This window comes from Eumetopias jubatus, unplaced genomic scaffold (genome assembly GCF_037043125.1).
Source record: "Eumetopias jubatus isolate StellerSeaLion01/CBP00866 unplaced genomic scaffold, mEumJub1_p1.0 scaffold_8, whole genome shotgun sequence".
Lineage (NCBI taxonomy): Eukaryota > Metazoa > Chordata > Mammalia > Carnivora > Otariidae > Eumetopias > Eumetopias jubatus.
Genome location: NW_028274814.1, coordinates 10,436,058 through 10,549,684, shown reverse-complemented (window position 1 = coordinate 10,549,684; position 113,627 = coordinate 10,436,058). Strand labels below are relative to the sequence as shown.

The following is a 113,627-nucleotide window of genomic DNA, read 5'->3' as shown; positions in this document are numbered from 1 at the left end:
GTGAGACATTACATTCATTTCCAAAGCTGCTGTAACAAATTACAACAAATTTAGTGACTTAAAGCAACACTAATTTATTATCTTCACAGCTCTGGAGGTCAGAACAGTCAGCTAAAATTAAGGTGTCGATAGGGCTTTGTTCCTTCTGGAGACTCCAGAGAATATGTTTCCTTGCTTTTCCAGGTTCTGGAAGCTACCTGCATTCTTTGGCTCATGGCCCCTTCTTCCATCTTCAAATCAGCAGCAGAGTGTCTTCAAATCTCTGACTTTCCTTCTATAAACACATTCTTCCTCTCTGACTCTGACCATCATTCTTCCTTATAAGGACCCTGTGACTACATACATCCCCGATGGATAATCCAGGATAATATCCCCAGCTCAAGATCCTTAACTTGATTACGAGCCAAAGTCCTTTTTACCATATAAGTTAATATACTCATAGTTTCCAGGGATTTCCAGGGATACTATTAAGGGGCGCCTGGGTGACTCAGTCCATTAAGCGTCTGCCTTCAGCTCAGGTCATGATCCCAGGGTCCTGAGATCAAGTTCTCTATCAGCACCCTGCTCTGCAGGGAGTCAGCTTCTCCCTCTCCCGCTGTCCTTCCCCCCTGCTTGTACTCTCTCTCAATCTCAAATAAATAAATAAAATCTTTAAAAAAATACTATTAAGAAAGTGAAAGGATAAACCACAACATATACATTTGACAGAGAAATCATACCCAGGATATAATTTCTTTCATTATTATGTTATGTTAATCACCATACATCACATCATTAGTTTTTGATGTAGTGTTCCATGATTCACTGTTTGCGTATAACACCCAGTGCTCCATGCAGAACGTGCCCTCCTTAATACCATCACCAGGCTAACCCATCCCCCCACCCTCCCAGGGTATAATTTTTAAAAATTCCTCCAAGTCAATTTAAAAAAAGACAATTCACTAAAAATTGGACAAAAGAAGACAACTACATTTCACAAAAGGCCCATAAATATAGGAAAAGGTACTCAACTCATTATTCATCAAGGAAAGGCAAATTACAGCCATACTTGGGGCACCTGGGTGGCTCAGTCCATTCGTGTCAGCCTTCCGCTCAGGTTATGGTCTCAGGATCCTGGGATCCAGCCGGTGTGGGGCTCCCTGCTCAGTCGGAAGTCTACTTCTCCCTCTCCCTCTCCCTCTGCAGCCCCCTTCCAACTCAGGTGCACACTCTCTCTCTCAAACAAGTAAATAAAATCTTTAAAATAAATAAATAAAGCCATTCTCAGATAACACTGCACTCCACCAAGATGTAGTGTAAATTTTTTTTAATTTTATTTATTTACTTACTTAGAATGCCCTTGGGAGCATGTGCACACGTGTGCCCAAGCTGGAGCTGGGGGAGGGGCAGAGGGAAAGGGAGAAAGAATCCTAAGCAGCTCTGCCCTGAGCCAGGACCCTCACACGGAGCCTTATCTCATGACCCTAAGATCATGACCTGAGCGTAAATCAAAAGCCCCATACTTGGGGCGCCTGGGTGGCTCAGTCGTTAAGGTTCTGCCTTTGGCTCAGGTCTTGATCCCAGCGTCCTGGGATAGAGCCCCGCATGGGGCCCCGCATGGAACCCCGCATCGGGCCCCGCATCGGGCTCCGCATCGGGCTCCCTGCTCGGCGGGAAGCCTGCCTCTCTCTCTCCCACTCCCCATGCTTCTGTTCCCTCTCTCGCTGTGTAAATAAAGTCTTAAAAAAAAAAAACAGGGGCGCCTGGGTGGCTCAGTTGGTTAAGCGACTGCCTTCGGCTCAGGTCATGATCCTGGAGTCCCAGGATCGGTCCCACATCGGGCTTCCTGCTCAGCAGGGAGTCTGCTTCTCCCTCTGACCCTCTTCCCTCCCGTGCTTTCTATCTCTCATTCTCTCTCCTCTCAAATAAATAAATAAAATCTTTAAAAAAAAAAAAAAAACCCATACTTAATGGGACTGAGCGGCCCAGGCACCCTGTAGTGTAAATTTTGTTTTTGTTTTTCTTAAGATTTTATTTATTTGAAAGAGAGAGAGAGAGAAATAGCGACAGAAATACCAAGAGAGAGCACGAGCAGGGAGGAGAGGGAGAAGCAGACTACCGCTGAGCAGGGAGCCCCATGCAGGGCTCAATGCGAGGCTTCATCCCAGGACCCTGGGATCATGACCTGGGCCGAAGGCAGACGCTTAACCCACTAAGCCACCCAGGCGCCCTGTAGTGTAAATTTCAAAAGACTGCACTACACACCCATTAGAATAGCTAAAATAAAATATTCTAATAGCAGACAATAGTGAGAATGAAGAATGATTGGACTCTCATACCTTACTAGCGGCAAACTGCTACAGCCCCTTTGGAAAGCAGTCTTCACAGTTTCTTATAAAGCCAAATATATACCTAATATATAACCTAGCAATCCTGCTTGTAGGTATTTATCCCAGAGAAATGAAAATGTATGTTCACACAAAAACCACTATTTGAATGTTTACAGCAGCTATATACACAATCACTAAAAGCTGGGAACAACACAAATGTCCTTCAACCAGCTATGGATAAACAAACAATAGAATACTATTCCGCAATAAAATGTAATAAACTATATATGCATACAAAGTCATGGGTGAATCTCAAATGCAATTTGCTAAGTGAAAGAAGACACACACACACACCTACGTATTGTATTATTTCATTTATATGAAATTTTAGAAAAGGCAAAACTTCCGTGATAAAAATTAGATCAGACTTTGCCAGAGGCCAAATTCAGACACAAATAAACTTTTACAGGTGATGGAAATGTTCTAGATCATGATTGTAGTGAGGGTTACATGACTAAATACACTTCTCAACCTTTATTGAATTGCACACTTACAATCAGTGAGTTTTATTGTAACTAAAGTATACCTAACTGAAGCTGACCCCAAAGAAAATACAAGCAGAAGAAAAATCCCTTGCTTCAAATATTAAAGAACAGGGAAAACATTACATATTTTTGTTAGCTTTGATACAGGATAAAAAATCATCCAACCCAGAAAGATAGGAGACAACTTGTTTTTCCAAGTTATAAAGGTGACTAAATGGTGGAAAGTTAACATTAAAAATTGCAAGCAGACATGATGACACTAAGTTATGAACATCATGAAAACTTTTGGGTCCAGTTTCCCTCCCACAATGTACACTTACACTATTTACTGATTTAGCATATTTCTTATTTTTTAAGAGTTTTGGGGTTCTTTTTGTTTTGTTTTAAAGATTCTATTCATTGGTATGCCTGGGTGGCTCAGGTGGTTGAGCGACTGCCTTCGGCTCAGGTCATGATCCTGGAGTCCCGGGATGGAGCCCCACATCGGGCTCCCTGCTCAGCAGGGAGTCTGCTTCTGCTTCTCCCTCTGACCTTCCTCCCTCTCAGGCTCTCTCTCTCTCTCTCAAATAAATAAATAAAATCTTTAATTATTTTTTAAGATTTTATTTATTTATTTGACAGAGAGAGAGATAGTGAGAGCAGGAACACAAGCAGGGGGAGTGAGAGAGGGAGAAGCAGGCTTCCCGCCAAACAGGGAGCCCGATGTGGGACTCGATCCCAGGACCCTGGGATCATGACCCGAGCCGAAGGCAGACACTTAACGACTGAGCCACCCAGGCGCCCAATAAATAAAATCTTTAAAAAAAAAGATTCTATTCATTTAATTGTCAGAGAGAGAGTGAGCACAATCGGGGGAGCGGCAGGCAGAGGGAGAAGTAGGCTCCCCGCTGAGCAAGAAGCCCAACTCAGGACTCCATCCCAGGGCCCTGGGATCATGACCTAAGCCAAAGGCAGATGCTTAAACAACTGAGCCACCCAGGTCTCCCTGATTTAGTATTTTTCTGTGGGTTTTGTTTTAATATATTAAAATGAAATGTCTTTCAAAGAAATCCCAACAGAATAAAGAATAAGAGTGTATTAAACTACATGATGTATACTGAAGGCTCAAGCTGAAAATCAGACCTTATATATTTCATTTCGTGGATGTCTAGTCAAGATAATCAATTTGGTCATGAAAAACAATTTGTAATTGCAAATTCTGCACATACACATGGGGATAAATGGAAATTTCACACATTCAACTTTGAAATAGCAGATTGCTGATAATCATAAAGACCTTACTTCAGAGGGATTAAGAGATGTGCCAGGAAAGAATAATTTGGACTCTCTTGGTACAAGATTGCTTCTCGTGTTATCTGGGATACAAGTGATACTGCCTACTTAGTGAACGTCAGACATCTGCACAGTTAATTCACAATATTGCATCCCAGGATCCTAAATTAGAATTGTGTGGTCAACAAACCAGAACATAGCCTAGAAATGTGGTATAATGGAAGGAAACCAGGAGTCAGGCAACCAGGCTTCTTCCCCCACCATCCCTCCTGTCTCCATCCACGACCACTATGTGACATGATCACATTCTCTACCAAAAAAAGTGTGTGTGTGTGTATGTGTGTGTGTGTGCGCGCGCACATGTGTGTGCTAGTCTGCTCAGGCTGCCAAAACAAAATACCACACATTGAGTGGCTTAAACAAAAAATTTTATTTTCTTACACTTCTGCAGGCTAGAAGTCCAAGATCAAAGTGTCAGCAGATTTTGTTTCTCCTAAAGCCCCACTCTTTGGCTTGTAGATGGTCATCTTCTCATTATGTCCTCATGTGGGACCTTTTCCCTGGTGTCTATGTACTAATCTTGTCCTTTTTTAAAAAAATATTTATTTGAGAGAGAGAGGGAAAGGGAGCAGTGGGAGAGGAGAGAGAGAATCCCAAGCAGACTCCAGGTTGAGTGTGGAGCCCAGAGCGGGGCTCTATCCCATGACCCATAAGATCACAACCTGGGCCAAGACCAAGAGTCAGGACACTTAACCAACTGAACCACCCTGGAACCCCCTAATCTTGTCTTTTGATAAGGAGACCAGTCATACTAGATTAGGGTCATAGCCTATGATCTCATTTCATCTTAATTACCTAGTTAAAGGCCCTATCTAGGGGTGCCTGGGTGGCTAAGTCGGGGTTAAGCATCTGCTTTTGGCTCAGGTCATGATCCCAGGGTCCTGGGATTGAGCCCCAAGTCAGGCTCCCTGCTCAGTAAGCCTGCTTCTCCCTCTCCCTCTGCCTGCAGGTCCCCCTGCTTGGGCTCGCTCTCTCTCTCTCTCTCTCTCTCTCTGTCAAATAAATAAATAAAATCTTAAGAAAAAAAAAGGCCCTATCTCCAAATACATTCACATTTAAGGTACTTGAGGTTAGGATTTCAATATATGGCTTTTGCAGGGGACATAATTCAGTTCATTACAGGTCATTCTAGGATTAACTGACATCCCAGGATTCTACAACCCTCCATTATTACCCCTCTTTGCTTCTTTTCAAACTAACAATACCATCCCGGAATCCTCAGAGAAGGAGGGTGAATAGAATGCTCTGTTTAAACAGTTCAGCAAGGCCCACACAAGATAGGAGGATTTTAGGAGATAGAATGAATTGTAAACCCTCCTTCAAATTTTATTATAATTGGTTGTAGAAATTCTTTTATACAGAGTCATCGTATTTGTAGCACGCCAGACCCACAGGCTAGTTTTCGGGCAGGTCTGATTATTCCTTTAACGTGGGGGAAAGTCCTCCCTTAGACACGTTAAGTCAAGCCACTTCACAGTGGCAGTGTCATTTTATTTTATTTTTTTAAAGATTTTATTTATTTATTTGAGAGACAGAGACAGAGAAAGAGAGAAAAGCAGACTCCCTACTGAGCAGAGAGCCCGACATGGGGCTCGATCCCAGGACGCTGAGATTATGACCTGAGCCAAAGGCAGACGCTTAACCAACTGAGCCACCCAGGCGCCCCGCCAGTCTTATTATAGAGTGGAACAAGCTGTTATCATGAAATAATTAAAAATTAGCAGTGGCTAAAAACGCAAAGTTCCTGGAGTCCTGTGGGGAAAAATATAGCCTTTAAGTACAATCTCGTGTTGTTTTTTCTTCTTTCCCAGAAGTTGTAATATTTCCAGCATGGCTTGAGTGTATTAATCACTTGTTAATTTTGGAAGCTGCTGAATCAACACAACCTCCTCCACCTCTCATTTTCAACTTCAATAAGATGCTGCGGGCCTTGGTGACAACAGAACTGTCCCCAGAACCGTTGACCCTGCCAACAATAACAAGTACCTCACTCTTTCTTTTTTTTTTTTTTAAAGATTTATTTATTCATTTGACAGAGAGAGACACAGCGAGAGAGGGAACACAAGCAGGGGGAGTGGGAGAGGGAGAAGCAGGCTTTCCGCTGAGCAGGGAGCCCGATGCGGGGCTCGATCCCAGGACGCTGGGACCATGACCTGAGCCGAAGGCAGATGCCTAACGACCGAGCCACCCAGGCGCCCCACGTATCTCAATCTTTGAACCTAGCTGAGAACTGGATAATCGTGGCCCTTCCCTGAACTTTGTCCTCCAACCCTTCCAGTGGTTTTATAAATCCCTTAGTGCTGGAAATATCTAGAATGATTTCTCTTTTCCCTACAAATGAACAAAATAATATTTAAAAAGTTCTAAAGACAAATGGCAGCCCATGTAAAGTTAGTATATCTTTAGTTGGAAGTTACAGAAAACAAAACCCAAGGTAGCATAAGAAAGAAAAAGACAAAAGGGGAAAAGAGAAAAAGAAAAAATAAGTTCTCGTTACGAGAATTCAGGCTCACTCACAGTACTCAAAACTTCCAATGCAGTCAGTCCTAAGAAAATACTTGTGCAAGTCATTGGGAAGGGCATCAGGAACCCAGGCAAGTATTCTCATTTAGTGCCCTGTATCTTTGCAAAGGTTTTTTGTTTTGTTTTTGCTACCCTTTGTAAATGGCGGAGATCAAGGCAAATTTGTGTCCCCAGTTTTTCATCTCCACCATTCAAGAAGCCAATCCTCCTCTCAAATCCCTCCGTTCCACATCCACATTCCTCAAAAAGAAAATCTGGTAAGAGCATTTGCACTGACAGCAATGCCCTGAGATTGGTGTGGGAAGTTTCCAGAGAGAGTAGATAATCAAAGGAAATAGAGTTTCAGGTGTTCACTGCAAGTGGGGAAACTTTTACAATACATATCTATGTGGCCTGGGTGCTACCTGTGTCATTGTGCAAGTTACTCATACACAAGAACATCTGGTTTCTCCCCAGGAGTTTATGCTGTTCCTGTTTGTTGTTGTCGTTTGTTTGTTTAATGACTTCTCCAAGCTAGTTCTGTAATGTCTGTATTCTTTGTCATTTGTAGCCACTGAACTCAGTGTCTCCTGGGCACAGGCACAACTCTGCATGGATTCGTGGTATTCTGGATTTCCAAAAATATATGTTGCGGTTTTTCAAAACCCTTTGTGGACATCTCATTCTCCAGATTTTCCTTAAAAAATTTTTTTTCAAGCTCTTGTTTTCCCTATTATGGCTGCCACAGCCACTGCAATGGTAAACAGTTAAAAGTGGTTTTCAACAAATACATAGGATTGTTGGTGCTAAGTGAGTTCTGAGTCAAGTGAAAGGTAAGTCCTGAGAATGGGGCTTTTCCAGGGAGCTGCCAGCAAGGTCAAATAGCAATAATTCTCTGGGCATTGAACTTTTGGGGGCTTTCCCAACCTGTTCTTCCCCATCCAGAGGCTGCTAGGATGATGCTTTTCAAAGCAGTATGATTGTAAGACAGTTTGTTTTCAAGGCGACTGCAGAGCTAGGGAGAGAGGGATGGAAATAAGGCAAGTTCAAACAACACAAAGCTTACTGTTTTTACTGAGATTTAGCTGTTTTTCTTTTTCTTTTAAGATTTATTATTTGCGGCACCGGGGTAGCTCAGATGGTTGAGCATCTGCCTTCAGATTAGTTCATGATCTCAGGGTCCTGGGATCGAGCCCCAAGTCAGGCTCCCTGCTCAGTGGGGAGTCTGCTTCTCCCTCTCTGTCTGCCACTCCCCCTGCTTATGCTCTCTCTCTCTCAAATAATAGATTTTATTTGTTTATTTGAGAGAGAGCACACACAAGAGGGGGGAGGGGCAGGGAGAGAGAGAGAGAGAATCTCAAGCAGACTCCCACTGAGCCCAAGCCAGAAACCTGACTTGGGATTCAAGATTATGACCGGAGCCGAAATCAAGAACCTGAGGCTTAACCAATCGAGCCATCCAGGCACCCCTCAGCTTTTTCCTTGAATCAATGCTCCTTTATTTCCACAGTTAATTTTTTTTTAAGATTTTATTTATTTTGGGGCACCTGGGTGGCTCGGTTGGTTAAGCATCTGTCTTCGACTCAGGTCATGATGCCAGGGTCCTGGGATCGAACCCCCGCATCTAGCTCCCTGCTCAGTGGGGAGACTGCTTTTCCCTCTCCCTCTGCTGCTTCCCCTGCTTGGGCTTTCTCTTGAGCTCTCTCCCACTATCTGTTGAATGGAGAAATAAAATCTTAAAAAAAAAAAAAAGCAACTGCAAACACAAGAAGAACTAGAAGTGACCACACATGCCCAGGGAAAGGCTCTGAAAGGACTTGAGAAGACTTTTAGTTTTACCTCAGGCTGATCCTCCCACAGACAGCCTACAACAATCAACAAACAATAACAATAAACAAAAACAAAACAAAAAACAGGAAACCCTGGGGCCAGAGGAGAATCTGACATCCAGAGTTACCACATTATTAGATTCAAATGCCCAGTATTCAACAACAACAACAACAAAATCACATGGCATACAAAAAACAGTAAATATGGTCCATTCAATGAAAAAAACAAAACAATAGCAAATGTCACTCATATAGATCTAATTAATGGCACATATACTAGAAAAAGACTTTAAAACAACTGTTTTTAAAGATGCTCAAAGAACTAAAGAAGGATGTGGAGAAAGTTAAGAAAGCATTATGTGAACAAAATAAAAATAGAAAATCTAAAAAGAAACCAAAAACAACTCATTTGCATTTGCCTACTACTTAGTGATGTTTAGGATCATTTAATGTGCTTATTGTCCATTTGCCTATCTTTTTTAGAGAACTGTCTATTCCAGCTCTTTACCCATATTAAAATCTGATTATTTTTTTGTTGTTGGGTTGTGGGAACTAGTATTTCAAATCAGGGGGAAAAGATGGATTATTCAATAATGGAGGGCAACTGGGTAAAATTCTATAAAAAATTTAAAAATTGTCACAACTTTCCATGTTTGTTTCTTAAAGGGAAATAAAATATTTGGATAAAAATGCAGACCTTTTATGCACCATAACCAGTCCCTCGACCCATCAAGGCAATCACTACATAGATTTATTGTTTCTCTTTTTATTGAAAAATAACTTTATATACTAAGTTGGCATAAACAATTTGTAATTCTGTTTTCTGTATTTTATATATTCTAAAAATTTATTTTTTCACTTAACATTGTCTTCTCAAGATTCATAGAGTCTAGCGTAGTTTACTCCTTTTCGTTGCTATATGGTATTTCATCGTTCCTGCGTTCCATATTTCATTATGTACTCGCCATTTGAAGGTATTTTGGTTGTTTCAAACCGCTTAATACTACAAACGGCTCTCTGATGAGTATCCTTATATCTGTCCCCATGCACACACGGGTGAAAGTTTCCTAGAATTTATGCTAACAACAGAAATTGCTTCATTAATAGGTATGTGTATTTTCATTTTTGGTAGAAAATACCAAATTGGTCTCCATTAGGTTGTATCAGTTTACACTCTCATCAGGAGTGTATGAGATCTGGGTGTGTGGGTGGCTCAGTCGGTCAAGCGGCTGCGTTCAGCTCAGGTCCTGATCCCTGGGTCCTGGGATCCAACCTGGCGTCGGGCTCCTTGCTCAGCAGGGAGCCTGCTTCTCCCTCTGCCTGCCGCTCCCCCTGCTTGTGCTCTCTCTCTCTGTCAAATGAATAAATAAAATCTTACAAAAGAAGTTAAAAAAAGGGAATGTATGGGGATGCCTGGGTGGCTCAGTCGGTTAAGCATCTGCCTTCGGCTCAGGTCATGATCCCAGGGTCCTGGGATCGAGTCCCACATCAGGCTCCTTGCTGAGGAAGGAGCCTGCTTCTCCCTCTGCCTGCCTCTGTCTCTCTCTCTGATAAATAAATAAAATCTTAAAAAAAAAAAAGGGAATGTATGAGAGTTCCATATGTTCATATTCACATCAGCATTTTATGTTGTCAGACATAAGATCATTAGCAGGACTGAGGAATAAAAAGTGGTATATCATTGTTGTTTTAATCTGCATTTCCCTGATTATTATAGAGCTTATCTTCCCATTTGTGTTTTTGGCCATTTGTTATTCCTCTTCTGCTGTGTGCTAGTCTTTTCCCTGACCCATTTTTCTATGGAGTTTTTTGTCCTTTGGTTTTAATTAACTGTAAGAATTCTTCATTCTGTACAAAAGGTTTTTTTGTCTGTTACAGATTGTTTCAGTTAGAAATTCCATTTTGCTTCAAGCAATAAAACCCTATGGAAAGACAAATGTCTGTATTTTTCTTGGATCAGATTTTGCACAGACCGTACCAGGCCGGTGCAGTTGTTCATGAAGCTACCAAGGACCGTGGCTCCCCTTCCCTTTCAGTTTTCACCAACTTGGTACATGGCTTTCACCACTGTGGGACAAGACAGCTGCTATACTTCCATCTATTTCAGCATTTCGAGAATAAGAAGGATGCAAGTAAAAGGCAAAGGATGAAAAGAGCAAAGGGGTGCTCCAGCTAAATCTTTACCCATTAAACACCTTCACGGAATCTTGCCATTTGCAATGATGTGGATGGAACTAAAGGGTATTATACTGAGCGAAATAAGTCAATCAGAGAAAGACGTGTATCATATGATCTCACTGATAGGAGGAATTCTTAATCTCAGGAAACAAACAGGGTTGCTGGAGTGGTGGGGGGTGGGAGGGATGGGGTGGCTGGGCGATGGACACTGGGGAGGGTATGTGCTGTGGTGAGCGCTGTGAATTGTGTAAGACTGATGAATCACAGACCTGTACCCCTGAAACAAATAATACATTATATGTTAAAAGAAAGGAAGATAATAAAAAAATTTAAAAGAAAAGAAGATAGTAGGAAGGGAAAAGTGAAGGGGTGGAAATCGTAAGGGGAGACGAACCATAAGAGACTATGGACTCTGAGAAACAAACCAAGGGTTCCAGAGAGGAGGGGGTGGGGGGATGGGTTTGCCTGGTGATGGGTATTAAAGAGGACATGTATTGAATGGAGTCCTGGGTGTTATATGCAAACAATGAATCATGGAACACTACATCAAAACGAACAAACAAACAAACAAACCTTCACGGAAACACTATCGAACAAGGTCTATTATATACATAAACAAGAACAGTGACACACGGCTACCTTTAGCTGTAGGAGAGCCTAGGACACTGAATTTTGGGCTTTTTATAATTTCCACAGAGACAAGGGAGAAGGGAGATGGATTTGGAGATTCTATCACTCAACACGTGTTGTCTCTCTCCAAATCGATAACATACTTTAATTTTAAATATGTATCTTCTTTCACACCAAAGTTTTCGATCTGGATGTAGTCCAATGTATTGTTATGTATTGAATGTTTATGTCTACCTTACGTTCATATCCCAAAACTCTTTTCCCCAGTATTATACTATTTGGAGGTGGGCACTTCGGGGAGGTAGTTAGGCTTGGATTAGATCATGAAGCTGGGACTCTTAGTAAGATTAGTGCACCAAACAGAAGACGAAGAGAAAGAGAGCTCTCTTTCTCTCAAGGAGCATGGATCACATCTAGCAAAACACATGTGAGAATACAGCAAAAAGAGAGCCACCCACAAGCCGGGTAGGGGGCCCTCACCAAGAACCACACTCTGCTGGTCTGTTGATCTTGGACTTCCCAGACTTCAGAATTATGAGAAGTAAGTAATTGTCCACCCAGTTTATAGCATTTAGTTATTGCAGCTTAATAAGCTAAGAGATGTATCCATATTTTCTTTTTGCAATTCTGTTTTTGGGGTTTAAGTAATCCTTTGCCTAACACTTAATCATAAATGAGATCATTGTGCTACACACCTTCAGGGGGCACTAATTAATATAGATTACAACGTGAGTGGCGCCCCCTGGAGTTGGGTAATGCAGCAGCTCTATTTTTCTTCTAATGACTTTAAAGATGTACTTTACACATTAGATCCTTCATTTGTGTGGAATTTATTATATGTCTATCAGAGGTAAGGATCTTATTATCTTTGCTTTCTACAGAGTTTGTTCCATTGCTATTTATGAAATAGTTCATACTTTCTCCAGTAATCTTTAATTCCTGAGTTCTCTCTTCTGTCCCACTAAACTAAATGGCTTTTCTTCAGTCAGTATCACACACTTATTACTAACGATTCTTAAGTATGCTACTTGGCGGGACCAGTCTTTTGTGGTAGAGACTGCTATTTGTTCACCAAGTTTTCTTCTTCTCTAGAAATTTAGCTAGACTAGAATTTTTCACTCTTGCTTGAGATTAAGGGGGACCAATGAAATGCTGGTGGAAAACAGTCTTTGCCACTTCCAGACATGGTTCCTAAAAATCTCCCTTGAGATTCTCCCTGCCTTCCCTCAAACCTCTTCTTCTGGCTGGATGCAGCAGACCTAGTGGACTCTGAGGTCCTATGGGATAATGGTGCCACAAGGCAGAGGATCCTGTGCTCCTGGACGACTCAATGGAGCAGAATCGGTCCTCCCCCTTGCTTTTCTGCCACTATTACTGGACTGTGATATGAGTGAGAGAGAAACTTTATTGTGTTAAGCTTCTGAAATACTGCAGTTGTTGATTGTAGCAGTTAGCCCACCCTAACATTCCATCACATTCTTTTGGGAATCATCTTGCCTGTTCTGGGCTTTTCTTTAGGGTTTTTTTTAGAGTCAATTTATAAAGTTTATAAAGTTCTTCAGAGTCCTACAGGGATTATAATTGGAATTGTATTTACGGATAATTTGGGAAGAATTTTCATCTTTATAATTTGGGATACGACTATCAGATGTCTGCCGGGAACGGCCAGCAATCCTTGTACCGAAGGATGAAAGATGACTCGAAACTTTGCCGTGAAAGAGAGGAGAAGGCAAGGGGGTCAACGCTCAGAGACCAAGACCCTTTGCTCATCTTGGCTCCCGCTTGTATTGGTCCTTCAGGATATCCTTATTACTGTTTCCCAAGCACGTGATATGTGACAAGGGGTCTTACTGAAACTGAAAGGATTTATGGGAAAGATATGCTAATCTGAAAGACAGCCTAAGGGACAATGCATACATCTCTTAGTTCACATGTTTGCTGTTTGGGAAGGTAAATCCTCACGGCATTCAGGCCCACGCCCTTCTCGGAAACCCTGCCTCGCCCCAGCAGCCTCTGTGTTAAATTTTAGCAAGCCAGGTATTATGGCTGATTTCATGCTCTACATTAACCCCAACATATGTCTATTTATTCAGTTTTCATGTCCAGATAAATTTTAGTTTTTCTCCATAAAGATATTACACATCTTCTGTTTCTAGTACTTTGGAATTTATTGCTATTGTGAATACTTTTTCTATTATATTTCATAATCCGTTGCTCCTGTTTTAAAGGATCATTATTGATTGATCTTATGTTCAACGACCTTGCTGAACACTTTCTTAGTTGTAATAATAGTAGCTTCCCTTAAATGTTCTATATGGACAACTTATCATCCACAAATAATGAAATATTTACTTTCTCTTTCCTGATTTTTTTTTTAAGATTTTATTTATTTATTTGACAGAGAGAGAGTGAGACAGCGAGAGAGGGAACCCAAGCAGGGGTAGTGGGAGAGGGAGAAGTAGGTTTCCCGCGGAGCAGGGAGCCTGACGCGGGGCTCGATCCCAGGACCCTGGAATCATGACCTGAGCCAAAGGCAGACGCTTAACAACTGAGCCACCCAGGCGCCCCTTTCCTGATTCTTATAGCTCATTCATTTTCTTTAATCTTGCTGCATTAGTTAAGACTGTCAAACCTTCTGGGTGCCTGGGTGGCTCAGTTGGTTAAGCAACTGCCTTCGGCTCTGGTCATGATCCTGGAGTCCCGAGATCGAGTCCCACATCGGGCTCCCCGCTCAGCGGGGAGTCTGCTTCTCCCTCTGATCCTCCCCCCTCTCATGCTCTTTCTCTCTCTCTCATTCTCTCTCTCAAATAAATAAATAAATAAAATCTTAAAAAAAAAACTGTCATACCTTCTAAAAGTTTGTAGTTTGGGGGTGCTTGGGTGACACAGTTGGTTAAGCATCTGATTCTCGGTCATAGGCGCCCTATGTTAGATTTTTTAATGTTCACCTTTCTGTATATTTCTGGAATAAACGCTGGTCACTCTAAAAGTAAAAACTAGAATGGGGTACCTGCATGGCTCAGTAGGTTAAGCGTCTGTCTTCTGCTCAGGTCATGATCTCAGGGTCCTGGGATTGAGCCCCACATCGGGCTCCCTGCTCTGGGGGAAGCCTACTTCTCCCTCTCCCTCTGCCCCCGACTCATGCTCCCTTACTCTCTCTCTCAAATAAATAAATAAAAGTAAAAATTATAATAATTGTGGTGAATTTGTATTGGGTCATTAGAGAAGCTACAACTCTATCTCCCAGCATTCCCTTCCTTGTATTGTTCTAAATTAGGGTTGACCGTAAGAATTTATGTGAGATTTGGCAGGTAGGAGCGAAGCACCTCTGAAGGGTACCAGACATGGAGTAGCACCTTGACCTACTTTCCTGAGTCTTAGGTCAGGCATGAGTTCAGCTCCCGTTTTGGTCTGAAGGCCATCCAATGTCATAGACTTTAGAGGCAGTGAGAGAGAACATAGAATTCAATTTGTCCTCATTGGTTCCAAGTGGCCTTAGGCGTTTCAGTTTGTCTTTGTTCTTCCCTACTTCATGTAAGTTTTTGACTATAACACACACTGATCTATAGCAATTTTAAGTTTCCCTCCAGATGCAGAGGCAATAGCTTTCCAAAGACTCTTCAGTAGCTCCCACAATTAGATAGTTTAATCCCTGTAATTAATGTCTGAGACCATATCCATCATAATGGTTGTGCTTTCCTGATCAAATTGTAGTTCATACAAAAATATATTGTCTTTATGGATTTATAAACGGAACACAAACTCCTTTTCATGGCATGTATGACCTTTAAGTGAGCCTCAGCCAACTTTGCATCCAATACATTGTCCCACCTTCCCTCGTATGTACGGTCCCGATACATGAGCAAACTTGCTGCTTATCACATACGGTGTGTTTTAGCTTTTTCACCTTTCCTTAGAATGGTTCTCTCTCACCTTCTCTGCTTGTAAATACCATCTCATCCCAGAAAAACCAGCTCAAATGTTGCTTTCTCTATGATCTTCCTCATCTGTGTCATATAGATTTAATTACTCTCTTGTTTCTGTGACATGTACAAAGATTTTATTTTTTTTAAAAGTTTAAGTAGGTTCCATGCCCAACGTGGGGCTTGAACTCATGACCCTGAGATCAAGAGTCACATGCTCTTCTGAGCCAGCCAGGCACCCCTTAAAGATTTTATTTTTTTATTTATTTACTTATTTATTTTTTAATATTTAGGATTTCTTTAATGTGGTGATAGATATGAGGGTTAAGAGCACGCACTCTTTTTTTAAAAAAGATTTTTTTTTTTTAAAGATTTTATTTATTTGAGAGAGAGAGAATGAGAGATAGAGAGCACGAGAAGGAAGAGGGTCAGAGGGAGAAGCAGACTCCCCGCTGAGCAGGGAGCCGATGCGGGACTCGATCCCCGGACTCCAGGATCATGACCCGAGCCGAAGGCAGTTGCTTAACCAACTGAGCCACCCAGGCGCCCTAAAAAAGATTTTTATTTTGAGAGAGAGAGAGCACGTGCACGAAGCGGGGGGGGGGGGGCAGGGCAGAGGGAAAGAGAGAGAAAGAGAGACAAGCTGGTGGCGCCTGGGTAGCTTAGTCGTTAAGTGTCTGCCTTCGGCTCAGGTCATGATCCCAGGGTCCTGGGACCGAGCCCCGCATCGGGCTCCCTGCTCAGCGGGAAGTCTGCTTCTCCCTCTCCCACTCCCCCTGCTTGTGTTCCCTCTCTCGCGCTCTCTCTCTGTCAAATAAATAAACAAAATCTTTAAAAAAAAAAAAAAAAAGAGAGACAAGCTGACTCCCTGCTGAGCAGGGAGCCTGACATTGGGCTTGATCCCAGAACCCTGAGATCATGACGTAAACCAAAGGCTTACGCTTAACTGGCTGAGCCACCCAGAGGCCCCAAGGGCTTTTTTTCTTTAAGATTTATTTGAGGGGAAGAGGGGCAGAGAGAGAGAGAGAGAGAGAGAGAGAGACAATCTCCAGCAGACTCCCTGTTTATCAAGGAGCCTGACCCAGGGTTCAATCCCACCACCCTGAGATATATGACTGGAGCTGAAATCAAGAGTCGGACTGGATACTAAGAAAATGACTGGAGCTGAAATCAAGAGTTGGACACTCAACCGACTGAGCTACCCAGGTGCTCATTAAAAGATTTTATTTTTAAGTAATCTCTACATCCAGCATGGGGCTTGAATTTACAATCCCGAGATCAAGAGTCACATGTTCTACTAACTGAGTCACTCGGGTGCCCCTACATGTACAATTCTTTAAATGTCAATTTTAAATGAAGTATAACATACACAAAGAAAAATAAATCTTTTTTGAAGAGTGTTAAAGAAGAGATTTTCTCTTTTTCTTCTTAAAAATTTTTTTAAAGGTTTTATTTATTTATTTGAGAGAGAGAAAGAGTATGAGAGGGGGGAGGGTCAGAAGGAGAAGCAGACCCCCTGCCGAGCAGGGAGCCCGATATGGGGCTCCATCCTGGGACTCCAGGATCATGACCTGAGCCGAAGGCAGAAGCTTAACCGAATGAGCTGCACAGGTGCCCTTTTTCTTAAAATTTTTTTAAAGATTTATTCATTTGACAGACAGAGAGCACACACACAAGCAGCGGGTAGGGGAAGAGTGAGAGGGAGAAGCAAACTCCCCACTGAACAGGGAGCCTGACACAGGCTCATAACCTGAGCCAAAGGCAGACACCTAAACGACTGAGCCCCCTTTTTTTTCTTTCTTTTGAGTATTGCTGACACACAACGTTTCATTAGTTTCAGGTGTACAACTCAGTGATTTGACAAATTTATACATTATGCTATGTTCACCACGAGTGTAGCTACCATCTGTCCAATTATATCATTATTACAGCATCACTGACTACATTCCTTATGCTGTGCCTTTTATTCCCATGCCTTATTCATCCCAGAGCTGGAAGCCTGTCTTTCTGTCTCTCCTTCACCCATTGTGCCCAACCCACCACTCCTTCTCTTCTGGCAACCATCAGTTTGTTCTTTGTATTAATAGGTCTGATTCTGCTTTTTATTTATTCATTTGTTTTTTTAGGCTTCAAATAAATCTTAATTACACATTCAATAGTTTCACAAGTTGAACATACTCATGTAATAAGCATCTAATTCAAGAAATAGTATGTTACTAGAACCCCAAGTTTCCCTCATCCCCTTTCCAGACACTGTATCTCCAGCCTGAATTTAAACATGTTGCTTTTGCCGGTTTTGGAAATTTATATAAATGGCATCACCCATTATGTTCTCTTTTGAATTTAGATTCTTTTCCCTCAACATTAAGTCTATGAGATACATAGATGATGAATAGGTGTAGTTCGTTTGTTCTCACTGCTCTTCAGTAATATCTATTCTACTGTTCATGGTCACTGAGTTGTTTCCAAATTTGGGCTATTACCAAATAGTACTGTTATAAACATTTCTGTACTTGTTTTTGTGTACATAATATAGCTCTTTTTATATCCTTCAATTTTAACACTTTTGCATTGTGTTGTGATTATTATATTACATGGCTACTTACCACCCTAGACTGAGTTCCCTGAGGGACTTTGTACCTCAGTGTTAATTACGTCCCATGGGACATAGTAGGAGTTTTAAAATGGTTGTAAAGGAAAGAGCATCTAAAACAATAGTTTTTTGGTTATTTTAACATTTACTCCTTTATGTTTATTAAAACACATAAAGATACTATTTGACCTTTTTTATGGTCATGTGTAGAAGTGGGCCCATTCTTAATTAAAAAATCTCTAGAGAACTACAAGCAAGAATGCTTCACTTAGAGCGCCTGGGTGGCTCGGTTGGTTAAACATCTTTCTGCCTTTCTGTGGCCGGGCTCCCTGCTCAGTGGGTAGTCTGCTTCTCCCTCTCCCTCTGCCTTTCGCTCCCTCCTGCTTGGGCTCTCTTTCTGTCAAATAAATAAGTAAAATATTTAAAAGAAAAAAGAATGCTTCACTTATTATGGCGATCATTTAGTAATATGTACAAATATACAATCATTATTTTGTACACCTGAAACTAATATAATGTATGTCAATTAAATCTCAATTAAAAAAACAATGCTTCATATCAGGCACTGTTCTGAAGGTACTGAAAGATATTAACTAACCAGTGTTCCATGAGATATATTTTAGGTAGAATGGAAGGCAGCTTAGGAACTGAGTCAATCCATCATATTCATCATTGTGTTTCAGTAGGACTTACCACATATAAATCAGCACAGCTACATGAAAGAGCTACTTTTAAAATACCTTTATCTGAATAATTTCAATTTCCTTTCTCCTTATGCTATTCTCCTTGATTGGAAATCCACACTACCTGCAAATGGAAATTCCACAAAACCACTGACAGAAAATTCCCATTCATCCTTACCTAAATACCAACATACTATACATTTGCTTATTACATAAACTTATTGAAGAGTTGTCAAAATGAAGACTTAGAAATAAACACCCAAGCCCTTTTATAAGTATGCATGACTGAACAGATTGAAACTGAAATGAAGATAATTAAAAAACAAAGAGAGGAAGCAGCAGATATTAAAACACATAAATTCTTCCTAGTCTGAGTAAATTACAAAAACTGTTAGTTTGTTAAAACTTGGGCGTCCTGGAAAAACTCCAAGATCTAAAGCAAGAGGATTTTTCTGGACTGCTTCTGGCTCTGCTACTTACTAACCTGTGGGACCTTGGGCGAATTAGTTATCGTGAACCTCCATTTCCTCATTCGTAAACACCGTATAGTGGTTTTGGAACGTGTGTCATTCTCTTGGCAAATACCTGGCATCCAGGAAAACGGTAGTCTTTAATTACCTAAACGGCGCCTGCCTTCAGATACTTGCCCCCAAAGTTAGTAAGCAAGCAGCAGCAAAAAATTAGACCCCAGCTCTCCGATTCACACCAGGTCTCATCAGGATACCTCTGAAGGTATCACAAAAGGTCTCTCTTGCTGGAAGCGGATGTGGCATTGTGAATTGGCCCCGCAGTGCTAGGCCGCGGGAAGGACGGAGAAACCGAACCGGAACAGGTGGGAAGAACGCGGGCCGCAGAGGGAGGTATCCGGAAGCGCCGCGGAGGGGGTGGGGGACTACATTTCCCACAAGTCCACGGGGCAGGGCCAGGGGCGGGCGTCGGGGACAATACCGGACGGGCCTTGCCCCGCAAGGCCAAGGTAAATGCCGGCAGTGCGGCTCAGAGGGAGGAGTAACTTACAGTCTGCGCTTAGATTTCTGCTAGTAACCCTCCTAACCCACCCGGAACTGACAAAGAGGCCCTGGCAATTCGGGGATTTCCGGGCCGCAGGACTCCATCCTTAAAACCCCTCTCAGTACCCCCAATATGGGCCTGGGGCCTCTTCCGGGTGCCTGAGGTTGCGGGGTGTTATACTACAAAGGTTAAGGCCCAGGGTACGCCCTTCAAGGGTTGGCAGTCCGTACTGCGTCCTCAATGCTCCCTCCCCCGAGCGCTGCGGCCTATTAAATCGGGCTGAAGCTGGGCTGTGCCCGGCTCCCCAGGGCAAGATGTTAGTGGTGGTGTTGGGGAAGGTCCCCTCGCTTCTCCCGGCCCAGTCTGGGAGCGGGCAACCTTCCCACACACCTTTGGTTACTCTCGGACTTTCTTGGCTCAAGGCGGCTAAAGCTGCCGAAGAATCGCGGCCCAAGCACTGCTCAACACTGATCCAGCATCTCAGATTCTTTCATCTACTCTTTAGGGTGCTGTAAAGATTGCCAGAACTCGAATGGCAGAACATAAGGTTGGCACCGAGCCTATCGGGATCCAAAGCCCTTTCTTACGTCCCATCACGTTCCTCAAACCTTAACCTAAGAGGGCAGGCGCCGTGGATCGCAGGGTCTTTTTTTTTTTTTTTTTTCGCCCAGCGGTACCTTTGGGCCCTGGTGCAGATCCAACCCCGCGTCCCCTGCGCGCTTCCCACTGTCCGGCTGCACGGGCACGGACGCGGCCGTCCGGCCTGTTCAAAAACCGAGAACCCGATCCATCTCACTTCCCTGCCTGGCCTTCTCCTGTGGCCCTACCCGGGCGACCGACAGCAGCGCGCGTCGTCGCCTCGGACGCGGGGCGGGTGGGTGGAGTCGGCTGAGCGGCCGCAGCGGCGGCGGCAGCTAGTGGGTCCTTTAGTGGCTCTGGGGCGGGGCTGTGGGGAGGGCACCGACTGACCGACGGACCCCGCCGGGATGGGGAGTGTGGCTGCTCCGCCAGGGTCCTGCGGGTGGGAGAGACGCTCCGCGACCACGGGTGTCCGGAGCCCCTCCGTGTTGTGCTAGAGATGCTCTTCCTCTCGGTGAGTTGTTTTTCTGTCTCGGCGGGCCGGCTCCTCGGCCTAGGTCACGCCCCGGGGAGGAGGAAGGAGCTGGGCCACCTCGATCTGTGTGGCCTGGATAGGGCCGAGCGACGGGGCAGTGACCAGCTGCGTGGGCCTCCTCCCTTTGGGCATGTTGATCCGCGGCTGCGCTCCCTGTTCCAGTTTCATGCAGGCGCCTGGGAAAGCTGGTGCTGCTGCTGCTGCCTGATTCCAGCCGACAGACCTTGGGCCCGGGAGTGGGGCCGGCGCTGGCGGCTGGAGATGGCCGACCCGAGATCCGTGCACGAAACCAGTTTTGAGGCGGCGGTGAAGGTGATCCAGAGTTTGCCGAAGAATGGTAAGTGCGCTGGGTCCCGGCTGCAGAAGCCTCCCCCCGAGGCCGGAGGCCCCGGTTTCTGAACCTCGCCTCCTTTAGTCTTTCTGCTTGTCGTCTTGCTGATTTAACCTCCTTCGTTTCTGCGTTTAAAAAGGAATGTAATTGGAGGGAAGGTAAAGAGTGTTAATTAATTACCTGCTGATCTTTCAAGATTTTGAGTAGTTTTTATTGCTGAAAACAGAAGTCTTACTTAATGACTGCGGATTAGGATATGTTTAAAAAAAAAACTGGGCTGGGGATGCTTGGTGCCGCATGCTCATGAAGTGTACTATTTAAGCCTTTCAGAAACTTTCGATGTGAAGGGAGGGAAAGGAAAGAATAGCTATATTCACTTGTAAAATGATTTATTTTAATAAATACATATGATTGTGACTTTTTTGTGTGTGCTGTTCTCTTGTTCTAGTATTCTGTTTCTTATTCTTATATCGGGCCTTCCTTGCAGCTTAGGAGAAAAGTCAGTCCAGTTGTTCCTTTGTATTTAATGTGTCATTTCTCAGGCGACTTTCCAAAATTTTTCTCTTTATCCTTGGCTTTTAGCAATTTGACCGTGATGTGTCCAGGTGTGGTTTTCTTCAAATTTATCCTGTTTAGAGTTTACAGAGCTTTCTGAATTTGTAATTTTATGTGTTTGACCAAAGTTGGGAAGTTTAAAGCCGATATTCAAATATTTTTTTCTGTGGAGAGGCTCGGCAAGGGGAACTTTTATCTTTTACTTCCTATCCTTCTTCATTATATGAATTATTTTTCACAATAAACTTGTATTTTTAAAAAAGATTTTATTTATTTATTTGATAGAGAGGGAACACAAGCAGGAGGAGTGGGAGGGGGAGAAGCAGGGAGCCCCACGTGGGGCTTGATCCCAGGACCCTGGGCTCGTGACCTGAGTCGAAGGCAGATGCTTAACGACTGAGCCACCCAGGCGCCCCTAAAATTGTATTTTTTTAAATGATGCTTTTAAGCACTATTACTGTGCCAGAGCATAAAACTCACTGAATACTCACTGAATACACCGTTATCGCAGTATTTAATATGTTTTCTATTTAATCATGAATTGTCTTGGTAACGAATATTCAACACTGTTTAATAAAAATCCATTAATTGGAGATTCAAAAGGTTTTGAAAACAAATATACACAAAATAGTATTCTTTTCGTAATCTCAAACGTCGAACTAGGGGAGGAAATAGGAGGGGGTTGTTATTAAGAGAACAGGGGCCCCTGGGTGGCTTAGTTGCTTAAGGGTCTGCCTTTGGCTCTGGTCATGACCCCAGTCTCCTGGGATAGAGCCCTGCATCGGGGCTCTCATATAATATGTGTGTGACAGATTATACTTTATCTGGTGTTTTACACACAGAATATATACAATACCTTATCAGTTTTTGCTGTAATCTATTCTAATGTATATGTCACTCATAAAAAATAATAAATAAACTTAAAAAATAAACTTTTATATCTCATTTTGATTTACTGAAGATACTATGAAGTGAGGCTCTTGGTGTTTTAAATTTAGTTTTATTTAAGTAGGTAACCATTAAAAAAATAAATAGGTAACCATTAAAAAATATTTTTTCAAATAAAACTTTATTTCAAAGCTTAAAAATACATAACCATTTTAACTGTAATTTAGCCTTTTTTTTACCTTTTATATGATGAAGGACCATATTATTGAAATAATATATCTAATAGATATTCCTAAAGGAGCATCTATTATATATATAGATAATTGTTACTGTGATTTTGGAATTAATTATTCATTCTTGGCCAAACTTGAAACGCCAGCTCTCAGTTTATCTATGTTGTAATTTTCACAATGTTTATAAACTACTCGTTTTTTATTACTACATGTTATCTGTTTATTATGCAATCTATAAAGTTTTTAAAATATCTTTTTACAGTTTTAATTTTTATTTTTATAATAATTTTGGTGTAGAATTAATATACAGACACACTGAATGTAAAAAATTTTAAAACACAAGGAAGCAAGAAGGAAAATAAAAATAATCTCTATGCTTACTATCTCCAGAGATATCTTCTTTAACATTTTTATGTGTTTCCTTCTATTCTGCTTTTTATGTATATAAATACTTATTTTGCAAAAATGGATTATACTGGATATGCTATTTTTTAAAAAAGATTTTATTTATTTATTTGACAGAGAAAGACACAGCTGAGAGAGGGAACACAAGCAGGGGGAGTGGGAGAGGGAGAAGCAGGCCTCCTGCGGAGCAGGGAGCCTGATGTGGGGCTCCATCCCAGGACTCCGGGATCATGACCTGAGCCGAAGGCAAAGGCTTAACGACTGAGCCACCCAGGTGCCCCGGATATGCTATTTTTAAACTACTGTTTTTTTCTCACTTTATAGTAGATTGTGAAATTTTTCTTAAGCCATTGTTTATAATTTAATGCCATATAATTTTTAAGGGCTGTAGTTATAAACTATTCTGTTGTATATATGTATCATAATTATTTAGGCAATTATTTATTATAAAACATTTGCATTCCAATTTTCCCTGTTATTAAGTATTGCAACTTATACCACTCATGCATACAATTTGAAATTTTTTTTTAAAGATTTTATTTATTTGAGAGAGAGAGAGAGAGCATGAGCAGGGGCAAGGGGCAGAGGGAGAGGGAGAAGCAGACTGCCTGCTGAGCAAGGAGCCCGACATGGGACTTGATCCCAGGATCCTGGGACCATGACCCAAGCCGAAGGTTGATGCTTAGCTGGATGAGCCACCCAAGCACCCCACAATTTGAAATTTTTAACATAAAAAAGCTTATAGATACACTAGGGACATATATGAAGACTGATTTTCAATGAAATTGATGTGTCCAAAATTACAGAGGTAGGAAATGAGAAATGTCTTTTTTTTTTTTTAAGATTTTATTTATTTATTTGTCGGAGAGCACAATCGGGGAGTGGCAGGCAGAGGGAGAAGCAGACTCCCTGCTGAGGAGGGAGCCCCGTACGGGAGTCGATCCCAGGACCCCAGGATCATGACCTGAGCTGAAGGCAGATGCCTAACCTACTGAGCCACCCAGGTGTCCTGAGAAATCACTTTTATCTTGGTTTAATTCTTTTTCTACCACAGCACACACTGGTTGATTTTAGCCAAACTTCCTTATTCATCAAGAAATTGAAATTTGGCCAAGAAAATTGAGTTTCTTTCTTCTTTTTAAAAATATTTTATTTATTTATTTATTTGAGAGAGACAGAGATAGTGAGAGAGAGCAGGAATGGGAAGAAGGGAGAAGCCGACTCCCTGCTGAGCAGGGAGCCCGACTGGAGGCTTGATCCCAGGACTCTGGGATCACGACCTAAGCCGAAGGCAGATGCTCAACCAACTGAACGACCCAGGCACCCTGAGGAGTTGAATTTCTTAATATGGAGGTTCCATTAAGCAGAGTGTACATTTAACTTTTTCATTTACGCTAGTCAGTTTGGTTTGTCAACCTTTGAATAAAAAATACCTTATTATAGTTGCATAATGCAGTTATTCTCTATTTTCATGTATTGCTTTTTTTAAATGACATTTGCCAGTTATTTTAATAACACCTATGGCATGTTTGTTCATTTATTCTTTTATTTACTGGATTATGTTAGGCATTGTTATTTAAGTGTAAAAATCTGAGTTTTTTTAAATCAAAAGAGTATAGCAACTACCAGAGCCATAACGTTTGTTTCTGTAAGACAAAAATAAAAGGTTATCTGAACTATTGATGAAATATTTAAAAATCACTATTGGTATAGCTCAGCTGATTTCTAGCCTTAGATTATCAATTGTATTCTCGAGTGATCTGTATTTAATATGTTTCCAATAGGTTCATTTCAGCCAACAAATGAAATGATGCTCAAATTCTATAGCTTGTATAAGCAGGCAACTGAAGGACCCTGTAAACTTTCAAGGCCTGGATTCTGGGATCCTATTGGAAGATACAAATGGTAATTTCACATAGAGAGCTATGAAAGGGATTTTATTTTAGTGACATAATTATCATATGACTTACTTATGTGGTTATGTATTATTCTGAGCAGAAGTGTTCTAACGTACTAGATCCAATTTTTATCTTCCATGTGCTTTTAACACAATTTCATACAAATAGAAAAGTCTTGGGGAAGAGAAGAAGATAGAACCAAAAGGTATATCAAAGATAAAAAAAATATCATTTTCAGTTAGTCTTTCCTTTGATAGAGTTTTTTTCATTTATCGTAAGAAGAGCAACTCCCAAAATCAGTTAAACAAACAAACTCTTCTGCCTCTTGTACCTACCAAGAAAAATAATGACTTTACTTGCCAAGGGACACTGTTTGCCTTGAGCCTTTAGACGATAACTAGGCGTATGACTAAGGGACTGCTGTGCTAACTTTTTATCTAGGCTGTGTTCCTCCTGTCCCACTGTACTTGAATAGAAATTTGATTTTTAATATCCTTAAGAAAATCATAAAATAGCCGGAGATACCTCTGTAACATAGACTGTACGTTATGAACAGAGTATGCTAATTGGTGAAGCATGTCTTAAGAGCCACACATTTTGATGGCTTAATTTTTTTTTTTTAATTCCACTTATTTATTTGAGAGAGAGAGAGAGCACATGCAGGGTGAGGGGCAGAGAGAGAAGCAAGACTCCCTGCTGAGCAGGGAGCCCGATGCAGGGCTTGATCCTAGGTCTCCGGGATCATGACCTGAGCTGAAGGCAGATGCCCAACTGACTGAGCCACACAGGAGCCCAATGGCTAAATTTCTTTACACTGCATTGGAAGTCCTTAAACTCTTTTGAGGATTTCTTAGTACTGTACTTTCCTCTAAGTTATTTATGAATAGTCATAGATAATAGGTTAAATGTAATAGCAGTATGTTACCTAATCTGTTTTAGGAAAATTGATTTACTTTATGATTTTTCCTCAGAAATGACCATTGGTTGATTTAAACTGCTTCTGGAAAAAATATGTAAAAAGAAAGGTTTTCATTTTAGGCAAAAATTTCAAAGGACTCTTCTCATCATCTAAGGGTTTAAAAATGTCCTCTGCCTCACATTTTTGTTTTTTTAGACGTAGGAAACCACTTGTATTTTTTGAGTGTATAAGTTAGACTCTTGTTTAAATTAATGGACAGTTTTAAGCAAAACTTCTGTTCATTTAAAACATGGCTGTGATAGTTCATTTCATGTAGAGTTCTAAAATGTTCATTTATGTCACTGTTCTTTATAATATAAAATTTTTGAAGAGTTCCTAGCAAATATTTTTCAACAGTCTATAGAGTCTGCTCTATAGTATATATAATATAGTCTCTGTAATCTGTAGTCTGTAATCTATAGATGGGCTGTGTATTTACTAGTTTTAAATACTATTCAATTTGACAGTTTATTTACTCTGATACTTATTCTTTAAGATGGTACATTTAAAGTGATCCTTTGAGAGCATAATATCTTTGTGTAGGCTTTAAGTAAAGAGCCCGTTTTAAATTAATGACCCTATAGCATTGACTATAAATTGTATTCTGAGCCATTGGAAAATGTGTCTTTTTGTTATTTGGGTATTCTCATTTCTAGGGATGCTTGGAGTTCATTGGGTGATATGACCAAAGAGGAAGCCATGATTGCATATGTTGAAGAAATAAAAAAGGTAGGGGAAATAATTCACAGCAGAAAATGAAAATATTCATGGGGCACCTGGGTGGCTCAGTTGGTTAAGCGTCTGATTCTTGATCTCAGCTCAGATCTTGATCTCAGGATCATGAGTTAAAGAAAAAAGGAAGAAAATGAAAATATTCAGAGCAGCTCTAATTTAATTTGTTATCAAGCAAATTAGCTGCTTTGTTTTAAGGAACAAAGAGATTATAATATATTAGGATATAACATCTGAGTTATTGAATTTATTAGTGCTTTATCTGTCTCCTCAGTGTTCATCTTAAGGTCAGTGTTTTTTCCTTAAGATCACATTGTAATGATGTGATTTTTTTTTTTTTTCATCTTCCCGGTCTTTCTCCGCTGTCAACTTCTTCAGAAAGTTTGGAAATAGGAATCTTTTGAAGTACTGAAGTCCCTTTCTCAGGAATCTGGGAAGTACCTGGGCTGTCTTGAAACCATTTCTGCTTTGGAACTTTTTACTTAGGAGAAATAGTTAACAACCCTGCCCCTCAGTGTTCTCATCAAGTTTGACCCACAAATTGAGATATTCCTATCACAGGACTTCTTAGTAACAAGCCTTTTTCTGTGAATGCAGAGGGGCGCCTGGGTGGCTCAGTTGGGTAAGCGACTGCCTTCGGCTCAGGTCATGATCCTGGAGTCCCGGAATCGAGTCCCACATCGGGCTCCCTGCTCAGCAGGGAGTCTGCTTCTCCCTCTGACCCTCTTCCCTCTTGTGCTCTCTATCTCTCATTCTCTCTCTGTCAAATAAATAAAAAAAATCTTTAAAAAAAAGATTAAAAAAAAGTTTTCTGTGAATGCAGAGATCCTTCAGAAGCAGAATAAGATAAGGATTCTTTTAATGTCTCATAATTAATAAGGAGAGCATTCCTTACTAACTAGCTCTTTGAAGTCTGTTCAAGGGATTGTTTTGAGGAGCAAATTTATGAAGAAATCTTGGATTTTAAAGATACTCTTAGTGTCTTTTTATAAAGCACCATTTCTATTTTGGAGCTGGATGAGAAATTGTGAAATTTAGGTCTGTTTGATAATCTTAAATAAATTATCTGTGAACATAAAGAAAATCTGTAGAAAGGAATACTTCTTTGGCAGATTGTTTGGCAGTGTTAATTTCTAGAAGTCATTTTTGTTTGGTTGATTGAGATTCATTTGTTTTGTTTTATTTTGTTTTCTTCTATACTGCTCAAAGTTGTGCCCTTTGTTAAATTTTCGCAGTTTTTATTTAGTGGACCTGGTTTCTCTATAACAAGGCAGAGTTTAGTCCTTTTGGCTGTTAACTATATCAGTAGCAAAATAACAAAGGCGCCTTTCAAAAGCAGAGAGAAAAGAATCTACAGTCTTTTCGGTTTGGTAACTATTCCTTTTCTTTCTTTAAATATCATTCTTGGGGCACCTGGATGGCTCAGTCCATTAAATATCATTCTAATTTTTAGGACACACTTCTATCATGTAAAGTTGAATTGACACATTAGGTAAAATTTACCCATTTTCCCTATATGGTTTGATTAATTCATGATGTACCACAGTTTAAAGTGGGAGGGAGATGGAGTTAAACTGTAACTGCTGCCTTTTAGTTGTCTTAAGATACTTCAACTGTGCCTATAGATTTCTGTAACTGCTTCTCTAATTGAAAGGATACACCAGCTATTTCCATTCAGACTTTTAAAATTTCATTTTTCATATGGAGAATATAATAAAATTTATAGTAAACTTTTGGAGATAAATCTAAGAATGTTAGGATACCCATCGATTGAAAATTTGATTAGTTTTTGAAAGTATTTTCAGAGATTTGCTTTTGTGGACATCAGCAGATAAAATTGTATGCTTTTAAATAATGATGTTTCAGGGGGTCAGAGGCACCTGGCTGGCTCAGTTGGTAGGGTCTGCAACTCCTGATCTCAGGGTTGTGAGTTTGAGCCCCATGCTGGGTATTAAGATTACTTAAAAAAATATATATGTATTAAATAATGGTGTGGGGGGGCGCCTGGGTGGCTCAGTTGGTTAAGCAACTGCCTTCGGCTCAGGCCATGATCCTGGAGTCCCGGGATCGAGTCCCACATTGGGCTCCCTGCTCAGCAGGGAGTCTGCTTCTCCCTCTGACCCTCTTCCCTCTTGTGCTCTCTATCTCTCATTCTCTCTCTCTCAAATAAATAAATAAAATCTTTAAAAAAAAAAATTAATAAATAAATAATGGTGTGGGGTAGTACATTGTCCCAAAGATTTGATCACTGAATTTGGGGCTTTTTTTATTTTTTTAAAGATTTTATTTATTTATTTATTTATTTATTTATTTGCGAGAGATTGGGAGAGGCAGAGGGAGAGGGAGAAGCAGGCTGAGCAGGGAGCCTGATGCTGCGCTAGATCCCAGGAGCCAAAGGCAGACACTTAACCGGTTGAGCCACCTGGGTGCCCCGGGACTTTTTCTAATTGCAATAATTTACTAATTGAACCAGTTTTTTTTATTATTATTTTTTTTTATATTTATTTGACAGAGATAGAGAGAGGGAGAGCACAAGCAGGTGGAGTGGCAGGCAGAGGGAGAGGGAGAAGCAGGCTCCCCGCTGAGGAAGGAGCCTGACGTGGGGCTCGATCCCAGGACCCTGGGATTGTGACCTGAGCCGAAGGCAGCCGCTCAACCGACTGAGCCACCCAGGCGCCCCTTGAACCAGTTTTTAAATTATATTTGTAAATATAGTCCACTGTGCTATTGCTCTTTAGAATTACTCTTTTAGTATACATTTCATTCTATGTTTTTGCCTTCAAATGTTTAAGGAACTTATCAATTTCATTTATATCTTTTAATAGGTAATGTTTTGTGGAAAATTGCGTTTTGTAATTTATAAACTGTCCAGTGAAGTATCACTGAAAAAGTTGCTGGAATCAAAAATTCTTTTAAAATAATTTAATGGGATTTTAGCTTTGAGAGAACAGAATAATGTGGTTTGTGGGAAATAATCCATAGTTCTTTACATAAAGTTAATTTTGATTCATAATCAAAAGGAAATATAAAATTTTATTTTCTGTACAAATTTTACAAGCTTTCTTTTTTTGTTTTTGTTTTAAAGATTTTTATTTTTAAGAACCTCTACACCCAGGGGCACCTGGGTGGCTCAGTCGTTAAGCGTCTGCCTTTGGCTCAGGTCATGATCCCAGGGTTCTGGGATCGAGCCCCGCATCGGGTCCCCTGCTCCACAGGAAGCCTGCTTATCCCTCTCTCACTCCCCCTGCTTGTGTTCCCTCTCTTGCTGTGTCTCTCTCTGTCAAATAAAGAAATAAAATCATTAAAAAAAAAAAGAACCTCTACACCCAGTGTGGGGCTCGAAATTATAACCCCACAATCAAGAGTCGCATGTTCTACTGACTGAGCCAGCCAGCCGCCCCCAAATTTTATAGGCTTTCTTAATGAGGATTTCTGGAGAATTCAGCCAGAACTTGAATAATATGCAGTATGTCTGTTGGATTTAAAGAGAGATCGGTATACTCAACTCTGGCTGCACATTGAAATCACTAGGGTGATCTTGTTTAAAAAAAAAAAAATGCCCCAGCATAACCCCAGACTAATTATTTCAGGATTTTAAGAGGATGGGATAATCACTATACTAAAGGGAAGATTAGAACAGATTCTCATAAAGGATGGAACCTGAAAGTTACCATGGCTGAAGGTCTGGTCTGTAGCTCCACAAGTGCAGAACATTGGCTTTCTCTTTTTAAGGCTTGAGTGATAATAACCATCTTTTGGAGATTTAGAGAAAAACCAGAATGCTAATTTCTTTTTTTTTTCTTCCCCAGAACGCTAATTCCTTAAGTTACAGTGGGTGTTATACTCTTCTACTGCACAACAGGCTCAGGATTGAGATATAAGACACTCCTCAAAATGTCAGAGGCACTTGAGATACTGTAACATTGTCTACTGAACAGAGCGTAGAACACTTGAGATTTGGATGACATTAAAAGATGTGTTCATCTGACCAAAAAAAACAAAAAACAAAACAACTGCAGAATTTCATCTTTGCTTGCTTTACAATACAGTGTATCTATACCTTTGATAGGATATTTTCATCATACAGAATTGATGTGCTAGAGAAGGAAAGGAAATGTGCTAGAGAAACCTAGAAAAATTATTGTGCTTTGGATGCTGTTTTTAGAGTCTGTGCAGCTCACCAAATAGTCTTCATTTGGATAGGTTACAATCCAATTGACTTGATTTAGTTCACCTATACTGTAAATGAAATCTTCTCTGGGGTTAAGGAGTAGTTACCTAGACTGAGATTTGGCTGGCATAGTTCATTCTGTATAATCTGTCAACACACCCCCGTCTTGTTTATTAAATTCCTTGTATGTGCTAGATGCTGGGAATACAGGAGTGATGAAAAACAGATGAAGGCCTTGTTCCACTGAGGTTACATTGTATTGCGAAAGATAGGCAGTAAGCAAACAATAAAGCAGGGAGAGTGACGGAGGAGTCTAAGGTGGTTCTTAATTTTAAATATACTAGTGGCCGCTTTAAAACTGTGTGTAAGCTGAAAAATATGCAAAAATGATAGAGGATTTTGGTTGCTTTAAGTAATAAATGTGTTCATCTTAGTAATAAAAGTAATATATGTAAATGAAAAAAATCCAAACATCAAAAAAGTATAAAATGAAAAGTGAGTCTTCCCTATTCCTCCATTTTAATTGTTTAAGTGATAATTACTTTTAATTCTATTTTGTAGATTGATTCAGAAAACACATATATGTATCTATATCTTCTTCTTTAAAAAGAGAAAAAAACTAATGATGGTATCATCCTACTACTGTTCACTAACTACCTTTTACCTGTAAAAAAAATTCAGATGTTTTCCCATCAGCATGCACGAAGCTAACCTTATTCTTTTTTTTAATTATTTCTTTTAAAGGTTTTATTTATTTATTCGTGAGAGACAGAATGAGAGAGAGGCAGAGGGAGAAGCAGGCTCCCCACGGAGCAGGGAGCCCGATGTGGAATTTGATCCCAGCACCCTGGGATCACGACCTGAGCTGAAGGCAAATGTTTAACTGACTGAGCCACCCAGGCGCCCTAACCTTATTCTTTTTAAATATCTACAAAATATGTCCTATATGGAAATATTTTCTTTTATCAGTTACCAGTTGATGACTATTTATTTGAATGCCTTTTCAGTTAGTTTACCTTGCTCTTTAAATTTGGTGATTCTAAATTGGCCCATAGGTGTGAAGGTGACTGAAAGTGTTGACCACTTCCTACTTTCCTTTTGTGCCCTTTTAGAAACACTACCTTAAAGAACAGACAAAATAATTTTACTCTAACCCCAGAATTTTCTGTTGTATTTAACATTAGTGCCCTTAGTTTTTAATGCACAATTTATATTGTTGTAAATTTTATATATTTTGTATATTATTGTGTAAAATTTTAAAAGAAGCCTATGTAAAACAGTCTTCAAAATGAAGACACTTTTAAATCCTTAATATGCTTGAAACTTTTCTAGGAGAGTATACACTTTAAGTATGTAATTAATATAGATACTTTGGGGAATCGATAAATGAACACCAGATCTCAGAAATATTACTAAATAAATTGTAAATATTATATTATTTGGTACTAGTGTATATGAGATTAGTAGTTTGTGATTTCACAAGATTTGTTTCTTTTAATTACAGATTCTTGAAACTATGCCTATGACTAAGAAAGTTGAAGAGTTGCTACATGTCATAGGTCCATTTTATGAAATTGTAGAAGACAAAAAGAGTGGTAGAACTGATTTAACCTCAGGTTGGACTGTCTTACCTTGTTTTTAATCCAGCAACTGATATATTATGCATGCATTAATATTTATATGTCTAATTTTTTTTTACTTTCACATGCTAGTCCGACTGGAGAAAATCTCTAAATACTTAGAAGGTAGGAATAATGACATCCATGTAAACATTTTGTTTAAAATTTACATGCCAAAAGATTTTTCACAAATTTATATAACTTAAAAGCTTGTCACTCAAGAGTTTTCATTCCAAGCAAATATATTGCATAAAGTTAAAAAATATTATAAATGCTTAAGTTTTAACCCTTCAATTATTAAAACATGATGGGTGGCTCACTAAGTATATACAGAATTGTAACAGAATTCATGATTTTATTTTGATAGATCATACTTTCTGATTCGCTTTCTGGATTACATTAACAGTGCCATGGCTAAAATGGTTTTCTAGCTAATTTTAACATGGATATGTTATAGTATGGTTTAACTACATAGTGTGGTAACCTAAAACAAGACATCAGTGAATTCACTTAGCTTGGACTTTGTTTTTAGATTCTAATTTCGTGTTCTCAGGAAAGAATTGAAAGACTTATCTTTTACATACTAGCAGGAGTTGAATAATAGGCAAATTTGCTGGCATTTTTGCTGTTTAAATTTTTTTTTTTTTTAGAAAGCAGAGTGAAATGAGCCTGTTAGAATTATTTCAAATGAAAATTATATATGTTTTATTTTCCTGGCTTCCCTATTTACAAGGTATCTTTTACGAATTGACAGAAATTAGGGGTTTGCGAACAGTTACCTTCCTATCTGTCATAAGATCTACAGTTTGTGTCTGCAATAGTAACTGATATGCTCACTGAGCATAACGCTCATATAACCACATCCTCCATAGCTGATTTGCCTAAAGGAATCAAATTTTGAATAATCTTCCATGTAATTCATGCTAGTCAATGCAGAAAAAATATTAAGTATTTCCTCTGTGTGAAGCATGTTTCTAGGATTCAGAGGAGAATAAATGTGGACCTGTTTTTAGTTGTATTTAAGCTGGCCCGGAGGCAAATGTTGAACAACTAATTATAAAGACAAGGAAAAATGAATAATGATAATAAAGGCTCAGGTCCATAATCCCTAAGCTATAATTTAAAAAATTCAAAAAGCTTAATAAACCAGATTTTTTTTTTTTGTAACTCATTTGAGAGCAAAACATTTACTTTAGGCAACCAAAATCCTATATCAGTTTTGCATATTTTTCAGCTTATACACAGTTTTAATGTGGCCACTTGTATCTTTAAAATTAGGAGCTGAACATGGACTAATTGAGCAGCAGACCCTGAGCTGAAATGAGATGAGGCTATTTTAAATCTTTATTCTGTGTGACTATTCATATGTGTTGCTGTCAAAACTTTATTTATTATTGTTTTTTAGTGGGAGCTGCCTTAGACTCTGTTGAAGGTGTTACATAATATATAGGACCTATAGTATATGACCTTTGCAAAATTAGAAAACTGGATTTTAAATCATATCTGGATCCAAGTGTTATAAGGGATGTGGACCTATACCATAATTTATTTAATCTGTAATATTCTAAGGGAATGTTAAGTTTTTTATTTTAATTTCAGTCTAGTTAACATAGAGTGTTATATTTGTTTCCTCTTCTAATCTTCAGAAAATGCTGCCGAAAGTAACCCTGTACAAATGTCATTTAATATATGGGTTAGGTATATCTGTAAGAAATAATATTAGAAATCTAATAGCCAAGGTCAAAGTATATGGGTGTTTCATAGTTTGCAATCTTGACCTTTTTTTTTTTTTTAACAAAGAGTGGTATTAAAAGTAGCCACTTAGGCTCGTAGAACAGATGTATCTATTTCATACGGGCTTTTTCATGGGCTTTTTCATAATATACGTACATAGTTTTGAAATCAGGAAGTATGAACTGTCCAACTTTGTCCTTTTTCAGGATTGTTTTGACCATCCTGGATTCTTTGCATTTCCATTTGAATTATAGAATCAGCTTGTCAATTTTTTGCAGAAAGAGTCACCTGGGATTCTCATAGGGATTGCAACGGATTGTAGGTCATTTTGAGGAGTATTGTCATCACAACAGTATTGTCTTCCAAACCATTTATTTAGTTTTTTAATTTCTTTTGGCAGTGTTTTGTCCATTTGCAGTATAAAATTCTTACACCTTCTTTTATCAAGTGTACTGCTGAGCATTTTATTTTTTCTGCTGCTATTATAGATTATTTTCTAATTTCATTTTTGGACTGTTCACTGTTAGATTGTAGAAATACAATCTGGTTTTTTTGTTTGTTTGTTTCTTTTTTGTTTTGTTTATTGATCTTGTATCCTGCAGTCTCACTGAACCCTTTGTTAGTTCTAGTAGGTTTTTTTTGTAGATTCCTTAGGATTTCATGTATACAAGAGCATGACATTTGCAAACATAGGCCATTTTACTTTTTCCTTTTCAATCTGGGTGCCTTTTATTTATTTTTCTTATCTAATTGCCATGGCAAGAACTTCCAGTACCATATTAAATAGAGATGGCAAAAGCAGACCTCTGTTTTCTTCCTTATTTTAGGAGCAAAAAACATTCAGTCATTTAACATTAATTATGAGGCTCGTTGTGAATTTTTGTAGATGCCCTTTATCAGATTGAGGAAATTCTCTTGTATTTTTAATTTCTTCAGCATTATTATCATGAAAGTATTTGATTTTTGTCAAATGCTTTATCTGCATCTATTGTGATAATCATGTGGCTTTTGTCCTTTATTCTGTTAGTATGGTGTACTACATTAACTGATTTTTGGACGTTGAGTAGGGCTTGCTAGTAATTCTCTGTGCTTTCTACAGCTCTCATCACAGAACTGCTGTAATGCTGCTTTTGCTGCTCTCAAGTAGTTTTGCTACAACCATCCGTTTGATGGGGGCTTAAAGGGTTCCCTGTTGCTTAGTCTTGTTGGAGATGTCCATGCCTGGTGGGCGTTTTTGTTTCTTTGGTTTTTTTGGTTAGTTTTTTTTCTTGTTTTCAAGGTTTTTTTTTTTGTTTCTTTCGTTTTTTTTTTTTTCTTAGTCTTGCTTTTTCTGGTTGTCAGGGAGAGAACAAGGAGATTCATAAACTATGATGCTGCATGGTTCTCTAAAAGAGAGTAGAACACAATGGCAATGGTAGAGTTGAGTTCTTACTCTTTTGTTCCTGTTTAAGATGTATGGAGATTTTGAAATTTAATATGTTGTTTGGGATGCAGGGAAGCATCCAAAATGCATTTGAGCAAGTGAAAATGAGCCCAAAAGTTTATGGAGGGAGACCACTGTTTTTGGCCAGTAACCATGTAAGAGGCCTTTATTATCTTAAAGAGCGATGGAAATGTAATTCCCTATAGGGGCACCTGGGTGGCTCAGTCGTTAAGCGTCTGCCTTCGGCTTGGGTCATGATTCCAGGGTCCTGGGATCGAGCCCCGCATCGGGCTCCCTGCTCTATGTGGAGCCTGCTTCTCCCTCTCCCACTCCCCTTGCTTGTGTTCCTTCCCGCGCTGTCTCTCTCTGTCAAATAAATAAATAAAATCTTTAAAAAAAAAAAAAAAAGAAATGTAATTCCCTATATCTCAAAATGAGGTCCAGTCACCAACAGCATTGGCATCACAGGGGAGCTTTACGGAAATGCAGAATCTTATATCACTCCAGACTTACAGATTCAGAATCTGCATTTTAACTGGATCTCAGGTGATTCCTGTGCATGTTAATGTTTGAGAAGTTCTGATGTATTTACCCTCAAAATTTGACTGGCCAGTATGACAATGTATGTGCCTTTTTAAGTGATTGATCACATTAACTGATGCTTTAAAAAAACGATAAATATAAAATCTTAAAGGCAATAAAAGGATGAAAGAATTTTAAAATGTAGTTCCATTATAATATTGATGAGATTGTTATATTTGTTTTCAGTATGCTAGCATATAGGAACTCTCTCTTCATTTACTGTGTATAAAGAAGATCATTCATCTCTAACTTTACTATTTTGATTGATAATTAACTTAAAAATAACATTCTCTGTCTTGTTTAGAAAGGATTTAAGATAGCTTTGTCATTTTTGTTGTAAACTGATACTTGAAGTTTATTTATGTAATATATGTATACTTATAGTCAAAGAAAAGAATAAGAAAAATTTTAAGTTTTATCCAAATTATTTTATTATTTGTAAATGACAGTATAATTTGTAAATTACAGCCTTATTGTATGTTATAGCACTAGTGATTAAGTGATCATTTCATATTTTAGATCTTGGTAATGTTCTAACTTCTACTCCAAATGCCAAAACTGTTAATGGTAAAGCTGAAAGCAGTGATAGTGGAGCTGAGTCTGAGGAAGAAGAGGCCCAAGAAGAAGTGAAAGGAGCAGAACAAAGTGATAATGGTAATCTTTGGATGATGAGCTAATAATTTAACATTAAAGTAAATAAAGTATGGGGGCACCTGGGTGGCTCAGTCGGTGGAGCGTCTGCCTTCAGCTCAGGTCATGATCCTGAGGTCCTGGGATCGAGCCCTGCATAGGGCTCCCTGCTCTGCGGGAAGCCTGCTTCTCCCTCTCCCTCTGCCATCCCCCCCCCCACCCCCACCCCCCGCCGCTTGTGCTCTCTGGCTCTCTCTCTCTCTTTGTCAAATAAATAAATAAAATCCTTAAAAGGAATAAAATAAAGTAAAATATGGAGCGTTTTGGGCTGATTTGGTGTTGTATGAGAATGGTGTGTATGGTGGGATGTGGGCTAATGACCTTATAACCAAGTTTTTTGTGGGCCAAAAGTACGGGAACAGTCAACTTTGTGCATAGATAGAATAGATGGAATTGAACACTAACAAGAATAGACCACTTTTCTAAATGTAACGCCTGAAACGCTGCATTACAAATGTATTCATTTTATGGAGCGCCTGGCTGACTCAGTCAGTAGAGCATGCGACTGTTGACCTCAGAGTCATGAGTTCAAGCCCCATGTTGAGCATAGAATTTACTTAAACAAAAGAAGAGATGTATTCATTTTAAGTATTGTTCCACATATGACTGTGCATATGTTACCAAGGAGAGGAGACAGGTTAAACTCTCAGACTTTATCAAGAATAGAATGGAATCTAGAGAATTGGATTGATGAAGAGGGGACATTGGAGTCATGGGGTACTGCACAGGGGGGCAGCTTGTTAGTAAGAATACCAGTGATTCTTGGGAAGACTATTTGAGAAAGGGGAGGCAGGAAGACACTAAAACAAATGGCACAACTTAGTTTTGCTTTTACTCTCTAGAAAGATATGACAAATAATACCTTCTTTGAAGGATATTTTTATTGACTATGTGGACCCCTTTGTACTGCTGGGTCTTGTAAGGCAATTTGCCTATGCTTGAGAGAATGTAAAGACCTTAAGAGGTTATCTTTTATTTATTTTTTATTTTTATTTTTTTAATGATTTTATTTGTTTATTTGACAGAGAGAGAGACCGTGAGAGAGGGAACCACAAGCAGGGGGAGTGGGAGAGGGAGAAGCAGGCTTCCCGCCGAGCAGGGAGCCCGATGCAAGGCTCGATCCCAGGACCCTGGGATCATGACCGGAGCTGAAGGCAGCCGCTTAAACAACTGAGCCACCCAGGTGCCCCGTGAGGTTATCTTTTAAAAGGGGTTCTAGGGAAGCCTGGCTGGCTCAGTTGGTAGAGCATGTGACTCTTGATCTTGGGGTTGTGAGTTCGAGCCCCATGTTGGGTGTGGAGCATACTTAATAAAATAAAATAAAATAAAGTAAAATAGCTTCTAGAAGATTTTCAGGGAAATGAAGCAGTTTTGAGTGTGCTCTCAGCATATAATAAACCCCTTTTCAAGGAGTACTCCATCTCTCTGTTCCAAGTAGGAAACTGATCAAAGGGATTATGGTAGGTTGGAGAAATGATTACTTGATATTAGAACATATATACAGAAATTGACCTGCTGTGAACTTTTGTGAATCTCCCTACTTTCTTATAAAAGATAAGAAAATGATGAAGAAATCTGCAGACCATAAGAATTTGGAAATCATTGTTACTAATGGCTGTGATAAAGACAACTCTGCTCAGGATACACAGAATGACATTCATGCCGGTTCTTCCTTGAATGGCAGAAGTGCTGAAGAAATAAAGGCTGTAGATGAAAACTTGGAGCAAACTGGAAAAGATGCTATGTGCATTCTTCAAGGTATTGTCCCATCATAATTATCTGTCCAGCTTCTTTCCTATGAATGGAATACTGTTTTCATTATTTTAGGATGTTTAGGAGCAGTTTAGAATTTAAAAACCTCTTATTCAGGAGGCACCTGGGTGGTTCAGGAAGTTGGGTGTTTGACTCGATCTAGGCGTGGGTCTTGATCTTGGCGTCGTGAGCACACATTGGGCTTTGTACTGGGCAGGAAGCCTACTGAAAAAAAGAAAGAAGGAAGTAAGGGAGGGAGGGAGGGGAGAGAGAGAGAAAGGAAGGAAGGAAAGAAGGAAGGAAGGAAGGAGTTCCCATAAAAATCTCTTATTCAGGAATATCTTAGGGTTTATTAATATTATAAGGGTGTATAGCTTTGAAAGATAGTGGAATTAGGGGCAACTTTTATATTTTTATTGAGACTTTTTTATTGTGTTGCTTGGCATTTTAAAATAAAATTTTGAAAAAAAATTTTTTTAAAGATTTTATTTATTTATTTGACACAGAGAAACACAGTGAAAGAGGGAGCACAAGCAGAGGGAGTGGGAGAGGGAGAAGCAGGCTTCCCGCGGAGCAGGGAGCCCGATGTGGGGCTCGATCCCAGGACCCTGGGATCATGACCTGAGCCGAAGGCAGATGCTTAACGACTAAGCCACTCAGGCGCCCCTAAAATTTTGAAATTTTTAACTTTTATTCCTGATGTTTCTTTTAACCTAAACTTGTGATTATATGATGGCTTTGCTTTCCGTTCAGCAAGATAAGTTATAATCTTTTCATATCTTAGGACTCTAGGGGTGAGCCTATAGTATGTAGTTGATGACTTATGAACACTGCTGCAATTCAGTCAAGAAACCAGGAAATAGGGGCGCCTGGATGACTCAGTTGTTAAGCGTCTGTCTTCGGCTCAGGTCATGATAAAAATAAAAATAAAATCTTAAAAAAAAAAAAGAAACCAGGAAATAAACTTACTTAATATAACAACTGAACTTGTATAGTTGCATACCAATTTAGGCCTCCTAGCTGGTAGTCAATTTTCTCTTACAAGGTTATTAAGTTTTGTACAGTTTGATATGGACAGTGTCATTGTGTAATTACATGATAAACTATAATCTTTTCAAATAAAAATTATCAACTAAATTTAGTTTTGTTAAGTTAAAAGAAAAAATATGGCTTAATAAATCAAATTTGTCTTCAGTATGAAAATATATGAGCTGATAAATTTTGAGAATGAAATAAATGCATTTTTCTTCAATTAGAGAATAATTCTTCCATCATTTGTTCATTTTTAGATGTAAATGATGATCATGTTGAAGATGTTTCAGGAATTCATCATTTGACAAGTGATTCAGACAGTGAAGTTTACTGTGATTCCATGGAGCAACTTGGACAAGAAGAGGTAAAAATGACATTTTTTAATTGGTAAATTTTCAAAGTGATATATCGGAATTCAGTGTATAACTTCTTTTATTTATTTTTTACTTTTTTATTTTATTTTTATTATTATTATTTTTTTAGAGAGCATGCATGTGGGAGGTGGGGGGGAGGGGCAGAGTGAGAGGGAGGGAGAGAACCTCAAGCAGACTCCACACCCAGTTCAAGCCTGATGTGGGGCTCAATCTCACAACCCTCAGATTATGACCTCAACGAACTGAACCACCCAGGCACCCTGCATAACTTCTTTTTTTTAAGATTTTTTAAATTTATTTATTTGACAGAGAGAGAGACAGCGAGAGAGGGCACACAAGCAGGGGGAGTGGGAGAGGGAGAAGCAGGCTTCCCGCTGAGCAGGGAGCCCAACGTGGGGCTCGATCCCAGGACCCCGGGATCCTGACCTGAGCTGAAGGCAGTGGCTTAATGACCAAGCCACCCAGGCGCCCCCTTGCGTCTTTTAATAGCAGATGTACACGTTCATCACTTTGAAAATATACCTATAAAATGTTTAAACATTTGTATTTAAAATTATTTTTGTGATTTTAAAACTATATAATATTCCTGAATATCAAAAAATATTTAAACATTGTCATTTATCATATATTTATATTTGTAAATACTCTGAGGGAGGTGGGATGGGGAGACAGAGGGTAAACTCTTAAAGCTAGTCCCTATGTTTGAAACATTGATTGACAGTCAAGAAAAGTGAATAATTTTCAAATAAATCTGTTCTTCACACTGACTTATTTTTTAAAGTATAATTAACATACAATATTATATTAGTTTTAGGTGTACAACATGTTGATTCAATGATTCTGTACATTACTTACTCGGTGCTCACCACGATAAGTGTAGTTACCATACAACTCTATTACAATATTGTTGACTGTATTTCTTATGCTATACTTTCCACCTCTGAGACTTCTTTATTTTCCAGCTGGAAGTTTGTAGCTGTTAATCCCCTTTATCTATTTCACCCATCCCTGCCACATCCACCTCCCCTCTAGCAACCACCAGTTAGTTTTCTGTATTTAAGAGTTGTTGGCTTTTGTTTGCTTTTCAGACTCCACACATAAGTGAAATCATACAGTATTTGTCTTTCTCCGTCTGACTTATTTCACTTAGCCTAATACCCTCTAGGTCCATCCGTGTTGTTGAGAATGGCCAAATTTCATTCCTTTTTTATGGCCAAGTTACTTAGTTCATATCATTTCGTCTAGGAAGCCTCCACTCAGCCCCAGTACGGCGCCCCTCGCGTGAGTTCCTGTAGCGAGCGCCCATTGTCTGTCTTTTTCATAACACTTATCAAACTATGTTGTAGTGATCTTAACTTCTTTCACTCCCTTACCAAGACTAAGAAGCCTCTTGCAGACAGAGATTTTTAACTCTTATCCTTAGAGTTTAGCATAGTAACTAGAATAAGAGTAGACATTTTTAACCGTCTGAGCCACTCAGGTGTTCCCAAGATTAGACATTTTTTAAAAAATCTCTTGGATGAATGACTGACCCATGAGAACAATTCATTGTCAAAACTACTCAAGTCTTTGCTCACGGCTAAATCATTTCCATCCCGTTTCTTCCCGACACATAGGAAGCAGTAGATGAATACCGTTTTAGAAAAATATTTCCTATCATAACATGAAAAAAGTTTTATAAGAACAGTAATTCTATTATCGTAAAAATTTATGTTTATAGTTTTTAACTAAGTATTGTTTTAAATTTGTAGTCTTTAGACAGCTTTACATCAAACAACGGACCATTTCAATATTACCTGGATGGTGATCCCAATCAGCCCGTGGAAAATTCTGCTTTTCCTGAAGAAGGATCTCCTGGAAATGGCAACATTGGGGAACTGCAGGTGGTAGCCATTGAAGGAAAAGGTGAAGTAAAGCATGGAGGAGAAGATGGCCGGAGTAACAGCGGAGCACCACACCGTGAGAGACAGGGTGGAGAAAATGCGGACTGCCCTAATGTCAGAAGAGGGAGAGGTGTGTATTCTTTTTTGTTCTCACTGACTCTTTATAAACGAATTAGTAAAACGGGAAAGTTTCAGATGGGAGAGACGTTAGAACTAATCCACCTACAAAGGAGATGTTAAAAATTATCCTTACATAACATTTGACCATTTTTCTTTATGCATGGTTCTCTCCTTAGATTCTACAAGGCATAGTAGTTTGGTCTCTGAAGGTACCGGTTGGGGGGTGGGGAACATCCCTATTTCTCCATCTTTCATGCAGTTTTCTGAGGTAGCCAAATTTATGTTCTGTCACCCCCCTTCCCCCGAGCAATTGCTTACAGGTTCCTCTAGCTGCCTTTCTGCTTTTATTTGCTACTGTAGGTAAAAATTTGAATTCTGTCTTTTCCACATTTCCTTACTGAAATGAAAAGATAGCTGACAAATCAAGAAGTAGAGATAAAGAACATTTAACAATACAAAGGTAAACATTAAGAATAGTACTGTGATCAGGTAACAGAATAGAGTTGAATGGGGAAGAAAAGTAAGTATGTATTAATTTATAGTTGTTCATAGTTAGGAATGAATGGATACTGTCCAAAAAGAGAATTAACGGAAAGATAAATACCATATGATCTCATACGTAGTCTAAGAAAAAAGACTAAGCTTATAGATAGAGAATAGATAGATTGATCATTGCCAGAGGCAGAGGTGCAGGGGATGTGAAATGGGACAAGGGTCAAAGATAAAAACTTCCACTTCTAAAATAAGGAAGTCATGGGGATATGATGTACAGCATGGTGACGATCATGAATCATACTGTATTGGGTATTTGAAAGTTGCTAAGATAGTAAATCTTAAAAGATACCACAAGGAAAAACAATCTGTAACTGTTTGGTGACAGATATTAACTGGACTTATTGTGGTGATTATTTTGCAATATATACAAATATTAAATCATGATGTTATATGCTGAAAAAAAGGAAAATCCCTATATAATTTCATGAGATCATAAAAAGTGAAAGGATTATCTGTGTGTCCAGTTGAAAAAAAATCTGCATAAAACAATTGAAGACATAGGAGGAAAAAAGAGAGAATTGATGGTATTAAGAAAATTATTGTTTAGGGCTCCTGGGTGGCTCAGTTGGTTAAGTGTCTGCTTTCAGCTCAGGTCATGATCCCAGGGTCCTGGAATCGAGTCCCGCATCGGGCTCCCTGCTCAGCGGGGAGTCTGCTCCCTCTCTCTCTGCCCCTCCCCTCTGCTCGTGCGCTCTCTCTCTCTCTCTCAAATATATAAATAAAATATTTAAGAAAAAGAAAGAAAATTATTGTTCAAACACTAGCCATTTGAACACGTACCGAATGGTAAATATTTAACGAAGAAGAGAAAGATCACAACCTATTACTAGAGCCTTGGATTCAGGTCCCTTTCTTTAAGCAGTTTACCAAAATTGTATGTATGAAAGGCTTCCAATTTATTTTTTTTTTAAGATTTTATTTATTTATTTGAGAGAGAGAAAATGAGAGATAGAGAGCATGAGAGGGAAGAGGGTCAAAGGGAGAAGCAGACTCCCCGCTGAGCAGGGAGCCCGATGTGGGACTCGATCCCAGGACTCCAGGATCATGACCTGAGCCGAAGGCAGTCACGTAACCAACTGAGCCACCCAGGCGCCCGAAAGGCTTCTGATTTATAACCTGACTTCACCCCACCTATAAAACACCACAACTCCCGGCAATCACAGGGGTTCATAAAAGTGCCAGACCCTGAAGTTAAGCTTCACGAGCTTCACAGTAAATCTGCCTCAGCATTGAACAAGTATTATTGAGCTGTTCTTTGTCAGGCTCTGTTCTGGGTTCCTGGGGATGCTGTAGAGAACGAGATAGTCCCTCCTTCCACAGAGCTCATGTTCTAGTAAAGGGGAGCTGACAGTGAATAAGTCCATAATTCAGATTGGTTGCAAATGTGATAAGTGCTCCAAAAGGAAAAAAATGAATTGTTGTATTGCGTGACTGGCGGTGGGGATTACCATCACATGGGAATGGTCTGATTAATCCTGTCTTTGTGAAGGCTGGTTTGAAAGCTGACTGTGACATAGGATATTGTAAAGTGAGCAGAGATGGGACTAATTCTCTAGAGCCTTCCTTACCCTCCAACAGGCCCTCAGTCTCTTAGGGATATCTCAGTCTCTTAGGGATGCAGGAAAAAACCAAGCCTCCAACCAGATTTCCCACTTTTTTCCCCCTTGCAAATTCCATACCAATAGCTGAAGTGGTCCTTTCCTGAAAGCTGAAGAACCACTTCAAAACTTACTTCCTTTCAATACAAGAGTAAAGTCTTGAAATGGCATAAGCACCTCGGTGTTCTCTTTGGGGTTTCACCTGGTAAACAGCCCCAGTTCCGTTTCTCTAGCAAGATCACTTTTACAAAAACACTGCTTGATGCAAGGTCACCTTTGGGAATCCTGCTGCCGCTCTAGGGCTCCAGGGTGCCACAGGGCAACGAGGTAAACAGTTTCCTATTTATTATTTAAAACAAACAAACAAAACTTACCTGCTGTATTAGCAAACAGATAAGAACTTGTAATATTCCATTTCTGCACAGTAGTACTTTTTATATGCTGCAATGTAAAACTGTTACAGCCTTTCTGAAAAATAACTTGGCAACACTCATTGAGAACCTCTACAAAGGGGCGCCTGCATGGCTCAGTGGGTTGGGCATCTGCCTTCAGCTCAGGTAATGATCCCAGTGTTCTGGGATCGAGCCCTGCATCAGGCACCCTCAGTGAGGAGTCTGCTTCTCCCTCTCCCTCTGCTCTTCCCCCTGCTCATGCTCTCTCTGGCTCTCAAAAAAAAAAAAAAAAAAGAAGAACCTCTACAGAGTTGTCATCCTTTGACCCAGTAATTCTTCTTTTTTGATTCTGTTTTTCCTAAAGAAATCAGAAATTTGGGCAAGAATTTATTTTTTTAATTTTTAATTTTTTTTAAAAGATTTTATTTATTTATGTGACAGAGAGAGACACAGCAAGAGCAGGAACACAAGCAGGGGGAGTGGGAGAGGGAGAAGCAGGCTTCCTGCCGAGCAGGGAGCCCGATGTGGGGCTCGATCCCAGAACCCTGAGACCATGACCTGAGCTGAAGCCAGACACCTAACGACTGAGCCACCCAGGTGCCCCATTAGTAAGGAATTTTTGAGAATGCACCCCAAGTATGTAAATTATGTGTGAATTACATGCATTTCGTCATGTGCTAGTGTAATAAGTACATTATAAAACCTTAGCAAGAAAAACATTGAGTATATTAATACAAATAGAAGCTTATATATCTACTTCTTTTCTCTCTGTCTTTTGTGTACTTCCTGATTGCTTCCACTCCACTTTGGAGATTTAGAACTCAAAGAAATAATAGAGGAAAATGAGTAAAACGCACTATTGCTACTTCTATAAGAATTATTTAAAACTCCCTTATTTTGCTGTCTTAAAATAGGGCATAGACTGCCACACATGAGCGAAGGACCCAAGGGTCGGCAAGTAGGAAGCGGAGGTGATGGGGAACGCTGGGGCTCCGACAGAGGGTCAAGAGGCAGCCTCAATGAACAGATTGCTCTCGTCCTCCTGCGCCTGCAGGAGGACATGCAGAACATCCTTCAGAGACTTCATAAACTGGAAACACTAACGGCTTCGCAGGTGAGCTTTCGAATTTGTGTTCCTCCACTGCCGATCCTGTAAAACAGCAGATAAGTGTAATCTGTGTTGATCAGATTTACACAAATCAATGTAATGTAATGATTTTTAAAACAATAAAAAAGACTTAGGAGTGCTTGGCTGGCACAGTCGATAGAACATGTAACGCTTGATCTCTGTGTTGTGAGTTCAAGCCCCATGTAGGGCAGAGAGATTACTTTTAAAAAATAAAGTAATTTTAAAAAATTAAATAAATACTTTTAAAAAATAAAGTAATTTTAAAAAATTAAATAAAAAGGATCTACGTTTGAAAATATTGTTTACTTAAGAAAAGACTTACCCAGGGGTGCCTGGCTGGCTCAGTCGGTAGAGCATGCGTCTCTTGATCTCAGGGTTGTAAGTTCGGTCCCCATGTTGGGTATAGAGATTACTTTAAAACAAAACAAAACAAAATCTTGAAAAAAAAAAAGGCTGACCCAAAAGCGAACTGCCACTTAATAAAAAAAGTTTTCTAGTGTAAAATTACCAGTACCATGTTGGAGGTAGAAGTAGGGTAGCTTAGTATTAGAAGGATAAGTGCTGTTAAGGGGCGCCTGGCTGGCTCAGTCAGAGAGTGTTGGTCTCTTGATGTTGGGGTTGAGGGTTCAGGCCCCATGTTGGGTATAGAGATTACTTGAAAGCAAAATATTTTTTTTAAGAGTTTTTATTTGAGAGCGAGAGAGAGAAGGGGGGAGCCACCCAGGAGCCCCAGGATTGTTCAGAGAATTAAGTAAAATGCATAGTACAGTGCCTGGAACACTCATGTGACATTTACATATTGTCACATGACATGATGATGGTGATGATAATAGCAATGATAGTAAGCCAGCTTGGTTTCCTCCCTCAGGAAGTTCACAGCCTTAGAGAGGACCTCACTTAAATAATTCTCTGTCTTCATATTTTCTTTGCAATGGTTGCAACTGTATGGGATTTTTCCTTTCAAAAATCTTTTCCAAAAAATTCAGTAGGGGCGCCTGGGTGGCTCAGTCATTAAGTGTCTGCCTTCGACTCAGTTCATGATCCCAGGGTCCCGGGATTGAGCCCCACGCCGGGCGCCCTGCTTGGCGGGAAGCCTGCTTCTCCCTCTCACACTCTACCTGCTCCTGTTCCCTCTCTCGCTGTGTCTCTCTCTGTCAAATAAATAAATAAATACAATCTTTAAAAAAAAAGTCAGTAATCCTTATTTTAATCTAGCCATAGAATGGTAAATAGAACTTCTAAATATGTAAAAGCCACTGATACCAACAAAAATTCATTGCTCGACTAAACTTTTGTCAGACTCCTGCACTTTCTCTCAGGCCATCTCTCCACTTCTGCCTTGTAAAATCCAGTTTTATCAAGAGCCCTGCTCTGTCAGTTGAACCGGGCGGGCTCCTCATCCTCCACCAAGCCCAGGTGTTGTCTGAGATCACCCTGGCTCGTCTTCAGCACGAATCCTGTTAGGTCGGTTTAGCCAGAATCTTCCTTACCCTGATGTTTCCTGTTAGGAATTTTCCATCCACCGATCCCAGCCCTACTCCTTGATACGAGTATCAACGCCCATGCTGCGTTGGGAGTTGAGCCCCCTCCGTCTCCCCCTACTGTAGAAGTCCCTATGCTCATAGTGATAGCCCCTCTTCCATTGAAGAAAATCTTCCTTCCTGTGCTTTCACACGTGTCACTGATTTTTTTTTTTAACAACGTGTATGGATAAATACCATTAAACCAAAAAGTCATAATGTTACTTATACAGCTAGTGCCATGCTTAGATGGAAGCAAGGGTCCTTGGGAATCTTCATTTACCTTTCCAGACCCTTTATTACTTAGAAAAAAAAATCTGCTAAAAGTTAACATTTAATTGTTCTGACTCTACCTTAGTATTTGTTAGTAGTTGCTGCTTTAATGAGAATAGTGTCATCACATTGGGATTTGGTCACCTTGAATTCCATTGAAAATCACGCGGACTAATGTGACCTTAGTTAAGTCAGCATATACCAGGGATCCCAATTTTGTAAATCTATCCTTTATTCTGAAGAAAGTGCCATAAGGTAAATCTCCCGGTTAAAAATTATTATGCCTTGGGGCGTCTAAGTGGTTCAATCGGTTGAGCATCTGACTCTTGGTTTTGGCTCGGGTCATGATCTCAGGGTCGTGAGATCGAACCCCATATTGGGCTCCGCATCGGGCTCTGTGCTCAGCAGCAGTCTGCTCAAGATTCTCTCTCTCTCTCTCTGCCTCTGCCCCTCCCTGCTGCATGCTTGCTCGTGCGCACTCTCTCTTTCAAATAAATAAGTAAATCTTTAAAATATATCGTTATGCCTGCAAGGTACAATTACAAATAATACCATAAAGATCATTCCCTTGTCTAGATTCTTTCAGCACTTGCAATTTGATTATACTCTTCTTTAACACCTTAATGGTCTGTGAGGTCTAATGCAACATCTGGAGGCAACTAATTTAGTTTTACCTGTAAGGTATAGTCATCCTGGGTCCTGGGGTCCTTGAGATCATATGACTTCTAACAAGGAAATTTAAAGCCTGTCTCCTCCTTACCACTTCCTGCTGTTGGTTCAGTTTACAAGCCTCTGTGCTGTACCTCAAACTTGCCCGCAGGCGCCCTCCCACCGTTGGTCTTTGCACTTGCTATTCCTCTGTACTGAAAATTGTTCTCCTTAACGCCCCCACCCCGCCCCCCCTTAGCCACAGAGCATAGTTCTCTTTGTTTAGGTCTTTGCTCCAGTGTCAGCAAAGCCTTCTCTGACCACCCTATTTTTTTTCTTTAAATTTTTTATTCTTATGTTAATCACCATACATTACATCATTGGTTTGTGATGTAGTGTTCCATGATTCATTGTTTGTGCATAACACCCAGTGCTCCACGCAGAACGTGCCCTCTTGAATACCCATCACCAGGCTAACCCATCCCCCTACCCCCTCCCCTCTAGAACCCTCAGTTTATTTTTCAGAGTCCATCGTCTCTCATGGTTCGTCTCTCCCTCCAGTTTAGCCCCCTTCATTCTTCCCCTCCTGCTATCTTCTTCTTTTTTTTTCTTAACATATATTGCATTGTTTCAGAGGTACAGATCTGTGATTCATCAGTCTTGCACAATTCACAGCACTCACCATAGCACATACCCTCCCCAGTGTCTATCACCCAGCCACCCCATCCCTCCCACCCCCCCACCACTGCAGCAACCCTCAGTTTGTTTCCTGAGATTAAGAATTCCTCATATCAGTGAGGTCATATGATACATGTCTTTCTCTGATTGACTTATTTCACTCAGCATAACACCCTCCAGTTCCATCCACGTCGTTGCAAATGGCAAGATCTCATACCTTTTGATGGCTGCATAATATTCCATTGTGTGTGTGTGTGTGTGTGTGTGTGTGTGTGTGTGTGTGTGTGTGTGTGTATACACCACATCTTCTTTATCCATTCATCTGTCGATGGACATCTTGGCTCTTTCCACAGTTTGGCTATTGTGGACATTGCTGCTATAAACATCGGGGTGCATGTACCCCTTTGGATCCCTACATTTGTATCTTCGGGGTAAATACCCAGTAGTGCAATTGCTGGATCCTATGGTAGCTCTATTTTCAACTGTTTGAGGAACCTCCATACTGTTTTCCAGAGTGGTTGCACCAGCTTGCATTCCCACGAACAGTGTAGGAGGGTTCCCCTTTCTCCGCATCCCCGCCAACATCTGTTTCCTGCATCCCCGCCAACATCTGTCATTTCCTGACTTGTTAATTTTAGCCATTCTGCCTGGTGTGAGGTGGTATCTCACTGAGGTTTTGATTTGGATTTCCCTGATGCCGAGCGATGTTGAGCACTTTTTCATGTGTCTGTTGGCCATTTGGATGTCTTCTTTGGAAAAATGTCAGTTCATGTCTTCTGCCCATTTCTTGATTGGATTATTTGTTCTTTGGGTGTTGAATTTGAGAAGTTCTTTATAGATTTTGGATACTAGCCCTTTATCTGATATGTCATTTGCAAATATCTTCTCCCATTCTGTTGGTTGTCTTTTGGTCTTGTTGACTGTTTTCTTTTGCTGTGCAAAAGCTTTTTATCTTGATGAAATCCCAATAGTTCATTTTTGCCCTTGCTTCCCTTGCCTTTGGTGATGTTTCTAGGAAGAAGTTGCTGCGGCTGAGGTCGAAGAGCTTGCTGCCTGTGTTCTCCTCTAGGATTTTGATGGACTCCTGTCTCACATTGAGGTCTTTCAACCATTTTGAGTCTATTTTTGTGTGTGGTGTAAGGAAATGGTCCAGTTTCATTCTTCTGCATGTGGCTGTCCAATTTTCCCCACACCATTTGTTGAAGAGACTGTCTTTTTTCCATTGGACATTCTTTCCTGCTTTGTCAAAGATGAGTTGACCATAGAGTTGAGGGTCCATTTCTGGGCTCTCTATTCTGTTCCATTGATCTATGTGTTTGTTTTTGTGCCAGTACCATACTGTCTTGATGATGACAGCTTTGTAATAGAGCTGGAAGTCCGGAATTGTGATGCCGCCAGCTTTGCTTTTCTTTTTCAACATTCCTCTGGCTATTCGGGGTCTCTTCTGGTTCCATACAAATTTTGGGATTATTTCTTCCATTTCTTTGAAAAAAGTGGATGGTATTTTGATGGGGATTGCATTGAATGTGTAGATTGCTCTAGGTAGCATTGATATCTTCACAATATTTGTTCTTCCAATCCATGAGCATGGAACGTTTTTCCATTTCTTTGTGTCTTCTTCAATTTCTTTCATGAGTATTTTATAGTTTTCTGAGTACAGATCCTTTGCCTCTCTGGCTAGATTTATTCCTAAGTATCTTATGGTTTTGGGTGCAATTATAAATGGGATCGACTCCTTAATTTCTCTCTCTTCTGTCTTGTTGTTGGTGTATAGGAATGCCACGATTTCTGTGCATTGATTTTATATCTTGCCACTTTACTGAATTCCTGTATGAGTTCTAGCAGTTTTGGGGTGGAGTCTTTTGGGTTTTCCACATAAAGTATCATATCATTTGCAAACAGTGAGAGTTTGACTTCTTCTTTGCCAATTTGGATGCCTTTGATTTCTTTTTGTTTTCTGATTGCAGTGGCTACGACTTCTAATACTACGTTGAATAGCAGTTCTGACCACCCTATTTAAAATTGCAAGACTTGGGCGCCTGGGTGGCTCAGATGGTTAAGCGTCTGCCTTCGGGTCAGGGCATGATCCCGGGGTCCTGGGATCAAGTCCCGCATCAGGCTCCCTGCTCCTTGGGACCTGCTTCTCCCTCTGCCTCCCTCTCTCTCTCTGTCTCTCATGAATCACTAAATAAAATCTTTAAAAAAAATTAAAAAATATATAAATTAAAAATAAATAAATAAAATTGCAAGACTCTCCTCTCCAACATGTCTCATTTCCTCTCCCTGTTTTTCTTTTTCTTTCTTTCCTCCTTCCTGTTTTATTTTTCTTTATGGTGTTTATCATTACCTGATATAGTGTATATTTTACTAATTTATTCATTATTATTTGTATCTCTCCATTACAGTATAAGCTCCATTAGGGTAGCACTTTTTGTCATTTTGTTCCCTGTTGCATTTCTAATACCCAGAGTAGTAACTGGTACATAACAGATGCTGAGTAAACATTTACTGAATGAATGAATGAATGAATGAATGATCTTAATTTTCATACCATTTCTATGAAGTTATAATAAATGGAGTAACTAGAGTAATAAGTTTCCAACAATTAGTATAAGGAAACTTGTTTTCTGGATGAGCCAAGTTGGAATATAAATTTCCTAAATTTGAAATTTTTCTGCTTAGTTTATACATCTCATTGAAAAACTGACAGTATTCTTTCCCTCAGGAAAGGTAACTATGTGAGGTGAGGAATGTGTTAATTAACTTGATTATGGTAATCATTTCACAATATGTATATGTATCAAATTGTCACACATATATATTAATTATATCTCAAATTATATCTTTTTTTTAAGATTTTATTTATTTGACAGAGAGAAACACAGCGAGAGAGGGAACACAAGCAGTGGGGGTGGGAGGGGGAGAAGCAGGCTTCCGCGGAGCCGGGAGCCCGATGCGGGGCTTGATCCCAGGGCCCTGGGAACATGACCTGAGCCGAAGGCAGCCGCTTAACCGACTGAGCCACCCAGGCACCCCTCAACTTATATCTTTTTTTTTTTATATCTTAATGAAGCTGGAAAAAACTTTAAAAATAAACCTACAACACTAACAGTTCATTTCTCATATTTATCATATCTCTTGTGCTATAACTTTTTGTAAATTTTCAAAACAGATCTTTGGATATGATTTATTATTTTTTTTAAGATTTTATTTATTTATTTGACAGAGAGAGAGATAGCGAGAGCAGGAACACAAGCAGGAGGAATGGGAGAGGGAGAAGCAGGCTTCCTGCCGAGCAGGGAGCCCAATGCGGGGCTTGATCCCAGGACCCTGGGATCATGACCTGAGGTGAAGGCAGACACTTAAGGACTGAGCCACCCAGGCGCCCCATATGATTTATAATTTTAATAATAATCAAGGCTGCAGTTCTCAGATGTGTTTGTAAATTGGTAATTTTTTTGGAAATTAAAGAATAAGAAAAGTTGATTAGGTAATGGAATAACAGTATAAAAGAAGTAATGGTTTAGATTAGTTTGAGGTTTTATTTTGAAATTTTATATAATTTGAACTATAAAATATAAAATGTCAAAAGTATTTATTTGGCTAGCAATTTTAGGGACCTTGTTATTTGGCCAGTATGGGTTTTAGGACAATTGAAGCATGGTTAGCAGAATAAACTAATATTTTAGCTTTAAAAAAAAAAAAGGAAATAGGAAAATTACTATTTTTTTCTCATTTTGTCCAAGGTAAATCACTTTCATTTGTATTTATAGGCAAAATCGTCAACATTACAGACCAGTTATCAGCCTCCCTCACAGGTAAGAAATTCTTAAGTCTAAGTCCCAGGGTTTCAAATGACTTAAAATAAATTTAGGTATACAGGTTCTTAAAGTATTCCAAATGAAATCTACCCTGTAGAGCTTTGAAGTTAAAATATACTTGTTATGTGTTTAAATCTAAAAGTACTCCTGGGAATCTACTTACTGAATTACGCTCTGAGGTACAGAATACCTCCCTTCTGTATAGCAAGACTGACATTTGTTATTAAGTTTTATATTTTCAAAATTATGAAATAGTATGTTTTTATGTTTATACATGCAATGTGTAATAGACTGGTGACCAGCTTATTTTATTTTCTCAGAGACCATCTTGGTGGCCCTTCGAGATGTCTCCTGGTGCATTAACTTTTGCTATCATATGGCCTTTTATTGCCCAGTGGTTGGTGCATTTATATTATCAAAGAAGGAGAAGGTAATGTAGTTTTATGATTGACAATAGTTTGCAGAGTCTTATAATCTATAGTAGACAGAGCTTTCAATAGCAGTGAAGAGGATAGGTCTGTTTTATAGATGTATTGTCAGACTGGCCATTCTGTACCGATCCCGAGACTGAACTATCTTGGAAATGATACCTAGTGGATTTCTAGTACCTGTTAGACTTAAAAAAATTAAAGTCTGATGGTTATTTTGGGCTCTTTGCTAACATTAAAGGACCACAGACAATAGGTAGGGAAACAAATAATGCCTGCATGCTCTTTGAACTGGACATTGACATTTCAGAAGACTTTTAGCCTGGTGTTGACTATCTCTAGAAATAGAGATTTTTCTAATTTGAGGGCCAATATTCCAGTTTGGGATGCCAGGAGATACCGCAGATAGGCCTGAGAATAATAGATTGGGATCCTTGAAAGGGCTCTGAGATTGTCTAGGTTAGGAATAACCTGAGGCTCAATCTCTTGGGTTCATTAAAGCATTTTTTTTTTTTAGACACTACGTAAACTAAATTACTTCGCATGGCTGGGCATATAGACCATCGTTTACCGCACTCATGGCCTCACTTACTATGTTTTTGGTGTTTTCATCACCATGTCCCATTAAATAACAACAGATGGGGAGAAGAAATAGGATATTTGATAATTTTAAGTGCCGTCTTAAATATGTGCAATAGAGACACATTTTTAAAAATCTACAAGTTTAAATAATTAATGGGTATGCTGTTCTTCTACCAAAGAACCCAAGTCCCTAATTAACTGTATTTGCTATCAAAAGCGGAAATGAGGCATTCGCCCTTCTCTTCTCTGGAAGGGATAAACAGCACACTAGTTAACGTAAGTGCTCCAGTCATAATACCTGATGGCAGAGAAACCGAAATGCATCAGGATTTGGGTGAATCCTTTTAGTCTTCCCGTTTTCTGCTTATGTTAAGACAGTTTGACTTATGTTCGTAAGAGAACTAAATAAGTTCCGTGGTACATTCATGTTCTTGGAATACACCCGCCCACTTGAAAAAACTTGAGTAGGAGTTCAGAAACAAAAACTGCTCTCACACTGTTATTTACCTCTTTTCTAAGTCATTTGTATAGATGTCATTTCAGCTGTGTGGAAGGTGGGTGGCAGGGTTCGATAAACCTTAGTTTAAGTCCTTTCTTTTCTTCTTTTTACACATTTTACATTTCTCCCATGACGGTCGGGTTTAGTGCTACACGGTGGGCTTTTTTTTTTTTTTTTTTTTCAGATTTTATTTATTTGAGAGAAAGAGAGTGAGCGAGGGAGAGCATGGAGGGGAGCGGGCAGAGGGAGAGGGCGAAGCAGGCTCTCCACTGAGCAGGGAGCCTGACGGGGCTCGATCCCAGGGCCCTGGGATCATGACCCGAGCCGAAGGCAGATGCCTAATGACTGAGTCACCCAGGTGCCCCTCACACAGTGTTTTAAATTTTAATTTCCCTAATAAATGGAGAGAAAAAGGACCCAACGTTTTCTCACTATTTCGTAGGAATGCTAGATTCAAGCAACAGGACACAATGGCCCTGAAGTTAGGTGTTGACATAATTGGCAATGTATTTCAAAGTTCCTTTTCATATTTCCTTTGTTGAAAGTTGAGGATTGGAGAGTAGAGAAATTTGGCACAAGACAAAAACCCTAACGCTTACTTGGGTTAATAATTTATGTTATGCTTAAGTTTGCAGCAGCTTATCACTTTATTAAAGATGGAAAAAACAATGACTTTGCTTCAGCAGTCACCAAAAATTGCAGTTTTTCCAAAAAAAATTTTTTTAAAGATTTATTTATTTATTTATTTGACAGAGAGAGAAAGACACAGTGAGACAGGGAACGGAAGCAGGGGGAGTTGGAGAGGGAGAAGCAGGCTTCCCGCAGAGCAGGGAGCCCTACGCGGGGCTCGATCCCAGGACCCCGGGACCATGACCTGAGCTGAAGGCAGACGCTTAATGACTGAGCCACCCAGGCGCCTCCTAAAAGTATTTTTTTAAGATATTCCTTCCTGTTAGACATCTACATCATTTCTCCTAAGTATCCCTTTTGATTGCTTACAGATGCCTCTGAATGGAGAAACTCTTACCTATTTTTTTTTAAGATTTTATTTATTTATTTGATAGAGATAGGGAGAGGAAGAGCACAAGCAGGTGGAGTGGCAGGCAGAGGGAGAGGGAGAAGCAGGCTCCCCGCTGAGGAAGGAGCCTGACGTGGGGCTCGATCCCAGGACCCTGGGATCATGACCTGAGCCGAAGGCAGCCGTTTAACCAACTGAGCCACCCAAGCGCCCCACTCTTAACCTATTTTTTTTTTGATGTAATGTTCCATAATTCATTATTTGCGTATAACACCCAGTGCTCCATGCAGAACGTGCTCTCTTTAATACCCATCACCAGGCTAAACCATCCCCCACCCGCCTCCCCTCTAGAACCCTCAGCTTCTTTTTCAGAGTCCATCGTCTCTCATGGTTCATCTCCCCCTCCGATTCCCCCCCTTCATTCTTTCCGTCCTGCTATCTTAACCAATTTTCAATACTCTACTTTGTTATTGTTGAATCTTCATCAAGTTTTCAGTATGTTAAGTGTTTAGTCCTTCCAAGTTACCAACTATTTAGACTGTGCAACTGCATTTTGTTTTAAAGATTATTTATTTATTAATTTATTTGACAGAGAGAGAGACAGAGAGAGGGAACACAAGCAGGGGGAGTGGGAGAGGGAGAAGCAGGCTTTCTGCGGAGCAGGGAGCCCCACGTGGGGCTCGATCCCAGGACCCCGGGATCGTGACCTGAGCCGAAGGCAGATGCTTAACGACCGAGCCACCCAGGCGCCCAGTGTGGAGCAATTTTTAATCTGACGGTTATATAGGAATGGAAACTAGAGAGCAGTGTGTATGGTTTGGAAGAGATGGGTTCTGTGTTAGAGATGAGGAGAAAGATCCAGAAATCCAGTTGGAGTGGGAAAGGTGTGGAAAGGAGTGGGTATGCCCTATCCTTAATAGGAACCATCCTATGCCTCGACCCCTCATACAGTGTCTGTGGGCTTTCAATAAATGTGTGCTGAGGGCATGACTGAAGGCCCACTATTTGTAGGAGGTCACACTGAAGTACCATATGATATAGAAAGCTTTCGTTTTATTTATTTATTTATTTTAAATGGGTTTTTTCCCCATTTTAGTTAATAAATATGCACCTGGGTACAAACACACTGAGAGAGTTCCATATATATGTAAAATAAGTAGCTATTTGCGGTAAGCTTTTTGAAAAGATGTTTTGTTTCCTTGAACATTAAAAGTAATGTGTGAGGTCCACTGCTTGATTTTTGTTTCCCCCGCAGTGCAGAAGAATCTAAATTCAAAAGTAAATTACTCGTGGGGCGCCTGGGTGGCTCAGTCGGTGAAGCATCTGCCTTCGGCTCAGGTCATGATCTTAGGGTCCTGGGATTGAGCCCCACATCAGTCTCCCTGCTCAGTGGGGAGTCTGTTTCTCCCTCCCCCTTTGCCTGCCACTCCCCCTGCTTGTGCTCTCTCTCTCTGTCCAGTAAATAAATAACATCTAAAAACAAAATTGTATTATCACTCTGCAGCAGATCAGAAAAAAACCAAAAAACAAAAACATTTTTTCTGAATGTGGTATGAAGAGCAACACCTACAGACTTCTTGTCCAAAAATTGGCCCTGCGCGGCCTCTGTGGTTCTGCCTCTACCCAGTTACCCAACCTGACCATTCTAATAAAATTATCCAGGAGTACAATACTAAAAGCAGCCCTATTAAGTCCAAAAGACTACCCTTAAGCTATTACTTTGAAGGGAAGGATGTTTGTAACCGCTTTTCTTTATCATCCTGCCCAGGTTAATAAATATGCGTGTAGTTTCTTGGGGCACTGAGCTTTCAGTAGCAGGTTCTAGGAACTAGGTAGGTGTGGGGAGGATTTCTGCAGGAACACTTCAGGTGGAGCCTGGGGCAGATGGTCCTGCCTCAAAAAGTCCAGGCTTCTGAGGAGGGGAAAGAATCCATCAGTCCAGCCGAGCAGATCCTTGAGCAGGCAAGGCGAAAGGCATAATGTTTCCCTCTACCCTTAATCTGTTGTTTTCTGTAACTTTTCTTCTCTTATCACACCATACCCTACATTTGCAAGTTAATTTAAAAAGAAAAAAGGACAAAAAGATCTCAGGAAAAGCCTTGAAAAACATTCTAAAGTTCTGAAAATACTGATGGGGATTTATGTCTATTTACCTATTACAGGAGAAGATTGCGGATTAGAGAGTTGTGTGCTTTTTTGTAAATCTGCAAAGGATTTTGTGTAGGAATCTACATCACGTGGGTTGTTAGTGTCGCTAACTGTTCATGCACCTTCCAACTAACATTTCTGCTAAAACCTCACTCGGGCTGTTAGTCTTCAGAACCAACCCGCAATTGTGGGACGCCTTGGTGGCTCAGTCAGTTACGCATCTGCCTTCAGCTCGGGTCATGATCTTGGGGTCCTGGGATCCAGCCCCAGCCCCACTTTGGGCTCCCTGCTCAGTGGGGAGTCTGCTTCTCCCTCTCCCTCTGCTCCTCCCCCCAGCTGGTGCTCTCTCTCTCTCTCTCTCTCTCTCTCTCAGATAAATAAATAAAACCTTTAAAAAAAAGAAGTACCACCCACAATTCTGTTCTGGCTCCAGGGGCTTTTTTTTTTCTTCATGCCTTGAGGGCTGTCCTTATGTTACATAATATGAAAAATGATCTGCTCATTTAAAATGTCACTCCTGCCAAGGAAGTGTACGTAAGAGGTTTTCTACAGAAGATAAAGTCTGATGGTATTATCTAAAATATCACTCCTGCCAAGGAGGTTGCATAAGAGCATTTCTGCTGAGGTGAGGAATGAATCTGTGATGAGAACGTTCCAGGCATTTTGGCATCTTGAGTTGTGGGGCGGAATAGAGATTTCACCGCTGTGGGACCTTTCCCAGACCTCAGATCATACGCGAATTGTTTTGTGCTAACAAGCCCACCCTTCTCTGATCACTCGTTCATTCTGCTATCACTAAAACTGTCACATTATGCCTTTCCAAACTTAGTTTATATATCTCCCTCTCACACCCAAGCTAACCTGAGAGCTCTTCTGAGAGTTGAGAGCCTGCCTCATTTATGTTTGAATCCCCAGTGCTTGGCACAGTGCCCAGAAAGTAACAGACACAAAATATATGTTGATTTTTTTTTTTAAGATTTTATTTATTTAGTTGACAAAGAGAAAAGAGCGTATAAGCAGGAGGAGCGGCAGGCAGAGGGAGAGGGAGAAGCAGTCTCCCATCTGAGCAGAGAGCCCAGACCCCAGGACCCTGGGATCATAACCTGAGCCGGAATCAGACACTTAACCAACTGAGGCACCCAGGTGCCCCAATATATGTTGATTAAATGAGTAGTCTAGGTTGTATATCTATCAACCTTTTGTAATCTTACTCAGCTTTTTTTGTTTCAGAACTTTTCCAAGTTATAAATTAATTCCCAAAACTCTGAATTGCATTAAGCCAACTAGAAAAGGATGAGAAGTAATTTCTTAAGAACTGTTGGTAATTTTATGGTTTGATTCTGAATATGAATATTATTGTTATCATTCAAAGAATTCTCTGGTATGGATGTGTTTTGTATTCAGGTTGCATTTATATTCATAGGAAATTGGTTTTTACTTTGTTTTTAAAGAAAACTGAACTGAAGAAAATGATATTTTCCCCAAGAAGACTACTGGGCCTGAATGACCTCAGAATGAGATGGAACTTCCGTGGAACTCACAAGAAATCTTAGTTTGTGATGATTACACTTCTTCTTGTCGTCAGTAGTTTGGTTTGTGTACATATATACATATATAGATATTTTGCACTACACAAATGATAACATTTTAAGGACTAATATTGCTGATACTTGAATCATTAATCTCAACTAGGTTATAAGTAGCATACATAGATTTGCCCTACCCTTGAACTTGAAGGACATTAAATTATTAATTATTGTTTGGTAACATGTTTACCTGATTATCTCCCATAGAGAACTATAAGCTGCTTTTCCAAGGTACAGTTGTGATAATGAGATGAGATTTATAACTGGATATTTTTAATTTTCTAAATTAACTATGAGAAAGAATGCAAACCAGGAGTGAATTTCAAATGAGATTAAATCAACTTTCTGTCTTAGTCACTGAATTGCCATGCCAAGGACTAGAAAACTCCTGGAGAATCTTCTCCACATCCACTCCTCGGGCTGCCCCGAATCCCTCCTGGGCATTCACAGCGCTGACTTTAGTGTTTAGGCGCCCTTATTACAAAGTAGAGCCCTACATCCGAGGCGTACTTTTTCCAAACGAACGCAGACTAGACATAACCTGCTGACAGGAATGATGAAGAACCGGCTGCAAGTAGGCCTGAAAGTATACTCTGAGCCTGTAGCTCATTGGTAAGATTTTCTCCAGCCGTATACATTTATTCCTTTGTAATCGCTTTTCTGTAACTGAGGATATCTTGTTTCTGCTTCATAGGGTGCTTTGAAATATAAAATGAAAACTTATTTATACTGTTTTTACAAAGGTCAAAAAGGAAACACATGAAAATCACTTTTCTGCAACTGGTAAACTACGCAGACTGGACTCCTAACCTCTTAGTGCCTCCGTTTCTCTCTCATTCAAAGGCATATAATTCAGTTACTTCATTTTTTTCCCCAAATAACTAGAGATCCGTTTTCCCTTCGGGGTATAATATTTGAGATATACCTATTTCACAGGGGTAATGGAAGGATTCGCAGGCTAGCAGGCCATATGCTTCCATATGAGTAAGGCACACCCAACTAACGTAAACTTAAATGTCCCCCGTTTAGACTAAAAAGAAGACTGTAATTTAGATCCTTGAAGGCTTTGTTTGGAATTATTCTTCCTATATACCTTCCAAAACTCCATTTATTTAGATGTACCTTGTACTGTAAAGATTTCTCTCATTCAAAGGCATAGTAGCAAATAATTTTTAAGCATTCTTGGTATGTATGATGTTGGGTTCAGCATCATGTGTTCAGAGTGTTTTCAGTAAGAAAGTAATCCATCCCTAGGATAGAGGGTGATTCTTTGTTTGCTTGAAGAAAAAAGTATAAGAATATAATTTGCTTTCCCCAGACTCTTTTTTCCTTTTTTTTTTCATGTAACTTGGTGTTTTTTATTTTTTAATCACATCTTGACTAAAATGTGTCTATCTAAAGGGATTACCAATATTTGCTTTTTAAAAACTGTTCTGTAGGTATTTGGGGAAAAAAATGAAGCAAGTAACTGAATTATATGTAAAAATAACATTTAAACCTGTGGATCAGGGATTATTTTCAAAAATTAGGTATCAATTTGGTATCAGAAAGTGGTGGCTTTTCTCTTTAGCAAATCAGTTAACTAAATGCCAATTAAGAATGGAAGCAGAGGTGATTCATTACAGGCACTGGGAGGTGACTGACTCCTAGGGATAACCATTTTTTTCCTATTCCAAAGTCTTATTTTATAGTTTGAAAAGCACTTTGCACACAGTTCTTGTATATACAAGTAAAGATGTAATTATGGGATATAGTGTGACTGCTTTGTTTAATAAGAACCTCATTTAAAATTTTAAATTGACAGCTGGTTTTTTTTAATGATCTACTTCTTTTCTGTTTCTTTATTGTAAAACTACGTTAAAAATAAAAGGTTAATGAGAAGTGCTATGGTTTTTATTACTTGTTACTGCTAGAAGTACATTGATTATAAAGGATTAAACGAGCAGAAATAGTGGGAATTCATAGAACGTAATCATGCCTCTTTCGGAATAAAGCCATGCTATTACATACAATTTCATAAAAGTCCCAACGTGGGATAAAGTAGAACTCCTTTAGTCATTTGGTTAAGAATGTTATTGATCCAGCAAAGTCTCAGTTTCCATTCTTTCACCAAATAGCTAGCTTCCCCTAGCCACTCAGTGCACCCTTAATCAGCAAAGACATCTTAAATACACACAGTTGGTCTTAGGTGGAATATGGTGAGAGAAGTTTGTGTTTTTTGGTTTGTTTTGTTTTGTTTTTTCCTAAAGATTTTATTTATTCATTTGAGAGAGAGAGAGCGCACAAGCGGGGAGGGGAGGGAGAGGGAGAAGCAGGCTCCCAGCCGAGCAGGGCGCCCGACTCGGGACTCGATCCCAGGACCCTGGGATCATGACCTCAGCCGAAGGCAGACGCTTAATGACTGAGCCACCCAGGCGCCCCAGCTTATTTCTTTTTAGCACTGACTCATATTTGATCGTATGGATGCACCACAGTTTATTTATCCTTCCACCTATTGAAGAACATCTTGGTTGCTTCCAAATTTTAGCACTTATGAATAAAACTGCTGTCAACGACTGTGTGCAGGTTTTGTGTGGTCATACTCATTTGGGTAAATACCAAGGAGCATGATTGCTGGATCACATGGTAAAGGTATGTTAGGTTTTTTTTGGGGGGGGTAGTGGAGAGAGAGCATGAGCGGGGTGGGGAGGGGCAGAGAGAAGGAGAGAGAGAAAATCCCAACAGGCTCCACGGCCAACACATTGCCCAATGTGGGGCTTGATCCCACAACCCTGAGACCACAACCTGAGCCAAAATCAAGAGTTAGATGCTCACCGACTGAGCCACCCAGGTGCCCCAGTATGTTTAGTTTTATAAGAAAGTGCCAAAATGTCTTCCAGAGTGGCTGTACTATTTTGTATTCCCACTAGTAATGAACAAGAGTTCTCGTTTCGTGTCTTTGCCAGCATTCGGTGATGTCAGTGTTTAGGATTTGAGCTGTTCTGAAGGGTGTGCAGTGGCACCTCGAGATTTCATTCTCTTTCTCTTTGAATTACAGCCTGTAAGGTTGATACTGTAGAGATCTGGGCCATCTATCCTGCAACTTGGAGGAGGCTGAGATAATAAGGCCAACATCTGGACCTAAGAACTTAGACCCCAGTCAGATACAGTGAATTCAAGTGAACTCTGGAAACACTACCCCTCTCTTTATACAATTTGTTTACATGGATTAATAAATTTCCCCTGTTACTTAAGGTAGTTTCAATTAGGTTTCTGACACTTGCAGCCGGAGACCTGACTACTGTAGGCACCTCTTGATTCTCCGGACGGATGTGGTGTGCAGGCTTTGGAGCCGGACTGTCTAGGTTAGAATTGTGTGCAGTTATGGGAAAATCACTTAAAACTTGTGTTTCAGTTTCCTTGTATATAAAATTTGGATAATAATGTCGTAGGGTTAATACATGTAGTATACAGAGAACAGTGCTCAGGACCCGGTAAGTACTTAGTAACTGATAGCTATTCTGCTGGCACTATCCTTTTGATTATTTCACTATCAGTCCTTTTACAGAGGTAGGACGAGAAGACATAAAATCCAATTCCCTTTCACAGGTTTTGAAAGTGCTATAAAAAAGATAGATACTGGAAATGTCAGTGCAAGGGTACAGACTTTTATTTATTTATTTATGTTTTAAACAAGAGCCAGTCTCCTCCACTTATCCTCTGGATATGATCCCTTTCCTCAAGGATTTTTACCATATTTTTCTTCCCCGGAAGCAACTCCTTTCATCACTTTTGGTTGATTTTGGGGGGGCTACTTACCTCCAAGGTCCTAAATAATATGTTTGAACTGCTATTCTTTGATCCTTGTGTTAGGAATTGTTTACTTCCCACTACTGAAATTGAAGATCTCATTATTTTTCCTTCCTTTACATTCATTGCTCACGTGTATCCTTTTCATTTCCCCACCTTTGCAATACTGCTCGTCAAAACTGAAGGGTCTAAGATCTTATGCTACCAGGAAGCTAGCAAGTTTGCCTGGCACAGTTTTATGGATGCTAGTAGAACGAAGGAGGGTTTATTATACATAGCAATATTAGCAGCGAGAGTATCGGCATTTTGGTACTGGTGCTCCCAGCCCCAAGCCCCACAGGGTGACACAGGAGGTCAGATGGCACCTGCACATGCAGTGGGGGTGCCTTACAGGAGAGCAGCCCTGACTTTAGGGAATGCGAATCTTTTATTTTTTTAAAAGATTTTATTTATTTGACAGAGAGAGGCAGAGCAAGAGAGGGAACACAAGCAGGGGGAATGGGAGAGGGAGATGCAGGCTTCCCGCGGAGCAGGGAGCCCGATGCGGGGCTCGATCCCAGGACCCCAGGATCATGACCTGAGCCGAAGGCCGACGCTTAACGACTGAGCCACCCAGTCGCCCCAGGAGTATTCTTTTCTTTATACTATACTATATGCAATATCCTTTAAAATCTCTCTGGGGATACTAATGATAATACTTTTGAAGTTTTCTCTCTGTGTGTAGACTCTGTTGCCCTCATTACTTTTTCTCCAAATTGTTTTGGTCTATATAGTTAAAAAGACTTTCCTCAGGTATCCAGTAATCTTGGTTGTTTGGTCATATTTGTGAGTAAGAGACTACAAAGCTGATTGGAGGCTCTCAGTGGGGCTTAGATACACTAGGCTTCACTGAAGGGCTTTCTGTGTAAGCCGTTTAAAGTTGGGGAACATCCATGTCACATCTTTGGATTTCTTTTTCTTTTTTTCTTTTAAGTAAACTCTATATCTTAAGTGGGGTTCGAACTCATGACCTGGAGATCAAGAATCACATGCTCTGCTGACTGAGCCAGCCAGGCGCCCCATCTTTGGATATTTTTAAAGATCTCTTGAGCTGGTTAAATTCCTGATAACACTCTACTTATCTCGTGCCTAGAGGGTTAGATCATTTCTATCTACATTCTGGGAGCTGACTGAGGGTCGGGGTTAGAGGGCTGGGGGTCTTTTTTTTTTTTTTTAAGATTTTATTTATTTATTTGTCAGCGAGAGAGAGACCATGAACAAGCGGAGTGGCAGAGGCAGAAGCAGGCTTCCCGCCGAGCAGGGAGCCCGATGCGGGGCTTATCCCAGGACCCTGACATCATGACCTGAGCTGAAGGCAGACGCTTAACCGACTGAGCCACCCAGGCGTCCCATGGGCTGGGGGGTCTTGGCATTTGGTGTACATGTTCGCTTAAAGCCCATTTTAGTGCCATTATTGTATTAGAGACCCAACAGAAACGGCAGATTCATTTGGATATGTTGAGGAGAGTGCAACAAAGAGCCTATTTATACAGGAATGGGTAGGGCATAAGGAAACCACAAGGAATAGTTTAGTGCTATGTCAGTTTGCTAGGGCTGCCACAACAAAGTACCATAGACGAGGTGGCGAAAACAACCCAGTAGTAAAGCCCATTTATTTTCTCACAGTCTGGAGTTTACAAGTCCAAGGTCAGCATATTGTCAGGATTGATTTCTTTTGCGGTCTCTCTCCTTGGCTTATAGGTGGCCATCTTTCGCCTGCAACTTCACACAGTCTAAGCTCTGTATTTGTGTCCTACTCTAGTTTTCTTTTTCTAAAGATTTTATTTATTTATTCGACAGAGACAGCGATAGAGTACAAGCAGCGGGAGCGGGAGAGGGAGAAACAGGCTTCCCGCGGAGCCGGGAGCCCGACGCGGGGCTCGATCCCAGGACCCCGAGATCACGACCGGAGCCGAAGGCAGACGCCCAACCATCTGAGCCACCCAGGCGCCCCCTACTCTCCTTTAAGGACGCAGTAATTACTATATGAGTTATATGAGGCCACCCTAATGGCCTCATTTAACTTAACTCCCTCTTTAAAGACTCAATCTCCAAAAACACTTACAGTCTGAGGTCCTGAAGGTTAGGACTTCAACATACGAATTTTGGGATGACACAGTTCAGATCATAACAAGTACCTTCGGAGGTAATAACAGTAGGTCTCCAGTGATAAGGGGAAGGAGCATTATCAGATGCCACAGACAGATTGGTACTGTGGAGACAGTTACTTTACAAGAGCTGAAAACTGGTGGAGAGGCAACCAGCCTACCTGGACCTACAGGGAAGAAAGTGTGGGAATCAATCTTCCAACCTCCGTCTTTTCCTTCCCTGGGATCTCCTGGTCATACTCCCCGGTAGCCAAATCTAACCGGAAGCCAGAGTATAGGGCCGTCTGTTGATGTAGCCAACACTAGTCAGCTTCCCAGGACACACAGCAGGCTGGAGAAGGGTGGAAGGGGATCTGGAGGGGCAAATGAAAGATCTACAGCACAGTCAGTACCCCTGCTTTCGTGTGTGCTTGGGATCCTCTCTGTTTGCCTATAAAGAGGAAAATCCCACACTATTTGGCAAGAGGAAGGGAGGGCATATTTAGAAGAGTGTGTGCAGTTGGGGAGGAGATCTACGATTTGGCTTCTAATATGGAATTCAAGGAATTATTTTAACCACTCCTTTTGACCCTTACTTTGGGATGTTTCTGGTGCCTACACCTGACTGAACCTATTTGAGGACTTCTGTAGTGTAAATTGGATTTACTTTTGGCTATCTCCAAGATGCACTGAGGATTTCGTTTCCTAAGTTTTTACTACTCACCCATTTATTTTTAAAATTTTTTTATTTAAATTCCTGTTAGCTAACATACAGTGTAATATTAGTTTCTGGTGCACAATGTAGTGATTCAACTTTTTGGTACATCACCCGGTGCTCATCACAGCAAGTGCCCTCCTTAATCTCCATCACCTATTCCACGCATGCCCCGCCCACCTCCTCTCTGCTAACCATCTGGGTGTTCTCTGTAGTTAAGAGTCTGTTTCTTGGTCTCTTCATCTCCCTTTCCCATTTGCTTGTTTGTTTTTTTTCTTTTTTTTATTAAAAGATTTTATTTATTTATTCATGAGAGACAGAGAGAGAGAGAGAGAGAAGCAAGAGGGAGAAGCAGGCTCCCCACTGAGCAGGGAGCCCAATGCGGGACTCGATCCCAGGACCCTGGGATCATGACCTGAGCCAAAGGCAGACACTTAACCATCTGAGCCACCCAGGCGCCCTGTTTTGTTTCTGAAATTCCACGTATGAGTGAAATCATATGGTATTTGTCTTGACTGAGTTATTTCACTTGGCATAATACTCTCTAGTTCTATCCACATCGTTGCAAATGCCAAGATCTCATTCTTTTTTATAGCTGAGTAATGTTCCTCCCTCCCTCCCTCCCTCCCTCTCTCTCTCTCTCTGATGTGGAAATGGAGAAAGATGTGGAATATCACCACATCTTTCTCCATTCATCAATCAGTGGACTCTTGGGCTGTTTCCATAATTTGGTTATTGTAAATAATGCTGCCATAAACATAGGGGTGCAATAGCCCTTTGAATTAGTATTTTTATATTCCTTGGGTAAATTCCTAATAGTGCAGTTGCTGGATCATAGGATAGTTCTATTTTTAACTTTTTGAGGAACCTCTATACTGTTCTTCAGAGTGGTTGTACCAGATTGCACTCCCACCAACAGCGTAAGAGCGTTCCCCTTCCTCCACATCCTCACCAACACCTGTTGTTTTTTGTGTTGTTGATTTTAGCCATTCTGGCAGGTGTGAGGTGGTATCTTATTGTAGTTTTGATTTGTATTTCCCTGATGATGAGTGATGTTGAGCATCTTTTTACGTCTGTTGGCCATCTGGATGTCTTCTTTGGAAAAATGTCTATTCATGTCTTCTGCCCATTTTTAATTTGGATTATTTGTTTTTTGGGTATTCAGTTGTATCAGTTCTCTATATATTTTGAATACTAACCCTTTATCAGATATGTCATTTGCAAATATCTTTTCCCATTCAGTAGGTTGCCTTTTAGTTTTGTTAATTGGTTTCTTCGCTGTGCAGGTTTTATTTCGCTGTAGTCCCATTAGTTTATTCTTTGGTTTCCCTTGCCTTTGGAGACATATCTAGAAAGAAGTCGATATAGCGGATGTCAAAGGGGATACTGCCTGTGTTCTTTTCTAGGATTTGTATAGTTTCAGGTCTCACAGTTAGGTCTTTATTCCATTTTGAATTCTTTTTTTTAATTTTTTATTGTTATGTTAATCACCATAAATTACATCATTAGTTTGTGATGTAGTGTTCCATGATTCATTGTTTGTGCATAACACGCAGTGCTCCACGCAGAATGTGCCCTCTTTAATACCCATCACCAGGCTAAACCATCCCCCCACCCCCTCCCCTCTAGAACCCTCAGTTTGTTTTTCAGAGTCCATCATCTCTCACGGTTTGTCTCCCCCTCCGACTTACTCCCCTTCATTCTTCCTCGCTTGCTATCTTCTTCTTCTTTTTTTTTCTTAACATATATTGCATTATTTGTTTCAGAAGTACAGATCTGTGATTCAACAGTATTGCACAATTCATAGTGCTCACCATAGCACATACCCTCCCCAATGTCTATCACCCAGACACCCCATCCCTCCCACCCCACCCCCACTCCAGCAACCCTCAGTTTGTTTCCTGAGATTAAGAATTCCCCATATCAGTGAGGTCATATGATACATGTCTTTCTCTGATTGACTTATTTCGCTCAGCATAACACCCTCCAGTTCCATCCACGTCGTTGCAAATGGCAAGATCTCATTCCTTTTGATGGCTGCATAATATTCCATTGTGTATATATACACCACATCTTCTTTATCCATTCATCTGTCGATGGACATCTTGGCTCTTTCCACAGTTTGGCTATTGGGGACATTGCTGCTATAAACATTGGGATACACGCACCGCTTCGGATCCCTACATTTGTATCTTCGGGGTAAATACCCAGTAGTGCAATTGCTGGATCCTATGGTAGCTTTATTTTCAACTGTTTGAGGAACCTCCATACTGTTTTCCAGAGTGGTTGCACCAGCTTGCATTCCCACCAACAGTGTAGGAGGGTTCCCCTTTCTCTGCATCCCCGCCAACATCTGTCATTTCCTGACTTGTTAATTTTAGCCATTCTGACGGGTGTGAGGTGGTATCTCATTGAGGTTTTGATTTGGATTTCCCTGATGCCGAGCGATGTTGAGCACTTTTTCATGTGTCTGTTGGCCATTTGGATGTCTTCTTTGGAAAAATGTCTGTTCATCTCTTCTACCCATTTCTTGATTGGATTATTTGTTCTTTGGTTGTTGAGTTTGATAAGTTCTTTATAGATTTTGGATACTAGCCCTTTATCTGATATGTCATTTGCAAATATCTTCTCCCATTCTGTCCGTTGTCTTCTGGTTTTGTGGACTGTTTCTTTTGCTGTGCAAAAGCTTTTTATCTTGATGAAATCCCAATAGTTCATTTTTGCCCTCGCTTCCCTTGCCTTTGGCGATGTTTCTAGGAAGAAGTTGCTGCGGCTGAGGTCGAAGAGGTTGCTACCTGTGTCCTCCTTTAGGATTTGGATGGACTCCTGTCTCATATTGAGGTCTTTCAACCATTTGGAGTCTATTTTTGTGTGTGGTGTAAGGAAATGGTCCAGTTTCATTCTTCTGCATGTGGCTGTCCAATTTTCCCCACACCATTTGTTGAAGAGACTGTCTTTTTTCCATTGGACATTCTTTCCTGCTTTGTCAGAGATTAGTTGACCATGGAGTTGAGGGTCCATTTCTGGGCTCTCTATTCTGTTCCATTGATCTATGTGTCTGTTTTTGTGCCAGTACCATACTGTCTTGATGATGACAGCTTTGTAATAGAGCTGGAAGTCCGGAATTGTGATGCCGCCAGCTTTGCTTTTCTTTTTCAACATTCCTCTGGCTATTCGGGGTCTCTTCTGGTTCCATACAAATTTTAGGATATTTGTTCCATTTCTTTGAAAAAAGTGGATGGTATTTTGATAGGGATTGCATTGAATGTGTAGATTGCTCTAGGTAGCATTGACATCTTCACAATGTTTTTTCTTCCAATCCATGAGCATGGAATGTTTTTCCAATTCTTTGTGTCTTCTTCAATTTCTTTCATGAGTATTTTATAGTTTTCTGAGTACAGATCCTTTGCCTCTTTGGTCAAATTTATTCCTAGGTATCTTATGGTTTTGGGTGCAATTGTAAATGGGATCGACTCCTTGATTTGCCTCTCTTCTGTCTTATCGTTGGTGTATAGGAATGCCACTGATTTCTGTGCATTGATTTTATATCTTGCCACTTTACTGAATTCCTGTATGAGTTCTAGCAGTTTTGGGGTGGAGTCTTTTGGGTTTTCCACATACAGGATCATATCATCTGCAAAGAGTGAGAGTTTGACTTTCTCTCTTTCGATTTGGAAGCCTTTGATTTCTTTTTGTTGTCTGATTGCTGTGGCTAGGACTTCTAGTACTATGTTGAATAGCCGTGGTGATAGTGGACATCCCTGCCGTGTTCCTGACCTTAGGTGAAAAGCTCTCAGCTTTTCCCCACTGAGGATGATATTCGCTGTAGGTTTTTCATAGATGGCTTTTATGATATTGAGCTATGTACCCTCTATCCCTATCCTCTGAAGAGTTTTGATCAAGAAAGGATGCTGTACTTTGTCAAATGCTTTTTCTGCATCTATTGAGAGGATCATATGATTGTTGTTCTTTCTTTTGTTAATGTATCGTATCACGTTGATTGATTTGCGGATGTTGAACCAACCTTGCAGCCCAGGGATAAATCCCACTTGGTCATGGTGAATAATCCTTTTAATGTACTGTTGGATCCTATTGGCTAGTATTTTGGTGAGAATTTTTTCATCCATGTTCATCAAGGATATGCGTCTGTAATTCTCCTTTTTGATGGGGTCTTTGGTTTTGGGATCAAGGTAATGGTGGCCTCATAAAATGAGTTTGGAAGTTTTCCTTCCATTTCTATTTTTTGGAACAGTTTCAGGAGAATAGGTATTAATTCTTCTTTAAATGTTTGGTAGAATTCCCCTGGGAAGCCATCTGGCCCTGGGCTTTTGTTTCTTGGGAGACTTTTGATGACTGCTTCAATTTCCTTAGTGGTTATAGGTCTGTTCAGGTTTTCTATTTCTTCCTGGTTCAATTTTGGTAGTGGATACATCTCTAGGAATGCACCCATTTCTTCCAGGTTATCTAATTTGCTGGCATAGAGTTGCTCATAATATGTTCTTATAATTGTTTGTATTTCTTTGGTGTTGGTTGTGATCTCTCCGCTTTCATTCATGATTTTGTTGATTTGGGTCATTTCTCTTTTCTTTTTGATAAGTCTGGCCAGGGGTTTATCAACCTTGTTAATTCTTTCAAAGAGCCAGCTCCTAGTTTCGTTGATCTGTTCTACTGTTCTTTGGTTTCTAGTTCATTGATTTCTGCTCTAATCTTTATTATTTCTCTTCTCCTGCTGGGTTTAGGCTTTATTTGCTGTTCTTTCTCCAGCTCCTTTAGGTGTAGGGTTAGGTTGGGTATTTGAGACCTTTCTTGTTTCTTGAGAAAGGCTTGTACTGCTATATACTTTCCTCCCAGGACTGCCTTTGCTGTATCCCAAAGATTTTGAACAGCTGTGTTTTCATTTTCATTGGTTTCCATGAATTTTTTAAATTCTTCTTTAATTTCCTGGTTGACCCATTCCTTCTTTAGTAGGATGCTCTTTAGCCTCCATGTATTTGAGTTCTTTCCGACTTTCCTCTTGTGATTGAGTTCTAGTTTCAAAGCATTGTGGTCTGAAAATATGCAGGGAATAATCCCAATCTTTTGATACCGGTGGAGACCTGATTTGTGACCTAGGATGTGATCAATTCTGGTGAATGTTTCATGGGCACTAGAGAAGAATGTGTATTCCGTTGCTTTGGGATGGAATGTTCTGAATATGTCTGTGAAGTCCATTTGGTCCAGTGTGTCATTTAAAGTCTTTATTTCCTTATTGATCTTTTGCTTAGATGATCTCTCCATTTCAGTCCGGGGGGTGTTAAAGTCCCCCACTATTATTGTATTGTTGTCAATGTGTTTCTTTGCTTTTGTTATTAATTGCCTTATATAATTGGCTGCTCCCATGTTAGGGGCATAGATATTTACAATTGTTAGATCTTCTTGTTGGATAGACCCTTTAAGTAGGATATGGTGTCCTTCTTCATCTCTTATTACAGTCTGTGGTTTAAAATCTAATTTGTCTGATGGAAGGATTGCCACCCCAGCTTTCTTTTGGTGTCCATTAGCATGGTAAATGGTTTTCCACCCCCTCATTTTCAATGTGGGGGTGTCTTTGGGTCTAAAATGAGTCTCTTGCAGACAGCATATTGATGGGTCTTGTTTTTTCATCCAATTTGATAGCCTGTGTCTTTTGATTGGGGCATTTATCTCATTTACATTCAGGGTAACTTTTGAAAGATATGAATTTAGTGCCATTGTATTGCCTGTAAGGTGACTGTTACTGTATATTGTCTGTGTTCCTTTCTGATCTATGCTGCTTTTAGGCTCTCTCTTTGCTTAGAGGACCCCTTTCAATATTTCTTATAGGGCTGGTTTCGTGTTTGCAAATTCCTTTAGTTTTTGTTTGTCCTGGAAACTTTTTATCTCTCCTTCTATTTTCAGTGACAACCTAGCTGGATATAGTATTCTTGGCTGCGTATTTTTCTCGTTTAGTGCTCTGAAGATATCATGCCAGTCCTTTCTGGCCTGCCAGGTCTCTGTGTATAGGTCTGTTGCCAATCGAATGTTTTACCATTGTAGGTTACATATCTCTTCTCCCGAGCTGCTTTCAGGATTTTCTTTTTGTCTCTGAGACTCGTAAGTTTTACTATTAGATGTCGGGGTGTAGACCTATTTTTATTGATTTTGAGAGGGGTTCTCTGTGCCTCCTGGATTTTGATACCTGTTTTCTTCCCCACATTAGGGACGTTCTCTGATATAATTTGCTCCAATATACCTTCTGCCCCCCTCTCTCTTTCTTCTTCTCTGGGATCCCAATTATTCTAATGTTGTTTCATCTTATCGTATCGCTTCTCTCTCGAATTCTGCCCTCGTGATCCTGTAGTTGTTTTTCTCTCTTTTTCTCAGCCTCTTTATTTTCCATCATTTGTTCTTCAATATTGCTGATTCTCTCTTCTGCATTTATCCTAGCAGTTAGTGCCCCCATTTTTGATTGAACCTCATTAATAGCCTTTTTGATTTCAACTCGATTAGATTTTAGTTCTTTTATTTCTCCAGAAAGGGTTTCTCTAATAACTTCCACGTGTTTCTCAAGCCCAGCTAGTATCTTTAAAGGCATGATTCTGAACTCTAGGTCCGACATCATACTAATGTCCGTATTGAGTAGGTCCCTGGCAGACGGTACTACCTCTTGTTCTTTTTGCTGAGGTGATTTTTTTCGTCTTGTCATTTTGTCCAGAGGAGAATAGATGAAGGAGAGAACAGAATGCTAACAGGTTAACAACGTCCCCAGCAAATATACTCTATACAAATCAGAAAAGACCTGAAACCAGGGGAAAAGAAAGGGAAAGAAAGAAAAAAGAAAGAGAAAAAAAAAAAAGAGAAAGAAAAACACAAAACCAAACAAAAACAGAATAAAATTAAAAGAACAGAATATGATTAAATATGATCAGGCTAGTGCACAGATCAGTGCCACACACTAGATTTTGGGCGTATTTTGGTCTGTTAGAAAAAGTGCCTCCTAAAATTTTAAAGGAAGAAAGACTTATATATGTACAAAATAAGGGTTGATACAATGAAGGGATGGAAGATGACTGTAAAGATGAAAAGTATAAAAGATTTTTTAAAAGGAATTGATAAGATAATAAGTTGTTTGAAAAAAGAAAGAAGATTTAAAAAAGAAAAAAAAGGGAGAGAATATGATCAGGCAGGAGACTAGAACAAAGCCATACACTAGTGATTTAGGGTATATTTTGATCTGTTAGAAGAAACTGTATCTCAAAATTTTAAAGAGAGAACAACTTATATATATATGCCAAAAATAAGGGTAACTACTATGATGGGATAAAATATGATTCTAAAAATGAAAAATAAAAACATGTTTTTTTAAAAAAGGAATTGATAAGATGTTGGTTGAAAAAGGGAAAAAGAAAAATTAAAAAAAAACAGTTAAAAAAATTAACTTTGAAAAACTAATGAATCGTGGTAAAAAAGCCATGAATTCTATGTGTAGTATTCCCCTAGCGCTGGAGTTCTCCCGTTCTCCTTGATCGGTAAACTTGGTCTTGGCTTGCTGGCTGTTCGTGCTGATCTTCTGGGGGAGGGGCCTGTTGCCGTGGTTCCCAAATGTCTTTGCTGGAGGCGGAATTGCCCCGCCCTTGTGGGTCCGGGCTAAGCAATCTGCTCGGGTTTGCTCTCAGGAGCTTTTTTTCCCTGCAAGCTCTCGGTACAGCTTTGGAGGCCCAGAGTGAAAATGGTGGCCTCCCAATCTCCGCCCGGAGGAGCTGAGAAATCGGGGCCCCGCTCGTCAGTGCGCCCCCAGAGAAAAGCAGTCACTCCCGTCTCCCCGGTCTCCGGCCACACTCCATGCTCACCCAGCCTGTGACCGAGTGTTTCTATCTCTGGCACTCGACCCCATGTGGAGTCTCCAAACCCAGCAGATCCCTGCGGTGCGTTCCCGCGCCGCTCCTCCCGGGGGAGGAAGGGGAGTCTCCCCGGATCTGCCACTTGTTGGGTCCCTGCTGGAGGAGTAGTGGCCCGACTGGGCCGCGGATCACAGTTTATGGCAACCCCGAGTTGAGAGCCCACGCCTCGGCTCCGTCTCTGCAGCCGGCTTCCCCGCTCCGATACCTGGGAGCTCTGCCGCACTCAGGCACCCCTGGTCTTTCTGTGACCCTGAGTCCTGAGACCACACTGTCCCAGCGAGGGTTCCACCGCCCCGCTTAGCCACTGGAGCGACGTCCCTCAGCGGAGCCGACTTCTAAAAGTTCCGATTTTGTGCTCCGCGGCTCTATCACTTGCCAGAAGCGGCCAACGGAGGCCCCCTCCCCCGCCGTCTATCCTCCCGAATATCGCCTCGGATTCACTTCTCCGTACGTCCTACCTTCCAGAAAGTGGTCACTTTTCTCTTCAGAGTTGTTGCTATTCTTCTCTTTGATCTCCTGTTGAGTTCGTAGGTGTGCAGAATGGTTTGATCCCTATTCAGCTGAATTCCTGAGACCAGACGAAATCCAGGTCTCCTACTCCTCTGCCATCTTACTCCGCTCCCATTTTGAATTCGTTTTTGTCTATGGTGTAAGAAAGTGGTCCAGTGTCATTCTTTTCCATGGTGCTGTCCAGATTTCCCAACACCCTTTATTGAAGAGGCTGTCTTTTTCCCACTGGATATACTTTCCTGCCTTGTTAAAGATTAATTGACCATATAGTTGTGGGTTCATTTTTGTGTTTTCTCTTCTGTTCCATTGATCTATGTGTCTATTTTTGTGCCAGTACCAGTACATGTTTTGATTGTAATATAACTTGAAGTCCAGAATTGTGATGCCTCCCACTTTGTTTTTCCTTTTTAACATTGCTTTGGCTATTTGGGGTCTTTTGTAGTACCATACAAATTTTAAGATTGTTTGTTTTAGCTCGGTGAAAAATGCTTTTCATATTTTGATAGGGATTGTTTTAAATGTGTAGATTGCTTTGGGTAGTGTAGACATTTTATCAATATTTGTTCTTCCAATCCGTGAACATGGAATGTCTTTCCATTTCTTTCTGTCATCTTCAATTTAATCAGTGTTTTATAGTTTTCAGAGTACAGGTCTTTCACCTCTTTGGTTCGGTTTGTTACTAGGTATCTTCTTATCTTTGGTGCAATTGTAAATGGGATTGATTTCTTAATTTTTCTTTCTGTTGCTCCATTATTGGTGTATAGAAATCACCTGGGTGGCTCAGTCAGTTAAGCGAATGCCTTCAGCTCAGGTCATGATCCCGGGGTCCTGGGACTGAGCCCCACGTCTGGCTCCCTGCTCAGCGGGGAGCCTGCTTTTCCCTCTCCCTCTGCCACTGCCCCTGCTTGTGCTCTCTCTCAAATAAATAAAATCTTTCAAAAAAAAAAAAGATTCATTTTTATTGCTTTTATGTTTCCTGCTTCTATACTGTCATTTTTGGTCTCTCCTTTCCAATCAAAAAGTACCCTGTAATATTTCTTACATGGCTGGTTTAGTGGCCACAAACTCCTTTAGTTTTGTCTGGAAACTCTTTAGCTCTCATTCTATTCTGAATGATAGCCTTGCTGGATAGAGTATTCTTGGCTGCAGATTTTTTCCACTCAGCACTTGGAATTTATCACACCACTCCCTTCTGGCTTGCCAAGTTTTTGTTGAAAAACGTATTGCTAGCCTTATGGGTTTTTCCTTGAAGGTTAATGACTTTTTTGGTCGCTTTTAAGATTTTTTTATCACTATATTTTGCAAATTTAATTACAATATTTCTTGGTGTGGGCCTCCTTTTGTTGATTTTGATGGGAGTTCTCTTTGCCTCCTAGATCTGGATGTCTATCTCCTTCTCCAACTTAAGGAATTTTTCACCTATTATTTCTTCAAATAAATTTTCTGCCCCCTTTTCTCTTTTTCTTCTGGGGATCCTATAATGCGAATATTATTACATTTGGTGGAGTCACGGAGTTCCCTAACTCTAGTCTCATTTGGTGTGATTCTCTCTCGTTTGTTCAGCTTCATTGCTTTCCACTGCTTTGTCTTCTGGGTCACTAATTCATTCCTCTGCTTCTTCCAGCCTTCTAGAACCATGTTTCTAATCTAGTTTATGGCACTCTTCATCTCTGATTCTTTTTGAACTTTTCTCTACAGTAAGGATCACACTGATGTCTTTTTTTCCTTTCTCAAGCCCAGGGGGTGTCCTTATGATTGTTGCTTTCAATTTTTTATTTTTTATTTTTATTTTTAAAAGATTTTATTTATTTGAGACAGAGAGAGAGAGAGAGTACAAGCAGGGGGAGCAGCAAGGGGAGAGAGAGGGAGAAGCAGACTCCTCGCTGAGCAGGGAGCCCGATGAGGGGCTCGATCCCAGGTAGGGATCATGACTTGAGCCGAAGGCAGACACCCAACTGACTGAGCCACCCAGGCACCCCCCTGTTGCTTTTAATTCTAACAGGCATATTACTTACATTTCATTTAGATCTTTGCCTGTGGCCTTATCTTGTTTTCATTTGGGATAAATTCCTCTGACTTCTCATTTTGTCTAAGTCGCTGCCTTCTTGTCTGTGTTCCAATTATGTCTCGTGCTCCTGACAGTAATGGCCTCTTGAAGATGTCCTGTCGAGCCCACAGCCTGGTGCTTCAGTGAGTGCCTCCGGTGTGTGTTGTGCGCACTCTGCTGTTTTGTTCTGACTGCTCTGTCCCTGATGCCAGTCATCTGCAAAGGCTCTTTGCCTGTGTTTGGGACCTGGCTTGAATGTGGTGAGTTTTAACTAGGTGTGCTTTCGTCTGTTTGTGAAACGAGTCCTGTCACCATCTCCACTGGAACTGAGGCCCTGCAAAACTCTCTGGTTGGGAGATGTGGTATGGGCTAGGCTTTGTGCTGGTCTTCTGGGGGAGGGGGCCCCCACAGTGGGACTGAGGCAAGCCTAACTGAGAAGGGTGGTTCCACTGGAGTGCAGGGGGATGGTGCTTGGCGTAAGTAAGTTAGGTAGCCAATATTGGTGCCACAGGGCTTCCTACAGGTAGCTCCCTGTTTATGCTGAGGGGTAGGAGAGGTAAATGGCACTAGCTGGTACCTCTGTCCCCGGAGAGATGTCTGCATGAACTCTGCCTCTCAGGGGCAGCTCCAAGAAGAGGGAGTAATCTCCCCACCATGTGCCCCAGCACTCTTTAGATCGTTCTTTCCAAGCTGTCTGCCCCCAGGTTTGTCTGCCTTCTCTCTAGGAGCCGCATAGTGCCTATGGGCTCTATCCCAGTCAATCCTGTTGAACTTTAAAACTCCAGGCTTTCAGCCCTCCTAGTTGCAAGAACTCATGAAATTCAGCCCCTCTTGTTTTCCAAGCCAGGTGGCTATGGGGAAACCTCCTTGTGAGATCCAGTGTGCTCCTCTCTCTCGCCCTTCTCTGTGACCATGGCTCCTTCCCCTCCACAACAACCAGGATCCATTTTCTCTCCGAAACCATGTCTCCATACTTCCTACCATGTTCGATGTGGCTTCTTCTCTCCCTTTAGTTGTAGAGTTTGTTCTCTTCGTCCTCAGGTCTGTTTCTGGGGTATTTAGGATGATTTGATCGTTATGTAGTTCTATTCATGGGACGAGGCAAGACTAGGGTCCTCCTACTTTGTCACCATCTTCCTTTATCTCTGACTACTCACCCATCTATTTACCACTGGGTAACAAATTATTACAGTGAAGTTGAATCTTAGTGTGTATATATATTTAATAGAAGGATGTTGACAGATAATATACTTGAAGTGTTACATTTATTAAGCAAAAAGAAATTATTTATTTTTAAGGATCAGGTTGTTTCTTGTAATGTTGCACAGGTTTTAAACAAATTCTTTTAAAATGTAAACCACCACGTTTTATTAAAATTGAATAAGCTGTTAAAATTGCTACAGCATATCACACCTAAGCTCTCCAGTACAATTTTAAGCAAATATGTATTGTAGAGAAAGCACCAGAAGTAGTGAAGGCAGCAAGACTGTTTCAAAGTAAGCTAAAGCCTCTATCCCTTTTATTCCTCATTCCCTAAAGGAGTTACACTACCAAGTGAAGGAGTTTCCCAGCTGCAGTTTTGAGGCCACAAGTGCAAGCTTAAATGATTGCTCTCAAGACTTCAGCTTTTGCAGGCAATCATGTCCAAACAAATTAAAATTAAACCATATGATTTTATTTTAACACCAAACTGTGAATGGTGGACTGAAATCAACATGTGAAAGAAAGTTAGGCTCAAAGCTTGTTCCTTTTCTAACAGAGTAGTGTCATTCTAGTTTTACTGATGTATGAATTTTCATAAGGTGCGGTAACAAAATAAATAAAGTGAAAAAAGTTTTGACGATGTATATACAACTCTGAGATTAAGATAAGTCATTGACTGTATTCTTGAGAGACTTTTAACTCTGTGGAAGCTGTAACATACATTAAAAACTCATCGATCCAAGTAACATAATGATTCTTCTTCCCCCTTAGATCACTCTCTTATGAAGGAGTATATAATTATGATAGCTTATAAGCCAAGATTAGATTAAAAGGAAAATTTATGTGCTATAGACTAAATCCAGATACGGTCAGGTGCTGAGCATTATTTCTGGCTTCAAAGTAGGATGTATCTGTTTCGTCATCTGGTTGGGGTATGAAAGGCATAGTTTGATGCTGCAGATTTTCCCAGTCCACATCACTGAAGAGAGGATGACGTTTCAGCTCTTAGGAAAAATATAAAACAAAACAGAGCATTATAACACTGTTACCTAAGTAAGTACTGTTTTACAGGAAGTAAGGGAAGATCTCAGATATATGTTGCCCGGTTTTGCTTCATACATATGTGTTCAATGTCTGTCTTCCATGTACTTCACAATGGCTCACATTATGTCATTTTGTATAACACTTGACACACGACAGGTGCTTGGCCTGTATTCATCAAATGAGTGAATGTATGGTTTTCCTTAATAGAAGCCTATATTATCTCATGCCTCCATCTTCTCACACAATCCCTGACTTGATGGGAGAAGAGCTTGGCCTGCTTCCTGCTCCCAGACACAGCTTCCACACCACTGATCTTCATGATTAATGCTCCACTTCTCATTCCAAGTCCTTGCTACCTGTTTCTATCTCTGCAATCCTTATCACCACCGATTACCCTAGGTAACTCTGGTAAAAACGTCATCCTCCACTACCTTAATTTCTTTCCTATGCCCCATCCTTATCCTTCATGGTGATTTCAACACATACACTGATGACATTTGTGACATATTCTCTTCATGGTTGACTTCTTTGGTTTCATTGATTGTATCTCGACTACATGCCCTTTTAGCAGCATGAATATATCTGGAGTCTTTACGCTTCACTTACAAGATCTCAACTTTGCTCATCTCTTTAGCTACATTTGTGGTACCTGTCTTCTTTCCTAATTCCTTCTACCTGCTAAAATGAAAACATGCGGGATGCCTGGGTGGCTCAGTCCGTTAAGCGTCTGCCTTCAGCTCAGGTCATGATCCCAGGGGCCTGGGATCGAGTCCCGCATCGGGCTCCCTGCTCCGCGGGGAGTCCGCTTCTCCCCCTGCTTGTGTTCTCTGTCTCTCTCTCTATCTGACAAATAAATAAATAAAATATTTAAACAAAAAATAAATAAAATAAAATGAAAACATGCTCTTTTGATCACCCTGTGATATTTGGTTGCTAGACACAACTTCCCGTATCCTCAACCTTTCACTTTATAAGACAAATATAGGGATGTTGGCAAAAAAATTAAGTGACAATCAAGGCATTAAGTAGTTCAAAAAACCAACAACCAAATTTAAGGAAAATATTGGGAGAAGACTACACAGAGAGGAAAGAATTATGTGTCTATATTTGGAGTGATGGCTTGGGAAGTCAACATATCTACAAGTTGGTTTTTCCCTAAAGTAAGAGACTGGTAGGAAAACAATAAAATAGCAAAAAGAATCTGTCTCTTAATTGTTCAAAATAAATGTCTGAGCATGGATTAGAGTTACTTATAGCAGTAACTCTTAAACTGATATCTGGCTGCGATGTGATGCTTTATGACTCTCTCATCATAACTATTTATTTAAACTGAACTCACAAAAGAATTCTAAGCCAGTTTAAGATTAACTGTATAAACAGTTGTTGCAACAACTGTTTTTTAACCGAAGACCTCTCCTGTCATCTGCTTCACTATGTAAACTGTTCATTAAACAAACAAACAAAAATCTGAGGTCATTGGTGAGAATGGTGTTCTATCTCTGTTTATTTCGTCCCTTGCGAAGCAAAATTGCCCCAGTTGAAAACTCCTAAAGTAATTTTTAAAGCTGAGCTTTCAAATGTCTGCACCCTCACTTTACATAGGATTTTCCTCAAATCCCACTGTTCACAGAGGTCTTCCTGACCACTCCAGCTAGAAAATCTCTTGTCAAACTTTGTATCCACTCACTTGCTTCATCTTTCTTCTCAGTACTCACTGCTAGATGCATTATGTCATATTGTATCTCATTACCTGTGTCTTTCCCCTACAGAGTAAGGTGTACAAGTACATGGATTTTAGTCTGGTTCATCCCTAGGATACCTCCAGCACCCATTGCCTGGCACCTAGAAGTCACTCTACAGGATTTGTTAAATAAGCAAATAAACTGTTGATCTTATTAGAGGGAACACCTAGAAGCTGACACAAGTGACATATTACTGAAGTTCATTTTTCTCAATGCCTTAGACCACATGGAAATGCATTTGGGGACATAGCTGCTTCTTTGTCTATGTACACTTTGTTAGAAAAGGGATTTTAAGGCAGCTGACATTAAACCTAATTGAATCTAAATTAAAGCTAATGAGTTTCCTAGTTTCAAAATTGGAGTTTAATATACCCCTCCATTGGAAAAAACCATTGAATGGATCACAAAGATACCAGATTTGTCTTATTTGAGACAACCTGGAACTTGATACATTTGTCAGTCGATAATATCAGAAATGAAGCAGTCAGAAATTATAGAAGAGAGTTTTGATAACAAAAAAAAATTTCCTGTATTGGTTGATGAGTAACTTTATTAGGCTTTGAAAAAACCCAAGACACTGACAACATAAGATTGCTTTAAGGTACCTGTTTGAGATTAATAAAATTCAGTGAGTGAGTATCCCAACCTGATGCACTGAATTTTAATGCAGAATAAGGACAAATATATCAATGCATATCTAGCAGGCAAAAATAAACTGAAGAAATTTTTAACCAATTTAGCAGTCAGATTATCTATAGTATTGTCCTAGAACTTAGTATCATTATTACAGTTCATCTTAAACAAATCAAGCTAGGAGTTTATTAACACAAAACCTTACCTTTCATACCAGCTCTCTTTGCATTATCAAGAGTTAAAAGTACTTCTACTGCATTTTGAGCATTATCAGATAACTTTTCTTCACCTTCAGGCCAAGGGATATCTACAGATACAAATAGCTTGTTAATCATTGATCAAATAATACACAGAGATAAATGCATCTGTCTTCATAGAAAAAGAATCACCTCTTTTCAGAATATTTTGGAATACTTGTTGTGGTGTTTCATCATTGAAAGGAGGAATTCCTGTTAGAAACTCAAACAAGCAAACTCCAAGTGCCCACCAGTCTACTGCAGGACCTGGAATTTAAGAGGGAGTAGTTGCACTTGCAAGCATTTTGTGCAAATGTTTCATCAACTAAAACGTTACTACATGGATATTTGGGCACAGTCAAGGCATTCATTTCCTAAGGCTTTCTTCTAGTCCATAAGGTACAAAAACCCAAATTATCTTCATTTCAGTAACATGGCAATTATTTTCCTTCTCTATTCTCCACGAAGTTTAGATTAGCAATTAACACAGCTAGTCAAAGAAAAGCTAAAGTTATCTTTCTTTTGTCACTCACTAAAAACCTCTCATATTCAGGATATTTACTTGTTCTAAATCCTAAAACACTAGTAGAAATACATTTAACCCACAGATTACTCTCTAAAATAGAGTACTTGTCAATTTCAAATGGGGGAGGGAAACAATAACATTTAGATGATTTTGTACTCCACCTACTCACATGGGTATGAGATGAAGTAGCAACACTTATACTAATTGGAGGACAGCCTGGTTAAGGAAGGAAAGCCTTACAGTGTTTTAATGTCCTTTTACTCCTTTTAAAAACAGAGAAGGACAAATTAGTTTAACAAAAAATATTCACTTAAACTATGGCTTGAGGAGGTAATTAGGAGGTAAGTCTTTTTTTTCTTTTAAGATTTTACTTATTTATTTGACAGAGAGAGACACAGCGAGAGAGAAAACACAAGCAGGGGGATTGGGAGAGGGAGAAGCAGGCTTCCCGCTGAGCAGGGAGCCAGATGCGGGGGTTGATCCCGGGACCCTGGGATCATGACCTGAGCGGAAGGCAGACGCTTAACGACTGAGCCACCCAGGCGCCCCTGGAGGTAAGTCTTAATAAATCCGTAGAACTGATTTCTAAAGATCTTTACTGGAAGCATCATCTATACACAAAGATGTTTCCAACAATTATTTTAAACATGACCTTATAATCTGGTTTATAGATTTGTTAGTTCTATGAAAAAGTATTTCTGAAGCAAAGGTTAATTTTAGTCAAAAAATGATTAACTTCAATATAAATTTAAAATAGGAATTCTAGTCTAGTAGTAAATGTGCTTGAAAATTACTCTTTAAAATCAATTTCACGGGACGCCTGGGTGGCTCAATCAGTTAAATGTCTGCTTTTGGCTCAGGTCATGATCCCAGGGTCCTGGGATCGAGCCCATGTCGGGTTCCTGCTCAGCAGGGAGTCTGCTTCTCCCTCTCCTGTTGTGCCTCTCCCCTGCTCGTGCTCTCTTTCTTGCTTGCTCGCTCTCAAATAAAAAAATCTAATAAAAAATAAACTGCTATAAAATCAGTTTCACAAAATTCATTATTGTGGTTAAGCAACTGCCACCATTCCATTTTAAAACAAGTAGGAAAGCACTATAGAATCTGCCATTAGGAAAATAATCGCATGCATTTAGAGTGCCTCTTCATTGCAAGCCACATAATCCCATCTTCCCTAAGGAACAAAGAATGTAAACAGTCTATAGACTTCTATTTCTATAATAATCACTATAAAAAAAACCCCATACAAACCACCTTGGTTAGTGGACCTTTTAAGCAGCACTGAGAAAGAATAGATAGAATAACCAAATAACAGAAAAGTAGGGGAGGAGTCAGGAAAAAATAGGTATCTTCATTATTTTACTTAGGTTAGAAACTAGAACCCTTTTCCCAGCTCAGCCAAAATGTACTCATGTCAAAAACTGACACGATTTCTCCATGGATATGTCAGACATACCCATATATTTGAGTCAAAGTCTAATAAGATCACACATGATGATAAACTGGAGCAATTATAATACATACTATTAGCCAGAGAAATAGAACAAACTTGTTTCACACTATTGGTTTTCTAATATGAAACCCCCATCTGTAATTTGTACACTGATACTATTAGGCCTTTCTGTTTTCTAATAATAATGGAATTCAATGGGTAGGAAAATTCAAGCTCTTTTGTCGGTGCTAATTTTAATATTTTTAATAAGCCTATTTTCTGGGTTGCAAGAAAAAGGCTGTATCTTTACTCTCGGCCGCCTTTAAAAGTTATTTAAAAAATGCTACATGCCTACATTTGTCTTCATAGAGAACATTCTGCCCGGATGTCCTCCTGTTCAGAAGACAGAATACAGTTCATTTTCTATTTCCTAAGTAAGATGAAAGGGAAAATACTTTTTTATGCAATGTGATCTAGTTATACTTTGACCAGTTTAATTTGCTTTGCCATATTACTTTATAGAGAAGTTCACTCACCGGAAGCCAGAAATCCTGCATGTAAGAAAAGAGAAGTTAGGTACGTTGTATTAAAATCATGAGTTCATCCTCACATCCTTCACCAAACTAGATCCTAAATGTTATGCCAGACACAAGGGACACAAAGGTAAATAAGAAAGAGCTTTTTCCAAGGAGAAAACAACCTACTCCAGGCAGATAATTTTGACACAATATTAAGAGAAATGAAATAAAAATATGCACAAGAAGCTACGGGAAACTCTGGCCAGAGTTCCTAAGTAATTGGTAGAACGGGGGAGACCATGGAGGGCTCAGAGAAGTCTTAGCTGTTCTCAGCATGATGTTTAGAAACACAGAGGTCAATACAAGAAACAAAGTTGTTATAGAGACTGCCCTTGAGGCCTGGGATTTGGGGAAAGAGGTATAAAGCAGTGATTTTTCTTTTTAAATTATGAATTGCTTTGTACTGGGGCCCTGGATGGCTCAGTCAGTTAAGTGTCTGACTCTTGATCTTAGCTCAGGTCTTGATCTCAAAGTTGTGAGTTCAAGCCCTGCATTGGGCTCCATGCTGGGTGTGGAGCCTACTTTAAAAAAAAAAAAAAAAACAATTTCTTTGTATCATTTGTTATTTTAAGAACTGTGTATCAAATATTTTATAGAAAATGAAAATCTTAAAATAAATCACTAGATAGCTGGGGTAACTCGATGTCTCATTAAAATAGTGGCAAGATCCTAAAAAGTATAAAAGTAAGCTTTATATGTGAAGCTTAGTTTTATACTGTATCCTAAGTAGAGAAAATGTATATTATAGGAAATGAGCTGGCAAACCTGTAACTTAGCAACATGGACACTGTACAAAGATCAGTTAGGTGCCCAGAGGAATTTAGTTGCTTGCGCTAATAAGGGGGAATTCGAAATGTGTTTCAACACTGTAGAGATTATTAACAGTGTTAGTGAGTGCTACCAAGGAATCCTCCTGGAGTGCTATGTAGAAGGGAAACCTAGACTCTCGTCTTAAGAAATTTTCTTAAGCTTTTGCAGTGGAGATAAATGTAATAACATAAGGTAAAATGACATAAGCTTTAAATAATTTCTAATAAAGTGGCAGAGACATGAACTACTTCTCCATAGGTGGCCAATGGATGCTTTGTGAAAGAGGTAGCATTTGAACAGATAATGAGATGAGAAGAAATTTGACTGGAAGAGGACTGGGTTCTGGCTTTTTTCAACGAAGGCAAAATACTTGTGCAAAATAAGGAAAACCTGAAAATAATGTGTCTAAGAAGTGGAATGGGAACATAAGACCTATAATGAGATTCTTTGACTCCGCCAGTGCCTCGATCGTAGACTACCCAGACGCCAAACTGTGTGTGCGAAACACATTTGTTGTTTATAAAAGAGATTCCTTGAGAGACGAGGCTAGTATAAGAGCTTAGAGCCTCCGATGCCATGATCAGTAATCTGGAGTTTGTTCTGCAGGTAGGAAGGAGCCATCGTGGTTTTTAAGGGGAGAAGCAGAATGACGGGCCACTTTATGTCTTCCGAGGGAAAATCTGGTGGCAATGATTATAGACGATAGGATGAAGCTGATGTCCCAGGAAGAGAGCTCGTAAATTAATGAAAGGGAAAGAGGAGGTTCTTACAGAAGACAGTGGCAGAGATTAAAAGGTGAGAAGAAATTCTGCAGGGACAGAACTGACTGGATTTAAAAGCCTGAATGCAGGGACAACGTCGGTGTCATCACGCAGATGGCAGAACCGAGAGAGGAAACAGAGGAAGAGCAAGCTGGACACGTCCTGTACTGACACACAGTACTTGAATCCCCAGGGCAATGCCGCGCAGGTACTTTGGCCACGTGTACGCCCCTAGAGAAAGTCAGGATTAGAGACAGATATTTGGGAAGCACCGACGAGGACGTGACTGCTGAAGTCACGGGAGAGATATTAACAGGAAGCAGGGGTAGGGAAACAAGGGAAAAGGCAGGATCGGGAAGAATCTCTATATACTGAAGAGCTGAGGAGTTAGCAACAGAGGGAAGACGAAGGAGACCGAGAAGAGGCTGGCAGATCTGACAAGAGTGACGTCACTGACGACTGGTAATAAAAAAGCGCCAGTTACAGGCGCCCGGAGGGCTCTGTCAGTAGAGGGTACGACTCTTGATCTCAGGGTTGTGAGTTCAAGCCCCATGTTGGGAGTAGATCACTTACAGATAGAAATCCTAAAAAAAAAAGTGTCAGTTAAATGGTAGGGATAAAAATCAGATTGCCAGAGCAAAAATAATCAGGCAATGGAAAGAGGCAACCTTTGAGAAGGTGGGTGGTGGGGAAAGACAAGGGTGGAAGCTTATTGGCAGGCTAAGGAGAAAAGCAGCATAGAAATAAAAATAGAAGGGGTGTGTGTGTTGAGGGGGGGGAAGATGAGACAGTCGATCACCAAAGGAGCCTGAAGAATAGGGAAGTAACTGACAAGATCAAGAAGGTGATCACATTATGGACTGAATTATGTCTCCCTGAAAAGACATGTTCAAGTCTTAACCGTGAGGTCCTCTGAGTATGCCATCTGCAAATACGGTCCTTGCAGAGGTCACACTGGAGTAGGGTGGGCCCCTAATCCAGTATGACTGGTGTCCTTATAAAACACAGCCACGTGACCATGGAGACAGGGAGAATACCACATGCTGGTCTGAGTGAGGCCCCTGCAAGCCATGGGTTGCAGGCAAACCACCAGAAGCTGGAAGGGGCGAGGTCGTTCCCCTATACCTTTCAGAGGGAGCATGGTCCTGTCCACGCCTAGATTCCAGACTTCCAGCTTCCAGAACTGTCAGACAATAAATTCCTGTTGTTTTGAACCATCCAGTGTGTGGCACTTGATTATAGAAGCCCTAGGAAACCAATACAGTTCGTTTCAGAAGGCAGGAAGGGAAAATTCTTCAGAGAGAGGAAGGGGAAAAAAGACGCTAGGTAAAAATGCCACCCGGTCTTCCTCTGTTGCGTCCCGAAGATGGCTCCTCTCTGGCTTGACCCTTGTGGTGAGGGTCTTCTAAGTTTCTGAGCGCGAGCTCTAACCAGGAGTGCGCTGCTACAGACTGAACAGAAGTTTTGGCTCAACTCTGCATTCCTGAGCCAAAGCTGGAACAGACCTCAGGAGACTTTTTTGAACTAAGATGACAGAGCAGGTGGGCGGTAGGACTTCTCTGGGGCCCGGAGACTGAGTGGGAAGGCAAAGATCAAATGGCTGCATGTCTTCTTTTACCATAAGAAATGCCATATTTACGAGAAAAGAGTGTCACATGAGTTCCTGTTCTCTCACTCTAGGCAATTCAAATACCAAAGAAATTTAGAACAATTTCACCTCAAAAGAAAATGTAGTGCTAGAGAACACTTCAGAAACTCAAGACATGGAAGCCTTACCATGGGCTCTGCCCAATAACAGCTCAGGTGCGAGGTAGTCCGGAGTCCCAAGAATCCACCCATCATCCACGGAGGCTGCCCCTCGCCTCACACTCTTTGGAGTTCGGTATGGGGTTCCTGATTTGACCTGATTTGGGGTCTGCTAATTTAACAAGAGTTTACAATAAATATCTTCATTTCTGTTTTTCTTTTTAAGATGTTATTTATTTATTTGACAGAGGGAGAGAGAGAGGGAGAGAGCCGGCACAAGCAGGGGGAGGGGCAGAGGGAGAAGCAGGTTCCCTGCTGAGCAGAGAGCCCGATGTGGGGCTTGATCCCAGGACCCCGGGATCATGACCTGAGCCGAAGGCAGACACCCACCTAACCAACTGAGCCACCCAGGCACCCCATAACTTCATTCCTTTTACAGTGAACAGAAATGCTAAAAAAGCAAAGCTAGGCTGCTGGGCATAAAAGACATACTCAAATCCCTGATCAGTTTTGAAAATGGACTCATTACCAACTATAATTTTGAACAGTCCTGATAGCTGGTGAAATTAAATAGCTTAGATAAGACCAATTATTTCAATAAGATCAAGATATGCAAGAAAGAATGAAGAAATCCGCAAGAAAAATTTCTTTCTTGGTAGAATGGATTAATACAAACTTAAGAATGGTCACTGAGGGACGTTGTGGCTGACAAATGATTGAATTACTGGGACAACACATCAGCTGGAACAAAATATAAATAACTTCTTGTGCTAATTGGTATGTAAGTTTTAAAGATACTTTGTGGTCTCACAAGGACTCTGTGAGACCAGTGGGAGAGGTGTCAGCATATTCTACAGAGAGGTAAGAAGCTGAGGCTCTGAGGAAAACGGACTTCTAAGTCACTCAGTAAGTTCTGAATAGAAAACTCCAAGTCTTGTGACCCTAATTCAGAGTTTGTACTCTCAACTTTATGTCATATCTCCAAAAAAAGAAAAAAAATGAAACTTTGGGTTTGTTAAGAAAAAGGTTTAGAAAATAAAAATAACATAAGATTTGAAATATATATTTTCCAACTATTTCCTACAAAGAAAAGAGATAATCTAGGAAGGTCCTTAAAAGGGAGTAAGATAGAGTGAACTTTAATATTGTATCTTAGAGTTGCTGTTGTCAAGTGAAAATATGTGACTGTAAATATGTAAACATGTGATTGAAAATATGTGACAGTCTAGGGGCACCTGGGTGGCTCAGTTGGTTAAGTGGCTGCCTTTGGCTCAGGTCATGATCCCGGGGTCCTGGGATCGAGCCCAGCATCGGGCTCCCCGCTCAGTGGGGAGTTGGCTCCTCCCACTCCCTCTGCCCCTCCCCGCTGCTCGTGCATGCATGCGCTCTCAAATAGATAAAATCTTATAAAAAGAAAATATGTGAAAGGCTAGAGAGCAAATGAAGAAGTGCTTTAGTTAATAATAATAAATTGCTACCAGCTTTGCCTTTTGGCATCAAAACCTCCCAACAGTCCACAGATTCCCAACCAGCAGAACAGAAAATCTCAGATAGTCTAGGTGAGAGGCAAGTATCTGGCCTTCATAGTTTATGGGTATAAAATCTAACGACAAAGTGTTAAAAAGTTAGAACATACCTGATATGGCATATAGGATGTTCCTTTTTGATTAGGGGTTATAGCCATGGGATACGAACCACTATAAACACATGAAATTTCCATTGCATCTAAAGAGGTAATGCTCATTTTGGATGGTTCTGAGTTATTGGACGCATTGATATGACTGTTAAAACTTCGAAAAGCTACAGCATTTCTTTTAGATAAGGTTAATGTTTTCAACACCTCTGAAGACGGAGCTAACATTTTTTGGCTACTGCCTTGGACAGCAGGATTCTCATCACCTTTCGGCAAGGTATTCTCCTGCCAGCTGGGTGATACGGTGAGTAGGTCTTCAGTGTTTGATTCTTCAAAAGAGGATTCTTTGATGCTTTTATCTGGATCTAAGGACTGCCTTTCTAATGAACTTTCCATGATAGAAATTCCGGGAAAAGATGAATCGGAGTCCATACAAATACTTTTAGAAGCTCTCTCAGCGTCGGAACATAGAAAACTAGAACTGAGGAGGTCCTTCTTGTCATTCTTATCACAGTCCTCATCCAGTTCACACAGAAGGTTTTTTGCTATCATTGGGGTAGGTGATTTTTCTGGGGTGTGTGGTTTACCAATGAAAGAACTGACCACGTTCTCCTCATCAGCACAGTCACTTTGCTGACCACATACAGATAGCTTCAGGTCTTGGACCTCAGTTGTTAAGCCCGTCCTTTGATTTATATAACCATCGCTCATTTCATTTCTAGACTTCTGCTCTACACAGTTTTTTTTATTCTGTATGATGTTCTGACAAGGACTAGAGTCAACTAACTCAAAATTTCTTTTAAAACCTCTTTTCCCAAGGTGCTCTTCAGTCCTATCACCAGAATCCACAGCCCACTGCTCTGACTGGTGAAAACCAGACTGTGCTGTGTCAGTGGCCACATGAATATTATTTATATCCAGTTCTTTTGCTTCCCAAGAAACTTCCCCGGGGAAGCATGTTTTAGCCAGGTTTACACAGGAGCTTCCAGTCTCAGGAACGGCACTGCTGTTATGAATGGGAGAAACTGCTAACTCAAGATTCTTTTTATCGAAACCTTTGGTTTCAATGGAATCGGTAGATTTTGTACATGAAGGCTTTTCTATTATATTCCAACTCATCACTGTAGAGCCCAATGCATTGTCACTTTCCTGAGAGGGAGGAAAAAACACTCTCTTGACTTAGGTGGGATAAATGACTCCATAAATTACTACGCTACCTATTCCCACTTTCCATTGGAACAAAAGAACAATGATAACAGAGAATTAAAGAGCAATATAAACAATTAAGCATGTTTTTATATATATTTTGAGTGAAACACTGGTCTAAAATTCAAACAAACTATCCTTTAATATGTCTTTTCATAATTTAATATGTATTTGTATAATATGTATTTGATAGTCTATAATCCATATGTTTTCTTTTTTTTTAAGATTTTATTGATTTATTTGAGAGAGACACAGGGAGAGAGGGAACACAAGCAGGGGGAGTGGGAGGGGGAGAAGCAGGCCTCCCGCCGAGCAGGGAGCCCAACGCGGGGCTCGATCCCAGGACCCTGGGATCATGACCTGAGCCCAGGCAGACGCTCAATGACTGAGCCACCCAGGCGCCCCTCTATGATACATAGCTGATAGATGTTCTTTAGCTAGCACAAATTAATAAGCAACATTTTCAGGCAAAATCGAGGGTAACGCTATATTATATAGATACCTTCTTTGCAATATGGGTACAGACGATTCTGTTTTGAATTACAAAATGCACAGGACTTAAAATACAGTTAATGGAAAATTATAGACAAAACTTTTGTTAACGGAAACAGGTATCACTTCGTACAAGTATAATAAAACCAAGCTGATAAAGATGAAGCTAAACGAATCATAATTTATAATTAAAACCCCAAAATAACAGGAATTAAAATCCACTGTCAACAAGATGAAACAATGAGGCATTGATAACAAACCACTTGCCTTAAAATCTGTTTGAATTCTAACTATCTGCAGGTGCTTTTGTGCGATCAGAGCTTTATACAGAGTATCATACATTGGTGTATGGTAATCAGGATTTTTACAAGATTACTAAGAGTGCGTCTTCCATAAACTCGAACACTGCCTATTTTTGGTATGTAAAAATCAAACTTCATTAACTTACTTAGTAATAATAAGGAGTGCTTAGTCATGAACAACAATAGCAAAAATCCCTAAATTACAACTCACAGATCTGCAGGCACAGATCATCCAGGGATTAGCACAGGGTTTATCAGGGTTCCCCTGTGGTCCATCGTCACTCCTCTGATCATAACTTGAGAAGCACTACCATAATCCAATCATTGTATTCCCCACAGATACAGAAGGGGTAGGGAGAAGGTAAAGCTGTGTATGGTTTGAAATATTACACAATATGCTTTCTTGAACAGCAAAGAGGTGAAGTAAGTTATTAGGAAAGGAAATCTGTTTATCCTGTAGCGTGTATTACCTGTAGAGCAGCCTATAAGAGAAGGGAAAAAGATCAAGAAACACTGCCTTGACTAAAAAATAATCTGACTTTACTTCTAGAACACAAATATCCAACAACGAAGAAAATCACATTCCTGAGAATAAGGAGTAAACACAATCCAAATTATTTACTCAAACAGAAGGTCTACTTTTTGCGTATTGACATAATTCTAATCTAACATTATTTTATGTGCACTCTATGAAGGAAACCTTATTATAATTTAAAACTTGGGGTGCCTGGGTGGCTCAGTCGTTAAGCGTCTGCCTTTGGCTCAGGTCATGATCCCAGGGTCCTGGGATCGAGCCCTGCGTGGGGGTCCCCGCTCAGCGGGAAGCCTGCTTCTCCCTCTCCCACTCCCCAGCTTGTGTTCCCTCTCTCGCTATGTCTCTCTCTGTCAAAGAAATAAATAAAATCTTTAAAAAGATAAAAAAATTAAAATAAAATAAAAATTAAAAAATAAAAAAAAGCCCATCTAGATGCCCTGAAACAAATATTTACTATCATTTTTCTGCAAGCTCATTATATATTAATCATGAATAATTCTGCATTTGAATGAGAAATGAAATACTTAAAAATAATTTGACAGATTATACACGGAAATGGAGACTACCTTCACTGCCATTCATGTAACAGTTTCATTTCCTTATAGAATGTACATGGAAAGGTATAAAGTGTCTCCACCGTTAATGTGACATAGGAAAGAGGCTGGGGTTGGGATAAAGGTCACTCTAGCCTGGCAGTCCTTCTCCCATCGGGGGCTGCTGTGGCACTCAGAATGCACACTGGATACGAAGGTGTGGGACTGGCTGCTGGCACTGGATGTAGCCAGCCTTCTCCTGGACTGCGGGAGGTTAGACGTTAGGCACTTCACAGGCATCCCGGGATTGGAGGCAACTGTTTCAAGACCTGTATGTATCGGAGCTTATGTCACATCTGTCTGAGTTCCTCACCAAACCTGAATCTTTCCAGATAATTAGGCAAAGTATTAAGTATTGTACATCAGAGCTCTGTCTGTGTAAACATTATCCGATCCGCCAGGATGGCTCAGGTGTTTTGGACATACAAGTACTGTTGTGAACGTTTACGGAGAAAAAAGCAAACCCTCAACATTCACAGGTGAAAATCAGGACAAAAGAACTAAGCTGTAATTAGGAGGAAACCCATTATCCACTTTGAAACTCTTCTTGATAAAGGAGCATTATTGATATGCTATATCCAGATATGATATAAGATAGGAATGTGACTAAATTTACTCAGTTCAATTCGTATTTAATTAAAACCATAGCTTTAGGGGCACCTGGGTGGCACAACCAGTTAAGGATCTGACTCTTAGGTTTCCACTCAGGTCGTGATGCCCGGGTCATGAAATGGATCCTCGCATCGGGCTCCAGGCTTAGGATGGAGTCTGCCTGAGATGCTCTCTCCGTCTCCCTCCCCTTCCCTCCTGTGCTCTCTCGCTCTCTCTCAAATAAAAAACATAGCTTTTTTCTAATGTTGAGGCTTATGTGCTCACAAGCGTGAATTATCTACATCCATGAGGGATATTTTATACGACTGGGTAAAACAAGTAACAGTGAATTGGCTAACAGCAAGCCAGTACAAGAAAGCAGCATCACCTACATGATACATGTTTGTCTCTCATAGACTCATGCTAAAAACTGTTGTTCCTGAACTTATGAGACACAATAGGCTTTTACTAAAGATCATATGTGCATATACAGATTTTCTATGTATATAAAAAGATATGTATATCTTGCCTTTTCTTTCCCAAAGCAGGTGAACTCATGACTTTAATCTCAAGTAAATTCTTACAATTTTTTGATTTAATGAATCTTGGAACTTTAAAACTAGAAACAGAATTTCAATGGCCATCTAAAGCAACTTTATTTTTGGTACATAAACCCTCTCAATGAAATTCCTCACTCATTGGACACTGACCTTGATATGTGACTAAACTGCTCAGCTTGTCCCTCCCCCCCGCCCCAGTAATGTGGAAATTTGTGTCTACCCCAATGCCATGTGCGCACTGTGTATTTGCTAAAGAGTTCTCTCTGGATCAGTGATATAATCAGACCATTCCTTTCTTTGGAACTTTTGTGTTTTTTATTTTATTTTTCAAAGATTTTATTTATTTGACAGAGAGAGAGAGAGAGAGCGAGCACAAGCAGGGGCAGAGGGAGAGGGAGAAGCAGGCTCCTCATTGAGCAGGGAGCCCAATGCGGAACTCGATCCCAGGACCGTGGGATCACGACTGGAGCCTAAGGAAGATGCTTAACCATCTGAGCCACCAGGCGCCCCTCTTTGGAACTTTTGAGGACTCCCCTTTTTCTACAGCTTAAATTCTAGGTTCCCTGTAATGACACTTAATCCTTCCCCATCTACCTGCTAAGCTTCCCTTCCCCTTGCACATGCTTCCCATTCTCACAAAACACGTTTAATCCCCATTGTCTGAAGATGGAATACTTCCAAGTGTCTGTGCCTTTGTTCATGCCTCTATCCGAAATGCTTTTCCAGTACACTTGGAGCTACTGCTATATCTTCATTGAGAACCGTTCCTTATTTTCCCAGTTAGCATTTAACACTTTCTGTGTTGTATCACAGTATCCTTCTTGCGATTTTATTTTAGAGGATTGCTATTGTTATCCCTTTACACATGTAATCACCACAGAATTACAAGTTCTTCTGAGGCAAGGACCTCTCTTATTCATCTTGATATCCACTTGGTGACCAGCAGTGCCTTGCCCTGATTTACTTCTGACTAGATTTAAAAAACAACTAAGGGAGATGCCATTACTTTCATTTAAGAATAAGGCTGTAGTAGCAACTGCATATTCTGTATTTTAGTACTTTTTATTTGTCAAAGCTATTTATGTTTTTCAGCCATTTTGATTTCCACAGAAGTGATTTTGACAGAGAGATAAGACTCATTGACTTTGGAAGAAAGGGTCAGTGGACAGATAATTATAGTTGCAATCAGGACTTGGCTTACCCACTTCTAGTGTGTAACTAAACATTTTCAAACATTCATTTTCTCATTTGTAAGGGAGATATCCTGGATATGTACAGATTTGAGGACTAAATTAAAAATGAGGTAACATCTACAAAAACATGTGACACTAATTGCCCTTCAAAGCATCATTATTCACATTCCCAAGATGAAGAACATCAAGCGCAGAGAACTAAATCATCCACCGTTGCTAAGTTATAAAAGGTGAAGTTAAGTGCTATATAAATGTCCCATTCTCTTCCTCCACTACTTTTGTTTTTCATTGTGAGCTAATGAAAAATTATATCTTTACTTCAACTATTTTATTTCAAAATCTTTTGGAAATAATTTTATAAAGACACAAAATATTATAGGTACTACATCTTCTCTATATAAGATTTCCATAGACCCAGTACAGTGAAATTTACCCAATGATCATTCTAATACCAAACTAACTGAGGAATATCTCATTAGCTAGGTATTTTATTCTGTTGACTTAAAGATCTACAACAGGGGTGCCTGGCTGGTTCAGTCAGTAGAGCATGTGACTCTTGATCTCGGGATTGTAAGTTCCAGCCCTATGTTGGATATAGAGATTACTTAAAATAAACTCTTTATTAAAAAAAAAAAAAGATCTGCAACAATCTGTGTCAGAAATGGCATTTACACGAAGAAATATAGGAATGCCACAGACTGTTCAAGTATTTGTATTTCAAACCCCTATTAGAAATTTAAAAATTCAAAAACATTTTGTTCCTCAAAAGACACACTTAATGGAATGAACTACCTTTTTCTTTTATACTCACATGAGTTTAGTAGTTTGCTAGAATAAGGAGTAGTATCCCTGTGATCTACAGACATAGGACAAATTAGTCCTTGAGAAAGGTGCGATGTTTCAGATACATGGGTTGAAAGAATATTTGTAGAGTCTTTGTTTTTTTCTGCAACTGGTGTGTTCTATTAAAGAGAGAAAAACAAAAACAAATGCTAAGATTTACCGCCACAAAACACCACCTAAATACATAGACTGTTATACCACCTAAGTAGATAATGTTAAAGTAACTCAACATGCTTGATATTTAAATTTATTTTGAACATTTATTTTAAAAAAGCATTTACAATTTTAAATGGCAATCATGAGAGGGCATGTCATGTGACTTTTTTCTAATCAAGTGCTTACAAATCCCAAAGAGCTGATGAGAGATAACACTGGTCCTGGGGTTCTTGAATAATCTTGTCTAGGTTTAGCCATTGATGGTGTCGTAAGGATATCCATCATATTGATGACTATGTATGGAAAGAAAAGTATATGAAATTCTTTAAAAACTTCAATATTTTTGTCTTACTAGTCACTAATCATCTGTTCTGAACTTTGTCCGCTTTCCACATTAACATTATCTGTAACACTGGCTTGTGTAAGATGAACGTATCCAGAGAAGCCACCATGCCATGGAGTAAACATATACAACAAGCAGACAAAGACAAATACTATATGATCTCTATTATATATGGAATCTTAAGAAACAAAACAAAACTAAGCTCACAGGTACAGAGAACAGTTTGCATGGGATGCCAGAGGCAGGGGTGGAGGATAGGAGAAACGGGTGAAAGGGGTCAAAAAAAAAAAAAAGAGAGATAAATATTTCCCTATTTAAAAAAAAGCAACTGATTGAAATCATTAAACTTTGATAGAATAGAGTCTTCCTCTGGAATGAATAGAACACAGTGTAATGACCCAAATTAGGGAGTACTCAATCATCAAACAAGAGTATTATCTAACTGGCAACAAAATAATTCTTGGTAAATCAAATACTAGAAAAGGATGGGGTAAGAAAAATTAAGAAAGGAATATTAGGAATATAAATTAAAATTTCAATATCACAATCTGTTTAAGGAATTAGTACAAATTATGGGCCCCCCATTAACTAACATGTGCAAGTGTAGGTCAAGATAGAAATTGATGGAGAATTTTTATCAGTTTCAGTGCATAACTTTGTAAAATAATTCAACATTCACACATAATGTACTGTTTTCTTTAGATATCAAAAATGGTGGGTGCCTGTCAGGCGGTAGAGCATGCGACTCTTGATCTCCGGGTCATGAGTCAGAGCCCTAGGTAGGGTAAAGAGATTACTTTTAAAAAATCATTTAGTTATTTAGAGATTTTTTAAAAAATTGATTTATTTATTTGACAGACAGAGAGAGACACTGACAGACGGCACACAAGCAGGGGGAGTGGGAGAGGGAGAAGCAGGCTCCCTACCGAGCAGGGAGCCTGATGCGGGACTCGATCCCAGGACTCTGAGATCATGACCTGAGCCAAAGGCAGACACCTAATGACTGAGCCACCCAGGCGCCCCTATTTTAAGATTTTTTATTTACCTGACACAGAGAGAGAGAATGTAAAAGCAGGGGGAGTGGCAGGCAGAGGGAGAGGGAGAAGCAGCCTCCCCGCCAAGCAGGGTCCCAGGACTCTGGGATCATGACCTGTGTTGAAGGCAGATGCCCAGCCAACTGAACCACTCAGGCGCCCCTTAAAAAATAATTTAAAAAAATAATCACACGCCCCCCCCACCACAAATGGTAGGAAAAGCATAATATTCTACGTGGTATCAGACTTTTTTAAAAAGATTTTATTTTTAAGTAATCTCTACACCCAATGGGGGGTTGAACTCACAATCCTGATATCAGTATCCTCCACCGACTGAGTCAGCCAGGTGCCCTCCTATGTGATATCAGACTTTTAAAGGTAAGCTGAAAATTTGAACTTAACAAATTTTATTTGTTATTTTTTTATTTCTTCATATGGAGAAATAATAACTAACAGGTAACAATAAACATCTTAAAGAATATTTTATAAACTAGGGGCGCCTGGGTGGCTCAAATGGCTGGGTGAGTGACTCTTGATTTCAGCTCAGGTGGTGGTCTCAGAGTTGTGGGAGCCCGACCCCTGTTAGGCTCCAGGCTCAGCTGGGAGTCTGCCTCTCTCCCTCTGCCCCTCCCCCTGCTCATGTGTCCACGCTCTCTCTCTCTCTCTAAAATAAAATCTTTTTTAAAAAATAATCTTTTATAAATTAAATGTTAAAAATATTATGGCAGTGATTTCTTGGATAGGATTCCAAAGGCACAGGCAAAAAGCAAAAATAGACAAATGGGGCTATGTCAAACTTAAAACCTTCTGCATATCAAAGGAGATAATCAACAGAATGAAAAGAACCTACAGAATGGGAGGAAATATCTGCAAATCAGTTATCTGATAAGGGGTTAATGTACAGAGTATATAAAGTACTACAACCCAACAACAATTAAAAAAATAATTATCTAATTAAATTAAGTGGACAATGGATTTGGACAGATATTTCTCCAAAGATAACACAAACAGCCAACATGGTTATGAAAAGATGCTCAACATCAGTAATCAACAGAAAAAGGCAAACCAAAACTATAATGAAATATTATCTCATACCCATGAGGATGGCTAGTATCAAAAAACAGAAAATAGTGTTGGCAAGAATGCGGAGAAACTGGAACCCTGTACATGGCTGGCAGGAATGTTAAATAGTGCAGCCACTATGAAAAACACAATAGAAGCTCCTCAAAAAATTAAAAGTAGAATTCCTGTATGACCCAGGAATTCCACAACTGGGTATATACCGGAGAGAACTGACAGCAGGGTCTCCAAGGGATATTTATACATTCATGTTTATTGCATAATTCACAATAGCCAGGAGGTAGAAGCAACCCAAATGTCTACTGACACATGAATGGATAAAAAAAGTGGCATATATCCGTATAATGGAATGTTATTAAGCCTTTAAAAAGAAGGAAATCCTGTTACATGCTGCGATATGGATGAACCTTGAGGACATTACGCTACGTGATATAAGGCAGTCACAAAACAACAAATACTCTATGGTTCTACTCATATGCGGTGCCTAAAGTAATCAAACTCACAGATACAGAAAATAGAATTGTGGTTGCGGGGGCTGGGGGGAGGGGAAATCAGGGGACAGTGTTTCAGTTTTGCAAGATGAAAAAGTTCTAGAGATCTGTTGCATAACGATGTGAATATAGTTAATACTACTGAACTTTAAAAAAAAAAAAGTTTGGGCGCCTGGGTGGCTGAGTCGTTCAGCGTCTGCCTTCAGCTCAGGTCATGATCCCAGGGTCCTGGGATCGAGTCCCACATTGGGCTCCCTGCCCGGCGGGAAGCCTGCTTTTCCCTCTGACCCTCTCCCCTGCTTGTGTTCCTGCTCTCGCTGTCTCTCTCTCTCTGTCAAATAAATAAATAAAATCTTTAAAAAAAAAATTCACTTTTTAAGAAGGGTAAATTTTATATTATGAATTTTTTACCACTATTAAAAAAAAAAGAAAAACCAAATTCAGAATCTGTACACTTAAAAGATGTTTGTCATATTAATATTTATACTAATACAAATGTAGAGTTATTTGGGAGGCAAATTGTATTTATTTTTATTTTTATTTTTCATATAAGCCATCTACTCAATGTGGGGATGGAACTCATGACCCCCATATCAAGAGCTGCATGCTCTACCAACTGAGCCAGCCAGGTTCACCATGGGAGCCAAGTTTTAAATAAATCATCAGATAGGAAAAAAATAAAATAAAAAATATTAAACTGTTATATCACCATAACACAAAATTCATCTGCTTTATGGCTTTTTCCAATATCTTATCTGAAACCCAGGGAGTTAGATTTGCCTCATAATTAAAACATGTTTAGATTTTAGAAAGGTAATGTGATAAATATATAGTGACTTTTTATTTTTTTGTTGTTTTTTTATTGAGGTATGACACACAATTTTACCTTAGTTTCAGTTGCACAACCTAGTGATTCAACAACTCTATCCATGATACTATGCTCACCATGAGTGTAGCTACCATCTGTCATACAATGCTTTTACAATACTATTGTGTATATTCACTGTCCTGTACTTTTCATCCCTATGACTTATTCATTCCATAACTGGAAGCCTGTGTCTCCCCCTCCCTTTCACACATTTTGCCCTTTTGCCTGTTCTCCCCCACAATCATCAGTTTGTTCTCTGTATTAATGGGTCTGTCTCCACTTTTTTTTGTTTGTCTGTTTTGTTTTAGATTCCATGATATTAAGTGAAATTATATGGTACTTGTCTTTCTGTATGACTTATTTCACTGAGCATAATACCCTCCAGGTCTGTCCATGTTGTCACAAATGGCAAAACCACATTCTTTTTTATGGCTGAGTAATATTCGTGTGTGTGTGTGTGTGTGTGTGTGTGTGTGTGTGTGTACATGCCACATCTTCTTTATCCATTCATCTATTGATGGACACTTGGATTGCTTCCCTATCTGGGCTATTGGAAATGCTGCTGCAATCAACATAAGGATGCACATTATCTTTTCAAATTAGTATTTTTGTTTTCTTTGGGTAACTATCCAGTATAATGTATAGTAAGGAACACCCCTAGTGGCATCTCATCTAGCCACGTGTACTCAAATATTATTATTACTGCTGTGAAGAATCTGAGTAGTTACATGAAATGGGAGTAATAAAAACCATAAATAGCCCATATCAGCTCAGGTCAGATTTTATCAAACTAAATGAAAATCTTTGGGTCTTCAAAAGTTTCTGAAATTTGTACTTGCAGATAAAGAATTATAGATCTGTTTATTTTCAAACAATTATAATCCCATGGTTTCAAACAATTATAATCCCGTGGTTTATAATTTATAAGCCCAGTTTTTTGCTATCCTGTTTTTATTTCTATCTGCTACCATTTTAATAGAGAATACAATATGCTACCAAGTTGATAAGCTCTCAAGTATCCACGTTTCTATGATAAACTTAAGTAATTTCTACTTTCTCCCTATTAGAAACAATGGTGCTACAAAGTTTTATTCATATATTTTGTTCTCTTGAACCATTTCCTTAGAATAAATTTCAAGATAGACTAATTAGGTCAAAAAGAATTAAACTTTTTTGTTTCTTAAAACACATTGGTAGATATCAGTTGGAAAGTACCGTGCTAATTTACAATGTTTCTGAAAAAACTAACTGTGCTTTTGCAGTCTCATTAATTTTAGATCTTCAGTCCTCTCTTTTTTTTTTTTGCCTAGCTTAACAGTGTGAAATGATTCTTTCGTTATTTTTTAAATTAGCATTTCTTTCATTACTAGTAGCGAAATCAACATACTCCCATATATATGTGTGTGTGGGTATGTGTGTGCGGATTGTGTTCGGTTTCTTTGCCCCTTGTTTATCAAGGTCTCCGTGGTGGTCCTATCAGTGTGAATAAAGTTCTGTAGGTATTACTGTTTCTCATGTTATAGTTATTTTTGTCATTTTACTGATGTTTAATTGGTCAAACCAGTTTCAGTAGAGACAAAAAGTCAGAACAGAACTTGTGAGTTCCTCTTTGAAGATCCAAAGATCTTTGAGCGCCCTTGATGATTTAGAAATGATTTCCATTTCTCATCTTTTTTTTTTCCATTTTTCATCTTCAATTGAAAGGAAATATCATTATACTTTTCTAGTCTTTTTTGGAACAAATAATCATCAAATTTTAGCATTATAAACTAACAAAATAGTGTAAGTTAATAGTATGTAGTTGTTGGGTATTTATTTTTTTAGTTGTTGGGTTTTTAAAAAGGTACTTACCTGCTATTTTTCTTACCTCTATTCAAAGTAACTTTGGAAAGGCCAAAATCTGTTAGTTTAATATGACCTTCATTAGAAATAAGCATATTGTCTGGTTTCAAATCCCTGCACATACAAAAGACAAATAGCAGATAATTAAAAAAGAGCTAGTGTTGATGTTAGAATTAGCAGGGAAAAACCTGGAAAGTTACAGAAGAATCAAACCCTATTTTCTCTAAAATAAGGCACTTATTGTTGGCTTTGAAAGTGCAAAAAACAACTCTCAAAAGTAAATAATCTTCTGTATATTTGAACCTATGAGAAAGTTAACTGATTTAATACTATATTCTCTTTGCATTATTCCTAGATAGTTCATTATAACAAATAAACCTCATTAGATAAAATAAAGCTCAGGCCACACCAAAATCATATTTACCTCATTCATGGAGGGTAAGATTAAGCCTTAACTGAGAAGAGCCACTTAGAACATGACTTTCTTTGCACACCGCAAGTCGGTTGGCATTATAAAGTAGAGCACTTTTATATGACGGTAGGGAGTGGAAAAAAGATTCAATATCCTTCACAACAAATGGTGTACCTGTGCTAAACGCAACATATTCAAAGCACAGGGAGGGGAGACAAAAGAAGAGTTGATGGAATTTATACTTTTTTTTTAAACTTGGTGCTTTTATTTACTTTTTATTTATTTTTAAAGATTTTATTTATTTATTTGACAGAGGGAGACACAGCAAGAGCAGGAACACAAGCAGGGGGGAGTGGGAGAGGGAGAAGCAGGCCTCCTGCCGAGCAGGGAGCCCGATGTGGGGCTCGATCCCAGGACCCTGGGATCATGACCTGAGCTGAAGGCAGACGCTTAACCGAGTCACCCAGGTGCCCCGAGTTGATGGACTTTCTAAACTCATACAAGTTACTACCAAACTTTAGATAAATCCAGATACATGGGCAAATGATTATGCAAATATTTCAAACTCAAATATTTAATCCATAATTTGATTATTTGTGCTTTTTAGTAATAGTTTGTAGAAAAGTCAGTCTTTACCTGTGGATGATTCCGTGTCTATGAAGATAGTCTAGAGCCAAGGCTACTTCAGAAATATATTTCACAGCCATCTCCTCTTCATCAAAATAACCATATATATGTAGGAGAGACTTGACATCTCCACCAATAAGATATTCCATTACCTATCAAAAAGGAATACAAATGTTACAAAATAAAAACAATATGATTTCTTTAAAAACATTATTTGGTATTAGTTATATATTTTTAGCATTGTTCTTTAACAGACACATTTTCTTGCTCTCACTCAGTACACATTAATACCAAGTTTGCTCATGTTGCCATATAGTTTTTTTAAATTGAATTTAAACTGTTTAATCTGAATAAAAATTCAGACTTACAGAAAGGTGTAAGAACAGTCCCATATACTCTTCATCTAGATTCACCCCTGTGAGCATTTTGCCCATTTGCTTTCTTCCTCTCCACACATATGAATATGAAATAAATGTCTGTTGATAACATAATTGTTACATAATTAAAAAGGAACACAATTATTAACATACATATCTTAAACGCACGATTTTTATTCGGACTAAACAGTTTAAAAAATGTGACATTAACTACTGATATTTATAGCTTTAAAGTTTTTACTAAATAACTGGAGAATAAAGTTGAAGAGGTCATGACCAGTCACTACAAAATTCTTTGTCATATATCTCCTAACAAGGATATTCTTACATAACTACAGCATAAAAAAATTCTAGGAATTTAACACTAATATAATACTATTATCTAGTTGATATTGTCCATATTCAAATTTCTCTGCGTATCTAAATAAATGTCCTTGATAAGACTTCTCACCCCTCCCGCCCAAGCCAGGATCCCCATGGTATTTAGTTATCATGTCTCTTTAGTCTCCTTTAATCTGGGACAGATTTTCTCCTTTCAGAGGGGGGCAGTCTTTCTTGACATTTGATTATCTCCTCACTATTCAATTCAGGTTTGCATTTTTGGCAGGAATTCTAAATAAGTAATGTTGACTCTTTCTTAGAGACACTCCCAGCAGATGAGACACCTAATGTCAGCATGTTCCATTACTGGGGATGTTGACTTTGATCACTTAGTTAAGGTGGGACTTCTAGATTTCTCCAATGAAGGAGTACTTTTTTAACTCCCTTGATAATTAATTAGTAGTGTGTGGGGGGAAATACATTGAGAGTATGTAAATAACCTGTTGCCCAACAAATCTGCAAGCACTGATCTTAGCATCATGTGACCACAGATGATTCGTGTCTGAATCCAATATTGCTATGTGGTTGCAAAGCTCTATTATTCCTTCTTCTATATGCACTAGTCATTATTCTCAAAAATTTGTATAGTTTTAAGGTATAAAATACTGCCTAGTGAGAACTTCATAAAACAAAGTCCTTTCTTTCCTCTTTAGGTCAGGAGTTTCCCTGGTATATACAGGCTAGTCAATGTTTGTTGAGGAGATCAATCATGAACACATTTGCTAAGCCCAAAATCTGTGCTACACACTGTGCTAGGACTGAGAAGATAAGCAGGAATAAGGTGTCTCTGCACTGAAAGAGTTTATAATTTCGTAGTAGGTAAATAAATAAGTAAACAGATACTTTATTTGAGTTCACGATAATGTTTATTTTCTTACATCCTCATCAACAATAATTATTGATCCTTTTTATTTTTGTCAATCTAAGAAAAAAATGGACTTGTTTAAATGTTTATTTACTTGTAGGGAGATTTAGGATCTTTACACTATTTTTCTTTAATTTTTAATTTAATTTTTTTTTAAAGATTTTATTTATTTATTTGACAGAGAAAGAGACAGCGAGAGAGGGAACACAAGCAGGGGGAGCAGGAGAGGGAAAAGCAGGCTTCCCGCTGAGCAGGGAGCCCGATGCGGGGCTCAATCCCAGGACTCTGGGCATGACCTGAGCCGAAGGCAGACGCTTAACCGATTGAGCCATTTTACACTATTTTTTTTTTAAAGATTTTATTTTTAAGTAATCTCTACACTCAACGGGGGGCTTGAACCCACAACCCCAAGATCAAGAATCACATGCTCACTGACTGAGCCAGCCAGGTGTCCCTATTTTTGGTCTTTTATGTGTCTTCTGTGAATCACTTCTATTCTTTGCCCATTTTTCTACTGGGGTATTTAATTCTTTCTTATTGATGTATAAAATCTGTTTATATAGGAATAAAATTAGCCGTTTGTGTATTTTATGAAAAATATTTCCTCCAAACTTGCTATTTGACTAGGTAAATGGTATTTTGTGTCTATATATGTTTTATTTTGTGCTTAAAATACCTACACCAATTTATGATTTAAAAATATTCACATGAGTTTTCTTCCAGTACTTTTTTGAAAGATTTTATTTTATTTAAGAGAGAGAGCACATGCGAGAGAGAGTATGAGCCGGGCAAGGGGCAAAGGGAGAGGGAGAAGCAGACTCCCCACTGAGCAAGGAGCCCGATGGGGCTCAATCCCAGGACCATGGGATCATGATCTGAGTTGAAGGCAGACACTCAACCGACTGAGCCACCCAGGTGCCCCTTCTTCTAGTACTTTTATGGATTCCCTTTTTTAAGTAGAAATCTACGATACAAAAGGGGAACAAATGACCGTAGCACTAACTCGAGTTTCATAACCAAGCAAAAAATGATTTAAAGTGACTTCAAAAAACAGAATTTTGATAGTATATCCCAAGGATAAAAAGAACTGCAAAACAAAACAAAACAAAATCCGAAATTGAATCTAGTTGTTTTAGTGTTAGTATAACCATATTGACCCAACAAACAAGAGCCCAGGGCCGGATGGCTTCCCAGGGGAATTCTACCAAACACTTAAAGAAGAATTAATACCTATTCTTCTGAAGGAAAACTTCCAAACTCTTTCTACGAGGCCAGCATTACCTTGATCCCAAAACTAGACAAAGAACCCACCAAAAACGAAAATTACAGACCAATCGCCCTGATGAACAAGGATGCACAAATTTTCACCAAAATACTAGTCAATAGGATCCAACAGTACATTAAAAGGATTATTCACCACAACCAAGGGGGATTCATTCCTGGGCTGCAAAGGTGGTTCAACATCCGCAAAGCAATCAATATAATACACTACATTAATAAAAGAAAGAACAAGAACCATATGATTCTCTCAATAGATGCAGAAAAAGCATTTGACAAAGTACAGCATCCTTTCTTGATCAAAACTCTTCATGGTGCAGGGATAGAGGGCACATACCTCAATATCATAAAAGCCATCTACGAAAAGCCCAGTGAGTATCATTCTCAGTGGGGAGAAACTGAGAGCGTTCCCCCTAAGGTCAGGAACACGGCAGGGATGTCCACTCTCACCACTGCTGTTCGACATCGTACTAGAAGTCCTAGCCTCAGCAATCAGGTAACAAAAAGAAATAAAAGGCATCAGAATTGGCAAAGAAGTCAAACTCTCATTCTTCACAGATGACATGATACTCTATGTGGAAAACCCAAAAGACTCCACCCCAAAATTGCTAGAACTCATACAGGAATTCAGCAGAGTGGCAGGATATAAAATCAATGCACAGAAATGAGTTGCATTTCTATACACCAACAATGAGAAAGAAAGAGAAATTAAGAAGTTGAACCCATTTAGAATTGCACTGAAAACCGTAAGATACCTAGGAATAAACCTAACAAAGGAGGGAAAGGATCTCCACACTGAAAAATATAGAACACTCATGAGAGAAACTGAGGAAGACACAAAGAAAGGGAAAAACATTCTATGCTCATGGATTGGAAGAACAAATATTGTTAAACTGTCATTGCTACCTAGAGCAATCTATACATTCAATGCAATCCCTATCAAAATACCATCCACTTTTTTCAAAGAAATGGAACAAATAATCCTAAAATTTGTATGGAACCAGAAAAGACCCCAAAGAGCCAAAGGAATGTTGAGAAAGAAAACCAAACCTGGTGGCTCACAATTCTGGACTTTAAGCTCTATGACAAAGCTGTCATCATCAAGACAGTATGGTACTGGCACAAAAACAGACACATTGGCCAATGAAACAGAACAGAGAACCCAGAAATGGACCCTCAACTCTATGGTCAACTAATCTTCGACAAAGCACAAAAGAACAGCCAATGGAAAAAAGACAGTCTCTTCAACAAACGGTGTTGGGAAAATTGGACAGCCACATACAGAAAGATGAAACTAGACCATTTCCTCATACCATACACAAAAATAGATTCAAAATGGATGAAAGACGTAAATGTGAGACAGGAATCCATCAAAATCCTAGAGGAGAACACAGGCAGCAACCTCTGTGACCTTGGCCGCAGCAACTTCTTGCTAGACACGTCTCCAAAGGCAAGGGAAGCAAGGGTAAAAATGAACTATTGGGACTTCATCAAGATAAAAAGTTTTTGCATAGCAAAGGAAACAGTCAACAAAACCAAAAGACAACTGACAGAATGGAAGAAGATACTTGCAACTGACATATGAGATAAAGGGGTAGTATCTAAAATCCATAAAGAACTTACCAAACTCAATAGCCAAAGAATAAATAATCCAATCAAGAAATGGGCAGAAGACATGCACAGACTTTTCTCCAAAGAAGACATCCAAATGGCCAACAGACACATGAAAGAAATGCTCCACGTCCCTTGGCATCAGGGAAATACAAAACAAAACCACAATGAGATACCACCTCACGCTGGTCAGAACGGCTAAAAATAATAAGTCAGGAAACGACAGATGTTGGTGAGGACTCAGAGAAAGGGGAACCCTCCTACACTGTTGGTGGGAATGCAAGCTGGTGTAGCCACTCTGGAAGACAGTACAGAGGTTCCTCAAAACGTTGAAAATAGAGCTACCCTACAACCCAGCAATTGCACTACTGGGCATTTACCCCAAAGATACAAATGTAGTGAACTGAAGGGGCACCTGCACCCCAATGTTTATAGCAGCAATGTCCACAATAGCCAAAATATGGAAAGAGCCCAGATGTTCACCGACAGATGGATAAAGAAAATGTGTGTACACACACACACACACACACACACACACACACACACAGGAATATTATGCAGCCATCAAAAATTGAAATCTTGCCATTTGCAACAACGTGGATGGAACTAGAGGGTATTATGCTAAGCAAAAATCAGTTAAGCAGAGAAAGACAATTATCATACGATCTCAATGATACATGGAATTTAAGAAACAAGGCAGAGGATCACAGGGGAAGAGAGGAAAAAATAAAACAAGATGAAGCCAGAGAGGGAGACAAACCATGAGACTCTTAATCTCAGGAAACAAACTGAGGGTTGCGGGCGGGGGTGGGGAGGTGTGTGGGTGTGTGTGTGGAGGTATGGGTTAACAGGGTGATGGACATTAAGGAGGGCAGGTGATTAATGAGCACTGATGAATCACAGACCTGTACCTCTGAAACCAATAATACATTATATGTTAATTAATTGAATTAAAATTAAAAGAAAACAATATTGATATTGTTATTTTGAAAGTATTAGATCTACATGATGTTATAAGTTTAAGCAAACGAGTAATTATGTTAATGTTCTTAAGAACCCAGATGGTCAGGGTAAAAGAATACATTTTTTTTCAAAATATTTTTATAGGTTATATTTTTTCAAAGATGAGGAGTAAAAATTCTATAATTTCCCATTGAATTAGAAATTTCAGCACGTACTTATGATATAGTTTTCTCTTTCTATAAAAATGTTATGGAGCCTGGGTGGCTCAGTTGGTTAAGTGGCCAACTTGATTTCAGCTCAGGTCATGATCTCAGGGTCGTGAGATCGAGTCCCGTATTGGGCTCTGTGCTGGGCATGGAGCCTGCTTAAGATTCTTTCTCTCCCTCTGCTCTGCCCCCCTCTAAAAAAAAAAATGTTATAAAATACATAAGTCACAGGGATGAAAAGTACAGCACAGGAAATATAGTCAATGACACTGCAATAACTTTGGTGACAGATGGCAACTAGACTTACTGTGGGGATCATTTCATAATTTATAAAATCACTATGATTTATACCTGAAACTAATAGGATATTGTTTTTCATCTTTTTAATCTTTTAATCTTATTAATCTTTTAATTCTTCCTGGTGCTCTCTAATGCCTTTACTATATAACCTACATACTGTTCCATATACCCTGTGTGATTAAATAGTTCCCTACCTTCTTTGGGAATGCAATATGTCAATGTTTCCTTCTTTTTCTGTAAAAAGCCAGATAGTAAATATATTAGGTTTTGCAAGCCACATGGTCTGTGTGGCAACTACCTCACTCTTCTGATGTAGCACAAGAGCAGCCATAGATAATAAGTAAACAAAAGGATGCGGTTATGTTCCAATAAAATGTATTTAGTCACGGAAATTCAAATTTCAAATAGTTTTCACATTTCACAAAATATTATTCTTCCTTCGATTTTTTTTCAACATTTTAAAAATGTCAAAACTATTCTCAGCTCACAGGCTGTGCAGAAACAGTGGGCCAGATTTGGCTCACCACAGGCTTGAAAGATGGAAAGTCAATTATTCTTACAGTATTTAGTTTCCACCTTCTTACTGCTACTCTGTATTTTTTTTCAACTCTCTCAGACAGTGAACCATCCTACAAAGTAGACCCACATATCTGCCTTTCTTAGAACCTAGGGGGTCTCCTGAAGGACTCTGAGGGTGAATTCCCTCAATATAAATTTGTATCTTTGCTTCAAAACCCTGCCCCACAGCATTAGCAGGTCTTGTCTCTTAAGAGAAGGTCATTACAAGCAGGTACTGCAATTCATGCTAAGGTATTTGTTGGAGTGTTGTTTAGAATTGTAAAAGAACCCAAACCAACTCATTACTAGGACATTTGTTATAAAAATTACGGCATTCCTAAATAAATCCATGTAATTCTGGGTAGCTATTAGAAAGGATGAGGTCACCGGTAAGTGGAAAAAAATATGTAGGTTAAGTATAATATGATCACATTTCATGTACTTAAACTGTGTACAAAACTTTTATTGATCCTGAATTAGTCCTAATGCAAAAAAGCTGCTAAAAAGGGTGCTCACCACTGTCCTAGAAAAACTTCTTATTCTCCAAAGTTTTCTGGTCTTCCCATTAAATCTTTCAAACCACATTTAATGTCAGTTTAAATATACTCACAGATTTACTGAAAGACGAGAAATGGATTTAACCATCAGGTACCAAAAGAGTTTTAGGGTGGACTCTATTTTTATAATCTATCCTGAATTTTCAGGTGTACGGTCTGAAGCTGGATATGAGGTTCTGTTCAGTTTCAAGCTTTTGATATAGCAAAAAGTTGAATTGTCGCACAATTATGTTCCACAGACTTACAAGAGAGCTTTAGCATATCGAGGATAAAGGGATTCCACTCCCGGAAGGCAAATCAAATCATGAAAGGAATGAGTGTTCTGTTGGTAAACTACAAATTTGGGGTCTAAAATCTACATCCTAAGACCCATCCATTCATAGAAAACCGTTTGTGCATACTGAACAGAAGCTACTGGAGACACCAAACGTTTAATCCACAGACCATCTCAGGAGTCAGATCTCCAGAATTTGTAGTCAAAATATCTTCACCAATTCCCGCTCCCTCAGATTCTTCATTAGAAATGAAAAGCAAGGGGCACCTGGGTGGCTCAGTCGTTAATTGTCTGCCTTCGGCTCAGATCATGATCCCAGGGTCCTGGGATCGAGCCCCGCATTGGGCTCCCTGCTCCGCGGGGAGCCTGCTTCTCCCTCTCCCACTCCCCCTGCTTGTGTTCCCTCTCTCGCTGTCTCTCTCTCTCTGTCAAATAAATAAGTAAATAATCTTAAAAAAAAAAATGAAAAGCAAGCAACTCTCAAAGTCCACATGCTCAAAATCCACCATTTCCCAATACGTTCCTTACCATATACCAAACTTTATATAGTACTCCTAGTATATGTCCTTTACTTACCAAATATTTTTAGCCCTATGTGCCAGATACTGTTCTACATGCTTTATATTAACCTATTAAAATGTCATAACAACCTCTGAGGTAGGTACTATTATTATCTCCCTTTTGCAGATGAGGAGACTGAGGTGGGATAGTTAATTTTTATGTATCAATTTGGCTAATCCATAGTACACAGAGATTTGGTGAAACATGAACCTAAATGATGCTGTGAAGTTGTGTTTTAGATGAGATTAACATTTAGGTAGACTTTGAGTAAAAGCTGATGACCCTCCATAATTGGGTGGGCCCCATCCATTCAGTTGAATGGCATTAAAAGAAAAAAGATCAAGGGTTGTCGTCCATGCCCCGACCTCCACCCCACCCCAAGAAGAAGGAATTCTGCTTCTACACTGCTTTTGGACCTGAGTTACAACATCAACTCTTCCCTGGGTCTACAGGCTGCTGGCTTACCCTGCAAGATTTCAGACTTGCAACCCTGACAATCACATAGACCAAGTCCTTAAATCTCCACCCTCCACACACACACACACACACACACACACACACACACACACACACACACACACACACACGCTCTCTATTAGTTCTTTTTCTCCAGAGAACCCTGGCCTGTACAACAGGTACGGGAACTTGGCCAAAGCCATAGAGTAAGTGCAAAAGTTGTAATTGAAATCCAAGTACTCTAAACCCAGAGACTATATTCTTTTTTTTAATTATATATATTTTTAAAGATTTATTCATTCTTTAAAAAAGATTTTATTTCTTTATTTGACAGAGAGAATGAGGGAGAGAGAGCACAAGCAGGGGGAGCAGCAGGCAGAGGGAGAGGGAGAAGCAGGCTCTCCAGTGAGCAAAGAGCCCAATGCGGGGCTCGATCCCAGGACCCCGGGATCATGACCTGAGCCAAAGGCAGATGCTCAACCAACTGAGCCACCCAGGTGCCCCTTAAAGATTTATTTTTAAGTAATCTCTACACCCAATGTGGGGCTTGAATTCACAACCCTGAGATCAAAGAGTTGCATGCTCTACCGGCTGAGCCAGCCAAGTGCCACCCCCCCATAGTATTCTTAAGTCAATGAAGTCAGTGATTGCTAATGTGTGAAGAAAAAAATGTAAAATTATTTACTTACCAAGTAGACATTGTTTGCTGACTGTAGTGAATAGTACAAATGGACAATGAAAGGACTTTTGCTTAGTGCTAGTGCATCCCTCTCAGCTTGTACCTGATGAGTCGTATTTTTGTTGATCATATCTGCTTTTTTTTTTAAACAAATATTTTCTCCCAGTTTGCCATTTAGATTTTTTTTAAAGATTTTATTTATTTATTTATTTGAGATAGAGAGAATGAGAGATAGAGAGCACGAGAGAGAAGAGGGTCAGAGGGAGAAACAGACTCCCCACCGATCAGGGAGCCTGATGCGGGACTCGATCCCGGGACTCCAGGATCATGACCTGAGCCGAAGGCAGTCGCCCAACCAACTGAGCCACCCAGGCGCCCGATCATATCTGCTTTTTTGAAAACCTATGGTAGGCAACATAACAATACGTTCATTTTATTTTTTATTACAAAAGTGTTCTCAGGTTTCAGAGTTGCCTTTGTGGAAACAACCAGAGAGAGCAAACATAGATGTCACTGTCATTGCCCTCAGGAAACTGTCAGAAAAACAGCTAATATGGTAAAACAAAACTAAACTTTCTTCAAGAGAACTACTTATTTTAGCATCAAGTGGCAAAAGTATCACATCCCTTTTGAGAAGGAAAAAAAGAAGTAAACAAATGCGCCCCTAGTGCCCTACATGTTAGTAGAAAAAAAATTCCATTCTACTATTCTCATAACAAACTCAAAGGTGGTAATGTTCCTAATAAGCCCCCAGATAATCAGGAACCTAGGCACAGGTAATTAGCAGCTAATAAATTTTCTTTAACTTCTGATTCTTTGATGGATGGGAACTGAGTCAGAAAGAGGAAGAATATAGGAAGTTTGTGTGCCTAGAAAAAAACTTAATAGTTAAAACTACTGAAAGTTAACAGTCTCAAATGCTGTCTTACAGAAAATGACAAATTACTCTTTTCAAGTTTCAAGGTAATTGGTACAGAAGCAAAACTGTAATATAATCTACATTAAAACTGGGGCACTAAACTGAAGTCAGTAACATTGAGATCAATTGTCAGGATGATTAAAAGACATATTTCTTCCAGAGACTCATTAGAGTAATAAAATCAATATTATTGTGTATAATTAATACACTATAAATTCCAGCCTTATATCCTTCCATACGAAAATTGAGGGAAATTGTCAAAGTCAGTCTGTAACATGATTTCGCCCATCATTTCCCTAGATTGGAAGCTCTGTGAAGGCATGTTTGTTTTGTTCACCACTGCACCCTAGACCCTACACACGAAGGGGATACTCAACAGATATTCATCGAAAAAATGAATTGGTGTTTTTATTTCAACAACTGATAATGACTGATTAGGAAGTATAGTAGAAGGAAAAGCAAAAAATTGGTGGAACATATGAATCAAGGAAGAATTAATTTCAATGGAGTGGGTCTGAAAGGTCAGGTAAGGTTTGAGGAGGAGCCAAGCGATGCGCGACTCCCGGGATCAAGAGCTGAGCCGAAGGCAGACGCTCAACCGACTGAGCCACTTAGGCGCCCTACGATTGCTTTTCTAAGGAGTTTGGACTTTAGCTTGCGAGCCACAGCCTAAGGAGGGGATGAAAAAATTAGGGATTCTATTTAGGGGCCTATTCCAATAGACTAGGTATGTAAATGAAGGTTTGATGAATCTCAAAGATGTTGTCCAGTAAAAAACAAACAAACAAAAAAACCCAGATGCAAAAGACTATATATTGCATGATTCCATTTACATGCAATGTAGAGAAAAGGCAAACCTATAGAGATAGAAAGTAGATTGCTGGTATCCTGGGGCTAGGGGTGTTAGAGGGAGGTACTGCAGACAGGCAGGAGGTCTTTTTAGGGTGATGGATATGTTCTAAAATTGGATTTGTGTAGATAGTTACCCAATCTTTAATTTACCAAAGATTGACTTGTACTTTTAACAAGGAAGGGAGGGGGCACCAGGGTGGCTCAGTTGGTTGGGCGACTGCCTTCGGCTCAGGTCATGACCCTGGAGTCCCTGGATGGAGTCCCTGGATCGAGTCCCACATCAGGTTCCCTGCTCAGCGGGGAGTCTGCTTCTCCCTTTGACCCTCCCCCCTCACGTGCTTTCCCTCTCTCTCATTCCCTCTCTCTCAGATAAATAAAATCTTAAAAAAATAACTGTTTCAAATTTAGTGTTTCCAACTTAATCCCGGTAAAGGTCAAGGTGGTAAAAAGGATTCAGAAAACCTGGCGTATCCTAGGCATTGGCGGTGTGAAAAGAAGAGTGGGGCAGAGGCGAGACACCCAGCCTGCCGGCGCTCTTGTCACCCCAAGCAAGAGGTCATTATCACAGGGCCAAAGAGGCTCCTATGGCCCTGGGGCCTGCCCAATTCAGGGGCAGGAAAGAGGGCCGAAGGTTCGGACTCTTTCCCTTTCTTTACTCCCCGACTTCTTACCTTCACAGCATACAACTTGCCGCCTTTCTGCCCGAGATACACCTTCCCAAAGGCGCCACGGCTAATGGGCTTCACTATGGTGAATTCCTCAATGGAGGGAGGTCTTGGCACCGGGATCCTATTCACGCACTTCCCTGTCACCGCGTCTCCTTCACTCTCCTCGCTCCCCGCAGTGGGCTCCATCGTAAGCCAGCCCAGACGGAAGGCGGCAGCATCAGCTAAGGCCCTTGCCGAGCCACAACTCCAGCCACCTGGGTTCAAGGGAAGACCCCGCCCACGCAGTTCGTCGTCAGTGACGTCACCGCGTTGCCGCGCTCGCCGCGCTCGCCGCGCGGAGCCCAGCGCAGACCCGCCGCGAGCCCAGCGCAGGCCGGCCCAGTCGCCTCTTGTTCCTCGGCACGTAAGTACCCGATGGCGGTGTGGGCGGGGACGTTGGGAAATTCTCCAACCAACCACAGACTCTTCGAGGGCGGTGACGGCGGCCCAATTACTTCATTTGTCATGAGGGAAGAGGCAGAGACCCTTTGGCCTACAAGAGAAAGGGGCTACTGCGCGGACTTGAAGCTCAATCGCAGAATTGAGGTTCCTCCTGACCTCCACTCGAGGTTTGGTGGGGACCCT

The 113,627-nt window shown here is 39.9% G+C and overlaps 2 protein-coding genes across 11 annotated transcripts; one reads left to right on the top strand and one right to left on the bottom strand.

Annotated features, from left to right (window-relative positions):
* Positions 1-20,409: 20,409 nt before the first annotated feature.
* LOC148163661 (acyl-CoA-binding domain-containing protein 5-like) lies at positions 20,410-60,785 on the top strand. 8 transcript variants are annotated; one of them, XM_088025777.1, is made up of 15 exons: positions 20,904-20,986; positions 23,179-23,335; positions 23,905-24,065; positions 24,846-24,966; positions 26,574-26,646; positions 32,325-32,436; positions 32,533-32,565; positions 36,698-36,832; positions 38,423-38,626; positions 39,910-40,016; positions 41,778-42,039; positions 45,489-45,688; positions 52,596-52,640; positions 52,964-53,073; positions 58,770-60,785. In XM_088025777.1, the coding sequence occupies exons 3-15, from the start codon at positions 24,041-24,043 to the stop codon at positions 58,780-58,782; spliced, it is 1,440 nt and encodes a 479-aa protein (XP_087881903.1). In that variant the 5' UTR covers positions 20,904-20,986; positions 23,179-23,335; positions 23,905-24,040; the 3' UTR covers positions 58,783-60,785. The 8 variants fall into 8 exon arrangements, with proteins under 8 accessions (XP_087881900.1, XP_087881898.1, XP_087881901.1 ...); XM_088025774.1 differs by lacking the exons at positions 23,179-23,335; positions 23,905-24,065 and adding an exon at positions 20,410-20,628 and having other exon boundaries at positions 20,812-20,986; XM_088025779.1 differs by lacking the exon at positions 23,905-24,065.
* Positions 60,786-77,851: 17,066 nt separating this feature from the next.
* On the bottom strand, positions 77,852-113,283 carry LOC148163660 (serine/threonine-protein kinase greatwall-like). 3 transcript variants are annotated; one of them, XM_088025768.1, is made up of 12 exons: positions 113,000-113,283; positions 110,575-110,723; positions 101,508-101,650; positions 100,485-100,573; positions 94,988-95,094; positions 94,614-94,764; positions 91,555-91,727; positions 88,334-89,479; positions 86,728-86,869; positions 81,001-81,114; positions 80,817-80,918; positions 77,852-78,196 (listed from the first exon to the last, which is right to left on the bottom strand). In XM_088025768.1, the coding sequence occupies exons 1-12, from the start codon at positions 113,187-113,189 to the stop codon at positions 78,039-78,041; spliced, it is 2,664 nt and encodes an 887-aa protein (XP_087881894.1). In that variant the 5' UTR covers positions 113,190-113,283; the 3' UTR covers positions 77,852-78,038. The 3 variants fall into 3 exon arrangements, with proteins under 3 accessions (XP_087881894.1, XP_087881895.1, XP_087881896.1); XM_088025769.1 differs by having other exon boundaries at positions 86,728-86,866; XM_088025770.1 differs by lacking the exon at positions 81,001-81,114 and having other exon boundaries at positions 86,728-86,866.
* Between the last annotated feature and the right edge of the window lie 344 nt (positions 113,284-113,627).

What these genes read in the sequence shown, in the direction of transcription:
- LOC148163660 (XM_088025768.1), bottom strand. Translation starts at nt 113,189, where the DNA reads ATGGAGCCCACTGCGGGGAGCGAGGAGAGTGAAGGAGACGCGGTGACA. An exon ending in GATGGGAGAAGGACTGCCAG is followed by an intron (nt 89,480 to 91,554) that starts GCTAGAGTGACC and finishes CCTCCCTCTCAG; the next exon opens with GAAAGTGACAATGCATTGGG. An exon ending in CCAAAATATTCTGAAAAGAG is followed by an intron (nt 80,919 to 81,000) that starts GTGATTCTTTTT and finishes TTGTATCTGTAG; the next exon opens with ATATCCCTTGGCCTGAAGGT.
- LOC148163661 (XM_088025772.1), top strand. Translation starts at nt 20,614, where the DNA reads ATGCTCTTCCTCTCGGTGAGTTGTTTTTCTGTCTCGGCGGGCCGGCTC. An exon ending in ATGTTGAAGAAATAAAAAAG is followed by an intron (nt 26,647 to 32,324) that starts GTAGGGGAAATA and finishes TTTTAATTACAG; the next exon opens with ATTCTTGAAACTATGCCTAT. An exon ending in TAATGTCAGAAGAGGGAGAG is followed by an intron (nt 42,040 to 45,488) that starts GTGTGTATTCTT and finishes GTCTTAAAATAG; the next exon opens with GGCATAGACTGCCACACATG.